Raw genomic sequence first — 144,179 nt, 5'->3', positions numbered from 1 at the left:
CTAGCCTTCCCCAAGTTGCTTTCCACTCAAATCTTCTTTCCACAAAATCCAAATCCTATGATAGAGAGTTGAGTGTTGGGGAGACTATCATTTGAAGCACAAGAGCAAGGAGTTCATTACCTACACACCATTTGTTACTTCTTGGAGAGTGGTGTCTCCTAGATTGGCTAGGTGTCACTTGGGAGCCTCCGACAAGATTGTGGAGTTGAACCAAGGAGTTTGTAAGGGCAAGGAGATCGCCTACTTCGTGAAGATCTACCACTAGTGAGGCAAGTCCTTCGTGGGCGATGGCTATGGTGGGATAGACAAGGTTGCTACTTCGTGGACCCTTTGTGGGTGGTTGCTTCTTCGTGGACCCTTCGTGGGTGGAGCCCTCCGTGGACTCGCGCAACCGTTACCCTTTGTGGGTGGAGCCCTCCGTGGACTCGCGCAACCGTTACCCTTCGTGGGTTGAAGTCTCCATCAACGTGGATGTAGGATAGCACCACCTATCCGAACCACGGGAAAAACATCCGTGTCTCCAATTGCGTTTGAATTCTCCAAACCCCCCCCCCCTCTAGACATACTTTCGATCCTACAACTATGTTCTAAGATTGATGTTGCTATGACTATGCTATGCTTAATGCTTGTCACTAGGGCCCGAGTGCCATGATTTCAGATCTGAACCTATTATGTTTTCATGAATATATGTGAGTTCTTGATCCTATCTTGCAAGTATATAGTCACCTATTATGTGTTACGATCCGTTAACCCCGAAGTGATAATAATCAGGATACTTACCGGTGATGACCGTAGTTTGAGGAGTTCATGTATTCAGTATGTGTTAATGCTTTGGTCTGGTACTCTTTTAAAAGGAGGCCTTAATATCCCTTAGTTTCCAACAGGACCCCGCTGCCACGGGAGGGTAGGACAAAAGATGTCATGCAAGTTCTTTTTCATAAGTATGTATCACTATATTCGGAATACATGCCTACATTACATTGATGAAGTGGAGCTAGTTCTATGTCACCCTAGGTTATAACTATTGCATGAGGAATCACATCCGACATAATTATCCATCACTGATCCATCGCCTACGAGCTTTTCACATATTGTTCTTCGCTCATTTACTTCTCCATTGCTACTGTTACAATCACTATAAAACCAAAAATATTACTTTTGCCACTGTTACCACTATTATCATATTACTTTGCTACTAAATACCTTGCTGTAGATATTAAGTTTCCAGGTGTGGTTGAATTGACAACTCAGCTGCTAATACTTGAGAATATTCTTTGGCTCCCCTTGTGTCGAATCAATAAATTTGGGTTGAATACTCTACCCTCGAAAATTGTTGCGATCCCCTATACTTGTGGGTTATCAGTACTCACCACGTCCTCCCCTGATCAGGTGGATCGGGCCGAGAACCCCCATGGCGGTTCACTCATGGGCCACTTCGGGCAGCACATGCCGCATGCAAGAAGGTTTCCACAAGACTTGGCGCACAAGCCGAGGACTCTCCTAAAACCCTAGGCCTCTAGTGTGTTATATAAACCGAGGCTAGGCTAGACAATACAACATCTAATATTCATTACTATGATCTCGTGGTAGATACTTGTACTATGTACTACCCTCATATCAGTACAATCAAAAGCGGGACGTAGGGTATTATCTCTTCGAGAGAGCCCGAACCTGGGTAAAATCCTGTGTCCATGTTACCATCACTCCAAGACGCCTAGCTTAGGAACCCTATACGAGATACACCGGATATAGAACCGACACTCCCCAAGCGCGTCGACGCCACCAGCTTCCGGGACTACAGGCCCGTAAGCCTCATCCACCTCATCGCCAAGGTGTTTGCGAAACTGCTCTCACTACGCCTCACCCCAAAGCTGGATCGCCTCATCAGCAACAACTAGAACACGTTTATCCCCGGGCGCTGCCTCAATGATAATTTCATTCTGGTCAAGCAGTCGACACGCCTGCTCCACCAACTTAAGGCACCGAGAACCCTCCTCAAGCTCGACCTGACCAAAGCTTTCGACTCGATATCTTGGACGTTCGTCTTTGAGGCCCTGCAACGCTACGGTTTTGGCACGCGCTTCCGGGAGTGGCTAGCCATATTGCTATCCTTGGCGAGCACTCTGGTGGTTATAAATGGCACCCCAGGGCCCCTAATCTGGCACCACATGGCTTCCGACAAGGCGACCCACTGTCTCCGCACCTCTTTGTCCTTGTCCTCGACCTCCTCTGCCTACTCATCAATCGGGCAAACTTGCTTGGGATACTACAACAACTCCACCCCTGGTGGCCAGTCCTGGCCATCTCACTATACGCAGATGATATTGTGCTGTTTTTCCATCCATCGCCGTCCGAGATTGTCGCGGTCAAGGAAATCCTCCACCGATTTGGCTGCGCCTCCAGACTTCAAGTCAACTACACCAAGAGCACGACTACCCTCATTCATTGCGACAGCGACGTGATAACCACGGCGGTCAAGCTGCTTGGCTATCCTATGGCCGAGCTCCCCATCACCTACCTAGGAATTCCCCTCATGGTTAGGCAACTCACTACCGCGCAGCTACAACCGCTCATGGACAAGGTGCAGGGCCAGCTGCCATCCTGGAAAGCGAGGCTCATGAACAAGGCCGGGCACCTTGCGATGGTGAAATATGTCCTTTGTGCGATCCCCAGCCACTAGCTATTGGTCTTTGCGCCACCTATAAAAACCATCAAGCGGCTTGAGAAGATTGAACGAGGGTTCTTGTGAGTTGGTCGTTAGGCCGCTAATGGAGGCAACTGCCATGTCAACTCATACGTCTCCAACGTATCTATAATTTTTTATTGCTCCATGCTGTTATATTATAATTCTTGGATGTTTTACAATCATTTTATAGCAACTTTATATCATTTCTTGGGACTAACCTATTGACATAGTATCTAGTGCCAGTTGTTGTTTTTTGCTTGTTTTTTACTTCACGGAAAATCAATACCAAATGGAGTCCAAATGTAGTGAAACTTTTTGGAGCTCAATTCTGGACCAGAAGACACCTGTTGGGCCAAAGAAGTACCAGAGGGGGCTCTGAGGGGAGCACAACCCACCTGGGCGCGCCTGGGGGCCCAGGCCTGCCCTAGTTGGTTGTGCCCACCTCGGCCGCCTCCCGCATCGCCTCTTTCCTCTATAAATACCCCGAAAATCCAAAACCCCTTGGGGAGTTGACGAAACACAATTCTAGCCGCCGCAAGTTCTAGAACAACCAGACCCAATCTAGACACCATCACGGAGGGGTTCATCATCCTCATTGGTGCCTCTCCCATGATGCGTGAGTAGTTCATTGTAGACCTACGGGTCCATAGTTGGTAGCTAGATGGCTTCCTCTCTCTCTCTCTTTTGATTCTCAATACAATGGTCTCTTGGAGATCTATTTGATGTAACTCTTTTGGCGGTGTGTTTGTTGGGATCCGACGAACTTTGAGTTTATGATCAGATCTATTTTGCCCATGAAAGTTATTTGGATTTTTTATCTCTTATATGCATGATTACTTGTAGCCTCATATTTCTTCTTCGAATCTTTGGTTTAGTTAGGCCGACTAGATCGATTTTTCCTGCCATGGGAAGAGGTGCTTTGTGATGGGTTCGGTCGTACGGTGTTCTTTCCCAGTGACAGAAGGGGAAGCAAGACACGTATTGATCGTTGCCATTAAGGATAACAATATGGGGTATATTCCTACATGAATAGATCTTCTCTACATCATGTCATCGTTCTTATTGCATTACTCCGTTTCTCCATGAACTTAAAACACTAGATGCATGCTGGATAGCGGTCGATGTTGTCAGATCACGGGTTCCGGCAGACCCTTAAGGTTCAAACACTGGGGTGTGCGCGAAGGTTTCCTCCCTATCGATCCACGCTCTGGCTCTCTTAGATCTCGCAGACGAACACGACGAACTCACAACACAGAAAGACACAAGATTTATACTGGTTCGGGCCACCGTTGTGGTGTAATACCCTACTCAAGTGTGGTGGTGGTGGATTGCCTCTTGGGCTGATGAAGAACAGTTACAAGGGGAAGAACCGCCTCCTGAGGTTGAGGTGTTCTTGTGCTTGGTGAACTTGTGTGTGACCTTGGTGGGGTGGATCCGGTCCAAGATGATCTCTCTCTCCCCTCTACGATGGTGGTTGGTTCTTCCTATATAGAGGCCCTGGTCCTCTCCCCAAATATTGAGCGGGAAGGGAGCCAACAACAGCCAATTTGAAAGGGTACAACTAGTACAAGCTATCCTGACAAAAGGTGGTCTTCGCCTACAAAAGGTTCTGGTGATGACGCCATCTTGGGCTCCATGGTGACCTCTGTATTGCCGTCCTTCGGGTCTTGGTCTTGTTGCACCAATATGGAACCTTTGCTTCATGCATCGGTACTCCGCGCCTGCGCTTGCCCCCTTGGCACCAAAGAGGAAACAAGGACACTGCACGCGCTAGCGCCCGCCTGGTCTCGATCGTCATGGCTCATGTCACGCAGACCTCGCGAGGTTTGCCTTGCCTTGATCTCTCCGCCCCTCGCGGGCCTGCTTGGCGTGGCCGCTCCTGAGGAGGTCTTGTGTCGTCCACCTTGCAAGGCGTGTCCCCTCGCGAGGGTCTTGAATGCCTTGTCGATGAAGATGGGTCATACAAACATGCCAGCCCAGCCATCCCGTGGGTCGCAGGCAGGCAAGTCTGGGGACCACCGTTCCCAGGACACCGACAGTAGCCCCCGGGCCCTGGGCACGCTCGGGCTCGGCTTAGTGGCGAAGCCAGAGGGTCAAGCGCGGAGCGCCGCTGGCCCCCAAAGCCTGCGGCCTCGGTTGACATGTGGCGGTTGATTGGACATGGGCGTCACCGCTTCCCCACGCTACCTCGGCAACTGTCCGACTTGACAAAAAGGCTGGCGCGGACAGTGCTTGCCTTCATTGCTTCTTCCTTGCCTTGCTCCAGATCCCCTTTCTCGCTCCTTGTTGCTGAAACTTCCAGATCCGCCTCGACTTCACTCCACATCTACGCCAAAATGGCGCCGCGCAAGGTCAAGTCCTCCTCGGCGCCAGCTTGGTTCAAGCCAGCCCTTGACGCACCCACTGTTACAGAGAAGAGCCTAGCCGCCACGCGCTTGCTGACGGCAGGGGAGAGCAACGAGAGGGGGAAGACAGAGCTCGGGCTCGCCTCCGACGAGCCAGAGCCAGAGGGGAGCACCTTCTTCCCTTTCTTCACGAGCAGCATCGCCGCCAGGTTGGTTCCCCCTTTCTCTGACTTCGTCTTTGAGGTCCTCGACTACTTTGGGTTGCAGGCGCTGCAGATCCATCCCAATTTAGTTCTTCTTTTGTCTATCTTCGCCTACTCCTGCGAGGCGTACCTGGGCGTGATGCCGTCTATGGGACTGTTGCACCACTTCTTCTACCTCCGGGTGCGCCGACTTCATCGCGGCCGGCCAGGCCAATTCGATCTCAAACACAGGGAAGACGGTTGACAACATCAGGTTCAAATGGGTCATGATGAGTGCCAAGTGCGCTCATCCACGCTTGGAACTGCCGACGGAGGCGCCCCAATCTGACAAGGGGTGGTCTCGAGCAGAGCTTGCTAATGAGCGGGCGTCGTTTGTGCTGGAGCAGATGACGACTGACTTGAGGCCAGGCAACGCGAAGGCGGCCAAGGTGACTGGGGTCATGCTCCTGAGGGAATTCTTGACGCTACGCATTGCTCCACTCCAGGCGCGTACGCGCCCCTTGTGGAAGCTTGGAGGTGAAGAAGACAAGGTTCGTCTGAGCCCGGTGACCCTGCCTAATGACGAGCTGCCAGCAATTCTACGTCTCTTGGTTGGGGACAATCAAGAGTACCCATCGAGCGCCTTTCTTCCTTTGTTCCATCGCAAGGACTGGGAGTAACTCATTGCTTCCAGGCCGAACTTTGACGCGCGCGGGCTGGTGCCGCTGGCGCTCGCTGGGGCCTCTGTGATGCCGAAGCCACTGGAGGTGTCTTCCAATGAGTCCCGCGAGGAGGAAGAGGAGGACGAGGGCTCGGAGGAGATCCCCGAGGGAACGGGGGAGAACTCCCCCTTGAGCAAGGCCGACATCCTCCGCGCCCTGCCAAACGACACCGAGGTCATCGCCCGCCAGGAGGTGAGGGAGCTACCCCTCATCCCGACAAGGGGTAGATCATCGCTGGTCTCCCGAGATGCTGCCTCCGACGTGGCACCTCTTGGGGCCGGCTCCGGCCCTTCTGCTGCGCCGTCTTCTACTCCCGGAGCCCGTGTGCCCACTCCTCAGGCTCCGACACTTTCGGGTTTTAGGCTCACCAAGCGGAGGGTGGACTATGTCATGGTGGATTAGTAAGTGCTTTGAGCTTTGTCTTGTTTCTGCTCATACTTGACGTTTTCTGACACCTGCCTGGTCGATCAGGCTGGAGTCTTCGGCGAAGAAGAGGAAGGGGGATGCCGCGGCGGTGTCTCCCTCTGCGGAGAAGAGAGGCGACGACACCCGCATCTCCCCAGCCCGGTCGCCCCCGCAAGACCAAGAGGAGCATCGGCAGGATGAACCATCCCCCGTGGCCCCAACGTCTCTGGAAGTACCGGCACCTATCTCTGCTGACGAGGTCCCAAGGGCTACGGAGCCCTCGATCTTCCAGGCTCTGGTAACAACGTCGCCTCCTACTCCTATTGCTCCTCTGGCCCCGAATTCTTCTGCCCCCTCTATAGCCCTTGAGTGTGTCTTCTCGGGGATGGCAAAGCTGCGGGAAGACCTCCTGGGCGCGGACTCATACCTAGTGGTCGGGCGCCTGGAGCTGGCCTCAGGCTGGCTTCACACTGACTCGGTCGTTCGAGCGTCGCTAAGCCAGGCCACGGCGGCCTTCGAGAAGGACAAGCAGGCCGCCACCAGAGCTGCGGCCGACCGCGAGGAGGCGCTGAAGGATGTCGAGGCCGCCCGCGACCACTGCCGAGAGCTAGAGGGCGAGCTGAAGAGGTTGTGCGACGAGCGCGCAGAAGAAGCATGCGACCGATCATCGAAGGAGGAGGAGATGAAGGCTCGCGAGGACGCCATCAAGGGCCGTGATGCTGAGTTGGGAGAGCTGACGAAGGCGCAGGCCGCGGAGCGTAGCTGACTGGAGGAACTGGAACATAAGGCGAAGACGAGGGAGGCTGAGCTTGATGCCAAGGCGAAGGTCCTGGCCGAAGACCGCGAGGCCTTCTCTCTTCTTGAGAAGAGGTCCAGCGTGGCGCTGAAGTCACTATACGAGAAGGGCCTGGAGAAGCCACTGACCACCGACGAGGATGGCCCTGCTCAGCTGCTTCCCCACTTGGTGAAGGCACTTGAAGAAGTCGTGGAGGGCATCGGCCCTATGGCTGAGGCAGAGGCTCGTGTCCTTTTTTCGGCTGCGCTAACGCGTGTCTTCAGCCATCTGTACCTTCGCGACCCCAGCGCTCGTCTTGACGAGCTGCTGGAGCCTGTAGCTGATGAACATTGTGCGGCCGCCGCCGCAGCCGTGAAAGGTCAGGTGGAGGCCCTACTGAAGAAGTTCCGCGTCTTCGTCCTCGCTCCCTCGATCGGCGATGCCACCGATCCTGCAGATGGTGGTGTCCAGGGGTGACCTACGGCTGCTTTCCTGTTTCATTCCTGCAATATGTATCAGGCCTCGTGGAGGCGTTAAAACTTTCATTTGATATTGTGAGCACAATATGTCTTGTAATATTTTCTTGAGATTTTGCGATTTTCTTTCTATTTGCTTGGTGTTCTGCATCGGCAGAGCCCGGCCCCGCGCATACCTCAACCGTCGTTGGGCGGACCGGAGACCAGGATGGACCAAGGAGTGAGGGGCTACGTGACCAGTTAGGCTCCTGAGTCATGATGCTCAGGAGTCCCCCTTGACGCGCAAACGGCTTATAGGGAGAGTACGCGAGGATAGGTTGATGTTCTACATCGGCAAAGCCCGGCCCCGCGCATACCTCAACCGCCGTTGGGCCGGTCGGAGACCAGGACGGACCAAGGAGTTAGGGGCTACGTGACCAGTTAGGCTCCTGAGTCGCGATGCTCAGGAGTCCCCCTTGACGTGCAAACAATCTCTATACCCTTGCCCTCGCTGAGGCTCGGGAGGGGCGTGCGATGACCAGGTCCGGGAGACCTGGCCGGGTGGCGTACGCTTGGGCGTGACCCGAGCGTAGCCCCCGTGCCCAGCTCCCTCTCGTGGCTCTCCAGAGGGGAGGCGTTGCGGTGAGGCCGGACACTGGTCTCTGGGGCTCGCTGAGGTTGGTACGACTGTGAAGCCGCCCTCAGTTGTTTATCACTAGCGCGGAGCGTAGTGCTTCCGCTTGTGCATGGGCATAGCTGCTCCTCGGCAGTGTCGATGGCCAGCACGGAGCATGGTGCTTCCACTTGTGCGTGGGCGGGGGGCTCCCTCTGCGAAGAGCCCCCGGGGCGTGTACAGCCCCGCCCTGACACATGGCTTGCGCGGGACTCACGAGGCCCTACCTCAAGGCGGGTTGCGCCTGGTCTTGGTTCTTGTTTGCGGTGCTAGACCTGCAAGATGGCCAGACAACCTGCGCCGAACGAATCTCCTGAGGTTATCGCGTGAGAACGCCAAGCACCAACGGCCCCAGGAGGTGACGTAAAGGGGGCCGGCCCGCCAGACAAAGCTCAGTCGTTGGATTTATCAGCGCTGCAGGGACGGACCCGAGCACAGACGCCATGTTCAATTTACTCACGCGAAGGGTCCTGAAGAAAGACGGCCGGCGCGCGGTCCCCTTGATGGGTGGTGATCGAGCGAGTAGTAATCATAGATAGATCGAACATGAGAGTAGCAGGCTTAAGCAAGTGCATGAGAGATACGTGTCACTGGGTTAGGCCCGAGCGACTTGGGGATGATGCAGCCCGAGGGGCGCCCCCAACAAGGTAAGCTAAAGGCATAAGAAAAGGGATACATGCCACAGGGACGGGCCCACGCGGCCTGGGAATGATGCAGCCCGAGGGGCGCTCCCAGCTAAATGACTTGGAAAGATGTCACCTGGTCATGTTGACGAAGGAGAGTTGAAGCAGTTGAAGGAGTACGGCGAAGGGGTTGCTCCTCACGAGCCTCCGAAGCTCTGAGCCTCAGGAGGCTCTGGGGGCTCAGGTAGTTCCTTAAGGACCGTCTCCATCTCCATCAGGACGGTGTGGTGCCTGGCTTCCTGATATGCCAGGAGGCACCGCAGGTTGCGCTGGTAGGCGGACGATACACTTTTTAGGCCAAAGGGAATGCGAACGTAGTTGTGCGGTGGGCCCTCGCAGTGTCTCACGTGCGAAGGCCAGAAGAGCTCCTAAGAAGCGGCCCTGTTGAGCCCTGGAACGTCGATGCAGACACGTAGCTCAGCATCCTCGCCTGGATGGGAAGCTGCGTCTCGTGAGCGGTGGTCGCCGCGTATGGCTCTTGTGTCTTGCAACTCCTGGGTGGTCGTGGTGATGAACTCCTGAACGGTGGGCGATCCTTGCCCTGTGCCCTCCTGAGGGAAACATGCCATGAAGCACGCCTCCAGGTGGTGCTCGAGCGCCTCCCTCATGATGTGGGCAAGATCTGAGGCCTTCCAGAAGAAAGCCCCCGAGCCCTTCCTGAGAAGGGCGCTAGGCACGCCTTCCTATGCAATGGGGGAGACGCCCCTGGAGCAGTGCTGATCCTGACGAGACTCCGGCCATGGCGTCACCCTCCTGAGGTCCTGCACGTCGTAGCTACTTCTTCTTCTTGGGGACGGCCTCAGGAGGACCCTCGCCCTTGCTGTTGGGGTCGTCGATTGCTGCATCTTGGAAGGCACGCTCGAGGGAGCACACCGCATCTTTCTCTTCACATGGGACTGTGATGATCTCGCTATCGACCACATCTTTCTCTTCACATAGGCGGATCTGCCCTATCGGTGTGGTGGAACAGTCAGTCACTCCTGAGAAAGGCTTGGTGGGCTGAAGCTGGTCATACGACACTTGGAGGCTGTCGAACGTGTCGATGGATAGGACGTTGAGCCTTGCGCCGCCGTCGATGAGGGTCTTGGTAACTTGCACTTTGCTGATGACTGGGGAGCAGAGCATCGGGAGGGTGCCAACGGTAGCTACGCACTTGAGCTGGTCCGTCGAGTTGAACGTAATGGGGCACTGGGACCATCTGAGTGGGCGCGTGGGTTCGAGCTTGGGGAGGACTGCATTCACTTCATGAGCAAAATGCTTGAAGATACGTTGCGAGGCTGGGGCCTGGGCTCCGCCTAGCACATGGCTCCTGGAAGCCCCCAGCCCCCTCGTCCTAATGGTGTTCGTCATTCCTTCTTGGCAGTGGTGGCAGCGGAGGGACCCGGCATTGCCTTGAGGATGATCCTCACGAGGCTGATCCCTCCAGGCACCCTCGCGAGGCTGATCCTGCCAGCGATCCTCGCGAGGCCGATCGCGCCACTCCTGGCGCGGGCCACGGTCATCCCAGTGTCGGCCACCACACCCTCCTCCTCGGCCGTAGCCCCGGCCGCCGCGCTCGGGGCGTCGACCGAAGCACCCTTCGCGAATGGCTCTGAGCTCTTGGCAGTCGCTGGTGTTGTGGGTGTTCAGGTTGTGTAAGGCGCAGAACGGACGGCTGCCCTTGGATGACTCTGGTTGGTCTCTGCCATGCTTGGTGTCTGGTTCAGCTGCGAGCACGGGTGCTCCCTTGCGATTCACGTCCTTGGCCTTGGCCTTCTTCTCCTATGGGTCTGCAGCAGGAAGCTCGAGGAGGGAGAGGCGTCCCTCCTCAGCTCTAGCACACTTGGTCGCGATGTTGAACATCTCCGGGGTCGTGCACAACTCTTCATGGATAGCGAGCTCTTCCTTCATCTTGACGTCGCCGACGCCATCAGAGAACGCAAAAATGATGGCTTCATCGGTCACCTTGGGGATCTTGATCTGTGCGCTGTTGAAGCACTGAATGTACTTCTGCAGGGTCTCTCCTTGTTGCTGCTTGATGCGGCGCAGGTCGCCCGCGATAGGGGGGCGGTCGCGAGTGCCCTGGAAGTTGGCGATGAAGCGGGTGCGCATTTCGTCCTAGGATGAGATTGAGCCCGGAGGCAGGTTCAGGAGCCAGGAGCGGGCACCCTCCTTGAGAGCCATGGGAAACCAGTTCACCATGACCTTCTCGTCGCTGTTGGCCACTTCGATGCTCAGCTCATAGAGTTGCAAGAACTCTTCAGGGTCGGGGGAGCCGTCGTAGCGAGGAGGTAGATCTGGCTTGAGCTTGCCGGGCCAGGCGATGCTACGCAGCTCGGGGGTGAAGGCGCGGCAGCCAGCTGTGGTCATCGGGACCCGCCTTGGGGTGGAGCTTGGTCTTGAGGGGGTCCGTGCCCTCCCGCAACAGGTGGCGCGCGGGGTTGCCGCAGCAGCCGGTCCTGGCGCGGTGGTGCGAGGAGCGGCGGAGTGTTTTGTTGCGGCCGAGGGACTTCTTGATAGCTTCTCTCTTCACGCGCGGGCGCAGGATGCGACGGGTCCCGTCGCGGAGCCGTGCGTCTTGCGCCAGGGTGCTGTCTTGGGGCTGAGGTGGTGTAGGCGCTCTGTGAGCTACGTCGCCCATAGCTGGCGCAGGGCGAGGCAGAGAGAAGGACGGCGCAAGGGAGCCCCCTGCGGCGCGGACAAGCTCAGTGATGCGGCCGAGCCAGTCCTCACAGAGGTCGTCGACCAGATGGTAGCACAGGAGCTCGTGCGCCATGAGGAGCGCAGCCCGCGCATCCATGGATGGGCGACGTGCATGGGAAGAAGAACTGGCCAGGGTCAGCGATGGAGTGGCGGTGCGGCCGTCCAGCCGCACCAAGTGATGCGGCGAGGATGTTGCTGCTCGTTCCCCGCCGGGCCGGTGGTGGCGTTGGCGGCAGGCGACGGGGAACGACCAGGAGGCCTGCCGACGGGAGCCGTCTGAGCGACATGGGCGGCGAGGCAGCCCGGCGCTCGGCACGAGCGCGGCGCGCGTCTGCCACGGAGATGGCAAAGCAACGAAGCGTGGAGCAACGGAAGGAAGCTTCGGCGCACCCCTACCTGGAGTGCCAAATGTCGGATCACGGGTTCCGGCAGACCCTTAAGGTTCGAACAATGGGGTGCGCGCGAAGGTTTCCTCCCTATCGATCCACGCCCTAGCTCTCTTAGATCTCGCAGACGAACACAATGAACTCACAACACAGAAAGACACAAGATTTATACTGGTTTGGGCCACCGTTGTGGTGTAATACCCTACTCAAGTGTGGTGGTGGTGGATTGCCTCTTGGGCTGATGAAGAACAGTTACAAGGGGAAGAACCGCCTCCTGAGGTTGAGGTGTTCTTGTGCTTGGTGAACTTGTGTGTGACCTTGGTGGGGTGGATCCGGTCCAAGATGATCTCTCTCTCCCCTCTACGGTGGTGGTTGGTTCTGCCTATATAGAGGCCCTGGTCCTCTCCCCAAATATTGAGCGGGAAGGGAGCCAACAACGGCCAATTTGAAAGGGTACAACTAGTACAAGCTATCCTGACAAAAGGTGATCTTCGCCTGCAAAAGGCTCTGGTGATGACGCCGTCTTGGGCTCCATGGTGACCTCCGTATTGCCGTCCTTCGGGTCTTGGTCTTATTGCACCAATATGGAAACCTTTGCTTGATACCCCTGTACTCTGTGCCTGCACTTGCCCCCTTGGCACCAAAGAGGAAACAAGGACACTGTGCGTGCTGGGGCCCGCCTGACTCCCGCCTGGCGCCCGCCTGGTCTCGATCATCATGGCTCACGTCACGCGGACCTCGTGAGGTTTGCCTTGCCTTGATCTCTACGCCCCTCGTGAGCCTGCTTGGCGTGGCCGCTCCTGAGGAGGTCTTGCATCGTCCGCCTTGCGAGGCTTGGCCCATCACGAGGGTCTTGAATGCCTTTTCGATGAAGATGGGCCTTACAAACCTGCCAGCCCAGCCACGCCGTGGGCCGCAGGCAGGCAAGTCTGGGGACCCCTGTTCCCAGGACGCCGACAGATGTGTGGAGTAATAGTTGTAGATGGAGGCAGAGTCGGTCTACTAATCTTGGACGTGATACCTATATAATGATTATTGCCTGGATATCATCATAATTATTTTAAGTTCTATTAATTGCCCAATAGTTGTTTGTTTACCCGTCTATGCTACTTTTCTCGAGAGAAGCCACTAGTGAATCTACAGCCCCCGGGTCTATTATTTATCATATTTGCTTCGAGATCTATTTTTATTTGCTTTTGATTTCAGATCTATTATTCCAAAACCCCAAACATACCTTGCTGCAATTTTTTGTTATCTATTTCACATTTCCACAAGGTCTATTTATCCAATCTACTACAAAACAATCTACCTTTTACCCGAGAGGGATTGACAACCCCTCTTACGCGTCGGGTTGCAAGTATTTGTTCTTTGTATGCAGGTATTGTTTACATAGTGTTGCTTGGTTCTCCTATTGGTTCGATAACTTTGGTTTCATCACTGAGGGAAATACCTACCATAGCTATGCTGCATCATCCCTTCCTCTTCAAGGAAATACTGACGCGGACATGAGCCATCATCAACTGGCGCCAGACATGCAGCCCCATTGAGCTCGGAGGGCTCGGAATCCTGGACCTGGAGCGCACCTATGATGGTTATGGTTGAGCCGCACCGACCTAACCAGGGCATGCAGCTACCTTGGCTTGTGGTTCTCTATGGACGAGTGGGCACTATTCTTCGCCTACACCGAGACAACCCTGGGCAACGGCCACACAGCCCTATTCTGGCATGACCGGTGGATCAATGGCTGCTCCATCAGCGAGATCGCACCATAGCTCCATGCCTGCATCCCCAAGCGCAAGAGAAAGGCATGGGCTGTCGTGGAGGGGCTACACGCAAATGCTTGGGCGTGCGACATCGAGGGCACACTAGGTATCCATGAAATTGGCCAATACATACGCCCTTGGATTACCTTGGAGCGCACCACCCTGACCGAGGAACCTGATGGTACGTCTCCAATGTATCTACTTTTCAAAACTCTTTTGCACTTATTTTTTACTCTAGTTTGCATGATTTGAATGGAACTAACCCGGACTGACGATGTTTTCAGCAGAATTGTCATGGTGTTATTTTTCTGCAGAAATCAAAGTTCTCAGGTTGACCTAAAAATTTACGGAGAATTTTTGTGGAATATATAAAAAATACTAGCGGAAAAATATACCAGATGGGGGCCATCCAGGGGGCACAAGCCCTGGGGGCACGCCTACCCCCAGGGAACGCCAGCCAGGCTTGTTGGGCTGTTGGAGCTCCGGCAACCCTAACTCCAACTCCATATATACCTATTCATGGAGAAAAAATTAGAGACAAGGATTCATCGCGTTTTACCATATGAAGCAACCGCCACCTCCTATTCTGCATCGGAAGGGCTGATCTGGAGTCCGTTTGGGGATCCAGAGAGGGGAATCTGACGCCGTCCTCACCATCAACCTTCCTCCATCACCAATTCCATGATGCTCACAGCCGGGAGTGAGTAATTCCATCTTAGGCTTGCTAAATGGTGATGGGTTGCATGAGATTTATCATGTAATCTAGTTAGTTTTGTTAGGGTTTCATCCCTAGTATCCACTATGTTTTGCGATTGATGTTGCGATGACTTTGCTATGCTTAATACTTGTCACTAGGGCCCGAGTGCCATGATTTCAGCTCTGAACCTATTATGTTTTCATGAATATATGTGTGTTCTTGATCCTATGTTACAAGTTGTAGACACCCACTATGAGTTATGATCCGCATACCCCAAGGTGACAATAATTGGGATTCCTCCGGTGATTACTGTAGTTTGAGGAGTTCATGTATTCACTAAGTGCTAATGCTTTGTTCCTATGTCTATTAAAAGGAGGCGTTAATATCCCATAGTTTCCATTAGGACCCCGCTGCCATGGGAGGGTAGGACAAAATATGTCATGCAAGTTCTTTTCCATAAGCACGTATGACTATATACGGAATACATACCTACATTATATTGATGAATTGGAGCTACTTCTATGTCACCCTAGGTTATGACTGCTACATGATGAATATCATCCAACACAATTATCATTGTCGATCCAGTGCCTACGAGCTTTTCACATATTGATCATTGTAAAGTTACTTTCGTTGCACTGCTGTTACAATCACTACAAAACTGCTACTGTTACTTTTCCTACTGTTACCGTTACTATCATACTAGTTTCCTACTGAATACTTTGCTGCAGATATTAAGTCTTATAGGTGTGGTTGAATTGACAACTCATTTGCTAATATTCGCGAATATTCTTTGGCTCCCCTTTGTCAAATCAATAAATTTGGGTTGAATACTCTACCCTCGAAAACTGTTGTGATCCCCTATACTTATGGGTTATCAAGACCTTTTTCTGGCGCCGTTGCCAGGGAGCATAGCTCTATTTGCTGAGTCAGTTGGGATTTATATCTATTGATCACTATGAGGAATCTAAAAGATAACAAAACCAAGATTTTTCCCTCTACTATGAGGGGAGGTAAGGAACTACCATCTAGCTATGCACTTGATTCACCTTCTATTTTAAGGAAGCTTGCAACACCTACACCTGCTATTAATCCTGATATGTCACAAGTAATTGATGATGCTACTTCTCTATGAATGATGTTTATGATGATGATAGTACTTTGTTTTATAAGACTGTGCCACTGGGTGAATTTCTTGATGAACAACTAGCTAGGGTTAATAATATTGAGAATGTTGAAACTGATGACGTCCTTGAAACTAAAAGCTTTGAAACACCTATTAGACATAGAACTCCTAGATATGAATTACCTGATATACCTGAGGGTTATATTATGGATGGAGAGGTAGCTAGGGATTTTCCTGCTTGTAAGGATAGAGATGATCTTAAGAAATTGCTAGTCAAGTTGAAAGAAAAATCTTTGAATGCTAGAATGAAATATGATCCTAAGTTTGCTGCTTCACCTATCTTTGTTACTGATAAGGATTATAAATTCTCTGTCGATCTACTTTGGTTGAATCTGACCCTTTACATAGCTATGAATTTGAAATTGTTGTGTCACATCTTACTAAACTAAATGAAATAGCCACCGTATTTGCTCATGAGAAAAAAAATCGCTACTACTATATTCTTAAGTTGTTTCCTTTCTCATTAAAGGGTGATGCTAAGATATGCTTTAATTCTCTTGCTCCTGGTTGTGTGCATAGTCCCGATATGATTTATTACTTCTCTAAAAAATATATTACTGCTCATAAGAAACAAGTGGCTTTAAAGGAAATGTTTAACTTTGTGCAAATTGAAGAAGAGAGTCTCCCACAAGCTCGTGGGAGGCTTCTCCAATTACTTAATGCTTTGCCTGATCATCCTCTTAAGAAAAATGATGTACTTGATATATTTTATAATGGACTAATCAATGCTTCTAGGGACCACCTAGATAGTTGTGTTGGTTGTGTTTTCAGGGAACGAACTGCTGAGCTGAAGAATTATTGAATAACATATTGAGTAATGATAATGATTGGACTCTTCCTGAACCACCTCCTAAGCCAAATCCAAAGAAGAGAGGTATTCTATTTCTCAGTCATGAATATATGCAAGAGGCAAAGAAATCTATGAAAATAGAAGGTATTAAAGCCGAAGATGTTATGAATTTACCACCTATTGAAGAAATACATGGTCTCAATACCCCGACACAGGTAGTAGAGGTAAATTCTCTCTATAGATTTGATGAAGGTGATATTCCTTATAATAAATCTGCTTGTCAATGCTTGGATGAATTTGATAATTTTATTGTTAAATAAGAAAACTTCAATGCATATGTTAGTAGACAATTGAAACGAAATGCTTATATGCTTGAACGCTTGAGTGACTATATGTTTAGAACTATTAATGATCTCAAGTTTGTTAGTAAACATGATTCTATGGTAAAAACTCAAGTAGAAAAAGTTCTAAAAGCACAAAATGATTTGCTGAACGAAATTAATAATAAGATGAATGATCATGATGTTAGAGTTATGACTAGGGGTGATAAAATGACTCGGGAACCACTTTATCCTAAAGGCCATCCTAAGAGAATTGAGTGATGACCCACAAGTATAGGGGATCAATCGTAGTCCTTTCGATAAGTAAGTGTGTCAAACCCAACGAGGAGAAGAAGGAAATGGCAAGTGGTTTTCAGGAAGGTAATCTCTGCAAGCACTGAAATTGTCAGTAACGAGTAGTTTGACAGCAAGGTAATTTGTAACGAGCAAGTAACGGTAACGGCAAATAAAGTGCAATAAGGTAGCCCAATCCTTTTGTGGCAAAGGACAGGCCAAAATGGTCTCTTATGATAAGCAAAGTGTTCTTGAGGGTACACGGGAATTTCATCTAGTCACTTTCATCATGTTGGTTTGATTCGTGTTCGCTACTTTGATAATTTGATATGTGGGTGGACCGGTGCTTAGGTGTTGTTCTTACTTGAACAAACCTCCTACTTATGATTAACCCCCTCGCAAGCATCCGCAACTATGAGAAAAGTATTATGATAAAATCTAACCATAGCATTAAACTTTTGGATCCATATAAGTCCCTTACGAAGTAGCGCATAAACTAGGGTTTAAGCTTCTGTCACTCTAGCAACCCATCATCTAATAACTACTCCACAATGCATTCCCTTAGGCCCTAATAAGTTGAAGTGCTATGTAGTCGATGTTCACATGACGCCACTAAGGAAATCACAACATACATATCATCAAAATATCGAACACATATCAAGTTCACATGATTACTTGCAACAAGATTTCTCCCGTCACCTCAAAAACGAAAGTAATTACTCACAAATGATAATCATGCTCAAGATCAGAGGGGTATTAAATAGCCTAATGGGTCTGAACATATAATCTTCCACTAAATAAACCATATCATAATCAACTACAGGATGTAATCAACACTACTAGTCACCCACAAGCACCAATCTAAGGCTCTAGTACAAAGATTGAACACGGGAGATGAACTAGGGTTTGAAAGGAGATGGTTCTGTTGAAGATGTTGATGGAGATTGCCCTCCCCAAGATGGGAGAGTTGTTGGCGATGATGATGATGATGATTTCCCCCTCCGGGAGGGAAGTTCCCCTGGCGGAATCCCTCCGCCAGAGGGAAAACGTGCTCCTGCCCAAGTTTTGCCTCGAGACAGCGGCGCTTCGTCCAGAAATTCCTCTCCTTATTTTTTTCTAGGTCAGAATGACTTATATACTAGAAGATGGGCACTGGAGGTGGGCCGAGGAGGGCACAATCCACCAGGGCACGCCTAGGTGGGTTGTGCTCACCTGGTGGGACCCCTCTGGTAGTTATTTGCTCCAACAATTCATAAACGTTCCATAAAAAATCTCCGTGAAGTTTCAGCTCATTTGGAGATGTAGAAAATAGGTAACTCTGACGTAGCCTTTTCGGGTCCAGAGTTCCAGTTGCTGACATTCTCCCTCTTTGTGTGAACCTTTCATATTATGAGAGAAAAGGCATTAGAATTACTCCATAAAGCATTATTGTGCATAAAAACATTATAAAGAACAGTAGGAAACATGATGCAAAATGGACGTATCAACTCCCCCAAGCTTATACCTTGCTTGTCCTCAAGCGAAAACCAAAATCGAAAATCATATCCACATGCTTAGAGAGAGAGGTGTCGATAAAAACAAAATACGGACATAGAAGCATCATGTATATTATTATAACAACAACAAACTTTATTATAGAACTTTTATAAAAATAATTATCATAAACTTCTCATGAAAAAGTAACAATTCATCCCAACATCGAAGTATAAAGCATAAACTCTATTGAAAACAAACAAACTATGTTCTCAGTCAACTTTGCAACTACAATTCATCATCTTTTCAGGAAGGGTCACCTATCGGAGACTTTTGGCAAGTCCACATACTCAACCATCATATAGTCTTGTATAATTGCTAACACTCACTGCATACACATGAGCGAAATGTTTCAACCGGGCACATAGAAAGATAGGGGCTTATAGTTTCGTCTCCCAATGTATTCACCTCAAGGGTGATGTTAACAATAATAAATTATGCCCACCCATATCCAACTGGATATATGTGCCTAGATATTTCCTCACCACATGGTGCTTGCCAAAAGAGAAATAAAAAGGAATAGAGAGAGATACTATGAGTCTTGCATAAAAGTAAATACATAAAAGTAAAAGATAGGACCTTCGCAGAGGGAAGCAGAGGTTGCCGTGCGCTTTTTGGTTGTATGCTCAATCTCTTAGTGCAAAAGAACGTCACGTTATATTGCCCCTTATGATAGCAACCTTTATTATGCAGTCTGTCGCCTTTATTATTTTGCCATCACAAGTTCGTACAACACTCAATTTTGTTTTACACTAAATGATCTAACACATTTAGAAGCAATTTTTATTGCCTTATTACACTGATGACAACTTACTTGAAGGATCTTACTCAATCCATAGGTAGGTATGGTGGGCTCTCAAAACAAGATTTGGGTTAAGGGTTTTGGATGCACAAGTAGTATCTCTACTTAGTGCGGAATTTTTGGCTAGAAAAGCTGGGGGCAAGAACCACATGTTAAAGGATCTATGACAATATAACTTCTATGTGAATATGAACAAACATAAATCATTACATTTTCTTCCTTGTTCAACGTCAACAATTTTGGCATATAATATTTTGATGGGGGCTCACAATCATAAAAGATGTCCAAGATAGTGTATTTGCATGTGAATCTTCTCTTCCCTTATTAATTATTTCATGAATTGCATCATTGACCAATGCTATGTTTATCAATCTCCAATAAATTTTACTACATATACTCTTCCCTATGTGATGTCATTACTTACCATAAGATTACTATATGATTTTTCCATTTATTTCCTTTCTTTTTATTGGATCATGAAAGAGCAAAATTGAAACTAAACTTTATTATACATCTCGCACACGATTACATTGAAAGATCACTAAGAAAGCGCTCAAAAAGGAAGGATCAAACTAAACTTTTATTCAACTAAATCAAAAGATAACTAAGGATCGAACTAAAATAGAAAAGGCAATGATAGTGGTGGTGATACGATACCGGGACACCTTCCCCAAGCTTGGCACAAGCCAAGGGGGTGTCCATACCATGAACTCAAGTCTCCTTTGGTGATGAAGAATGTGGTGGTGATGATGTAGCGATCTTATCTTCAGGTTTCCATGGCAAAGGATCACCATCGATCATAAGGGGAGGAATGAGTGTCGCGCGTCTTGCAACTGGCAGCCAAACTCATACCTTTAAACCTTGCCTCATATTCAAAGACTTTGTTTTGGAGATCATAGATTTGGCTTTATAGAAATTTGATTTGCTCGTTGAAGGTGGAGACGATGTCCTTCATGGATTTGCCATCCACCTTGAGATCATGGGTGTAGTCTACGATCATGAGGTGATTGGCATTGAGTCCATGTTCCACCATCCCCTTGCACTTGAAGATTTCCTGCTCTATAGCTTTGAGCCTGGCATCCACGGTCCATGTCCCTTTGGGGCCCTGGACACCGCGGATGTGGAGCACCCCCTCACACATCTCGATGGCTTGAGGGTGCTGCATCACCTCCCGCAGGGTTGATGACGTTCTCGAAGAACTTGTCCTTGGAGGAGCTTGAAGCGTCCATGGTGATCTAGATCTATCAGAAAACAGCAAGAAAGAGGAACAGAAGATTTCTCCGTGATACGGTGGTCAATAGGTTCGGGGGGTATATAAAGATTTTTTATCTTGGGAAACAAGCAAACGGGAGAAAAATGGAGTCCGGAAGGTACCCGAGGTGGGCACAACCCACCTGGGCGCACCTGGCTAGCCAGGCATGCCCTGCTGTCTTGTGCCCACCAGGGTTGCCTTCATGGTTGTTTCTTATTTTCCTAATTTTTAATATATTCCAAAACTGACAGAAAATATTTTTGCGGATTTTTCAAAGTCCGTTTACCTACCGTATCACGTACCTCCTCTTTTCCGGTTATTCTGGAGTGTTCCGGAAGGTTTAGTTTATGTGTTCTTCCGGTATCATAGTTTGGATAATATTGCTCTCAACATTAATGGGTGTACCTGAGCTATAATGTTTTATTCATTGCCCGTTGACAACCTTTGGGCTAGTACCTTCGGAATTATTTATTTTAAGGGGTTTTACATATGTGCCTCTGGTTCCTTAGCTCTACTCATTCATCCCCGTGCTCTTAACTTTTGCTCAATTTTCCCCACTCCCTTGCCAGAAACCCTCAGAACAGGTCACAACGGACGTTGCCATTGGGTCAAAGGCTTGACCATTAACTCTGATGAGTGGGGCCGTGTTGGACTGTGTCGTCCGTTGGACCTGACAAGTGGGGCCGCATTGGGTGGTGTCACTATTGGACCGTTGGGCCGTGGTTTCGTTGGGTCGTCCCTTGCATTAAACGCATGTGCATGCCGCCAGGACAGAAGCCTGCTATGCATGCACCTAACAAAGCCTGCCTGAATGCATCGATTGAGCTTGCATGTGCCGATGCCACGATGCCATGATGCGCCGACCGAGCCTGCATGCGCTGATGCATCTACCATGATGCACTGACTGAGCAGCTTTCTTGCATGCCAGCCGCCACGGATGCAGGGACAATCACTGCCGCTGGTTCCTCTCTTCTAGCTAGGTGGCTACATATTTGTGGCTTGTGTAAAAAAAGAGAAGTGTTCGTTGTGGCTGTATGCACAAGGTGGTTACTAACAAGGGAACCCTACTAACAAAGCGAGCTCTCTAAGAAAACAATCAACAAATATGTAGTCCCAATATGTAGATAGTGCCAACAAGCCCATAGCGCGATCACATAGTTCAAACTAGGACGAACTTAATAATAGAATAGATAGAAAACTTAACAATAGAACTTAAGAAAAGGGCCAACAATCCAATAGCAACTCCAACATAGTTCAATTACAACTTAACATAACATAGAGTAATAAAAAAGATAGAGGGTTTAGAACCCTAGCCGCTGCCTTCTCCACCTCGCTCCTCCTCTGGGCACCCTTTTCACTGCTCCTCTAGGGCATTGTTGATGGGGTACGGAAGAGTGTGCATGTGCGTCGCGGTGGGGAAGATGTTGGTGTACTCCGTGAACCTATTATGGGTGGTGAAAGCGATGAACTCGAAGCCACACCAAAACACCCGGCCGAGGAGGTAGAAGGCATTGAATGTGTTGGTGAAGTGGGCAAGGAGAGCAACAACCACCCGGTTTTGGATGACCTGCTCAACGTGGAACATCGTTGGAGATCCCCGTGGGAGGTGGTGGTAGCCGGACGTTAGGAAGAACTCGGTGAAGTTCCTTGCGGTCCTCAACCTTGATATCGCCCACACACATAGTGTGCGATCAACGTACACGCCGGTAGGGTAGAGCCTCTCCGGCACGGTGGATGGGAAGTGGTAGGTTGGTCCGGTGTACTGCATGGTTGGGGGATGTGCAGAAGAAGGAGAAGGGGTCGAAGAGCAAGAAGGGCAGATGGCAGAGGATGGGAGATGGATGAGGAATGGCATAGGCAGAGGGTGGCTTAAATAGCCGTAGTGCTACGTGTTATTTGGCCATGGTAATAACGGGGTAAAATGTGAAGTAGCCCGTTTTCAAACCCATGGCAGCATCGGGAGTGTTCACGTGTGGGAAACCATGGTTCGAAAAGAAGAAGAAGAAGAAACGGCTAATTGCACGCGTGGGAATCTGAAAGGATCGAGAAGAGGTGTCTAGAGGGGGGTGATTAGACCCTCAACAAAGAAAAGTAGCAGTTTTTAATTTCTTCAAGTTAAGGTGGAGTTTTAGCACAAGTTTAACTAAAGCGACAACTATATGGCTCCTGCCAGTTGCCGATAACTATGTTACAAACCATGATCATCTCACACAACAATTTATATTATCACGTCTTTACCATATCACATCACAATATGCCCTGTAAAAACAAGTTAGACGTCCTCTACTTTGTTGTTGCAAGTTTTACGTGGCTGCTACGGGCTTCTAGCAAGAACCGTTCTTACCTACGCATGAAAACCACAATGCGGTATAGTGATTGCTTTTTGATCTTCAGAAAGAACCCTGTACATTGAATCTGATTCAACTAAAGTTGGAGAAACTGACACCCGCCAGCCACCTGTGTGCAAAGCACGTCGGTAGAATCAATCTCATGAATGCGGTCATGTAATATTGGTCCGGGCCGCTTCATCCAACAATACCGCTGAATCAAGAAAAACTATTGACGGCAAGCAATATGTATATACCCACACCCACAACTCCTTTGTTTTCTACTCGTGCATATAACATCTATGCATAGACCTGGCTCAGATGCCACTGTTCGGGAATGTAGTATTTCAAAAAAAATCATATGAGCACGCAAGATCTATCTAGGAGATGCATAGCAATGAGAGGGGAGAGTGTGTCTACGTACCCACATAGACCGAAAGCGGAAGCGTTGAGTAACGCGGTTGATGTAGTCGAACGTCTTCGCGATCCAACCGATCAAGTACCGAACGCACAGCACCTCCGTGATCTGCACACATTCAGCTCAGTGACGTCCCTCGAAATCTAGATCCAGATGAGGCCAAGGGAGAATTTCTTCAGCACGACAGCGTGTTGACGGTGATGATGAAGTTACCGACGTAGGGCTTCGCCTAAGCACTACGACAATATGACCGAGGTGGAAATCCATGGAGGGGTGCACTGCACACGGCTAAGAAAAACTTGTGTGTCTATGGGGTTCCCCCCTCCCCCGTATATAAAGGAATGGAGGAGGGGCCGGCCGGCCTCATAGGGCGCGCCCCAAGAGGGGAATCCTACTCCTACTAGGAGTAGGTTCCCCCTTTCCCAGTCCAACTAGGAGGAGGAAGGAAAGGGGGTCGGCCCCCTTCCCCAATTCGGACTGGGCTTGGGGGGCAAGCCCCTCCTCTCTCTTCCACTAAAGCCCATGAAGGCCCATTAACCCCCCGGGGGGTTCCGGTAACCCCCCGGTACTCTAGAAAATGCCCGAACCTATCCAAAAACTTTTCGGTGTCCAAACATAACCTTCCAATACATCAATCTTCATGTCTCAACCATTTCGAGACTCCTTGTCATGTCCGTGATCACATCCAAGACTCCTAACAACCTTCGGTACATCAAATCACATAACTCACAATACATATCGTCATCGAACGTTAAGTGTGCGGACCCTACGGGTTCGCGAACTGTGTAGACATGACCGAGACTAATCTCCAGTCAATAACCAATAGCAGAACCTTGATTCTCATATTGGTTCCTACATATTCTACAAAGATCTTTATCGGTCAAACTGCATAACAACATACGTTGTTCCCTTTGTCATCGGTATGTTACTTGCCCGAGATTGGATCATCGATATCATCATACCTAGTTCAATCTTGTTACCGGCAAGTCTCTTTACTTGTTCCGTAATGCAACATCCCATAACTAACTCATTAGTCACATTGCTTGCAAGGCTTCTAGTGATGGGCATTACCGAGAGGGGCCAGAGATACCTCTCCGACAATTAGACTGACAAATCCTAATCTCGATCTATGCCAACTCAACAAACACCATCGGAGACACCTGTAGAGCATCTTTATAATCACCCAGTTACATTGTGACATTTCATAGCACACTAAGTGTTCCTCCGGTATTTGGGAGTTGCATAATCTCATAGTCATAGGAACATGTATAAGTTATGGAGAAAGCAATAGCAATAAACTAAACAATCATAGTGCTAAGCTAGCGGATGGGCCATGTCAATCACATCATTCTCTAATGATGTGATCCCGTTCATCAAATGACAACTCATTTCTATGGCTAGGAAACTTAACCATCTTTGATTAACGAGCTAGTCAAGTAGAGGCAAACTAGTGACACTCCGTTTGTCTATGTATTCACACATGTACTAAGTTTCCGGTTAATACAATTCTAGCATGAATAATAAACATTCATCATGATATAAGTAAATATAAATAACAACTTTAGTATTGCCTCTAGGGCATATTTCCTTCAGGGAAGGCTAGAGATCAAGATTCTTATGGTTGGATTGGAATATCTTGGTCTCAACACATGAGTAGGTGGTTCTCTCATAGAAAATGAATGGTAGAAGTGTAGGCATGTTCTGATGGCTCTCTCCACAAATGAAGAGTGGGTGGAGGGGTATAAATAGCCTCCACACAAAATCTAGCCGTTACACATAATTTACCAAACTCAGTGGGACCGAATCATGAAACTCGGTCAGACCGATTTAGTTCAAAATGTGAACGTTAGAGTTTTCGGTGGGACCGGTATGATCAACTCGGTGGGACTGATGTGCTAGGGTTAGGGTAAAATCTCAACTCGGGTTGACCGATTACACAAACTCGGTGAGACCGATTTTGGTAATAAGCAAAACATAGAGTTGGTCAAGCAAACTCACTGGGACCGATTGCATATCTCGGTGGGACCCAAAAAATTGCAACAGGGAACAGAGAGTTTGCAAGCCCATCTCGGTGGGACCGAGATCCCATCGGTGAGAGCGAACTGATTAGGGTTTCTGGCAGTGGCTATGTCAAGTGAACTCGGTGGCGCCGGATAGATCAAATTGGTGGGGCCGAGTTTGACTTTAGGTTTGGGACATATGTGGAAATGAGAAAGTAGTTGAGGGCTTTGGAGCATATCACTAAGCACCTTGAGCAAGCAAGCCATTAAGCAACACCTCATCCCCTTTTAATAGTATTGGCTTTTCCTACGGACTCAAAGTGATCTTGGATCACTAAAATGAAACTGTAGAGTCTTGAGCTTGAGCCAATCTTTGTCCTTAGAATCTTGAAGGGGTTCCACATCCTCTTGTCCAAGCCACTCCACTGTTGAACTCGTCTGAAATATACTAGGTAGAAGTATTAGTCCAACAAGAGATATGCTAACATGAATTAGCAAAATCAACCAGGGAGCACTCGTGCTTTCGATCTCCCCCTTTTTGGTAATTGATGACAACTTACATCAAAGCTTTAGATAAAGATATAAAGATTAGCAACTAAAGCTTTGGAAGAACATGTAACATGCATAGGCTCCCCCTACATGTATGCATCCATGTAAATATGGAATATGAGATCATGTGAATGCATGAGCATGCCAGAGCAAGCAATGAGTTACATGTATCTTGGCTATGCATAAGAGAAAATGGTGTAGATACTGGAAATATACCTTCATGTTCATGAGTCCTTCTTGCAAACAATATGTACATTAGCAAGAAATCTTCATGCACATGAGTGTGATGCATATACTTACCTTGTGGTCTTGAGTTGGCTTTGAAAGAGATGAACCTGAGTAAACAAGGTTAGATAACACAGAAACATCTACTAAATGGAGCAAACAGTAAACCACAAGAGTACCAAGATTGGGATGACATGTAGAGAGTGAGTATTGGGTACTCATATTAGATATAGACATGTCCCCAAAGATAAAGATATGCAATGAATTCAAGATTTCCTTCCCTTAGATGTCTTTCTCCCCCTGAATCTTATATTGGATAATGGGAGAATATAGGGAAAAGAAAATCAAAGCAAAACAAAACAGTGCACACAAAAAACATAACACAAACTAACATGTATGTCCCCTCTTCAAGACATGTGACTTCTCTCCTCTTGAATACCAAGCATCTGGGGCTCTTTGATGTGATTAAACACTCTCCCCTTTGAAGTATTCTCCCCCTTTTGAAGTGATTAAGCTTTGGTGTGATCTCTCCCCCCCCCCCTTTGACATCAATTTCCAAGAAGGGTCTTCTGGAGTTTGAGTCGAATAGGTTTGGTCCTTGAGTCACATAACAAAGCAGCATGTAGAGTATGATGTAGGTAGAGGACAAGAATCATTGAGTGGAGCTGGAAAAAATATGCAGGATGCAAATGGCAAAGTTTCTTCTTAGCATTGAAATCGGTAGCACCGAGTTATTTTCGTCGGTGGCACCAAAATGGTTCGGTTTGACCAAAAGAGACAAACCGGTGTGTCCGAGTTCAACACAGAAAGAGCATTTGTCATCTCAGCTCACTAGGCAAATAAGATCGCATAAAGATTTGCAAGGAATAAACTGAAGTATTTGCAATGAATTAGATGTAGGGAATGCAGAAGACATGACAAAGAACAGAAAAGAAATCTAGATGAAGTTTTTTTTGATAAACGAAGGGGAACAAATATGCAAGAGACAAATGCAAGAACACAGATCAACACTAGAGAACTTCATCTAGAATTGGTCGGCGACAAAGTCACCTATGTTAGAGTATATTGACTGAGGAGTCAAGTGAGATCACTTGATCATAGGTCATACTCATTGTTCAAGCTCAAAATGGGGTTACCATTTCTCGTTTAAGCATTTTGATGTATTCACATCTTGTTGAGCTACTTTGACCCATGACTTGGGGTAAAGCTTCTCTAAGATGGAATAACATACCTTGGGTGGTGGTGTTGAACTTGATCATATAGTTGAACTTGTGTGGGATGCTCAAGGTTGATGTAGCTCATCAATGATTGGGAGCACCACTTGTAGTTTGAGTTCATCTTCCTACATGGGTTAGTCTTGCAAGGAAAAGCACTTGTGTATCCAAGATTACAATCGTGAAATTTGATACCAAATGAAATTTGATATAAAGATTTTGTCAAAGGATATGTTGAAAGGTTTCATGCTTCCTTGTCTTCAACCACCATATTGTATAGACTTGGTGATGTAGAGATTGCTCAAGATGTGAGTGATTTGCAATCTCATAGATTTAGATTCATCGAAGTACCTACAAGGGTTAGATAACATGCAAGGGTGCAAGTGTGTATCCAAGACATATGATCATCATAACAGAAATATCAAGGATTAGTCAAAGGCGCATACCTTGCATGTATCCAAATGGAGTTCCTACTCCAAGTTTGAGGCATCAATGATGTTCAACTCACCTCTCAAACGGCAAAATACTTTCTCATAAAGCGGTTTGGTGAATATATCCGCCAATTCCTTATCAGTACGAACATGCTTAAGATCAATGTCCCCTTTAGCAACATGATCTCGAATGAAATGATGATGAACCTCAATATGCTTAGTTCGAGAATGTTGCACGGGATTGTGAGCAATCTTAATAGCACTTCCATTGTCACAAAGCAATGTAACATGTTTCACGTAGATCCCATAATCTTTAAGATTTTGGGTCATCCAAAGTAATTGAGCACAACATGAACCGATGGCAATGTATTCCACTTCGATGGTGGATAAGGATACCGAGTTTTGTTTCGTGGAGGACCAAGACACAAGAGATCTACCAAGAAATTGACAAGTACCCGAAGTGGACTTTCTATCAACCTTGTCATCGGCATAGTCCGAGTCGGAATAGCCAACAAGATCAAAAGAGGACCTCTTAGGATACCAAATACCAAAAATTGGTGTATGAATTAAGTATCTCACTATCTTTTTTACAGCCTTAAGATGACATTCTTTGGGGGCGCTTGGTATCGTGCACACATGCACACACTTAGCATAATATCAGGACGGGAGGCACATAGACATAACAATGAACCAAACATAGAGCGATAAACCTTTTGGTCAACCGATTTGCCATCCTTAGTCAAGTCAAGATGTCCACTAGTAGGCATGGGTGTTTTCATACCTTTGCATTCTTGCATGTTGAACTTCTTGAATAAGTCCTTGGTTTACTTTGTTTGGGAAACAAAGGTACCCTCCTTAGTTTGCTTGATTTGCAACCCAAGAAAGAACTTGAGTTCACTCATCATAGACATCTCAAACTTCTCCGACAGTAGCTTTCCAAACTTTTCACTAAAACGAGGGTTAGTTGAACCAAATATGATATCATCAACATAAATTTGGCACACAAATAATTCACCATTAACCCTTTTAGTAAAAAGAGTAGAATCTATCTTTCCAATATCAAAGCCTTTTTCAATAAGGAATTTGGTCAAGCATTTATACCATGCTCTAGGAGATTGTTTAAGACCATAAAGGGCTTTGTGAAGTTTGTAAACATGATCGGGTTTCTTAGGATTAACAAAGTCAGGAGGTTGCTTAACATAAACTTCCTCCTCAATGTCACCATTTAGAAAAGCACTTTTAATGTCCATTTGGTACAATGTGATATCATGGTGATTAGCTTAGGGAAGTAAGATGCGGATGGACTCAAGTCTAGCAACGGGGGCATATGTCTCACCATAGTCCATACCTTCGACTTGAGTGTAGCCTTGGGCGACGAGACGTGCTTTATTATGAACGACTTGTCCATCTTCGTCTTGCTTGTTGCGAAACACCCATTTGGTACCAATGATGTTGTGGTTTTTGTCGGGCTTCTGAACCAATGTCCACACTTGATTCCTTTCAAAGTTGTGTAGCTCTTCATGCATGGCATTTATCCAATCAGGATCTTCCAATGCTTCTTCAACCTTCATATGTTCAATGCTAGAGACAAATGAATAATGTTCATAGAAATTTGCCAAACGAGTTTTAGAGCGAGTGATTCTCCCGGTTTGGATATCATTGAAGATTTGCTTGACGAGATGGTCTCGTGAAACTCTTGATCTAACTTGTGAGAGATTTTGTTTGGGTCGGGGTGGAACATCTTCTTCATCATCTTGTTCTTCTTCTTGGCATTCTTGGTTGTTGACGTTGTCGTTCTCTTGTCGAGGTGGAGAAGGAGGTTGATGAGTGTCGGTGTCAAAACCGGCGGATCTCGGGTGGGGGGTCTCGAACTGTGCGTCTAAGGTTGATGGCAACAGGAGATGGGGGACACGATGTTTACCCAGGTTCGGTCCCTCTCTATGGAGGTAATACCCTACTTCTTGCTTGATTGATCTTGATGAATATGAGTATTACAAGAGTTGATCTACCACGAGATCGAGATGGCTAAACCCTAGAAGCCTAGCCTGTATGACTATGGTAATGATTCTCCCTCCTCCGGACTAAGTCCTCCGGTTTATATAGACACCGGGAGGATCTAGGGTTACACAAGGTCAGTTACAAAGAAAGGAATCTACTTATTCGATCGCCAAGCTCACCTTCCACGCCAAGGAGAGTCCCGTCCGGACACGGGTTCAGTCTTCGGTCTTTGTATCTTCACAGCCCATCAGTCTGCCCCATGGCTAACAGGCCAGATGCCCGAGGACCCCTTAGTCCAGGACTCCCTTAGTAGCCCCTGAACCTAGCTTCAATGACAAGGTATCCGGCGCATAGATCTGTCTTCGGCATTGCAAGGCGGGTTCCTCCTTCCAAACTCTAAGATGATCTTCAGACGTAATGGTCGTCTCCGGACCTGTAACACACACACCACACACAACCGTAGAGAATATAATAATCCACAAGTCCAATCCACTGACAACTTTTTTGCAACATGACATCACGTCCGTCCGGTCGTAGTTTTGAACCGTTTTTCGTCTGTTGCTCCATGTTTCGAGACGCGGTTGCCATCGACATGTCTTGTCAAAGCAGAGATTGTGTCCCGTTATTGCAGGATTCTCATGAATACGGGTGTGGGTAACCCAACCGTGCCATTCACACAACCCTTGGGAGTAGGCGAGTTTCGGGGCGAGTGGGGAGGCGTTCGATATTCACTGCCTTTATAAGGGGATAAGGATTCCCCCTTCTTCTCCCACGCCTTCTCTCTTCCTCTGCCCTTCCACTCTTGAGCTATAGCGCCCAAGTTCTCATCTTTTTCCCACTCGAGCAAGCACTCAACCATGTCCGGATCCGGAGGCCAAGGCAGGTGGATGGCCTCCTCCGTCAAGGAGAAGGACATTACTGAGCTTCGGGCGGCCGGGTACTTGGCGAAGGAAATCACCCACCGTCTTCCAGCCCAGGGTCAAGTCGTCCCCACACTGAAGCCCAATGAGAGGGCGGTATTCATCCCCCATTTCCTCCGCGGGCTAGAGTTTCCACTCCACCCTTTAGTCCGCGGGCTGATGTTCTATTATGGGCTAGACTTCCATGATCTATCCCCAAACTCCTTCCTCAACATCTCGGCATTCATCATCGTGTGTGAGGCCTTCCTCCGCATCCATCCCCACTTTGGGCTGTGGATCAAGGTCTTCAACGTGAAGCCGAAGGTGGTGGATGGCCAACACGCGGAGTGCGGAGGCACCATGGTGAGCAAGCTAACCAATGTCCCCTGGCCAAAAGGCACTTTCATAGAGATTGTCAAGGAATGGAAGAAGCAGTGGTTCTACATCACAGAACCCTGCGGCGCCACCTGGGCCGCGGCTACTGAATTCAACTCCGGCGCTCCCATGTGACTCACCTCCTGGGTTGAGAAGAGCCCGAACTGGTGTTCGCCAGATGAGCTGATAGCGCTGCAGACGCGCATTCAAAGCATGGTGGACAAAGATAGCAAGCTTGTCGATGTAATCTAGGTGATGCTAGTTCACCGAATTCTCCCGTGCCAAAGCCGAAGCCACCCTCTATGGGAGTTCAATCCGAAGAAGCACCATACCCTGGAGAGGCTCTTTGAAATCACTCACGAAGACACCTAGAAGTTGCTCTTCAAGGGCAACGAGACACCGCCGGCCACAGACTCGGACCGCGGGCACGACATTAACCACCTCGCCAATGAGGTATGTTATTTTTAACGCATCCCCTACTTGCTTGTTTCAAGAATGATATCTGAGTTTTTATTATCATTGATTATTCAGGAATGGATGGAGAGGGCGAAGCGGATCCAGTGTCCGGCTCCGCTGCCTGAAGAACCAGTCATCCCGTGTTTAGCGAAGATGCTAGTGTCGGCACCCTATAAGGCGCGGAAGAAGAAGAAGCTAGTGTCGTGACTCATACATGATTAGTTATGTTATTGCAGTCCGGCCCACGGCAGCTCCTAGTGATCCTCGTCACGAGGTTCGTTGGATTCAAGGGCAATGGCTAGCGAGTCACCTCTGACCGCTTACTCCCCCAAGGCCAAGGGCGATGCAGAGGTGTTGTCCCGAAGGACTTTCCTAGGCCGGGGGGAGGATCAGGAGGTGCCAGAAGGTGAGGGCTCCGTCGCTGGACACCAGGGGGAGCCAATCCCCCTGGAGACTGGTGGTGAGGGCCGTATTCAGTTCGGCCCTCAGCCGTATTCGATTCCGGAGACTGATACGGCTCCAGAATCTGGTGCGCAGCGTCCTTCGAAAGAAGGGGGTATGCCTATTCCAGCGGTGACCCCTGTCCAACCAAGGGCACCGGATAATCTGCTGGAAGTGCTGCGAGGTGCTTCCATTGTGGATGAGCACCGTTTTCTTATGGGCACAGTAATTGAAAGGGTTCAGTCTGCCAAGAGCGGACTAACTGAAGCCTGCAACAGCCTGCTGACAGGTTTTGAGGTAAGCGACGCCAAAGAAGAGAAAATCCCAATATAGACAATAGCCCCTAAGACACTGTCCGGTGTTCGAAAAAAAAAGTCGGACAGAGGATCAATCATTTATTGCAGGAAACTAACTAAATTTGTCTGAAATGAATATGCAGGCATCGCTGTTGGCCGCAGCCTCGCATACTATCGAGGTCTCTGAACTGAAGCGGAGACTGGAGCAGGCCGAGGAGGAGCTCGGCCAGGTGACGAGGCAGCTCCAAGAAAAACAAGGTATGTGATAACCCATTATGTATTCGAAAAAAGTAAAATGATATGCATTAACCGAAGTGTCATGATATGTATAGAAGTGAAGACCAAGGTCGAGGCCCTGAGAAAGGCCCTGGCTGAAGCTGAGGGGAAGGCTGTCAAGGAGCAGGCCGCACGTAAGAAGCTCAAGGCCCGGGTCAACGAGGTCCAACAAGAGCTCCAGGACGCGGTGAGGAAGTACGAGACCTTGGAGCGCGATGCATCGGCTCAAGAGACCGAACTCGCCAAGGCTCGTCAGAGTGCGGAGACGGCCCGGAGTGAGGCCCAGGGCACCCTTGGAGAGATCCAGGAGGCCAGGACGATCGCGGCGGGTAAGGCATTTAGTATGCAAAGCAAGTATGTGAAGAGGAAGTATCTTTTACTAACCCGGATTCGGAGTTCTCTAGGGGCTTTTGTTGATCTGCCATGTAGTGTGTCCTACACCGCGGAGTTCTTCCGAGCCGAAGAAGGGAGCTCCACGGAGAAACTGTTCTGGTCACATTATCTTGCGCCAGAACATCCAGTGCCCTTCAGCGATCAGCTAAAACAACTGGTCGAGCTACACAGGGTGGCCGAACTGGCCATGAAGGATTTAATAATCCATGTGTCGCCAGCCGAAGCTATACCCGGCAGTTACTTCAGCCTCGTGAAGTGGCTGGTGGATGCCTGTCCTAGGCTGGACGATGTCAAGCGGTCCGTCTGTATCGAGGGCGCGCATATGGCCTTTGCCCGCGTCAAGGTCTGGTGGGCGAAGATGGACGCCATCAAGCTTGTGACCGAGGGGCCGCCTGAGGGCAAGGAGCACCATATACCCGAGCGGTATTTTGGCGACGTCCTGGAGGGGTCTTGTATTGTAGCGACACAGCGTTCGTAGGACATTATCTTTGACAGAATGTATTCAAGTTCCTTCTACCTTGTATGATAAAACAAAGTGGGTTTGTAATATAATGCTTGTTATGTTTTAAATTTTACCTCCTGTGCGGCCGTGTTGTTTGAAATCTGAGGGTTGGCAAGTCTTCGGCTTCTTCCCCCACGTAGGTAGTACGAAGGTGTTCGGGATGGAATCTAAACAATCTTGATCCAATTGTATGGTCTTTGAAGGAGTTGTTTAGCGCAACGAACTAGGCAATCAGACTATGCGACTTTAACACCCTCACTTAGCCATAGGAGTTTGACAATAAAAACATGGGCGCAACCCCTAGAATATGAACCAAAGTCCTATAAGCATCTGATCGAGAAGTACCGATCCTTCGCGTAATGCGGAAGAAATCTCCAACGATTTGCAACCTCCGAAGAGCTAACCGGCTCTCGTCGCATCATGACAGTCAGTTTTTGGCTTTCTCTACTGAAGTGCTCCTTTGGATAAACCAAGGCACAATCGCAGTAGTTCTCCCTTTACTACCTTAGGCAATATAGCGGAACATAAGGTAGCAAGCACAGGAGCCGGGCAACCCAACTATTGACCAAAGACATGATTCGGAGCCAATGCATATAGTGCTAAATTCGGGGTGCCGAACTATACTATAAAAAGTGTTCGGACTTTTATTGCCGTAGTGTGGGGTGCTATGAAGCCCCTGGCAAACATCAAACGTACCAAAGTGTATGGGTGCTACCTAATAGGGTTACCCACAGGGGAGAAGAAGAGAAAAGGGAAAAAAGAAAGAAAACGGAAAGGGTGTAAAGGTGATAAGCTGGGGCCCTAAAGCTCCAGCCGCAAACTGTTTTCATTGTAATTTGGTTAATACGTCGAGGCGCATTGATACAAGTAGTGCGATAAGCAACAGGCTATTTAACATGCCAAAAACCAAGGGAGAGCTACATGTGGGTCCTAAAAAACAGGTAGAGTGATTGTTAATGAAACCACCTTGAAAATCTGCCATACGTCTGCGTTTCTCGCTGTCTTGGTGTGTTTATCCTCCAAGAGGACTGGTTATCAGGCCATCAGATGGGGCTTGCGGGATTGAAACCTGAAAAGGGAACGAATAAAAGTGAAAGTATGTGTGTATCCGGTGTCGGTTGAGCCGTACTGTGGATCAAAAACTAGCTATGCCTCCGTCGATGCCCATGGAATTTTGAGTGCGTAGTTATGTACGCGTGGTGCGAATGCCACTACTTGACCAGGACTGAGACGGAGGCCGAATTGCTAGTCTATATCCTGACGAGCCGAGTTGTCCTGCTGCAGGGTATTCCGGACCCTCTTGACGGTGTCCGTGGGCTCGGCAGCCAAATTAAGGTTCTACTTGAGAAGGCCGCTTTGTACTTCTGCTGCTAAGGCAGCTGTCGGCGTTTTGGGAACAGGGGTCCCCAGACTTGCCTGCATGCGGCCCACAGCGTGGCTCTGCGAGCAGGCCCGCATGGCCCATCTTCACCAGCAAGGACTCAAGACCCTCGCGAGGGGCCAAGCCTCGCGAGGTGGACGACACAAGACCTCCTCAGGAGCGGCCTCGCCAGGCTGGCTCGCGAGGGGCGGAGAGATTAAGGCCAGTCAAACCTCGTGAGGTTCCGATGACGTGAGCCATGACAACCAAGGCTAGGAGGGCGCCAGTGCACACAGTGTCCTTATTTCCTCTTTGGTGCTAAGGAAGCAGGCGCAGGCGCGGAGTATCGGGGCATCAAGCAAAGGTTTCCATATCGGTGCAATGAGACCAAGACCAGCAGGACGGTAAGACGGAGGTCACCATGGAGCCCAAGACGGCGTCACCACCAGAGCATTTGGCAGGCAAAGACCACTTTTGTTAGGATAAGCTGTACTAGCTGTCCCCTTTTGAATTGGCCGTTGTTGGCTCCCTTCCCGCTCAATATTTGTGGAGAGGAACAGGGGCTCTACAAATAGGACTAGCCACCTCCATAGCTAGGGGGGTGGATCAGACGGATTGAGAGTAACCAGAACCACCACAAGTTCATCGAGCACAAGAACACCTCTCCTCGGGAGGCTGTTCTTCCCCTTGTATTGTTCATCCTCGGCCCAAGAGGCAATCCACCACCACCATACTGGAGTAGGGTATTACACCACAACGGTGGCCCGAACCAGTATAAATCTTGTGCCCTTTGTGTTACGAGTTCGACGAGTTAGCCCGTAAGATCTTAGCAAAGCTAGGGCGTGGGTCGGTAGGGGGAGATCTTCGTGCGCACCCCAGTGTTCGAACCTTGAGGGTTTTGCCGGAACCCGTGATCTGACAGCAGCTGTGTGCTCTTCTGTACGGAGGCAGCGTTCCTTATTTCCATTGACTGTTATGATTCCACGTGGACCGGGCATCTTGAGCTAGATAAGCATAGTGTGGCACTGTGTTGAATCAGGCGAATGCGGTCCGTCCGAGCAGTGTGTGATAGCCGCTGCGAAAGGGGACTATGTCGAAGATTAACTCCTCGCTTTGGAAATTGTCCGGAGATCCGAAGACAACCTCAAGCGTGATTGAGCCCGTACAGTGGGCCTCTACACATGGTATGACTACTTTGAAGGTAGTCTTTGTGGGTTTGATCCGTGATGGATTAATGCCCATTTTGCGCACTGGGTCCTGATAGAGCAGATTGAGGCTGCTACCCCATCCATAAGGATGCGCATCAGGTGAAATCCGTCAATGATAGGGTCGAGGACTAGCGCGGCTGAGCCACCATGACGGATACTAGTCGGATGATCCCGACGATCAAAGGTGATTGAGAATGACGACCATGGGTTGAATTTTGGGGCGACTGGCTCTATCGCGTAGATGTCCCTTAGTGCGCGCTTGCGCTCCCTTTTGGGGATGTGTGTAGCAAATATCATGTCCACTGTTTTGTCTTGAGGGGGAAACTTCTTCTGTCCCCCTGTGTTTGGTTGCTGGGACTCCTCGTCGTCGTCCTCGCTTTGTGATCCCTTTTCCCTGTTCTCGATGTTTAATTTGTCGGCCTATTTGAAAACCCAACAATCTCTCTTGGTATGATTCGTTGGTTTGTCTAGGGTGCCATATATCTGGCACGGGCAATCGAGTATGCGGTCCAAGCTGGATGGTCCCTGATTGTTTCTTTTGTATGGTTTTTTCCACTGGCTGGACTTGGAGCCGCTGAATCCGGCGTTGACTGTAGTGTCTTCGGTATTATCACAATTGCTTCGGCGTTTGTGTCTGTGAGGTCGGAGCTTGCCATTGCTATTTTTGACCTCGGAGGGGCCTGCCTCGCTGGCTGTGTTTTTGCTACGAGCCAGCCAACTAACCTCACCCGCGCAGAAGCGGGCCATGAGTGCCATAAGGGCTGCCATAGATTTTGGCTTTTCTTGGCCGAGGTGGCGGGCGAGCCATTCGTCGCGGATGCTATGTTTAAAGGCCGCTAGGACTTCGGTATCCGAACAGTCGACGATCTGGTTCTTTTTGGTTAGGAACCTAGTCTAGAATTTCCTGGCTAACTCTCCAGGTTGTTGAACTATGTGGCTTAAATCATCGGCATCTGGTGGCCGAACATATGTACCTTGGCAGTTGTCGAGGAAGGCTTCTTCCAAGTCCTCCCATCTCCCGATAGAATTTTCAGGCAGGTTGTTTAACCAGTGCCGAGCTGGTCCTTTAAGCTTTAGTGGGAGGTATTTCATAGCATGGAGGTCATCTCCGCGGGCCATGTGGAGGTGTAGGATAAAGTCCTCGATCCATACCGCGGGATCAGTTGTCCCGTTGTATGATTCAATATTCACGGGTTTGAACCCTTCGGGGAATTCGTTATCCATTACTTCATCAGTGAAGCAAAGAGGGTGTGCGGCGCCTCTATACCTGGCCGCATCATGACATAGGTCCGCTGGAGTCCGTCTGCGGTTGTCGGCTCGGTCGTCACTAGGTTTGTCACGTCCGAATAGGTAGCCATCATCACGTGTCGAGGAATGTCCTCGCAATACGTAAATCGATCGGGTATATCCTGCTCTACTATCCAGGGTCTGCCGAAGGTCGTATGTATGACCCCGAACTGTTTTGTCTTTATTTTTTACGTGGCGGTGGGGCAGGCTATTGTTCGGCCTGAGTTGCCGCTCTATCCCAACCACATGGTGGTCGGTCCGCCGCACTGTCCCGACCGCATACTGGTCGATCGGCCGCATTACGCGAGGGAGGTATGGGCTCCGGCGCCTCTTCATCGAACTGAGGTAGCAACCTTCGCTTTGGGTAACTCTTGGCTGGGCGTCTGAGGCCATATTCTTCGGCTGCCAGAACATCAGTCCACCTGTCGACGAGCAGATCTTGGTCAGCTTGAAGCTGCTGCTGCTTCTTTTTCAGGCTCTTTGCGGTGGCTATTAGCTGGCGCTTGAAGCACTCCTGCTCGAGAGGTTCCTCAGGCATGATGAAATCTTCGTTGTCGAGGCTTTTCTCATCCTCAGAGAGCGGACGATAACTGCCGTCCTCCGAGTCGTTGGGCCTGGCCTGTTCGTCGGGGCTAGCTTGCCTGTTTTCTTGCTACTCCTGTTCGGATGTTACCTTAGCAAGGTCCTCATTGTTTTCGGCGGCGTCCGGAGTATTATTTTCTCTGGTGGAAGCATTTCTATCTTTTGAACGACGTGACTTAGAGCGGCGCCGAGGATGCCGGCGTTTTTGCTGTGTCTCAAGAGGTTTATTCTCGACTGGATTTTCTTTGTCATTGCCGTTGGTTGTTTTGGGTGTGTCCACCATGTACACATCGTACGAAGAAGTGGCCGTCCAGCATCCAGCAAATGGTGGATTTTGGTTTTGCTCCTCATCAGCATCATCGTCCATACCGTCGATGTCTTTGGAGCCATAATCAAGCATGTCGGTTAAATCCTCGACAGTGGCTATAAAGTGGGTGGCGGGTGGGGAGCGAAATTCCTTGTCATCAGCTTCTAGTTTGAACCGGATATAGTTTGGATGTGACTCCCCTGCTGAGGATAGGTTTTTTAATGAATTCAGAACATCGCCCAAGGGTGAGTGCCGAAAGATGTCTGTGGCGCTGAATTCGGCGATCGATAACCGGTCATGCTCGACACGCGCGGACGCATATAGTTCGGAACTTTTAACCGGAAACGAGCCCGAGGTTCCGGTGACACAGGCATTACCATAGGTTAGGTCTGTGTGCGGTTCCAACACCATGGAGTCTGCAGCTTCCTTGGCGGGGTTAAGCTTCCTGTCTTCGGATCGCGCGACCTGCTCCGGATCTAAGGCCAGAGCGGCTACAGGTGCAATTTCCTGCGTATGGCCCAATGAAAAATCTAAGTCATGTTCATCTAGGTGACGGGGAGCGACTTCGTGGTATTGAATCCATCGAAGATCAAGTCTCCGCGGATATCCGTGACGTAGTTCAAGCTCCTGAATCTGACCTGACGGCCAGGGGCGTAGCTGTCGATCTACTCCAGATGGCCAAGAGAGCTGGCCCGCAGTGCGAAGCCGCCGAACACGAATATCTGTCTAGGGAGGAAGACCTCCCCTTGGACACCATCATTGTGGATGATTGAAGGAGCCATCAAACCTTTTGAGGACGGCACAGTGGAACTCTCAATGAAAGCACCAATGTCGGTGTCAAAACCGGCGGATCTCGGGTAGGGGGTCCTCAACTATGCGTCTAAGGTCGATGGTAACAGGAGATAGGGGACACGATGTTTACCCAGGTTCTGGCCCTCTCTATGGAGGTAATACCCTACTTCCTACTTGATTGATCTGGATGAATATGAGTATTACAAGAGTTGATCTACCACGAGATCGAGATGGCTAAACCCTAGAAGCCTAGCATGTATGACTATGGTAATGATTCTCCCTCCTCCGGACTAAGTCCTCCGGTTTATATAGACACCGGGAGGATCTAGGGTTACACAAGGTCAGTTACAAAAGAAAGGAATCTACTTATTCGATCGCCAAGCTCGCCTTCCACGCCAAGGAGAGTCCTGTCCGGACACAGGTGCAGTCTTCGGTCTTCGTATCTTCATAGCCCATCAGTTCAGCCCATGGCTAACAGGCCGGACGCTCGAGGACCCCTTAGTCCAGGACTCCCTCAATGAGGTTCATCTTGGTGTACTTCCTCGTTCTCTTCATCTTGGTGTGTCCCACTTGTGGATGCTTCCATGACAACTCTTGGTTCACCTTGTCGCGAGGTAGAAGCTTCCACTTGGACGGACGAGGTACTCTCCTTCACCTCCATTGGATGAATCTTGCCAATAGACAAGTCTTGGGTTGCTTCCGAAAGGGTCTTTGTCTCCTACATCAATTGGCAATTTCTCTACTTGAAAGCCATTAGATTCATCAAACTTCACATCTATCGTCTCTTCAACCTTTCGGGTGAAATTGTTGTAGACATGCTAGGTGTGAGAGTTTGAGACATAACCGAGTAGGAAACCCTCATGAGATTTAGGAGCAAATTTAGAATGACGATGCTTATGTCAGGACCCCGATTCTAAGTCACACCGATCTAGCCTGTAACACCTCATATCACTTTGCGGCCTCACGCACGGTATTCCCACGGGTGTCGCCTTACCATGGCCCGGGACCGTTTGCGCCTTTTGGCTCACATATATGATAGTGTCGCTAGCATCCATATGACAGAAAACCCGGACCGACATGACTAGTCGTGAACCCAAAGTGGCACTAACTTACGGGGACAAGCATACATGAATCAACATCGAGCATGTCGGTCAACATCGTATGAATCCGGATGTAGCAACTGGGCTAACAGGACTCCGGGAACCCGGGCTCTAGCAGGCTAACAGGACTCCGGATGTCTCCGCGTGACATTTCCCCGAAGGGATAGACACGGGAACAAAGTGAATCACAGGCCGACCAGTCCAAGTGTTCCGGAGCAGTAGTGTTGGGCTAGCAGGACTCTGGTAAACCGGGTTGTAGCGGACTACCAAGGCTCAGTGGAAGCACCAGACTACATTTCCCCATAAGAGAGGCTACCAAGGATAAACAACTAGATTATCAGATCCCACACATACCAAGCATTTCAAACATACACACAATATGCTCGATATGTGTAAATACAACATGGCATCACAACAAAACTCTACAACTCAAAGTACTTCATTTAGAAGGCTTCAGAGAGCCATACATAATATGTTCATACAGGTAGGGGTCACAGAACCCGACACTCAAGTCATACAAACATACAAGCACATGCGGAAGCAAACTTGTCTGAGTACAGACAACTAGAAAGCAAGAAGGCTTGACGAAGCCTATCTATCTGAAAAGCCCTTCACGGCTCAGGATCACCACATGGGTGGCAAGTCACTCGTCAACGTCGAGATCTACAGAGAACCCATCGGAGGGGGCGGTGTTCTCTTCTGCAACAGTACAAAGGTACTCAGCAAGTCTTACAACAGATCCTACTATACATGCAACATTCTCAAGAAGGATAGTGGGCTTATTGCAGCAAGCTAGCTTTGACTCTTGGCTAAGTTATCCTACGAGACAGCAACTTGTAAATGTTTTACACACACGAGTCCACAATCACCACAACAATACACTACCGAGGATCCTCCTCCGTCATCCTACGGAAGGGCCATCCACGGCACTCACACTTGTCTTGAGGCTTTTAGGAGTATCCATTTACTTGTCTATGAACTGTATATGCAACCAAGTAGTCATTTACCGTGGACGCGGCTATTCGAATAGATGATGTTAACCCTGCAGGGGTCTACTTCTTCACACACTCTCTCACCACTTACTGCCATTTACACTACATGTACTTGGAAACCTTCAAGCGGAAGCCCAACGAGGGTGTCGGCCACGGCCTACCTAGACACTCAAGTCTCTAGTCCATGTTTATCGCATATCCAGGTTCCATCCGTAGGGAGTCCAGCCGAGGTTTCCACATACGGCCCCAAACAATGTGTACAGGGTTCTGAGACACCAAACGGGCGCCCGGCATACCCGGCCACGGTGTATCTACCGCATCATAGACCACCCCTAGGGTCAGCGCTACGCACGGCCTCCAACACATATCCTATAAACACCAGAAACTAGTTGCAACTCCTGGACAGAGGACTAGGGTGGTTAAGAAGCCGAGAGGGTCCATTGGTTTCGGGCCCAATGCATGGTAGTAGTTGGTTCTTAAATCACACATACAGATCTTGGTGCTTAAGGACGGTTCCAATGAAACAACCCACCATGTACTCCTACATGGCCTCTCATCGATACCTTTACCAAATCGTGTTCAGCACATCAATCACATTACTGACATATTCATTTCACTCTAGCCCATCACCCAGATGAACCAGACCTGACACGACTCTAAGCATAATAGGCATAGCAAGGTAGGAAACATAGACATGTCTTAATCAACTCCTACACACGCTAGTGGGTTTCATCTAGTTACCGTGGCAATGACAGGTCATGCAGAGGAAATGGGTTCAACTACCGTAGCACACAATAGTTTGAAATGTTGTTGTATTAAATGTAGTAAATAAGAGCAGGAGCAAGAACATGGGATTTTATCAATATGATCAATGGGCTGCTTGCCTGGCAGATCGGCAGACTGGTACTGTCCTTCGCTTGGGTACTCACGGTAATCCTCCGAGACAGAACCTACCACAGAGAACACCGGTAACACAATCAATATCAAACAATATGATGCATGCATGTGACATGGCAAAATGAGTGTGTTAGACTAATGCATCTACAACGAGATGGGTTTGAGCCATTTTGAACCAAAGATTCAAAGTTCAAACTCATTTGTGATCTTAAATAGTGATTTATCATGTTTTGCACTAAATAGCAAGTTAACTTGTTTAAACATGCATGAAACTAGTACAGATGGATAGATTGGATTTTTCTGATCATTGTTCATATAGAACACTTTGCATTTGGAGCTACAGATTATTTTCTATGATTTTTTGAAGTTAGCACTATTTTCTAGAATTTCCTGAATAAGAATAAATCCAGAAAAGAGTTACTACGTCAGCACTGCGTCAGCAGGTCAACTACACGGTCCAGGTCAAACCTGAACAGTGGGACCCACTGGTCAGTGTCACAGTTAGCTAACTAACTAATTAGTATTAGTTTAACTCCTAATCTATGTTTGACCAGGGGGCAGGGCCCACATGGTCAAATGGGTCAAACCCACTGGCGACATGACGCCGGCGAGGCCAGACGTGGTGGAGCAGCGCAGGATTCCTCCTCCGGCGACCAAATGGACGGCGGAGGGCATCTACGTGTAGCTAGGAGCAAGCCGCGTCGGGTGGTGCTAGTGGTTGGGATCGGGGTCGCCGGAAACGACACCAGCGACGACTTTGGCGGAGGCTAGAGCTTGGACACACGTGGACTCGTCGCTAGGAGGCACGGTGAGGTGCATGGAGCAGTGGTACAGGCTGCTTGGGCTGCGGCGAACGCGATGGCGTGCTCGGAATCGAGCCAGCGTGGTTGTGGCCACGATGGTGATGCGCGGAGGCGGCGGCGCGTGCGAGCAAGCTCGGTGTGGTCGCTGTGGTGCATGAGAAGGCAAGCGGAGAGGAGGAGGAGGTAGCAGGGCTCACGGTGCGTCGGATGAGCGGGTTAGAGGAGTCGGGGACGAGCCGGAGCAAGCGGGCGGCGAAGTGGATCTCTGGCGACGGGCGGTGAAGACAAGGTCGGTGCGGTGGCTTCAGGGCGAACGAGCACTCGGGGCTCGGTGTGCTCGACGAAGAGGACGATGGCGGAGCTGCTGGACACGGTGGGGCGACGAGGAGGCAATGGTGGGCGCGTCTACATCGGCGGTGCGGCTGCAGCTGCGTCGGCCTTGGTGGGAGAGGTCGGGGGAGAGGTGCAGGGGGCGAATGAGGTGTCGGTGAGGTCGGGGCGGCACCGAGGAGGCGTTTCGAGGCGTCGCCGCGCTGTCCAGGTGAAGCAGACGAGCAGGGAGCTGCATGGCGAGCTCGGCGGCGTCGCGGTGTCCCTCCTCTGCCTACTAGCAGAGGTAGGTGATGACTGGCATGGGCCAGGTGGGCCGGCCTAGTGCAGGTAAGTGGCCTCTGGTCTTTCTCTTTCTCTCTTTCTATTTAATCCAGTTTTCTATTTTTCTTCAGGTTTGTGGCTTTTCAAAAAATACCTAGGCTCTTTCAAAAATCACCAAACTGCTCATGCCCACTGTATAGAATAAATCTAACAAGGAACATTTTAGTTTAGGATTATTTGAGCATTTAAAATATTTACTAGCATTTAAATGCTCAAATTCAAATAACTAGTGATTTAATCCAGTGACCTTAGGATGACCTAGAAAATTGTGCACCATTTTTGTCAGAGGTTTAGGACCAAGGCAACGATGATGAACATTTTAGAAGGGCATTTCAGGTTCATTGAAAATATTTTTAGTAAACCCTAGTTGGTTTTAGGGGGTGCTGGGGGTTCTGTCATCCCCATTTCCAAGTTTTTGATAAAGTTAAACATGATGCAAGCACTCTAATGCATGAACTAGCTAGGGTGTGACAACTCACCCCCACTCAGAGAAATCTCGTCCCGAGATTCAGGGTCCGTCGAAAAGAAGGTGGGTTATTCAAGTCGTAGACGATCCTCCCTTTCCCAAGTGGCTTCTTTCTCGCAATGGTGTGACCATTGAACCTTGAAAAACTTGATGTTATGGCGTCGAGTGGTACGCTCGGCTTGATCAAGGATACGAACGGGATATTCCCGGTATGTGAGATTATCTTGGAGATAAAGCATTTCGTGGTCCACTCCACGGATAGGATACGAGAAGCAACGCCTGAGTTGAGAAACGTGGAAGACATCATGAACTCTAGAGAGATGCGGAGGTAGTTCCAATTGGTAGGCAACTTCTCCTCGTTTGGCGAGAATGCTAAAGGGACCAATCTAATGAGGAGCCAATTTGCCTTTGATACTAAATCGATGAGTTCCCTTCAGAGGAGTAACTGAAAGGTAAGCCTTCTCGTCGACTTCAAAAGTCATGGCCTTATGTTTACGATCATATTGGCTCTTTTGATGGGATTGGGCTGTTTTCAACTTTTCACGAACAATGCGAACTTGCTCTTCTGCTTCCTAGATCATATCCGGGCCAAAGAATTGTCTTTCCCCGGTTTCTGACCAGTTAAGAGGCGTTCCACACCTTCGTCCATAGAGAACTTCAAAAGGAGCTTTGCCCAAGCTAGATTGATAGCTATTGTTATAAGAAAATTCAGCAAATGGAAGGCATTTCTCCCAATCCATTCCGAATGAGATAACAGAAGCTCGGAGCATATCTTCCAGAATTTGATTTACGTGCTCTACTTGACCACTTGATTGAGGGTGGAAGGCGGTACTAAAGGAGAGACAAGTCCTCATAGCATTTTGGAAACTTTCCCAAAATCGTGAGGTGAAGAGACTTCCACGGTCTAAGTTAATCTCGAATGGAACACCATGAAGAGACACTATTCGAGAGATATACAGGTCTGCTAGATGGCTAGCGGTTATACTCTCCCGAACAGGTAGGAAGTGGGCTACTTTGGAAAGACGATCGATGACAACAAAGATAGCATTATTCCCTTTCTTGGTCCTGGGAAACCTGGTGATGAAGTCCATACCAATTTTATCCCATTTCCATTCAGGAATAGCTAAAGGTTGAAGGGTGCCATCAAGCCATTGATGCTTTGCTTTAACACGACGACAGACGTCGCAATTTGCAATATATTGAGCAATTTCTCTCTTCATCTTGGTCCACCAAAACCTCTGGCGTAGGTCTTCATACATTTTAGTACTACCGGGATGAATGGTGAGAGGGGATTCATGAGCTTCCTTAAGGATCAGTCGCCTTAGGTTTCATGCCTTGGGAACCACCAAGCGGTTTCCAAAGAACACCACACCTTGATCATCAATGGAGAAACAATTCATGACTCCTTTCTTGATATTTCTCTTGATACGGGAAATTCTCGGGTCAACCTTCTGTGCTTTGATGATCTGATCCGTAAGGGTAGGTTTCGCCACCAAGGTAGATAGGAATCCTTGAGGAACAATGTGAAGGTTAATCTTCCGAAATTCCTTGTGGAGAAGTGGTTGACTTTGTTGTAACATCAGGTTGTTACAATAGGATTTACCACTTAGTGCATCAGCCATAGCATTGGCTTTTCCCAGGGTGTAAGTTATCCCTAAGTCATAATATGAAATCAACTCGACCCAACGTCTTTGTCTGAGATTCAAATCTGGTTGGGTGAAGATATACTTCAGACTTTGGTGATCGGTGAAGATCTCGCAACGATTACCGAGAAGGTAATGTCGCCAGGTTTTGAGTGCATGGACTACAGCTGTAAGCTCTAGATCATGTGTGGGATGGTTTTCCTCATGTGGGTGTAACTGCCGTGAAGCATAGGCTATTACATGACAATCTTGCATGAGTATGCAACCTAGTCCTTGTCGCGAGGCGTTGCAATAGATAACAAAGTCCTTAGAAAAATCTGGTGGTACAAGTATGGGAGCAGATGTTAGGCGTCTTTTCAGTTCCTGAAAGCTGAACTCGCACTATGGGGTCCACTCGAACTTTTTATCTTTCTTGAGGAGTTTAGTTAGAGGTTTAGCAACCTTGGAGAAATTCTCGACGAAGCGGCGACAGTAGCTCGCTAAGCCAAGGAAACTCCGAACTTGCTTGACCGCTTCAGGTGGAGTCCAATCAAGGACAACTTGAACTCGCTCGGGATTGACAGCAATACCCTTACCAGAGATTACGTGGCCTAGATAGGTCACTTCTAGCAACCAGAATTCACACTTGGAGAATTTGGCATGAAGGCAATGCTCTCGAAGTTTCGTCAATACTAGCCTTAGATGCTCGGCATGATCTTCCTTGTTCTTGGAGTAGATGAGTATATCATCCAAATATACCACTACAAATTTATCCAAGTACTCCATGAAGATCGAATTCATCAAACGAGAGAAGGTGGCTGCAACATTGGTTAAACCGAAGGACATGACGGTGTACTTGTATTGGCCATAACGAGTAACAAAGGCCGTTTTGGGAATGTCCCTGTTTTTTATTTTGATTTGAGGGTAGCCCAACCTCAAATCCATTTTGGAAAAGACTGAGGATCAAGCGAGCTGATCATACAGGTCGTTGATCCTGGGGAGGGGATACTTGTTCTTTATGGTGACCAAGTTGACGGGTCGATAATCTACAACCATCTGATCCGTACCATCCTTCTTCTTGACGAAGAGGACGGGGCAAGCCCATGGAGAAGAACTAGGACGAATGAAACCCTTTTTCAAGGAATCATCGAGTTGTTTCTTAAGCTCAGCTAGTTCTAGGGGTGCCATCTTATAGGGTCTTCTAGAGATTGGAACAGTTCCTGGTACAAGGTCTATCACGAACTCGACATCTCTGTTAGGTGGGACACCTGGCAGTTCTTCTAGAAAGACATCTGGAAAGTCATGGACTACCAGTATGTCTTCGAGGCCTAGAAGAGGACTGGCATTAAGAGAGTAGAGTTGACGCTTGGCCATTCGGGTTAAGACATTACCATCTTGCCCGATGGGTGAGTAAGTTGAACCGTTCTAGTGGCACAATCAATCTTAGCATAATGGGCTGACATCCAGTCCATACCTAAGATGATATTTATGTCCGAGGACTTGAGAGCTATTAAGGATGCAAGGAAGACAAGTCCATCGACAAGAATTTCATTCCCATGGCTTACTCTAGAAGTTTGCCATCTAGAGCCAGGGGTTTGAATTTCCATGGTGGTGGGCATGTCACAGAATGTCGTGTTATGTAATCGAGCATAGCTCCCAGATATGAATGAATGAGATGCTCCAGTATCGAAAAGAACAAATGTCAGATGGCAGTTAACAAGGAGCGTACCAAGGACGATGTTAGGATCATCATGAGCCTCCTCTGCTGAGACATAGTTAACATGGCCACGTGCAGTGGTGGCTGGCTTGGCATAAAGCACCTTTCCCGCTGGCTTACCATGGCCAACGGACTTTCCAGACTGGTTGGGGTTGTTGTTCTGGGGACACTCTCGAATGTAGTGACCCGACTCTTCGCACTTGAAGCATGTCACCGTGTTGGTGCGCGGAGCAGCATTGGCGGCCGGTCCACCATAAGCCTTAGGCGGTGCATACTGCTGGGTTGGGCGAGGCGCCTCATAGGATGGCCTCGGAGGTAACCTGGATGGCAGAGCTGTGTTTGGAATACACACCCGGTACTTCTGAGAACCAGAGCCGGATGAAGAACCAAAATTACGGGAATGCTTACATGTAGCTTCATAGTCAGTCTGGCCGGTTTCAGCACTGATGGCTTTCTTCACAAGCTTCTAGAAGGAGGTTCACTCGTGCAAATGGAGGTCACGGCAAAGCTCGGGGCTAAGTCCCTTCCGGAACCTCGCCTGCTTATTGGCGTTAGTGGACACTTCCTCAGGTGCATAACATACCAAGTTTCCAAACTCACGGCTGTAGGCATCCACAGTCAGTCTACCTTGGGTGAAGTTGCAAAATTCCTCTCTATTACGATCCATAAGACCCTCCAGAATGTGGTGTTCACGGAAAGCCGCGCTGAATTCTGCCCAAGTGGTAACCTGGTCGGCTGGGCGCATAGCCTCATAGTTTTCCCACCAAAAGCTAGCAGGGCCCTCAAGGCAATAAGCAGCATAAGTGACTTTGTCAGCTTCGGCTATGCGTGCAGAACATAGCTTATGGGTAATGTTGCGCAGCCAATCATCCGCATCGAGAGGCTCGACAGAATGATGGAAGTTTGGTGGGGTCAGCTTGATGAAATCATTGAGAGACACCAAGTCGTTCCTCTGGGAACGTGTCGTATTCTGCTCGATGCATTCTAACAACCGATTGGTCTCGTGTTTATTCTTTTCTGCCTCCAACATGGCTTCAGCCAAGGAAGGTGGATGGGGCAGATTCGCATCCCTAGCTCCACTGGCTTCACCCTGCTCCTGAACAATAGGGATGCTTCGGGTGTTCACCATCCTAGGAAAACAAAAAAAACGGTTTAGACAAGGATGGCAAAACTCTGGCACAGGAATGCAGAATGTAATGGATGATACGGAATGCAGAGATGTTCATTTCTACGACATGGTAATACAGAAATTGCCATATATACACCATCATTCATGCACACCATACATAGTTTAGTACAAGCCCAAGCTGAAGTACAACTACGATGAAAGAACAGTACATCTCATCAGAGGCATTCCAAGCTCCTATACATTATTTATCTACGCCTCCGGAATTTAGTACACACTAAGTCATATTCCACCAGACGCGTAGGACTATGGAAATACAACTGTTACAATACTAGTGAAGCTACTACCAACTCAGACGTCTCCGTAGTCATCTTCATAGAGATTACCACCATGTCCTGGGAGCTAAACATGATCATCTGGAAACAGTCGGTCCTGTGGGGCTTGCGGTCCATAAGGACTCGGATGTGGCCTCGGTCCAATGAACGGTGGCAGACGGGGTCCACGGGGAGGGGTGATGCCTCCTACATCACGCCAGTCCATACGATCCGACAGACCAGACCGCACGGGGTACAAATCCCTCATGTCCATATACCCAGCCTGCACGGCAGGTGCAAACCGTGTCAGGGTGGCCCAGTGGTCAACTCGAGTGTTGAAGAGCTCCAATCGCAAGGCATGATTCTCATGGTCCTTGTCCTCAAGTATCTCTGCGGTGGTGCGGAGTAGTGAATCCTCATTGGAGGAGTCAGTGTAGAGAGCCTAGTAGTAACCTTCTGCCCCAGGGAGTGATGCTGGCATATAGTGGAACTCAGTGTTCCGAAGCAAGGCAAGTCTAGCTCGCATGATAGTCATCATCGAGTAAGCAGCGTCCTGCACGAACATCTCGATGGTAAGCCCAAGTCCATATGAGCAATGGAGGGGTTTAGTAGCTCCAAGATAGGAAGGGTATATCCTGACTGTGCAAAGGTATTGACTTTGATTGAAATCTCGATACTGCTCCTCAATGGTATACTCAGGATACCATCGATAGCCAGCCTCGATCATCATGCGGACCAGCATGGCAGTGTGACCAGGTACATCGAGGCACCGAGTCAAACGAACCACTTGATTCTGGGTGCGGGTGGTCATCTGAAAGCATGAAATAATGCAAAGGCATTAGAATTTTCTAGGAGAAATCGGACAACATAACGGCTATAAATGCTCAGACAAAAGATTTGAGACATTCACAACAGTTGGCAAAGCCACTCAACAACATCATATCAAGGTTCCGGTTCAACTAACAACATACTAAAAGTAGTAGAAACTGAACTAAGGCCTAGAACCAACAATCCTAAGATTCTACGGATTAGTAACACGTGAACCTGATAGAAAAATGAGATCCTAGTCCTTAACCCACGTAGAAAGAGAAGAGGATGACTCAGATCAGGGGGCATAAGGTAAAGGAGTAAAAAGAGCCTTACGTCCCTCGCACAATCAATTCCCCTACATATAACTAAAGAATTTCTAGACTCGACATTGACCAGTTTGGCTTAACGAACCTACAGGCAGTCCGGCTCTGATGCCAACACTCTCAGGACCCCGATTCTAAGTCACACTGATCTAGCCTGTAACACCTCATATCACTTTGCGGCCTCACGCACGGTATTCCCACGGGTGTCGCCTTACCATGGCCCGGGACTGTTTGCGCCTTTTGGCTCACGTATATGATAGTGTCGCTAGCATCCATATGACAGAGAACCCGGGTTGACATGACTAGTTGTGAACCCAAATTGGCACTAACTTACGAGGACAGGCATACATGAATCAACATCGAGCATGTGGGTCAACAGCGTATGAATCCGGGGTGTAGCAACTGGGCTAACAGGACTCCGAGAACCCGGGCTATAGCAGGCTAATAGGACTCTGGATGTCTCCGCATGACATTTCCCTAAAGGGACAGACATAGGAACGAAGTGAATCCCATGCCGGCCAGTCTAAGTGTTCCGGAGTAGTAGTGCTAGGCTAGCAGGACTACGGTAAACCGGGCTGTAGCGGACTACCAAGGCTCAGTAGAATCACCAGACTACATTTCCCCATAAGAGAGGCTACCAAGGATAAACAAGTAGATTGTCGGATCCCACACATACCAAGCATTTCAAACATACACACAGTATGCTCGATATGTGTAAATACAACATGGCATCACAACAAAACTCTACAACTCAAAGTACTTCATTTAGAAGGCTTCAGAGAGCCATACATAATATGTTCATACAGGTAGGGGTCACACGACCCGACACTCAAGTCATACAAACATACAAGCACATGCGGAAGCAAACTTGTCTGAGTACAGAAAACTAGAAAGCAAGAAGGCTTGATGAATCATGTCTATCTAGAAAGCCCTTCACGGCTTAGGATCACCACATGGGTGGCAAGTCACTCGTCAACGTCGATATCTACAGAGAACCCATCGGAGGGGGCGGTGTTCTCTTCTGCAACAGTACAAAGGTACTCAGCAAGTCTTACAACAGATCCTACTATACATGCAACATTCTCAAGAAGGATAGTGGGGTTATTGCAGCAAGCCAGCTTTGACTCTTGGCTAAGTTATCCTACGAGACAGCAACTTGTAAATGTTTTGTGCACACGAGTCCACTACTCACCACAACAATACACTACCAAGGATCCTCCTCCGTCATCCTACGGAAGGGCCATCAACGACACTCACACTTGTCTTGAGGCTTTTAGGAGTATCCATTTACTTGTCTATGAACTGTATAGGCAACCAAGTAGTCCTTTACCACGGACGCGGCTATTCTAATAGATGATGTTAACCCTGCAGGGGTGTACTTCTTCACACACGCTCTCACCACTTATCGCCATTTACACTACATGTACTTGGAAACCTTCAAGCGGAAGCCCAACGAGGGTGTCAGCCATGGCCTACCAAAACACTCAAGTCTCTAGTCCAGGTTTATCGCCTATCCAGGTTCCATCCGTAGGGAGTTCGGCTGCGGTTTCCACATACGTCCCCGAACGATGTGTACAGGGTTCCGAGACACCAAACGGGTGCCCGGCATACCCGGCCACGGTGTATCTATCGTATCATAGCCCACCCCTAGGGTCAGTGCTATGCATGGCCTCCAACACATATCCTATAAACACCAGAAACTAGTTGCAACTCCTGGACAGAGGACTAGGGTGGTTAAGAAGCTGAGAGGGTCCATTGGTTTTGGGCCCAATGCATGGTAGTAGCTGGTTCTTAAATCACACATACAAGTCTCGGTGCTTAAGGACGGTTCCAATGAAACAACCCACCATGTACTCCTACATGGCCTCTCATCGATACCTTTACTAAATCGTGTTCAACACATCACTCACATTACCGACATATTCATTTCACTCTAGCCCATCACCCAGATGAACCAGACCTGACATGACTCTAAGCATAGCGGGCATAGCAAGGTAGGAAACACAGACATGGCTCAATCAACATGTACACATGCTAGTGGGTTTCATCTAGTTACTGTGGCAATGACAGGTCATGCAGAGGAAATGGGTTCAACTACCGCAGCACAAAGTAGTTTGAAATGTTGTTGTCTTAAATGTAGTAAATGAGAGCAGGAGCGAGAACATGGGATTGTATCAATATGATCAATGGGGCTGCGTGCCTGGCAGATCGGCATACTGGTACTATCCTTCGCTTGGGTACTCACGGTAATCCTCTGTGACAGAACCTACCGCAGAGAGCACCGGTAACACAATCAATATCAAACAATATGCAACAATATGATGCATGCATGTGACATGGCAAAATGAATGTGTTGGACTAATGCATCTACAACCAGATGGGTTTGAGCCATTTTGAACCAAAGATTCAAAGTTCAAACCCATTTGTGATCTTAAATAGTGCTTTATCATGTTTTGCACTAAACAGCAAGTTAACTTGTTTAAACATGCATGAAACTGGTACAGATGGATAGATTGGATTTTTCTAATCATTTTTCATATATAACACTTTGCATTTGGAGCTACAGATTATTTTCTATGATTTTTAGAAGTTAGCACTATTTTCTGGAATTTCCTGAATACGAATAAATCCAGAAAAGAGTTATTGCGTCAACATTGCGTCAGCAGGTCAATTGCGCAGTCCAGGTCAAACCTGACCAGTGGGACCCACTGGTCAGTGTCACAGTTAGCTAACTAACTAAATTAGTATTAGTTTAACTCCTAATCTAGGTTTGACCAGGGGGCAGGGCCCACATGGTCAAATGGGTCAAACCCACCGGAGACATGACGCCGGCGAGGCCAGACGCGGCGGAGCAGCGCGGGATTCCTCCTCCGGCGACCAAATGGACGGCGGAGGGCATCTACGTGTAGCTGGGATCGAGCCGCGTCAGGTGGTGCTAGTGGTTGGGCTCAGGGTCGTCGGAAACGACGCCGACGAAGTATTTGGCAGCGGCCAGAGGTCGGACAAGCTCGGACTCATCGCTAGGAGGCACGGCGAGGTGCATGGAGCAGTGCTACGGGCTGCTTGGGCTGCGGCGAACGCGGTGGCATGCTTGGAATCGAGCTAGCGTGGTTGTGGCCACGAAGGCGACGTGCAGAGGCGGCGGAGTGTACGGGCGAGCTCGGTGTGGTCGCTGTGGTGCATGAGAAGGCAAACGGAGAGGAGGAGGAGGAGGTAGCAGGGCTCACGACGCGTCGGATGAGCGGGTCAGAGGAGTCGGGGACGAGCTGGAGCAAGCAGGGCGGCGAAGTGGATCTCTGGCGACAGGCGGTGAAGACAAGGTCGGTGCGGTGGCTTCAGGGCGAACGAGCACTCGGAGCTCAGTCTGCTCAACGGAGAGGATGGTGGCGGAGCTGCTAGACACGGTGGGGAGACGAGGAGGCGACGATGGGCGCGTCTACGTCGGCGGTGTGGCTGCAGCTGCGTCGGCCATGGTGGGAGAGGGCGAGGGAGAGGTGCAGGGGGCGAATGAGGTGTCGGTGAGGTCGGGGCGGCACCGAGGAGGCGTTTCGAGGCGTCGCCGCGCTGTCCAGGCGATGCAGACGAGCAGGGACCTGCGTGGCGAGCTCGGCGGCGTCGCGGTGTCCCTCCTCTGCCTACTAGCAGAGGTAGGTGATGACTGGCACGGGCCAGGTGGGCCGGCCCAGTGCAGGTAAGTGGCCTCTGGCCTTTCTATCTCTCTCTTTTCTATTTAATCTAGTTTTCTATTTTTCTTTAAGTTTGTGGCTTTTCTAAAAATACCTAGGCACTTTCAAAAATCACCAAACCGCTCATGCCCACTTTAAAGAATAAATCCAACAAGGAACATTTCAGTTTAGGATTATTTGAGCATTTAAAATATTTACTAGCATTTAAATGCTCAAATTCAAATAACTAATGATTTAATCCAGTGACCTTAGGATGACCTAGAAAATTGTGCACCATTTTTGTCAGAGGGGTGCTAGGGGTTCTGTCATCCCCATTTCCAAGTTTATGATAAAGTTAAACATGATGCAAGCACTCTAATGCATGAACTAGCTAGGGTGTGACAGCTTATCAAGAATGTAGCACTTTGAGCCGAATACCCGAAAGTATCCAACTTGGGGCTTGTTACTGGTGAGAAGCTCGTATGCCATCTTGCCGAGTAGCTTGTGAAGATACAAGCGATTTGTTGCATGACAAGATGTTTCAACCGCCTCCGCCCAAATATGTTTTGGTGTCTTGTACTCATCAAGCATTGTTCTTGCCATCTCAATAAGAGTCCGGTTCTTCCTCTCAACAACTCCATTTTGTTGAGGTGTGTACGTAGCCGAGAACTCATGTGAAATCCCTTCTTCGTCAAGAAAGGTATCCACATTTGCGTTCTTGAACTCCGTTCTGTTGTCGCTGTGAACCTTCTTGATCTTCACTTCAAATTGATTTTGGGCCTTCCTAGCGAAGTTCTTGAAGATCTTTTGGACCTGCAATTTATCATCAAGAAAGAACACCCACGTAAACCTTGAAAAATCATCAACTATAACTAAACCAAATGAGTTTCCACCAAGACTTTTGTAGGCATTGGGACCAAAGAGATCCATATGAAGTAGCTCGAGCGGTCTTCTCGTGGTCATGATGTTCTTCACGGGGTGGCTTCCTCCAACTTGTTTTCCTGCTTGACAAGCACTGCACAATCTGTCCTTGTCAAATATAACATCTTTCACTCCAAGAATATGATCACCTTTAATAAGCTTATCAAGATTTCGCATGCCCACATGACCTAACCTTCTATGCCACAACCAGCCTTTAGAGGATTTAGCAATTAAGTAAGTTCTAGGTTGAGCCTTTTTAGTGAAATCAACAATGTAAAGATCACCTCTACGTACACCGTTAAAGACCATATTATTATTATCTCTATGAAACACTTGGCAATCTACTACAGTAAATAGGGCATTGAAGCCAAAGTCAGCAAGTCTAGATACAGAAAGTAAATTATAGCCAAGGGATTCAACAAGCATAACATTTTGTATGGAGTTATCATGTGAGATGGCCACCTTACCAAGGCCAACCACCTTAGCCTTTGAGTTGTCACCAAAAGTGACATACTTTCGAGGTTCGTCGTTTTCAGCAAGATCACGAAACATATCCTTGTCTCCGGCCATGTGATCGGTACATCCACTATCAAGAACCCATTCCTTTCCTCCAGCCATGTAGCCGCGAAGATTAGCCATAAGACCAAAGTGTCTCATAGACTCATCAAGATCAAAGTCACTATCATCATCCTCATCATAGTATCCATGTTCAACATTGTCTTGTGATTGATCAATTCCTAGAGAGAGTGATTCATTAGATAAGTAATCATCACAATGTTCATCTTTATGGATTATAATGGCTACGGAGATGATGTTGCTAATGATTCCAACATATCCTTTGGCACGCATGAGGTTGGTAAGCTCAAATAAACAATCACCAAACTTAGGATAATTGGAATTCATATTACTCAAAGCAATAGACTTGTGAAGAATCTCATCTAAGTTTTGCAAGGAATAATTTGGAAATCGTTCCTCAAGAAATCTCCATATGGTGTAAGCACAATCAAGAGTAGGCAAGCTAGCAATCAAGTTTCTAGGTAATCCTCTAGTGATTAAATTGACAGTTCTAAGATTACGGATCATGTCAATAGACTCATTGAGTAGGATGCAAGGGGTCAACAAGGCGCGCACAAGGAGCAGTAATGTACTTGTTCAAGTGATATTCATTGAAAATCTCAAGCATCTCAATTTTTCACTCATGAAAGAACTCTCCATCAAGTATAGGCACTCTACGTCTAAGACTCCCCAACATAGACTCATCCATCTTCCTCCAATGGTGATTAAACCAAAGCAATCGAGACCAATTGAAAGGATCGAGAAGAGGTGTCTAGAGGGGGCTGGTTAGACCCTCAACAAAGAAAAGTAGCAGTTTTTAGTTTCTTCAAGTTAAGGTGGAGTTTTATCACAAGTTTAACCATTCACAATATATTTCAAGCAAGCATGGCAAGAGTATATGAGCAGCGAAAAGTAAAGCATGTAACTTGCAAGAATGTAAAGGGATGGGATTGGAGTATGCAAACGCAATTGGAGACACGATGATTTTTTGCGTGGTTCCGGTAGGTGGTGCTATCGTACATCCACGTTGATGGAGACTTCAACCCACGAAGGGTAACGGTTGCGCGAGTCCACGAAGAGCTCCACCCACGAAGGGTCCACGAAGAAGCTACCTTGTCTATCCCACCATGACCATCGCCCATGAAGGACTTGCCTCACTAGGGTAGATCTTCACAAAGTAGGCGATCTCCTTGCCCGTACAAACTCCTTGGTTCAACTCCACAATCTTGTCAGAGGCTCCCAAGTGACAGCTAACCAATCTAGTGACACCACTCTCCAAAAGGTTATAGATGGTGTGTTGATGATGAACTCCTTGCTCTTGTGCTTCAAATGATAGTCTCCCCAACACTCAACTCTCTCTCAAAGATTTGGATTTGGTGGAAAGATGATTTGAGTGGAAACAACTTGGGGGATGTTGGGGATCATAGTATTTCAAAAAAAATCCTATGATCACGCAAGATCTATCTAGGAGATGCATAGCAACGAGAGGGGAGAGTGTGTCTACATACCCTCGTAGACCGAAAGCGGAAGCGTTAAGTAACACGGTTGATGTAGTCGAACGTCTTCGCGACCCAACCGATCAAGTACCGAAAGCACGGCACCTCCGCGGTCTGCATACATTCAGCTCGGTGACGTCCCTCGAACTCTAGATCCAGCTAAGGCCGAGGGAGAGTTTCGTCAGCATGATGGCGTGTTGATGGTGATGATGAAGTTACCGACGCGGGGCTTCACCTAAGCACTACGATAATATGACCGAGGTGGAAATCTATGGAGGGGGGCACCGCACATGCCTAAGAAATCAACTTGTGTGTCTATGGGGTGCCCCCCTCCCCTGTATATAAAGGAGAGGAGGAGGGGGCGGCCGGCCTCATAGGGCACGCCCCAAGGGGGGAATCCTACTCTTACTAGGAGTAGGTTCCCCCCTTTCCTAGTCCAACTAGGAGGGGGAAGGAAAGGGAAGAGGGGAAGAAGGAAAGGGGGCCGGCCCCCCTCCCCAATTCGGATTGGGCTTGGGGGGCACCCCTCCTCTTGGCCGCCTCCTCTCTGTTCCACTAAAGCCCATGAAGGCCCATTAACCCCCTGGGGGGTTCCAGTAACCCCCGGTACTCCGGAAAATGCCCGAACCTATCTGAAACCTTTCAGGTGTCCAAACATAACCTTCCAATATATCAATCTTCATGTCTCGACCATTTCAAGACTCCTCGTCATGTCCGTGAGTGATCCGGGACTCCAAACAACCTTCGGTACATCAAATCACATAACTCACAATATATATTTTCGTCGAACATTAAGCGTGAGGACCCTACGGGTTCGAGAACTATGTAGACATGACCGAGACTCATCTCCGGTCAATAACCAATAGCGGAACCTCGATGCTCATATTGGTTCCTACATATTCTACAAAGATCTTTATCGGTCAAACCGCATAACAACATACGTTGTTCCCTTTGTCATCGGTATGTTACTTGCCCGAGATTCGATCGTCGATATCATCATACCTAGTTCAATCTCGTTACCGGCAAGACTCTTTACTTGTTCCGTAATGCAACATCTCGTAACTAACTCATTAGTGACATTTCTTGCAAGGCTTATAGTGATGTGCATTACCGAGAGGGCCCAAAGATACCTCTCCGACAATCGGAGTGACAAATCCTAATCTTGATCTATGCCAACTCAACAAACACCATCGGAGACACCTGTAGAGCATCTTTATAATCACCCAGTTACATTGTGACGTTTGATAGCACACTAAGTGTTCCTCCGGTAATCGGGAGATGCATAATCTCATAGTCATAGGAACATGTGTAAGTTACGGAGAAAGCAATAGCAATAAACTATACGATCATAGTACTAAGCTCTAATGATGTGATCCGGTTCATCAAATGACAACTCATGTCTATGGCTAGGAAACTTAACCATCTTTGACGAATGAGCTAGTCAAGTAGAGGCATACTAGTGACACTCTGTTTGTCTATGTATTCACACATGTACTAAGTTTCCGGTTAATACAATTATAGCATGAATAATAAACATTCATCATGATATAAGGAAATATAAATAACAACTTTATTATTGCCTCTAAGGCATATTTCCTTCAGTCTCCCACTTGCACTAGAGTCAATAATCTAGATTACATGTAATGATTCTAACACCCATGGAGTCCTGGTGTTGATCATGTTTTGCTCGTGAGAGAGGCTTAGTCAATGGGTCTGCAACATTCAGATCCGTATGTATTTTGCAAATCTCTATGTCTCCCTCCTTGACTTGATCGCGGATGGAATTGAAGTGTCTCTTGATGTGCTTGGTTCTCTTGTGAAATCTGGATTCCTTTGCCAAGGCAATTGCACCAGTATTGTCACAAAAGATTTTCATTGGATCTGATGCACTAGGTATGACACCTAGATTGGATATGAACTCCTTCATCTAGACTCCTTCATATGCTGCTTCTGAAGCAGCTATGTATTCCGCTTCACACGTAGATCCCTCCACGACGCTCTGCTTAGAACTGCACCAACTGATAGCTGCACCATTCAATACAAATGCGTATCCGGTTTTGACTTAGAGTCATCCGGATCAGTGTCAAAGATTGCATCGACATAACTGTTTACGATGAGCTCTTTGTCACCTCCATAAACGAGAAACATATCCTTAGTCCTTTTCTGATATTTTAGGATGTTCTTGACCGCTGTACATTGATCCACTCCTGGATTACTTTGGTACCTCCCTGCTAAACTAATAGCAAGGCACACATCAGGTCTGGTACACAGCATTGCATACATGATAGAACCTGTGGCCGAAGCATAGGGAATGAATTTCATTTCCTCTCTATCTTCTTCAGTGGTCGGGCATTGAGTCTAACTCAACTTCACACCTTGTAACACAGGCAAGAATCCTTTCTTTTCTTGATCCATTTTGAACTTCTTCAAAACTTTATCAAGGTATGTGCTTTGTGAAAGTCCAATTAAGCGCCCTCATCTATCTCTATATATCTTGATGCCCAATATATAAGCAGCTTCACCGAGGTCTTTTGTTGAAAAATTCTTATTCAAGTATCCTTTTATGCTATTCAGAAATTCAGTATCATTTCCAATCAACAATATGTCATCCACATATAATATCAGAAATGCTACAGAGCTCCCACTCACTTTCTTGTAAATATAGGATTCTCCAAAAGTCTGTATAAAACCATATGCTTTGATCACACTATCAAAGTGTATATTCCAACTCCGAGATGCTTGCACCAGTTCATAAATGGATTGCTATAGCATACACACTTTGTTAGCACCTTTTGGGTCGACAAAACCTTCTGGTTGCATCATATACAACTCTTCTTTAAGATATCCATTAAGTAATGTAGTTTTGACATCCATTTGCCAAATTTCATAATCATAAAATGCGGCAATTGCTAACATGATTCGGACAAACTTAAGCGTCGCTACGGGTGAGAAGGTCTCATCATAGTCAACTCCTTGAACTTGTCGAAAACCTTTTGCAACAAGTCGATCTTTGTAGACAGTAACATTACCGTCAGCGTCAGTCTTCTTCTTGAAGATCCATTTATTCTCTATGGCTTGCCGATCATCGGGCAAGTCAACCAAAGTCCATACTTTGTTCTCATACATGGATCCCATCTCAGATTTCATGGCCTCAAGCTAGTTCGCGAAATCTGGGCTCATCATCGCTTCCTCATAGTTTGTAGGTTCGTCATGGTCAAGTAACATGACCTCAAGAACAGGATTACCGTACCACTTTGGTGCGGATCTTACTCTGGCTGACCTACGAAGTTTGGTAGTAACTTAATCAGAAATTTAATGATCATCATCATTAGCTTCCTCACTAATTGGTGTAGGAATCACTGTAACTGATTTCTATGATGAACTACTTTCCAATAAGGGAGCACGTACAATTACCTCATCAAGTTCTACTTTCCTCCCACTCACTTCTTTCGAGAGATACTCCTTCTCTAGAAAGAATCCATTCTTAGCAACAAATATCTTGCCTTCGTATATGTGATAGAAGGTGTACCCAACAGTCTCCTTTGGGTATCCTATGAAGACACGTTTCTCCGATTTGCGTTCGAGCTTATCAGGTTGAAGCTTTTCACATAAGCATCACAACCCCAAACTTTAAGAACCGACAACTTGGGTTTCTTGCCAAACCATAGTTCATATGGTGTCAACGGATTTTGACGGTGCCCTATTTAACGTGAATGCAGCCATCTCTAAAGCATAACCCCAAAATGATAGCGGTAAATCAGTAAGAGACATCATAGATCGCACCATATCTAATAAAGTGCGGTTACGACATTCAGACACACCATTACGATGTGGTGTTCCAGGTGGCGTGAGTTGTGAAACTATTCCACATTGTTTCAAATGAAGAACAAACTCATAACTCAAATATTCACCTCCACGATCAGATCATAGAAACTTAATTTTCTTGTTACGATGAGTTTCGACTTCACTCTGAAATTCTTTGAACTTTTCAAATGTTTCAGACTTATGTTTCATCAAGTAGACATACCCATATCTGCTCAAATCATCTGTGAAGGTTAGAAAATAACGATACCCGCCACGAGCATCAACACTCATTGGGCCACATACATTAGTATGTATTATTTCCAATAAGTCTATTGCTCGTTCCATTGTTCTGGAGAATGGATTCTTAGTCATCTTGCCCATGAGGCATGGTTCGCAAGCATCAAGTGATTCCAAAAGCCCATCAGCATGGAGTTTCTTCATGCGCTTTACACCAATATGACCTAAACGGCAGTGCCACAAATAAGTTGCACTATCATTATTAAACTTATATATTTTGGCTTCAATACTATGAATGTGTGTATCACTACTATCAAGATTTAGTAAAAATAGACCACTCATCAAGGGTGCATGACCATAAAAGATATTACTCATATAAATAGAACAACCATTATTCTCAGATTTAAATGAATAACCGTCTCGCATCAAACAAGATCCAAATATAATGTTCATGCTTAACGCTGGCACCAAATAACAATTATTCAGGTCTAAAACTAATCCCGAAGGTAGATGTAGAGGTAGCGTGCCAACAGCGATCACATCGACTTTGGAACCATTTCCCACGCGCATCGTCACCTTGTATTTAGCCAATCTTCGCTTAATCTGTAGCCCCTATTTCGAGTTGCAAATATTAGCAACAGAACCAGTATCAAATACCCAGGTGCTACTGCGAGCATTAGTAATGTACACATCACTAACATGTATATCAAATATACCTTTCACTTTGCCATCCTTCTTATCCGCCAAATACTTGGGGTAGTTCCGCTTCCAGTGCTCGGTCCCTTTGCAGTAGAAGCACTCAGTCTTAGGCTTAGGTACAGACTTGGGCTTCTTCACTTGAGCAGCAACTTGTTTGTCGTTCTTCTTGAAATTCCCGTTCTTCCCTTTGCCCTTCTTCTTGAAACTGGTGGTCTTGTTGACCATCAACACTTGATGTCCTTCTTGATTTCTACCTCCGCAGCCTTTAGCATCGTGAAGAGCTCAGGAATTGTCTTGTCCATCCCTTGCATATTATAGTTCATCAAGAAGCTTTTGTAGCTTGGTGGCAGTGATTGAAGAACTTTGTCAATGACACCATCAATCGGAAGATTAAATCCCAATTGAGTCAAGTGATTGTGGTACCCAGACATTCGTATGTCTTTACTGACAGAATTATTCTGCTCCATTTTGCACCTATAGAACTTATTGGAGACTTCATATCTCTCAATTCGGGCATTTGCTTGAAATATTAACTTCAACTCTTGAAACATCTCATATGCTCCATGGCGTTCAAAACATTGTTGAAGTCCCGGTTCTAAGCCATAAAGCATGGCACACTAAACTATCGAGTAGTCATCAGCTTTGCTCTGCCAGGTGTTCATAACATCTGGAGTTGCTCCTGCAGCGGGTTTGGCACCTAGCGGTGCTTCCAGGACGTAATTCTTCTGTGCAACAATGAGTATAATCCTCAAGTTACGGACCCAGTCCGTGTAGTTGCTACCATCATCTTTCAACTTAGCTTTCTCTAGGAACGCATTAAAATTCAACGAAACAACAGCACGGACCATTTATCTACAATAACATAGACATGCAAAATACTATCTCGTACTAAGTTCATGATAAATTAAAGTTCAATTAATCATATTACTTAAGAACTCCCACTTAGATTGAAATCCCTCTAATCATCTAAGTGATCATGTGATCCATATCAACTAAACCATGTCCGATCATCACGTGAGATGGAGTAGTTTTCAATGGTGAACATCACTATGTTCGTCATATCTACTATATGATTCACACTCGACCTTTCGGTCTGAGTGTTCTGAGGCCATATATGCATATGCTAGGCTCGTCAAGTTTAACCCGAGTATTCTGCGTGTGCAAAACTGACTTGCACCCGTTGTATGTGAACGTAGAGCTTATCACACCTGATCATCACGTGGTGTCTCGGCACGACAAACTATAGAAACAGTGCATACTCAGGGAGAACACTTATACGTTGAAATTTAGTGAGAGATCATCTTATAATGCTATTGTTGTACTAAGAAAAATAATATGCATAAAGGATAAGCACCACATGCAATCAATATAAGTGATATGATGTGACCATCATCATCTTGTGCCTTTGATCTCCATCTCCAAAGCACCGTCATGATCACCATCGCCACCAGCTTGACACCTTGATCTCCATTGTAGCATCGTTGTCGTCTCACCAACTACTGCTTCCACGACTATCGCTACCGTTTAGTGATAAAGTAAAGCAATTACAAGGCGATTGCATTTCATACAATAAAGCGACAACCATATGGCTCCTGCCAGTTGCCGATGACTGTGTTACAAAACATGACCATTTCATACAACAATTTATATAATCACATCTTGACCATATCACATCACAACATGCCCTGCAAAAACAAGTTAGACGTCCTCTACTATGTTGTTGCAAGTTTTACGTGGCTGCTACGAGCTTCTAGCAAGAACCGTTCTTACCTACGCATCAAAACCACAACGTGGTATAGTGATTGCTCTTTAATCTTCAGAAAGAACTCTATTCATTGAATCTAATTCAACTAAAGTTGGAGAAACTGACACCCGCCAGCCACCTGTGTGCAAAGCACGTCGGTAGAACCAGTCTCATGGATGCGGTCATGTAATGTCGGTCCGGGCCGCTTCATCCAACAATACTGCCGAATCAAGAAACAACTAGTGACGGCAAGCAATATGTATATACCCACGCCCACAACTCTTTTGTGTTCTACTCGTGCATATAACATCTACGCATAGACCTGGCTCGGATGCCACTGTTGGGGAATGCAGTATTTCAAAAAAATGCCCACGATCACGCAAGATCTATCTAGGAGATGCATAGCAACGAGAGAGGAGAGGGTGTCTACGTACCCTCGTAGACCGAAAGCGGAAGTGTTGAGTAACGTGGTTGATGTAGTCAAACATCTTCACGATCCAACCGATCAAGTACCCAATGCACGGCACCTCTGTGATCTGCACATGTTCAGCTCGGTGACGTCCCTCGAACTCTAGATCCATCTGAGGCCGAGGGAGAGTTTCGTGAGCACGATGGAGTGTTGATGGTGATGATGAAGTAACCGACGCAAGGCTTCGCCTAAGCACTACGACAATATGACCGAGGTGGAAATCTGTGGAGGGGGCACCGCACATGGCTAAGAAATAAACTTGTGTGTCTATGGGGTGCCCCCCTCCCCCGTACATAAAGGAGTGGAGGAGGGGGCCGGCCGGCCTCATAGGGCGCGCCCCAAGGGGGGAATCCTACTCCTACTAGGAGTAGGTTCCCCTCTTTCCTAGTCCAACTAGGAAGGGGAAGGAAATGGGAGAGGGGAAGAAGGAAAGGGGCGCCGGCCCCCTCCCCAATTCAGATTGGGCTTGGGGGGCACGCCCCTCCTCTTGGCTGCCTCCTCTCTCTTCCACTAAAGCCCATGAAGGCCCATTAACCCCCTGGGGGGTTCCGGTAACCCCCCGGTACTCCAGAAAATGCCTAACCTATCCGAAACCTTTCCGGTGTCTAAACATAACCTTCCAATATATCAATCTTCATGTCTCGACCATTTCGATGCTCCTCGTCATGTCCATGATCACATCCGGGACTCCGAACAACCTTCAGTACATCAAATCACATAAGTCACAATACATATCATCATCGAATGTTAAGCGTGCGGACCCTACGGGTTCGAGAACTATGTATACATGACAGAGACTCATCTCCAGTCAATAACTAATAGCAGAACCTGGATGCTCATATTGTTTCCTACATATTCTACGAAGATCTTTATCGGTCAAACCGCATAACAACATACGTTGTTCCCTTTGTCATCGGTATGTTACTTGCTCGAGATTTGATCATCGGTATCATCATACCTAGTTCAATCTCATTGCCGAAAAGTATCTTTACTTGTTCCGTAATGCAACATCCCGTAACTAACTCATTAGTGACATTTCTTGCAAGGCTTATAGTGATGTGCATTACCGAGAGGGCCCAAAGATACTTCTCCGACAATCGGAGTGACAAATCCTAATCTTGATCTATGCCAACTCAACAAACACCATCAGAGACACCTGTAGAGCATCTTTATAATCACCCAGTTACATTGTGACGTTTGATAGCACACTAAGTGTTCCTTCGGTAATCGGGAGATGCATAATCTCATAGTCATAGGAACATGTATAAGTTACGGAGAAAGCAATAGCAATAAACTAGACGATCATAGTACTAAGCTAACGGATGGGTCATGTCAATCACATCATTCTCTAATGATGTGATCCCGTTCATCAAATGACAACTCATGTCTATGGCTAGGAAACTTAACCATCTTTGATTAACGAGCTAGTCAAGTAGAGGCATACTAGTGACACTCTGTTTGTATATGTATTCACACATGTACTAAGGTTCCAGTTAATACAATTCTAGCATTAATAATAAACATTCATCATGATATAAGGAAATATAAATAACAACTTTATTATTGCCTCTAGGGTATATTTCCTTCAGGGAAGGCTAGAGATCAAGATTCTTATGGTTGGATTGGAATATCTTGGTCTCAACACATGTTAGGTGGTTCCCTCTTAGAAAATGAATGGTAGAAGTGTAAGCACGTTCTGATGGCTCTCTCCACGAATGAAGAGTGCGTGGAGGGGTATAAATAGCCTCCACACAAAATATAGCCGTTACACACAATTTACCAAACTTGGTGGGACCGAATCATGAAACTCGGTCAGACCGATTTAGTTCAAAATGTGAACTTTAGAGTTTTCGGTGGGACCAATATGATCAACTCGGTAGGCCTGATGTGCTAGGGTTAGGGTAAAATCTCAACTCAGTTTGACCGATTACACAAACTCGGTGAGACCGATTTTGGTAATAAGCAAAACAGAGAGTTGGTCAAGCAAACTCATTGGGACCGATTTCATATCTCGGTGGGACCGAAATAATTGCAACAGGCAGCAGAGAATTTGCAAGCCCATCTCAATGGGACCGAGATCCCATCGGTGACTGATTAGGGTTTCTGGTAGTGGCTATGTCAAGTGAACTCGGTGGCGGCGGATAGATCAAATCGGTGGGGCCGAGTTTGACTTTAGGTTTGGGACATATGTGGAAATGAGAAAGTGGTTGAGGGCTTTGGAGCATATCACTAAGCACTTTGAGCAAGTAAGCCATTAAGCAACACCTCATCCCCTTTTAATAGTATTGGCTTTTCCTATAGACTCAATGTGATCTTGGATCACTAAAATGAAACTGTAGAGTCTTATTCTTGAGCCAATCTTTGTCCTTAGCGTCTTGAAGGGGTTCCACATCCTCTTGTCCAAGCCACTCCACTGTTGAACTCGTCTGAAATATACTAGGTAGAAGTATTAGTCCAACAAGAGATATGTTGACATTAATTACCAAAATTACCCAGGGAGCACTTGTGCTTTCAGAATCCGTGGTCATATATATTATATAACAAAAAGAGATAATTTTTGAATAGTTTGTGGCCATTTTGCATGATAAAAATAAATTTGGCCCTTATAAATTTGGTCATTTTGCATTTGTATAGAACAAAAAGAACTAAATTTTCTATGCAATGTCAATTGTTGTGTAATTTCAAATGATGCAAAAAAAACAGAGCCAGCACGTTCACAAAAAATAGAGCAAACGATGCAAAAAAAACGTCACAATTCGATGGCCCAACAAGAGCTTGGTTTCCTTTTGGGCCCAATAACAACGGTTTTTCGCGGAGTCGGTGGTGGGCGAGCAGCCGAGCACAACCAACAGGATCGCCTCTCGCGGATCGCCCCATGGTCCTTGTGATACAACGGCGTAGAGCCTGCACGCAGCCTGCCCACCGAATTCCTTCTAGAAGACCACATCTGAGGGCTGTCACTTGGATCCAGGGTATGATTAGACGGCTGGAGTTCCGAGCTAGGGTTAGGTGAAACCCCGCGGGGTTTAGAGGGGTTTTGAGCTGGTCAACGGGGTTTTAAGGCTTTGAGTGAGCATAACTAATTGAAAAAAATCGAAAAAATATGAAACCTTCGTCATTCGTCGTTTTATAAGCCACACAAACGAGGAAAAATACTAAACTTGGTCTTTGGTCATTTTCATTAAAAACCTTAGCTGGCACGATCGAGGTCAAATGAGCACCATTAATTTAAAAAAACAAAAAATATGAAACATGCGCACAATGTTGTATTATGTGACATGTTACCAACCAAAAATCATAAACTTGTTCTATGGTCATTTTCATGAGAAAACCTTCACACATATGAGCTATCACATACAAGATAGAGTTCAAGGAGAGGAGGTAGGGTTACCTTCTTTTCTTGAATTTTTTTAAAAAATCACCAAAGCTTTATTTCAAAGTGAATAAGAAGGATCTGAACTTAGTTTTCCATTTTCATATTTTAAACGTGTTTTTAATAGTTTTTGTATTAAAGCATATTTTTTCAAAAGAAAATGTGAAAATATGAAGATTAATTCAAAAAATAGTGAGACTTCGAATCTACACTATATAGATTGAATAGGTGTTAATAAAGAACATTTGGCTCATTTAGAGTAGGTCCAAAAAACTTGATTACAAATGGGCTATTTACCCTAGCCTGGGAGCTCATTTGGAGCACATTTCTCAAATTCAAATTTCTTTGACCTCCTCTAAATCACCTCAAATTTTACACACATGATCTCCTACACAAACATAGATAGTTTGCCAAGGTTTTTTTTTGCATTTTCTTGAATTTATATTGTTATGTCGAATGTCAGTTCAAAGCATCGGATAATTGCAACACCTAACATAGATAGTTTGCCAAGGTGTGATCATTGCAGCACCTAAACTGGTGAGAAAAAGCAGTATCTCTGATCATTGCAGCACCTAAACTCATAGTTCACGACATCTAAACAGAACTAACCACACACCACAGGCAAATTTAAGGACAGATAAATATAGATAGCATAATACAATACTAGCATCGCCATAGATTCAGTTCAACACACCATAAATAGCCAAATTCAGTTTACCAAAAGTAACCCAAAAGATAAAGATAAAGATTCAGTTCATCACAGCATCACAGCATCACATCACGGTGGAGTCAGGGCCTTCACGAGGGTAGCAAGCTGCCCCCTGATCTTGTAGTCCTTGTTGCGAATCACTACATCCTCGGCATGAGACAGAAGGTGATTGAAGCGGTCATCCTTTGGCTTTGGCTTGGTGGTGCAGTAGCGGTAGTGCCACTTCTTGATCTTGCGGTTGTAGAAGGAAGCAACTCCCTTGGCCTTGATCTTCTCCACCTCCTTCGCTATGAAGGACGTGACGTTGCCCTTGTACACATCATCTCCGGAATCATAATGCACACATGAATGAATTACATTAATACATTGTAGATTCATATACACTATGTCAAATGAACTAAATGAATAATCTAAATTTCAAGTAGGCTTACCTCATATTCTGAGTCATCACTAAACTCTGGATTGTACGGGTCATACTGGGCCAGCTTCCTCTTTTTTCCCAACCATCATCCTCCCGAATATGCAATTGCATACATCACTAGTAAATACAAAAGCCAATTGAAATTTAGATATGCACACATGACACATTGATCATAGGGCTAATATACCCCCAATATACTATGATCCTATTTGCATTTTCCATTGTCATGCACACACACATTGAACAACAGAGCTAATATAACTACATATTGTGAACAAATTTATATACTAATGAATCAAGGAACCCATGAATCAAGTAACTTCTTAATCAATGGATTTCATTTGGGCATATGACATTCAAAACCCCAACCTGAGTAGCATTCAAAAACAAATCTAATAGGGACCCAATCTGATAAGCATACATGTCTGTAGCAATAAAAACCCTAATCTATGAGCATTAAAAACAAATCAAATAAGCATACATCTGTGTAGCATTGAAGCACAGAGATCCCTATCTCTCATACAGATCTATCTAGCATTTTTCCAACGAAATTATCCAACAAACCCTAGTACAAAAACCCCCCATCCCCCCAATACAGAAAACCCCGACCCATCCATCAAACCAACTACTCTAACCATTTGTACTACCATATGAATCACAATCTAACCAATGCAACTAACTCTACAGGCTAATCCCATATCCTAAATATTGCAACTAACAAGCAAGTGACCCAGTGCAAATACGTCCTGCGCCTCACCGACTACGCCGCTCAACGCCGTCACCTTCTGCTCCGGCAACGCTGAGGCAGAGCCCGCCACTGCCTTCTCCACATCCGCAGTGGTTGCGAGTTTCCCTGCACTGCCATCGACGCCGCCAACATCCATGGTCACCGCGCCCTGCAGCTTCACTACATCTCTGGCTGCTGCGCCGGCGTTGCCACGAGCTTCAGCCATCGCTTAGATGGAGGCGATAAAGGTGAGGAAGAGGATGCAGTGGGGGAGAGCGAGACGGTGCGATGGAGGCAGTGGAGGAGAGCGAGATGGCGCTGGTGGGGGGAGAAAGATGATGCGGCAGGGAGTGGATTTGGGGGGAAAACCTAGGGGGAAATGGTAGGGGCGATGCGCCGCGAGGTGGTTCCCCCTCTTTATATGATGGGACATTTCGGGCATGTCCCATGGACACGTCCTACCCCACAACCGCGATCAGTTGCATGCACCCACGTATGTGAATACCATTGTATGGTATATGTGCAAACAGTCAAAGGTGGACTCAGCCCTATGCGGCCCCACTCGTCAGAGTTAACGATCAAAGGGATTGACCCGACGGCAACGTCCGTTGTAACCTGTTCTGAGGGTTTCAGGCAAGGGAGTGGGGAAGAGTGAGCAAAAGTTAACAAAGTGGGGATGAATGAGTACAACTGACGAACCAGGGGCACAGAAATAAAAATCCCTTATTTTAATGGCTCTAGATCGATAAACCTCCATGATGATGTATGGTCCTTCCCATTTAGAGAGAAGCTTTCCTGCAAAGAATGTGAAATGAGAGTTGTACAAAAGAACATATTCTCCAACTTTGAATTCCCAGTTTGTTTTGTCAGGCCACCTTTTAACTTTTTCTTTAAATAATTTGGCATTTTCATAAGCTTGGGTTCTGCATTCACCAAGTGAGCTAATATCAAATAACCTCTTTTCATGAGCAAGTTTGAAATCATAGTTGAGTTCTTTAATTGCCCAATATGCTTTATGTTCTAACTCAAGAGGCAAATGAAAAGCTTTTCCATAAACCACTTTATAAGGAGACATGCCCATAGGATTTTTATATGTTGTTGGGTAGGCCCAAAGTGCATCATCCAATTTCTTAGACCAATTATTTCGGAACCTATTAACAGTTTTTCGTAATATTAACTTTATTTCTCTATTGCTAAGTTCAACTTGACCACTAGATTGAGGATGATAGGTTGATGCAATTCTATGGTTAACATCATACTCAGCAAGCATTTTTTGAAAAGCACCATGAATAAAGTGTGAACCACCATCAGTCATTAAATATCTAGGGGCTCCAAACCTTGGAAAAATAACTTCTTTAAGCATTTTAATGGATGTGTTGTGATCGTCACTACTAGTTGGAATAGCTTCTACCCACTTAGTAACATTATCAACAACAACTAAAATATGTGTATAACCATTAGAGGAAGGAAAAGGTCCCATATAATCAAAAGCCCAAACATCAAATGGTTCAACAACAAGTGAATAATTCATAGGCATTTCTTGACGCTTACCGATATTACCAATTCTTTGACATCCACCATAAGATAAAATAAAATTACGGGCATCCTTGAAGAGAGTAGACTAATAAACACCAGATTGCAATACCTTGTGAGCAGTTCTATCTCCCGCATGATGTCTTCCATTAGCTTCGGAGTGACATTCCATAGGATTTGTCCCTGTTGATGCTCAGGTACACAATGTCTAATAATACCATCTACTCCTTTATAAAGATGTGGGTCATCCCAAAAGTAATGTCTTAAATCATAGAAGAATTTTTTTCTTTTGTTGGTACGTGAAGCTAGGTGGTATATATTTGGCAACAATGTAATTAGCATAGTCAGCATACCAAGGAGTGTTATGAGAAACATTTATTGCCGCTAATTGCTCATCAGGAATGCTATCATTAATAGGTTGTGGGTTATCAAGAATATTCTCTAACCTAGATAAGTTATCAGCTACAGGGTTCTCAGCTCCTTTCCTATTAGTAATATGTAAATCGAATTCTTGTAGGAGGAGAACCCACCTAATGAGTCTAGGTTTAGCATCTTTCTTTTCCATAAGATATTTTATAGTAGCATGATCGGTGTGAACAATAACTTTAGAATCAATAATGTAAGATCTGAATTTATCACAAGCAAACACAACTGCTAAAAATTCTTTTCAGTAGTAGCATAATTTCTTTGGCCACTTTCTAGAGTTTTACTAGCATAATGAATAACATTTACAATACTAGGAAAAGGCTAATTAGTGGCGCACCTGTTTTGGCCATTAATGGCGTACTATAGGTGCGCCACTATTAACACGCCACTAGTAACAAGTACTAATGGCGCACCCCTGGTGCGCCACTAGTATCCCAGATAATAGTCGCACACCTGGCAGTGCGCCATTAATATGTCCCCTGGTGCGCCATTACTATGCCTCGCAGGGGGGCATATTTACCTTGTGCTCTGGGTTACTAATGGCGCACTTCTAGGTAATGCGCCACTAGTAAGTTTATTGCAGTGCACCACTAAAGTGCAGTATGGTGCGCCACTAGTATGAATATTAGGAAAATTTTTTCTTTTCTGATATTTGCACAGGTTACAAAATATATTACTGCACAGAATATAGACAGCACAACATATAAACATCAAATTTATCGAATACAAATAGAAGATTAGTCTCCGAATACAATTCATCATATTAGTCTCCGAATTCAAAAGAGCGAACAAAGTCAGAACATTACAAGTCTCGAGACCGCGAGTAGCGAGTTTGTCTTCACATTACAAGTCGATATCGATCATCTAAACTACCATCACATAGAAGAGAGATGCGGTCATCACGATGAGCATCATCTCGATGAAACTAGTCTTCATCCGGTTCCTCCTCTGCTCCCTCCTCTCTCCCGCTAGATAGCGCGTGTATCTAGCTTACGCCTCCATCCTAGTGGTGGACCCTTTGTAACTGTTACCGCTGAAACGGTGAACCTGTGTCCGACACTCCTCCCAGTCGTCGTAGACTTCGGGAACCTTACCCTTGTACATGACATACGACGGCATCTCTATGACTAGACAAACAAAACATTAGTAGCAATTCACAGACAATACATAAGCAATATATAAGTACGCAACAAAAGGATCGGAAGAGAAAAGCAACACATTAATAGCACGATTCATGGTCCTACTAATAAATAGCATCGATTACATATAAGTTGAATGACTGTCCAAACCAAAGAGACATACAAGTTCATTGAAGTGTAATTACAACATGAGCTAATCGATATTTCAGAACTACATAGCATCACTACTTTCGACTCGACTCAGGGACCGGAGCGTGGATGAAGCCGCCGTCTTTCATGATGGTCATGAAATCGTGATCGTTGTCAACCTGCATTTGTAGCGTTGTTTCTATTTCACTGTAGGACGATTGATATCTGAGGTAGAACTGCCCCGAGGTATGAAGGACATCTTGATGGATGATTTCCGCAAACTCCGACTGGATGCGAAAGAATTCTTGTCTGACGTCCGCGTCCTAGATTGCCGACAAGTGTGCGGCCCAATCTTTGAGACTATTTGGTAGCAGACGTTTGATTATGGTCCCGTACGATCGCCCGCATGTGATGGAGGGCATAGTAGGCATCCTTCTGACCGCCAGGCGGCTGCTTGACGCAGGGGAACATCGTTACATGGGTGAACACGTGCTTGCCGTACCTAAGAATTGGCCTCCTGAAGGTGCCTCCAGATTTGGCGTAGCCGGGGAGAACATCATCAACTTTCTTGATATTTGTGTAGTATTTATTCGACTGACGGTCCGAGTCGAAATACGTGGTCATGGAATAGTTCGGGCTTAAGAGGATGAGTGTGCAACGTGTGTCACTGCACAAAACACGGAATGTTATAAAAAAGATGATTGAAATCTAAGAAATCATATGTTACGGGGCAGTGAGGAGATGACTTACTCGGGAAAGTAAGGCACGAGGAAGTTATCCTTATCTAGGTTTGCCAGAATGACGCCTTCGAGGTATGAACTCGCGACTTGCCGGTCCCCAGCGCTGCCCAATACCTTGGCACACATGTAGAATGGGTCGACTATCACGATGTCCGGGGCCTTGTCTCTAATGATCCGCATCTCCATACTCAGCAAAAATAGCCGAACGAAGGTGTAGTGCAGCGGATGAAGGTTAAACATAGCGAAGATGTCATCAAACCACAAGACGATCATACCCCCGATGGCGCTATCGATAAAGCCCTTGCCCTCTGGCACATTGGCCACGAAACCGGGTATGCCACATCATTCTCGGAGAGACGCCGCTTCTCCAAAGAAAGAACACTGGCATGCAGACTCCGCATAGCACCGGTTGCAGCATTGAGCAGATTAGTCGGTAGCATCGGCCTACCTGCCACATGCATCCTCCTCGAGATATTCTTAGATGTAGGTGGCCCGTCCTGAGCATAGATCATACTCGGTGCCGGCTAGCTCGCACCCTTTTATTCTTTCTTTTCCATCCCTTCTTCTTCTGCTGTAATGGGATCGAGTTCTGCTCAGAGACAGCCTTCTTGAGTGTGTTCGGGCTGATAATATTTCGCACCTCGGCTATCTGAGGCTCGGTGAAGGCGGCAGCTGGAGGCATCTCCTGAGAACTGAACGACAGACGACGCCTGTTGCAATTTGGTTTCTCCTCGGTACCAGCTAGATCGCGATCATCTTTTGCAGGGTTGGGTTCTTGAGGAGGCCCCAAGAATTCATCACCGTACCCATGTTCGTTAAAGTACTTATCAACCCTGGTAAATGTACCGTCGTCGTTCGGATCATGTGCCATATGCATGTCCGGATCGGCCATATGTTCGTCATCGTCGTCTGGTAGCGTTGCGGCGGTCTTGCCATGGCTTGGCGCTGGCACGACTAGCGGTGTTGCCTGTGGGGTGGTGTCCCCGCCCCCAAATGAATCTGGCTCTTTGGCCAAAGCATGGACCAGCCTATGCAGGCGCTGAGGGTCATCACATCATCTTTGTCGACCCCAGGGGGTTGATACGGAGGTAACAAGTCATTGCAGCCCCGCAGCACCCGAACCAGTTGAACCCTATACACGTTGGGTTGCATCGGATTATTGTGAAACAAGCGGTTGTCTGGTTGAACAATTCTGGCGTTGGCGACATCGATAAACTCACCGTCCATGAAGTGCAGGAGAGTGCATGGAACGTCGGCGGCGCCCTACGAAAACATGTAGGGCGTCAGGGATGCCCAGTCAAAGGCAAGGAGATGAAGTCATCGGCCAAGAGGCTTATTTACTATGATGGTGTCGAGCTCGGCTAATGTCGAGGCATCGCCAACGGCGGGCGTGCAAGTGACGGAGAGGCCGCTTGCTACCGAGGTGCCGATCGGCGTATTCTTCCGACACCCAGGTGCATTAAGCTCCAATGCCGGCACCGACGCCGGAGACACCAATGTCGCCTCCGTCGGACACACCAATGGCGCCACCAGCCCATTGTGCGAGTTGCTGCCCGTGAATCTGGGAATCGGGGGCGGCCCCTGTTGGCCGCCTGCAATCCACGCCTGCATCGCCTCAAGCAAGGTAGGCATAATGGTGGTGATCGTCGCTCCCAATTGGTCTCGCACTTGCTCTTCGACTATCTCCGGAATCCGCGCCACTTTTGCCTTGAGTTCTTGAACCTCGCGCTCCTAGCTTTCCGAGCTGGTCTTTCTCTCGTTTCGCCCAGCGGTATAGTATTCCGACCATTTCGTGGACAAGCCTTTGTCGGCCACATGACCAGCTGACGACGGCTTACTGAGCTTATCCTTGTTTTTCATTACGTTCAACGCCCTATTTAAAGGGGTGTCGGAAGGGGAGCTCTAAGCGACCCCGCGCTACTGCTTTCAGTGTCCTGCGGAAGGAACGTGAACCATTTAGAATTTGGCTTCATTAATTAGAATGCAACCATATGGAGCTAATTACGTGGGGGTGTATTCCTTACCAGAACAAGCTCAAGTGCCTTGGTCTTCAGATCCGTGGTAAGCTCCTTGGTTACCGGGTCAATCTTGTACCGGGCCCTGACATAGTTCCTAGTCTGCTTGTCACGGTATTTCTCAAAGAGGGACGGTAGGCCTTGCTCGGCACGCTCCACGTCCTCCTTGTCCCATATAGGTTCCGCCACTCTGTAACCGCCAGGACCAAGTTTGTGGACACCTAAGTTAAAGTCCCGCATCTCTTTCCCCCACTGACTTGATTCCACGGTTGTGTTGCTCTCGCACTTGATCTTGAACTCCAGGTAGTCATCTTTGTTGATCGAAGGATTTTTCTCCTTGATCTTCTCATAACTATCACCTTTTTCAATCATTCTCTTCACCGCGGCTCTCCAAGTAGCCAGGGCTGTGCTCATCTTCGTGAGGGTGGCACTGTTCACTTTATTCCCTGAGAAGCGTGTGTTTGCGAAGTCACCGGGGAACTTGTATCGTTCGTGCAGCTTCGTGAAGAGGAGGTTGCGCAAATTACCTTGGTCACGATGCCTTACGTTCTCGGTGTTGATCGAGACGGTGCTCCAGAGAATGCACCCGAGCTGTCCCGCATACCCCTTGACTAATTCTTTGGGCGCCGTTGGATGCCCCTCGGAGGACACTTCAGTAAATTCCTCCTTGACGGTGCCGAGCACGTTCCGGCGCCGGTCCTTCCGTTGCCTCTTCGGTTGGCCGCCATCTGTGCGTGCGCTGCCATCATCAGTGGTGGCATCCTCAGCGGCACCATTAGTGGTGTCATCCCCGATGCCACTAGGGGTTGTGTAGTCAGGATCGGTGTCTTCCTCGGCGTCCTCATAGCGGTGAGGTTCTTCCTCCATCTCCTGGGACAGCTCCCAGAATGCCTTGCCCGAACCGCCGGCCTCTTCATTGTGGGCCATGTTTCGCTCTAAATAGAATAAAGTTTGGTCAAAAAGTTGGTTATTTTCAAGGAACAAGATCTCTAAGTTAACCAAATAACCTAATTCTCGAGGAATGTCGCCAAAAAGTTGGTTATTGTCAAGGAACAATTGAGAGATGTTTGTGATATTGCCTAGGTGTTTTGGGATCAATTGAGAGATGTTTTGTGATATTGCCTAGGTACCCCTGATCTTCTTCCACAAATATTTTCGCTATATCAATCTCCAAAAAAGCATGTGATGCTGAATCAATACTCAATATATATATAGGTGGTGCTCTCTTTATCACATTTTTATTGGAATATGCAACATTAATCTTCTTTTACTTGAATCAGGTGCACATATTTACATTCCTATTTCATGCTTACTTGTTTGGAACTATAGAATCTACCTTGGAATCTGCAAATCTCTTAGAATGTACTAAGAGATGCCAGATTTGTTGGCGGACTCCTATACTTAAGGCATATAAGACCTGGCATTGCCTATGCCGCAAGTGTGGTAGACAGATACATGCTTGATCTTAGGAGTGGACATATGGATGCAGTATAGCCTATTTTGTCGTATCTAAGATGCAGTCCTGGGAAGGGGTTTAATCAGCAATTAGTTGTGTCCAAATCAAAAGCCAAAGTAGAGTATAGAGCTATGTCTCTAGGACTTAGTGAAATATTATGGGTAGAAATCCTCTATCAGAATGAAGGTGCTAGGAAAAGGTCCTTTGAAGGTGTGGTGTAATAATAAATCAGCTATAAGCATAACTACTAACCCGATCCAACACGACAGAACCAAGTATTTGGAGATAGATCCTTTATTCATTAAGGGGAAGTTCTATGATGGTATAATTCAATTAAATCATGTAATATCGGGGAATCAAGTAGCAGATGGTCTAACTAAGGGTTTTGGAGTCAAGGAACATAATTTAGCTTGTAACAAAAGATGGGAACGATATCTATCTATCACCAATCTTGACTGGGAGTGTTGGGCTGAGCATAACAGGGTGATAATGAAGCATTAGTAGATTGCATCTTACATGTCCAGCTCTACTTTCTCGTGGCTTTTTATCCCACTGATTGGATATATATTGCATGTACACAGAATATCTCAGATAGAGGAATATAGCTAGTTGCCAATAATTGTCAAGGAACAATTTTGGAAATCGACAGATTAAGCACTAAGATACCCCGGCCCATGCATTAGTCGCAAGTACCCCATATGTCCTATTTTTAGCAAAGTCATGCTAAAATTCATGGAAAGTTTAAGCATGACCTTTGCTGAAAATAGGACATATGGAGTACCCGAATTTGCCGGAACGAAAGTTAATCGACATTCCGGCAAACTCAAGGGCCTCTCGGGGTACCTGCAAAATCATTATCCCACCTCTCGGGAAACTTCTCTAACAATGTTGTTGCTAGAGCCGCCAACACTATTTACTTGTGGCATGTTTGCTCGGTTTGTGGTGATCTATATGGACTTCAACTTCGTGACCTATATATACATGAAAACTAAGAACTACACATTTGTATCATCTAGCAACACAAGCTGAACACATACACTGATACACATACACAGACTGAATATGTACCAGGATGATGATACAATGTGAAAAAGGAAAGCAATATGATGATTTTGAGAGTGAATCTCCACGGTTTAGGCTGCTGCATAACTACAAGTTACTAGTTAATTATAGTGTGAAAACTTAGTAGTTCACTATGACACTACAAGCAGAGGACAGTAACATGAGCTTTACATCTCTAACATGCTGCCGCAGTTGCAATACAACTCCAAAACTGAGGCCTTCTTTGGACAAAATGCAGTGAAATTGCACTACCATTAAAATGCACACAGCAGCACTGTAACCAAAAAGTTGAGACCTTGTGTGGATAGGATCAGGATGCAGTGAAGAATTTAACCAACACCGGCTAGGCAATAGCTAATGCCTTCTACAGCCTTCTGTTGCACTAGGATTTGACTAAGTAAAGCATGTACCAGCACACTACCCTGTTAAAAAACAGGCTGCTAGTTCATTGTGACACTACAATAAAACTCTAGAACTGAGACCTTGTTGCCTATATAAAATGCAGTGAATTGCACTACCAACGAAATGTACTAGAGCAGCAATATAACTCCAGAACGGGGCAGCAGAAGGACCGTATGCCATGACTTTGCCAACCTTTTCCAGTCAAGTTTGAAGTTTCTGGTGTTCTTTTCTGGTACATGAGCATTATTAACCCGATTTGTCTCATTTGAGATTAATCATACAGATACTAGGATACATGATTGGAAAATATACATGTTTCTGGGGTGCCTCTGACTTCTAGTTGACTCAGCACCACCCTGATGATACACACCTCCCCTGGTGTAATGTAATACTAACAGTAGAGTGAATTAAGCTGCAGCAATTTTGTGTGATACACCTATCGCAAGTATCTTGAAATTCAACTTGGAACAGCAACATCCATACGTAAAAATCATCATCGCATTGCATTAGTTCAGTAGCACATCTTCAGCTAGTATAACAGCAATAGCTGCATCTCGCGGCTCGATAACACAGTTAATTTGAAGAGCTGTAATTCCTAGATTATCAGGATTCAGGAGCATGCATACCTCGGTGATGGACCAGCTGATTACCAAGGAGCTCAACAGGATGTGTGTCCTGGTCTGCAGACCCAACCAAGAAAATAGATGAAACAGAGCATCAGGTATGCACGCAGCAAGAAGAGCAGAGAGAGACGCCATGGAGAAGAAGACCGCACCTCGTGGAAGTTCCAGAGGATGCCCCAGGTGACGAAGAGGCGCGACCCGATCTGCGGCAGTGTGGCCGACACCGGCGACCTCACCAGCCCGACCAGCCCGTGGAGGATCTAGCAGGCACATGAAGCAGGATGCAGAGCTCAGAAGTCAGAACTGAACAGATCGAGAGAAAGAAGCAAGATCAAGCGGGCGGTGTACCTCGAGGACAGCGGCGGTTTGCGCGAGCTGGAGCGGCCGCTCGATGGCGGCGTACACGCCCTCGTGCCCCGACCAGAGCAGCGCCTCCACCGCGTAGTAGAGCACCTGCGCCCTGCATCCACGCGCGCGCACGAATCAGTCAACAAATCCAGCGATGAACTCGATGCAGCGTGGGAAGGGACGAGGGAGGAGCTCACCACAGGGCTGTGGACACCTCGGTTGCCGTGGGGATGGACCAGAGCAGCGGTGGCGACGGCGAGATGGGGTCGGTCGGAGGAAGAAGAAGTAGGCGCCGTCGAGCTTGGGGGCCTCCTCTCCTGGTGGACGCGGGCCTCCTCCTCCTAGTGCTCCGGCGGCGGAGCGGGCGCGGGGGTCGTCGGCGGCGGGGGGAGGGGGATCTGGCGAGGGGGATAACGCGAGATGGAGGGGGATCTGGCGAGATAGAGGGGGAAGTTTAGCAATGGCGCACCTCCCAGGGTGCGCCATAAGTACATCGATAGCAATGGCGCACCTTCTCCCGGTGCGCCATTAGTAACTTTTTTTTTATTATTTTTAGTTGCATCTAATATTTTTCTAGAAAATGACAATCAAATTTGAAAACATTTATGAATGTGAAAAAATATCATCAAATTTGTTATTTGAAAATATTTATAAATATGAAAAAATATCATCAAATTTGTTATTTGAAAATATCATCAAATTTGTTATTTGAAAATATTTGAAAAAATATCAGAAAAATTGGTATACCAATGGCGCACCTCCTAGGGGTGTGCCATAAGTGCATTGATAGCAATGGCGCACCTTCTCCTGGTGTGCCATTAGTAACTTTTTTATTATTATTTTTAGTTGCATCTAATAATTTTTTAGAAAATGACAATCAAATTTGAAAACATTTATGAATGTGAAAAAATATCATCAAATTTGTTATTTAAAAATATCATCAATATTTTTTTGGATTTTTAGTTGCATTCATTTGTGAATTGGTAAAACATTTATGAATATGAAAAAATATCATCAAATTTGAAATAAATATTGTTACGCCCCGAGACCGTTGTGCCAGGTGTCTTCCAGTTATTCGCTGTTGTTGCCTTGCCATAGCTTGTGTGTCATGCATTGCATATAATGTCATCATGTGCATTGCATTTGCATACATATTTGTCTCATGCATCCGAGCATTTTCCCCGTTGTCCGTTTTGCAATCCGGCGATCCTATGTCACCCGGTGTCCCTTTCTACCTCTTTTCATGTGCGGGTGTTAAACGTTTTCGGATTGTACCGAGACTTGTCATGCGGCCTTGGTTCACTACCGGTAGACCGCCTGTCAAGTTTCGTGCCATTTAGACTTCGTTTGATACTCCAACGGTTAACTGAGGGACCGAAAAGGCCTCGTGTGTGTTGCAGCCCAACACCCTTCCAAAGTGGCCCAAAACCCTCCTAAACCCCCTCCATCGTCTCGGTCATTCAATCACGATTGCGTGGCTGAAAACCATGCTCAATTTGGAGTCTCCTAGCTCCATCTATCTATATATATGTGCTCTCCTCCGAAAATTCCGTGCAGATCAAACCCTAGTCTCCCTCCTCCTCGCGCCACCGGACATGTCCACTCCGCCGCCGGACGCGTCCACCCCGCTGCCACATCACTCCATCCAATCAGCGCCCGCCACCTCAGCAGCGCCGTCGCCTCGCGCCAATCAGGGTGCGACACCTCAGCCGGCCGCCTCCCTCTCTCTCCACCGCGCGCACCGTCGGCCCGCGGGGCCCAAGGCCGGCCCGCGCATCTCCGCCGCCCGCACCCGTTCGTGGATGCCGCCGCCCGAGCCTCTCCTCCTTCGCCGGCGCCCGCACACCGCCCGGACGGTGCGCCTCCTCCGCCGCACATCGCCGCCGCCAGCGCCTGCCCCGGCCGCGCCGCCCGGCGTGCTCCGCCGCCGCCGAAGCCCGGCGCGCCTCCAGCCGACGTTCCCCGCCGCGCCGCCCGCTGCCATGGCCTCCTCTCGCCGTGGTTGCACCAGCTCCGGCCACCGGAGCTCGTCCTCGCCCTAGATCCGGCCACCCCCGCCAGCTCCGGCCATTCTCCGGCGAGATCCGCCCGGGTGGATGAGATCCACCAATTCCCTGAACCGAACGCTGCAGTTCCGATCCGGATCCACCTCGTCCCGGGTTGACTTTTCCCGTGAGGTGAAATATCTGCTAAGTCCTCAGTATTTTTAAGCATTTTCATCGCATCATAACTTCATCCCCGTGGCTCCGTTTCGCGCGTGTAGCATATCAAAATGTTCGTCTCGACGAGTACATCATTTCATCTCATTGCATCATTTGCATTTGAGCTCATCTTGATGCCCGAAATGTTGTTGGAAGAGGGCTATGTTATGATTATGTCAGATCTGTTTCAGCAAATGGCCTTTTGTCATTTTTGCCATGATTAATGTGTGCATGCTATGATCTTGGGTTCTACATGTGTTTTGTAGAATGCCATGTTATCTTTACAGGGGTGTATGCCATGTATTTTTGTGATCTATGTGGTGACTAGCACAAGCATGCAAAGTAGCGTAATCATTGATGCTGATTTCAGGGACTTAGAATTTCACGAAGTCCTTATCCTGTTATTGTTTTTATGCCATATGTTCTTGTTGTTTCCTAGTGATCCGTGCCTCTTTTGAGGATGATCAGTAAGGCTGTTTTGTTAATATTGTGGTGCTCTATCCATCCATGTCTTTGTTTGCATTTATGGAGCACCCTAGCTTGAGTCAATCGAGCTCTACTTTTGCAATAAAATGTTCCTGGCAGATTGTTAACATGTTGTAGCGACCCGACCCGAATGGGTCAAGTCTCTGTGCTTAAGTGTCATCCCTGGATCGGTATGCTGACACACATAGTACTCGAAGGATTTATAACAGAGGTAAATCACATGTATAAAGTAACGTAAATACTATTACCTCAATCCATATAGCGGAAGCAACAAGGTTGTGGATTCCCATCAACACCAACGGCAAAGTTGAGTGTAGAATCCGTAACCCTAACGTATCACTTACTCGTCGTAAGATAATCCTGCAACATGAGACGTTGCAGCCCGAAACGGGTCAGTACATTGAATGTACTGGCAAATTCACACCATAGAGAAAATGCTGAACAATGGCTATCACTATATGCATATATGGCTGGTGGAAAAGCTCTATGGTTATAAGGTTTTTGCGAAAAGCCAATTTTTCCTTACTACAAAGGAATAAATTTATTTAGCTATCATGGTGGTTGTGAAACATTGAGAATGGTTGACAGCATTCTCAATCCCAATTAAAAATAATTAAACCCAACAACATTAATTAGAGGTAACGTGATGAGATTCACATGATATTCAAGTACTAGATACTCAAGTTGTCCATAACCGAGGACACGGCTAATCATGATTAGTTTGTACACTCTGCAGAGGTTTGCGCACTTTTCCCCACATGACTCGATCGCCTCCGTTTGTTTTCTCGCACTACATGGTGTTTGAGAAACGGATGACCGAGACATAGTCTTTCAGAAGCGCTAGCACCTTACATGTGGGGTAGACCGTACCACCTACAACCCCTACATCTGCTAGTCCACCCCGTAAGAGTTCGCACAACTTAGTCAACTATGCCAGAGCCCATAGTAGCATGTGGCTGCACACGGAAGTTTCTAGCATGAATTATCTTATGATCCCTTTGAGCCTGGGTGGCGGTCCAAAAAAAACAGGCAAGTCCTGATAGACATCAGGTGCCTCAATCCACCCAGATGTGTGTTTAAGTTGCCACCTTAGATAAACCATTAAAATTATCAACTCACATCTGTCATGGATATCACTCACCCAATCCACGTCTACTAGCATAGCATGGCATAATAAGCAAACGTAGAAGTAACTCCCAAAGGTTTCATAATAATACAGGTGATAGGTACTACCTCATCTACTTCTCATCCCACAATTTAATTAGATCCTAATCATGCAATGTGTGAGGATTGATCTAATGCAATAAAACTGGGTTGTAGAAAAGGTATGATCAAAGTGTGAACTTGCCTGCAATGTAGATGAAGATGATTCGTACTTAAAACTCTTGATAGATCTACTCGTCACACTCCGGTCAATCTATCGTAAGCAAACAATAGTAACCACACAATAAGTACTCATCTAATGCACAAGTAAAACTCGAATGAGAGGACGAACTAGAAAGTTCAACTTAAGAACTCCGGTTGCAAAGAAAGAACGAACCGAACAAACGACGGAAAACAAACGGCGGAAGAAAACAACTCGGTTCTAGCAAGTTGAAACTAGGTCAAATTTTTCCATAGCAAAAACTTGTTCAAGTTGATTAGACGGAACGGCGGTTCCGAGACGAAACTCCAGGCGCTTGAATCACCTGATTCCGATAAACGGGCGAGAAGATAAACTAGAACGAAGATCGGATCTGAGATCGCGATCGCGGAATAAATCCGACAAAAAGAAAGAGATGAACGGTTAAACGAACGGATGTTCGTTACCCTAGAAGAATCCGATGATCACGTTGTTGAGACGAATGGTCCGAAATAAGAACGAAAACCAATCTAGGGTTTTCGGAAAAGAACCGAAACGAAAAACCGATCTAGAAACCGGAACGGTTTAGAAAAGAACCGGAAAGAAAACGAATCGGAAGAGAAGAAAAGAATCGGAACGGTTTATAAGAAGAACCGAACTGAGGGGATAAAAGAGAGGCGCGGGGTGGTGTGGGGCTTGGGATTGATGTGAGGAGAGGGGCTTGGGGTTTGATTTGATGTGTTGGAGGGGGGTGTGGGGGTATTTATATAGGTGAAGGGAGGGGGTTACTTGGGGTAGGGGACAAGAAATAGACTAGGAAAAAGGAAAAATGAAACAAGGAAAAGGGGGGGGGGCTAAAGTCCTACTAGGACTCGGCCTAGAGGGGCGGCGGGGCTGGCGGCTGCCTGCGCCTGGCGCTGGCGCACGCGCGCAGCTGGGGCTGGGCGGCTGGCTGGCTGGGCCTTTGGCCCGGCTGGCCTGGCTCCTTTTTTTTAAACGGTTACGCGCGCAGAAAAACAAAAGAAAGAAAATCTAAACGAGCTCCAAAATCACTAAAGTAAATTTTCCCCGACTCCTAAAAATGAGTCGAACAAAATGAACTTTTCTCCGGGCCTAGAATGCAATTTTCGAAAACGCACATTTTTCCCTATCAAAAAAAAGCAAACAAAACTCCGGCAAAACCAAAATTGATCTATTTATTAAATCTTCATTTTTCCTAAATTTGGGAAAGTTATATTATTCCCTCTCTCATATTTTTTTTGATATCGGAAAAATTATTGAAGATGAAATAAATAAATCAAATGATCCTCTTTTCAAATTCGAGAAAACTCTCAAATATGAAAATAACGAAATCTCCAACTCTCTCCGAAGGTCCTTGAGTTGCGTGAAATTTCTAGGATCGACCAAAAGCAAGAAAATAAGATATGCATGATGATCTAATGTATAACATTCCAAATTGAAAATTTGGGATGTTACAAACCTACCACCCTTAAAAGGAATCTCGTCCTCGAGATTCGGAGAGGCTAGCAAGAAAAGGTTAGGGTTTGGGGGTCTTCTCAAAATCCATCGATCATCACACGGTGTCTGGGGTGCTACCACCCTTAGAATCATTGTTACGGTTTCATCAAAACTCATATACTCCATCCTTATTCTTGACAGTGCCGTCTTCTCAGATCGTAAGGATAATTCCTTCTCTAGGCTCTTCAGGTAGTGGCATAACCTTTTACTCAATTCTTCTGTCATTTCCTCTTAGTAAGGTTATTCCGAGATTGGGTCTTCTTAGCTGACGGGTCTAGCGCCAAAACTAAACAACTATCGATATCTCATGGTGGTCAACAATGTATGGTTTCTCCTGCAGGAAATGGGTCTTGGTTGATCCTCACCGTATAACCTACGGTTGGCACAACTGTCGTGTACAAGGGAAAAATACTTATACCATTCTAAGGTTTAAACAAGGTTTAATATCGCCGTCTCTCTACTATAGGTAAGTCACTCAGATTTACCATCCCATATAGCAAGGCGAATAATAAGAGTAAGTCGGTATGGTGATCAATCCATCCCGCACCCAAATCATTACCATGTATACAGTTTAGCGAATCTCGCATACTAACACTTGGTCATCCTCACAAGCATTGCAGAATTTCTCTTGTCGACGAACCAAGTTCGGATATATCCATAGATTCTGCAAGCCAAACAAACATCTATCGTTCCTTCACAACTCTCAGGTTTTGCGTAACTCCTATAAGATCGTCTATCGGCAAAGGTATATCCTCTTCCAGGGTCCTTCCTTCAGCAAGTATGTGCTTGCTTCTTGGCAGGGTCTGGAGCCTGTGGGTTATAGCCCATCTCCTCACTTGTAATCCTTGAACTCATCTTCGGGCAACTGATCATTAGTCCAACTTCCAACTTCCTAGTATTCTTAAATCCATCCAATTGTATTGTCTTCCTTCCTTCTATTGGCACCAAACTAGGACATGATTACTCAGACTCATCATGGAGTTTTCCATTGATCCATATTTCTGACATCATATCTCCTTCATATCCAATAGTAATTCATCTCTTCATCCTCGTGGAATATCCCTCATATTGAGATAAAATGAATTCCATATTCACTTCGTGGAACATCATTATCCTTTCCAGGGTCAAGCGTCCTTACATGGGAATATTGGCCATCTCTGCATGGCACTTCTTCAACTGGGAAACATGAAACACATCTTGAACTCCTGACAGTCCTTCGGGTAACTCCAACTTGTAGGCCACTTCTCCCATACGCTCCAAAACTCGGTATGGTCCTACAAATCTCGGGGCTAACTGTCCCTTAACTCCAATACGTTTAACTCCTCGCAGAGGGTCACACGAAGACATGCTCTATCTCCAATTTCATAGACTACCTCCTTGAGTTTTTGAGTCTGCATAACTCTTCTGCCTGGACTGAGCTACCTTCAGTCTATCTCGAATCAACTTAACATTCTCTTCTGACTCCCTGATCACATTTGGTCCAAACAACCGACGGTCTCCAACATCATCCCACATACTCTTGGGGCATCACACATATCGAGACAAAACTCGTATTCATTTTGTCCGAAATCCACTCAGTGGAGTATCCTTATCTTTTCCAGGGGTCAACGGTTCTTACAGGGTACTACCACCCTTAAAATGCTCCAATATTCCATAGACCATATTTCTCATATCCTTGAAAATGGTCAACATCTTTCCTCATAGAGTAACTCATAAAATCCAAATCAGTACCAACACTGCTATCTTTATTGATTCTCAATTTATTACAATCTCCTGTTTTTCCATTACATGCCTCAACTCAACACCTCAATATAAAGGAAAATGTTCTCACTACTACGACTATATTTCTTCTGTTACAAACTCAACTACTTATCACAAGTCTCCTTCTCCTTCGGACAATCTCTGGCAAAGTGCCCTGCTTTATTACAACTAAAACATATTACTTCTGACAAGTATCGAGGTTTCCTTTTTGGGCAACTGCTGAGGTAGTGCCCTGACTCCTTGCACCTGTAACAGGTGATATGACTCAGGTTCCTCCTGGGCTCCAATCGGTTTCTCTTCCTGGTCTTTTCCATTCCAATCAGAGCTTCTATTTCCTGTGGGTCATACGCTACTTCCTCCGTTGGGAATTCTACTAGATCCCCCTTTATACAATTTTGGGAGATGTGTCCTTCTTCTCCACATGAATAGCAAGATTTAGTGCAGGGTTTACTCGGGTCCTCTTTAGGTGTGTCTTCCACATCTTCCTTCATCACGGGTTCTTCTAAAATTTCCATGAGGGCTCCTTTCATTACTTCGTTCTTCTGCTGGATGGTTCGTTGTACCATGGGGTAAATGTGACACTGAGCAGGATAGTGGGTAGTCCCTTCACACAAGAAACAAGTAATCTTCCTGGTTGGGCATTCTTCAACTGGGTGACTTCCTTCACAGTTAATGCATTCATCCTTGTCTGCTTTATGGGTGTAGCCTATTTCTCCACAAATCTTGCATGCACAAGGTTTCCTTATATCCTTTCCATAAGACTTCAACTTCTGGGACACAAGGTGATATCTTTGTAGAGTCAACTTTAATTCTCTCCAAGTGGTTACTCCTTGCCATCCATTCATGGTTTGGTACATCCTCCACCAAGTAGCAGCACCTCTTTCAAAGCATTGAAGAGCATGCTGGGCCATATCCTTTCCGACGATAGGGTTGTTCTCCATATGATCCTCCATGTTCCGAATCCATCGGTCTGTCTCCAATTGACTCATCGGTCCAGAAAATACAAGCTCATCTCCATTCATCATCTATTGGGTCCATGGGTTTGGGGTGAGATAAGAGAAATAGAGAGGGATGCACACAATGCAAACAACAGTTTTGAAAAGACAGATTTTATTTGTGGCTGTCGGGAAAAACATCAAACAAATGACAGCTCACAAACGTCGCATCTAACGTAGGTATATAACAGGGGTTTGGTCCTCTAAAGGTCAATAAATCTTCAATGTCTCCAACTCTTCAAGTCTTGGTCATGTCTCTGATGGCTTCTTGCCATCGTGCTTGTCTTCTCAAGTTCTTTTGCCAGATCAACTCGGTTGACGCGAAGTCTCTCGTGACATCCTTGAATATTCTGGAATTGCATTCCAAACTTCTAGGTTTCAACATCCTTGGCATGAGCCATGGTCATACTGTCCTTCAGTTCCTGACAAATCTCCGGTATCTCGAGGTTGTAGCTCCTCCATCTTGGCTACTTTCAGCTTTTGGTTCCTGAGTTCTTCACGAAATGCTTCCTTGTCTAATATGCTTTCATGGAGCTCCACCTTAAACTTCTTTATGTACTACTCCAGATCCTGGTGATACACCGGCTAAGGTTAAAACTTCATCTTACTAATAGGTGCTCCATCAGCCTTCTTCCATCAAATCCATTCTGATGACATGCATCCTTAACTCAGCATGGTGACAATAGCATCAGCGCGAGATAACTTCTTGGATAGCTGTGTTTCTGCTCTTGTCATTTCCATGAGCTATCATTCCATAGTTGATATCTCCTGCCTTAGGGTTTTCTCGACAAAACTTTGAGTTCTCATGCTCCTTGTTTCAGTCTTTCTCCGATACACCTTGATCTCGGGTATTGACAACTTCCATAGTCTGCCAAGTTCCATAAGGGTAGCCTTCCTAGGTCATACTCAATCTGGAAATTCTACAGAGCCTTCAATTCTCCTAGTCTTCGGAGTCTTCAACCGTTGTAGTTTCCATTATTCAGATGCACAGAAAATACTCTTCATTCCGTAGTGGTCGTAGTTGTCCGATATCTTGTACTTCTTGGAGTGGTCTCATCAGTGGAATCTTCGAGTGGTCAAAAAGGGGAAAGGGGTATGGTCTAACTAAAAGGGAATATTTGAATAAGCTCAGAAGAGAAGAGAGGTAAAAGATCTTTTTGAAAGGGAAAGTTGTAGAGAAAAATCTTTGCTATGGGCTTGCCAGTTTCTAGGGTCACGTCCTACAGTCAACATGTGCTCTGATACCATCTTGTAGCGACCCGACCCGAATGGGTCAAGTCTCTGTGCTTAAGTGTCATCCCTGGATCGGTATGCTGACACACACAGTACTCGAAGGATTTATAACAGAGGTAAATCACATGTATAAAGTAACGTAAATACTATTACCTCAATCCATATAGCGGAAGCAACAAGGTTGTGGATTCCCATCAACACCAACGGCAAAGTTGAGTGTACAATCTGTAACCCTAACGTATCACTTACTCGTCGTAAGATAATCCTGCAACATGAGACGTTGCAGCCCGAAACGGGTCAGTACATTGAATGTACTGGCAAATTCACACCATAGAGAAAATGATGAACAATGGCTATCACTATATGCATATATGGCTGGTGGAAAAGCTCTATGGTTATAAGGTTTTTGCGAAAAGCCAATTTTTCCCTACTGCAAAGGAATAAATTTATTTAGCTATCATGGTGGTTGTGAAACATTGAGAATGGTTGACAGCATTCTCAATCCCAATTAAAAATAATTAAACCCAACAACATTAATTAGGGGTAACATGATGAGATTCACATGATATTCAAGTACTAGATACTCAAGTTGTCCATAACCGAGGACACGGCTAATCATGATTAGTTTGTACACTCTGCAGAGGTTTGCGCACTTTTCCCCACATGACTCGATCGCCTCCGTTTGTTTTCTCGCACTACATGGTGTTTGAGAAACGGATGACCGAGACATAGTCTTTCAGAAGCGCTAGCACCTTACATGTGGGGTAGACCGTACCACCTACAACCCCTACATCTGCTAGTCCACCCCGTAAGAGTTCGCACAACTTAGTCAAGTATGCCAGAGCCCATAGTAGCATGTGGCTGCACACGGAAGTTTCTAGCATGAATTATCTTATGATCCCTTTGAGCCTGGGTGGCGGTCCAAAAAAACAGGCAAGTCCTGATAGACATCAGGTGCCTCAATCCACCCAGATGTGTGTTTAAGTTGCCACCTTAGATAAACCATTAAAATTATCAACTCACATCTGTCATGGATATCACTCACCCAATCCACGTCTACTAGCATAGCATGGCATAATAAGCAAACGTAGAAGTAACTCCCAAAGGTTTCATAATAATACAGGTGATAGGTACTACCTCATCTACTTCCCATCCCACAATTTAATTAGATCCTAATCATGCAATGTGTGAGGATTGATCTAATGCAATAAAACTGGGTTGTAGAAAAGGTATGATCAAAGTGTGAACTTGCCTGCAATGTAGATGAAGATGATTCGTACTTAAAACTCTTGATAGATCTACTCGTCACACTCCGGTAAATCTATCGTAAGCAAACAATAGTAACCACACAATAAGTACTCATCTAGTGCACAAGTAAAACTCGAATAAGAGGACGAACCAGAAAGTTCAACTTAAGAACTCCGGTTGCAAAGAAAGAACGAACCGAACAAACGACGGAAAACAAACGGCGGAAGAAAACAACTCAGTTCTAGCAAGTTGAAACTAGGTCAAATTTTTCCATAGCAAAAACTTGTTCAAGTTGATTAGACGGAACGGCGGTTTCGAGACGAAACTCCAGGCGCTTGAATCACCTGATTCCGATAAACGGGCGAGAAGATAAACTAGAACAAAGATCGGATCTGAGATCGCGATCGCGGAATAAATCCGACGAAAAGAAAGAGATGAACGGTTAAACAAATGGAAGTTCATTAACCTAGAAGAATCCGGTGATCACGTTCATTGAGACGAACGGTCCGAAAGAAGAACGAAAACCAATCTAGGGTTTTCGGAAAAGAACCGAAACGAAAAACCGATCTAGAAACCGGAACGGTTTAGAAAAGAACCGGAAAGAAAACGAATCGGAAGAGAAGAAAAGAATCGGAGCGGTTTATAAGAAGAACCAAACCGAGGGGATAAAAGAGAGGCGCGGCTACCTCAGCGAGGCTCCGGCGAGGGGCTCCGGCGAACGGCGGCGTTGGGCGGCGGCGTTGGGTGAGGGGCGGCGGCGTAGGGCGCGGCTTGGGGAGGCACGGGGTGGTGTGGGGCTTGGGATTGATGTGAGGAGAGGGGCTTGGGGTTTGATTTGATGTGTTGGAGGGGGGGGGGGTGTGGGGGTATTTATATAGGTGAAGGGAGGGGGTTACTTGGGGTAGGGGACAAGAAATAGACTAGGAAAAAGGAAAAACGAAACAAGGAAAAGGGGGGGCTAAAGTCCTACTAGGACTCGGCCTAGAGGGGCGGCGGGGCTGGCGGCTGCCTGCGCCTGGCACTGGCGCACGCGCGCAGCTGGGGCTGGACGGCCGGCTGGCTGGGCCTTTGGCCCGGCTGGCCTGGCTCCTTTTTTTTAAACGGTTACGCGCGCAGAAAAACAAAAGAAAGAAAATCTAAACGAGCTCCAAAATTACTAAAGTAAATTTTCCCCGACTCCTAAAAATGAGTCGAACAAAATGAACTTTTCTCCGGGCCTAGAATGCAATTTTCGAAAACGCGCATTTTCCCTATCCAAAAAAAGCAAACAAAACTCCGACAAAACCAAAATTGATCTATTTATTAAATCTTCATTTTTCCTAAATTTGGGAAAGTCATATTATTCCCTCTCTCATATTTCTTTTGATATCAGAAAAATTATTGAAGATGAAATAAATAAATCAAATGATCCTCTTTTCAAATTCGAGAAAACTCTCAAATATGAAAATAACGAAATCTCCAACTCTCTCCGAAGGTCCTTGAGTTGCGTGAAATTTCTAGGATCGACCAAAAAGCAAGAAAATAAGATATGCATGATGATCTAATGTATAACATTCCAAATTGAAAATTTGGGATGTTACACATGTTTAGCGATTTTGCCAAGGTTGTTGCTATTGATCCATGCATGATATGTTGTTGTTCTGGCCGTGTCTAGCTTCTATGCCATGTCTTCTTGACGGATGTATGCTTAGTTTGTCATGCCATGCTTTGTAGTGAGTGCATCGAGCTCGTAAACATGCCTACTCATTAACTAATTTGCCATGCTTCAGTTTTTCACTAAGTCTGAATCTGTTTATGTTTTTGCTATTTTCACATGCTTGCAATTGTATTTTCTGATCCCTTTTGGCTCATGGTCACTAAGGGACTTTTGTTATATGCTTAGAGTAGCTTCATGCCATGCCTTGCTTTGCCATGATATGTTCCTGTAACATGTAGTTTTCGTGCTCTAAAGTTTGCTTCCTGATGATAAATTCCTGACATGCTGTTAATTTCACTAAGTCTGTAACATGTAATCTTTTGCACTTTTGCCATGCTTGTTTGAACCTGTTAATGAGTGAATTAGCCGTAGATCAGTGTTCATCTTTTGTCAAGCATCATGAGTGGATCCCTGCCATGTATTTTTTGCCATGTTTGAGTGCTGTAGAATATTTATCTTGATACATTTAGATGGCTACTTGCTGATTATCGCAGACTGGTGCCATATTTGTTTTGCTTGCCATTTCCAAACCGTGCATCCGATTCCGGTGATCTTTATAGAGATTTCAACCGAAATCAACTCACCTTTCCATTGGCACTCTTGGATTTCCAAGTTGAGGCCAGGTTCAATCATTCCTTTCCAAATCATGCATATGCATCACATACTGTATCCCGCATATCATGCCATGTTCATGTGTTGGTTGTTTACTATGTTGTGTACTTCTTTCTGGTGTTGCTTCTTCGGGTTGGTTCCGATAACGTCGTGTTTGTGAGGACCCGTTCGACTACGTCCATTTGTCTTCCTCATGGACTCGTTCTTCTTCCTTGCGGGATCTCAGGCAAGATGACCATACCCTCGAAATCACTTCTATCTTTGCTTGCTAGATGCTCGCTCTTTTGCTATGCCTATGCTGCGATACCTACCACTTGCTTATCATGCCTCCCATATTGTTGAGCCAAGCCTTTAACCCACCTTGTCCTAGCAAACCGTTGTTTGGCTATGTTACCGCTTTGTTCAGCCCCTCTTATAGCGTTGTTAGTTGCAGGTGAAGATTGGAGATTGTTCCATGTTGGAACATGGATATTTTGTTGGGATATCACAATATATCTTATTTGATTAATGCATCTATATACTTGGTAAAGGGTGGAAGGCTCGGCCTTATGCCTAGTGTTTTGTTCCACTCTTGCCACCCTAGTATCCGTCATATCGGTGTTATGTTCCTGGATTTTGCGTTCCTGACACAGTTGGGTTATAATGGGAACCCCTTGACAGTTCGCCTTGAATAAAACTCCTCCAGCAATGCCCAACATTGGTTTTACCATTCGCCGCCTAGCCTCTTTTTCCCTTGGATTCTGCAGACTCAAGGGTCATCTTTATTTTAACCCCCCTGGGCCAGTGCTCCTCTGAGTGTTGGTCCGACCGAGTAGACTGTGGGGCCACCTCGGGGCAACCTGAGGGTTAGTTTTACTCATAGGATGTCTCATCTAAGTGTGCCCTGAGAACGAGATATGCGCAGCTCCTATTGGGATTTGTCGGCACATTCAGGCGGTGTTGCTGGACTTGTTTTACCATTGTCGAGGATGTATTGTAACCGGGATGCCGAGTCTGATCGGATTGTCTTGGGAGAAGGAATATCCTTCATTGACCGTGAGAGCTTGTGATGGGCTAAGTTGGGACACCCCTGCAAGGTTTGAACTTTTGAAAGCCGTGCCCGCGGTTATGGGCAGATGGGAATTTGTTAATGTCCGGTTGTAGAAAACCTGAAGTTGATCTTAACTAAAATACATCAACCGCGTGTGTAACAGTGATGGTCTCTTCTCAGCGGAGTCCGGGAAGTGAACACGGTGTTGGAGTAATGCTTGACGTAGGTTGTTCTAGGATCACTTCTTGATCATAGTTGTTCGACCGTGCTTTTGCCTTCTCTTCTCGCTCTCATTTGCGTATGTTAGCCACCATATATGCTAGTCGCTTGCTGCAGCTCCACCTCATACCTTTTACCTTACCCATAAGCTAAAATAGTCTTGATCGCGAGGGTGTGAGATTGCTGAGTCCCCGTGACTCACAGATACTTCCAAAACCAGTTTGCAGGTGCCGGTGATACTGTGCAGGTGATGCAACCAAGCTCAAGGAGGAGCTCGATGAAGATTGTGTTTGTTATGTTGTTCCGTGTCCAGTTGATCAGTAGTGGAGCCCAGTTGGGATGATCAGGGATCTGTGTAGCATTTGGGGTAGTCTTCTTTTATTTTGGTTCCGTAGTCAGACCTTGATTGTATCTGGATGATGTAATGCTTTATTCATGTATTGTGTGAAGTGGCGATTGTAATCCAACTACGTATCTTTTTCCCTTATGTATTACATGGGTTGTGTGAAGATTACCTCACTTGCGACATTGCTTTCAATGCGGTTATGCCTCTAAGTCGTGCTTCGACACGTGGGAGATATAGCCGCATCATGGGCGTTACAAATATTCATGAATTCAAAAAGTGCCCATGAAATTTAAAAATATTCATGAGTTCAAAAAATATTAACAAATTCAATACATTTTGTGAGTTATAAATTCAATACCATAATAAACATAAATAAATATTCATGACTAGAACAGAAGAAATATCATTTCAATATGTTTAAATACAATCGAGAAATGAAGACTACGATTTAAATACAATCGATCTTAGCTAGCTATCTTTTCACAATCTTCTTGCCCTTCTTTTTCGCAAATGGAGTTCTTCTGTTGAACGGAAGTCCTTTAGGTAGGGTGGTCCTGCTTCTTCTTGTGGTGTATGGCACTTCATCGTTGTTGTCATGTTCCATCTTCGGGTCGCCGTACTTGTCGAAGTCTTGCTCATTGGCGACTCCATCTGTCGGTGTCAAAACCGGCGGATCTCGGGTAGGGGGTCCCGAGCTGTGCGTCTAAGGCGGATGGTAACAGGAGGCAGGGGACACAATGTTTTACCCAGGTTCGAGCCCTCTTGATGAAGGTAAAACCCTATGTCCTGCTTGATTAATATTGATGATATGGGTAGTACAAGAGTAGATCTACCACGAGATCGGAGAGGCTAAACCCTAGAAGCTAGCCTATGGTATGATTGTATGTTGTCCTACGGACTAAAACCCTCCGGTTTATATAGACACCGGAGGGGCTAGGGTTACACAAGGTCGGTTACAAAGGAGGAGATATACATATCCGTATTGCCTAGCTTGCCTTCCACGCCAAGTAGAGTCCCATCCGGACACGAGACGAAGTCTTCAATCTTGTATCTTCATAGTCTAACAATCCGGCCAAAGGATATAGTCCGGCTATCCGGAGACCCCCTAATCCAGGACTCCCTCAGTAGCCCCCGAACCAGGCTTCAATGACGACGAGTCCGGCGCGCAGTATCGTCTTCGGCATTGCAAGGCGGGTTCTTCTCCAATTTCCAAGTGTTTGTAAATAGTATCCGGCCCCATAAATGTTGATCCTCTTGGCTTCTGCGCCCTAATAAGGGCAATTTCTCGAACGAATACGAGGCGCCAGGGCATTTTTACATTCACCCCTAGCCAGATAAATAAATTGTCTATTAAAGGGATTGGGATTCTTAGATCCGATCCACACCATCCTCCCCTCAGCGAGAATCCATCAGAGCGCGTTTCAGAAAGATCCATTCCAGCATGGCCAACGTCTGCAGCTCCTCCTCCCGCCCCGTAGCCCTAAGCTTGGTGATTGGGGGAGGTGTTCAGTTCCACATAGTTGATTGGTCGAACTGCAGACCAAAGGACTTCTTCCTCCAGCATACATGGTGCCCGTTCGAGCCGGGCTTGCCACCTACAATGGAGGGGAGCAAGCGGAGAACTTTCCCTGTCCCTCCATGGGGGAACGGGTTTGCCTTGTTCCTTACTTACTAAGGGGACTCGGATTTCCAATTCATCCGTTCCTCCACGGCCGCCTGGAGTTCTACAGCCTCCAACTACACAATCTCACCCCTGCCTCCATCCTACACATCGCCGGCTATGTTGCTCTCTGCGAGTTGTTCCTGGGCAGCGAGGCTCACTTCGAGCTGTGGAAAAGGCTATTTTGCCTTGTCCCTCACACACAGAGGGAATCACTTTATCAAATGGGCGGAGCCGAAGTATGGCACATCGCCGATACCGGATATTTGTCCGATACCCCGAAGAAGCCGTCCGAAGACTGGCCTTCAGAATGGTTTTATATGGAGGACGTTCCCCTTCCGGACCCTGTTCGGCGGGGTCTTCCTAAGTTCAACAATGCTCCTCTGAAGAAGCGCCGAAGTTGGCGCCCGCGGAGCCCCCAGGTGGAAGACGAAAGAGAAGTCCTCTATCTGATGAACCGGATTAAGGCACTGGCTCAGTCAGGTTTGACAATAACCGAAGTTATGTCGACTTGCATAATGCGGGGAGTGCAACCACTTCAATATCGTGGGCATCCCTTATGGTGTTTCAACAGGGAGGATGACGCCACCCGCTACGGGCGTAAGGGTCCGGGTGATGCTGCCGCATTAGCCAAAATGTTGTCTGAACTGTTCAAGGGAGAGGACGAGGAGTTCACCCGCATCAAGCTACGGGACGGATTCTCCATGTACAATCCTCCAAGCTGGGTAAGCTATATCCTCTTACTTCCATCTTCCCGCGTTTTTCGTTGTAAGTATTCACCTTGCCAATTTACGGCAGGAACTGCGAAAGGCCATAAAGGAGGTATGCAGCCCTTCTCCACAAACGGAGGACCCTGACCGGGCCCTCGACTCCGAACTCGAAGAAGATCCGGTTATCTCCATGGAGCTGATAAACCGGCAATTCTATCAGTTAAGCTGCGACGATGCCATGGTGGCCATTACGTCCGACTATCCCGGACTGCTCCCTGCATCGCACGTAAGAAAAACCGAAAAGTCCCAACACAAGAAAGTAGGATCCCCTTTTAGACACTTCACCCACCATATTCACATGGCCTTTTTATAGGGAAGGCATTCGGGATGCCCTACAGCAACGCGCAAACAGGAGGCGCCGAGGCCAGGTAGGCCAAAAAGGAAGGCGGTTAGGACGGAGACGCCGGAGCAAAGGTACAACAAACCCCGCTCCATGGTTGTCATCTTTCTCAAAATATAATGACGCCCGTGTTTCTTTAACAGAAAAAACGCTCACCGGAATGTGTTCGGCGATGTTGCCGATCACACTTCCACCAGTCGGGCACCAGGACCGGGCACGGAGGCAGAAGTCGATATGGGGCAGGCACCGGATAATCCCCCTACATAGGATGCGGATAGGTTATCTGCTACAAACTCAGAAGTGGAAAACGCCATGAATCATAGGCGCCGCCGGGCCGTACTCTGTGACGCTTGTTTCTCACCAGAGGCATTTGATGCCTTTAATTTTGGAGAGGCGTACCTCTGTGCCGCTTAAGATGGTCTAGCCAGAGCCACGGATCAGTATGTAAAGGATGTACGGGTGAGTGAATCTGACGATTTGTATGTATCAGTAGCCCCTGAGACTTGAAACAGTTAGCAGAACTGATTTAAGGATCATCTTTATTGTGCAGGTTCTTATAGAGAAGAATACTAGGCTGTCCCAGGAGCTAGAGGAATGCAAGACCCAACTGCGGGCCGCCATTGCCGCATTGCAGGAATAGAAAAAGCCTCCCGCTGGTAACATTTTAAAGAATGATGGTTACCATATAGTGCGCGGCGTGGCTGCAGATCTAATAATAGATTTTGCATATGAATCCGGAGAAAATCCGGGGGACCAGCATGTTATGCGGCAGCTAGAAGCTGGCAAACGCGTGCTGACTGAGGTTAGGCGGGAGAAAAACAATCTCCAAGACGCCAATATAAGGCTAAACGTGGAACTAAAAGACGTTCGGGGCCAGCTTGCAGACTCCGAGAAGGAGAATAAGAGGCTTCGACGCGGCATTTTTAGTAAGTGCTTGAACGAATCCTTTAAAGGTATTCGGCGAAGAAGCCGACTAACAGTGTTATGTCTATAGGTATGCTGACGGGTCATCCCGCGGAGGAAATGATCGGGTCTGCGGGTGATCTTCTGTCTGAGCTGTCACATCTGCACGAACAAGTTCGGTAGGTGATGCAGGGTGTTGCCCAGGCCTTGTGGCCGTCCGTCTCCCTGGCAGAGGGTGTTGCGGAGCTCGCGGAGATGCTCAAAGCAGCACGGCGGTGCTTCCGATTATGGAAGATATCAGCCTGCCGATAGGGTGCCAGAGAAGCCTGGGCCATGGTGAAGACGCGGTATACCAAAGCAGACCCAAATCACATGGCCGAGGTCGGACCTGTGGGGCCCGGCGGAAAAGAGATTCCCGTTAGCTTAGTTTATGGGCAAGTAGAATTAGCCGCAAAGTATTCCCAACAGGATTGTAAGCTAGACCGCCTGTTGGATGGTATAGAAGAAGAATTTAGTCAGTCTACATGACTATGTAATTGAAGTGACATGTATAATGCCTCCTAGCCGGATTGTAGATCGTTTGTCGTTGCGGACCTTTTCGCTTCAGCCTCCGGGCCCAATAGTCCGGAGTGTATCCGAATACCCGCTCAGTTATATAAGAACCGGGGTATGCGTGGAGACTAGGCGTAGGGGTCATTAGTGCTTTATCAGACAAGTGCCCAACTAGTTATGGTATATTACATGGGTAGTAAGAAACATCTTCCAGGGAGAATAGTTCCGTTAAGGGTTCCTTTCCCTGGGCAAGCATGCCCTAAAGTGCATGTCCGGACTGTGATAGGAAATGCAGGAAAAACATCTGGGGGCAGATATGAAAAATAAAAGTCATCTTTTGTTCACCGACCGAATATTCCCTTAAGAACGCTAGCTTTCGGCTTCACCCAGTCTAAGGTACACATCCGGCTAACCCGGCGGTAATAATCGCAGAGGTGCTCCCCTTATGCCCTAGCCGAATTAACGGGAAAATAGGGCATAAATACAAGAGCCAGGCAACCCAGCTTGGCCAAAAATTAAGTCATATCGATGCATATAATGGTGAAAAAAAGGTACATGCGGAAGTATAACACATGTGTTGGGCGTGAAGCCCGGATAAATAATTTAAGCTTCTGTGAAAGAAGCCCCCAGGTATGAAGAGTGGGGCTAGCGCATCTGTAATGTGCAAACAAGGCACAAGGTGACCCTTGAAGGCCTAGAGAAATAAGAAAAGAAAGAAAGAAATGAAAACAAGATAGATAATGTATTTGTGAGAAATGAACAAAGGGAGGGGACTAACATAGAGTCCGGTGCTAGGCATAGAATCTTCGGAGCCTAGACACGTTCCATGGGTTCGGCTCGAGTCGACTAGTCGATGCATCCCGCAGTCGGTACGCTCCACCAGTCAGAACTTGGTCGATAATGAAGGGACCTTCCCATTTGGGCTCGAGCTTGTTCTTTTTCTTATCCGGCAGCCGTAGAACTAGTTCGCCAATGTTATAAGTTTTGGCCCGTACTTCTCTGCTTTGGTATCTACGAGCCTGTTGCTGATAAAATGCGGAACGGGCTTTGGCTACATCGCGCTCCTCCTCCAAGGTGTCCAGACTGTCATGCCGATCGAGCTCGGCTTCTCTTTCTTCGTACATGCACACTCTAGGTGAGTCATGAATTATGTCACAGGGCAAGACTGCCTCTGCGCCGTACACCATAAAGAAGGGTGTATATCCGGTACTACGATTCGGCGTGGTCCGCAACCCCCAGAGTAAGGAGTCGAGATCCTCTACCCAGTGCGTGTTAGACTCCGTTAAGGAACGCACTAATCTAGGTTTCATGCCGCTCATTATAAGACCGTTTGCTCGCTTGACTTGACCGTTGGTTTGTGGGTGATAGACTGAGGCATAATCGAGCTTGATGCCCATTTTGCTGCACCAGAGTTTTACCTCGTCGGCCGTGAAGTCCGTTCCATTATCAGTGATGATGTTGTGGGGGACGCCATAATGGTGTACAACCCCGGATATGAAATCTATCACCGGTCCGGATTCAGCTGTTTTAACTGGTTTGGCCTCTATCCATTTGGTGAATTTATCCACCATGACCAATAAGTATTTTTCTTGTGGGTTCACCCTTTAAGGGGACCAACCATGTCAAGCCCCCAGACTGCAAAGGGCCATGTAATGGGGATTGTTTGGAGGGCGGTGGGTGGCGTCTGGCTTTGATTTGCAAAGAGCTGGCAACCGGCGCAACGTTGGACCAAGTCCTATGCGTCTAACCGGGCCGTTGCCCAATAGAATCCTGTATGGAAGGCCTTGCTTACAAGAGCCCGGGCTGCGGCATGATGACCATCGAGTCCGGCGTGAATTTCTGCCAAAAGATTCCGCCCGTCCTCTTCGGAGATGCACCTTTGAAGGACTTCGGTAGTGCTTTTCTTGTACAATTCTCCCTCATGGACCCTGTAGGCCTTCGATCGCCGCACTATGCAGCGTGCCTCATTTTGGTCCTCCGGAAGTTCATGTCTAGTTAGGTAGGCCAAGAATGGTTCTGTCCACGGGGTAATAATGGCCATTATTTCGTGGGCTGAAGGTGTTATTTCGGTGGCGGAGCCTCCGATTGTGTCAGAGAGTTCGGTATCGGGTATTTTGGCTGGGTCCGTACTACTGTTACCGGTGTCCCCTTCCCATACTATGGATGGCTTGAAAAGCCTTTCCAAAAATATGTTTGGGGGGACCGCTTCGCATTTTGCACCGATGCGGGCGAGGATATCCGCCGCCTGATTGTTTTCCCAAGCCACATGGTGAAATTCGAGTCCCTCGAACCGAGCTGACATTTTTAGGACGGCGTTTCGATAGGCCGCCATTTTCGGATCCTTGGCGTCAAAATCTCCGTTTATTTGGGATATTGCGAGGTTTGAATCCCCACGCACCTCCAGGCGTTGAATGCCCATGGAGACTGCCATCCGAAGACCATGCAACAGAGCTTCGTATTCGGCTGCATTGTTGGAATCTGTATACAATATTTGTAGTATGTACCGAGCGGTATCTCCGGTTGGGGACGTCAGGACGACGCCAGCCCCTAGACTGGCCAGCATTTTAGAACCGTCGAAGTGCATGATCCAATTGGAGTATGCGCCATACTCTTTAGGGAGTTCGGCCTCCGTCCATTCGGTGACGAAGTCGGCCAGTACTTGCGATTTAATGGCTCAGTGAGGTTTGTATGTTATGTCGAATGGGAGGAGCTCAATGGACCATTTGGCAATCCGGCCCGTAGCGTCGCGGTTGTTGATAATATCATTAAGCGGCACTTCCGAGGCTACTGTAATCGAACACTCTTGAAAGTAGAGTTGTAGTTTCTGCGATGCCATGAATACCGCATATGCTATTTTTTTGGTAATGCGGGTACCATGATTTGCATGGAGTGAGGACAGTGGATACATAGTATACCGGCTTTTGAAGAGGGAATTTGTGTCCGTTCGCTTCCCGTTCGACAACGAGCACCGCGCTTACAACTTGATGAGTTGCCGCAATGTACAACAACATTGGTTCGCCGATGTTTGGCGCGGCCAGGATTAGGTTGGTTGCCAGAATGGCCTTTATTTCTTCCAATCCGACTGTGGCCGCGTCCGTCCACTTGAAGTGTTCGGTGCGCCGAAGGAGGCGATAAAGGGGTAAAGCCTTTTCTCCCAAGCGGGAGATAAAGCGGCTTAGAGGCGCCATGCATCCAGTTAGCTTCTGGATTTGTTTGAGGTCTATTGGGGTAGCCAACTGTGACAACACTCGGATTTTGGCCAGATTAGCTTCAATACCTCTACTGGACACAATGAATCCCAGGAGCTTTCCGGCTGGTACGCCGAAAATGCATTTTTCTAGATTGAGCTTGATGTCATATGTTCGGAGGTTGTCGAATGTGAGCTTCAAGTCATCTATCAAAGAGTCGACGTGTTTGGTTTTGACGACCACATCGTCTACGTATGCCTCTACTGTTTTGCCAATTTGTTTCTCCAGGCATGTCTGAATCATGCGCTGATATGTTGCGCCGGTGTTTTTGAGCCCAAAAGGCATTGTGTTGAAACAGAAGGGACTGTATGGTGTGATGAATGCCGTTGCAGCTTGGTCGGACTCCGCCATCTTGATTTGGTGGTAACCAGAGTATGCGTCGAGGAAACACAATGACTCGTGTCCTGCGGTAGCGTCAATGATTTGATCAATGCGTTGGAGGGGGAAAGGGCCCTTTGGGCAAGCTTTATTGAGGTCTTTGAAATCGACGCAAAGGCGCCAGGATTTGTCCTTCTTTGGTACCATCACCAGGTTTGCTAGCCAGTCCGGATGTTTTATTTCTCTGATGAATCCGGCCTCCAATAACTTGGCTAGTTCTTCTCCCATGGCATGTCTCTTAGGTTCAGAGAAACGCTAAAGAGCTTGCTTGACCGGCTTTTATCCCTTTAGGATATTGAGGCTATGCTCGGCCAGCCTTTGTGGGATTCCTGGCATGTCTGAAGGATGCCAGGCGAATATGTCCCAATTCTCGCGTAGGAACTCTCGTAGTGCGGCGTCCACAGCGGGGTTTAACTGTGCCTCGATGGAGGCTGTTTTGGTAGGGTCCGTTGGGTGGAGTTGGAATTTGACTATTTCATCTGTTGGTTTAAAAGACGTGGACTTGGATCTTTGGTCGAGTATCACATCGTCCCTGTCCACTATGGAGCGTAGCGTGGTTAACTCCTCGGCCGAGAGGGCTTCGGATAATGCCTCGAGGGCCAATGCCGCTGTTTTGTTTTTGGCGCGGAGTGCTGTGTCCGGATCACTGGCGAGAGTGATGATTCCGTTGGGCCCGGGCATTTTAAGCTTCATGTAGCCATAATGGGGTACGTCTTGGAAGATTGTGAATGCCTCCCATCCTAAAAGAGCGTGATAGCCACTACTGAACGGGGCCACTTGGAATGTAATTTCTTCGGACCTGTAATTGTCCGGCTTGTCGAATACCACATCTAGTGTGATTTTCCCAGCACAGCGTGCTTCCCGACTGGGGATAATTCCTCTAAAGGTTGTGCTACTTTTCTCGATGCGGTTCCAGTCTATTTCCATCTTTTGAAGGGTTTCCTCATAGATGACGTTTAGTCCGCTACCGCCATCCATGAGTACTTTGGTGAGTCGAAAGCCGTCCACGATTGGACTGAGGACCAGTGCGGATGGTGCTCGGGCTGTTCAGAATTTGGGTTCATCACTGGCATTGAAGGTAATAGCCGTGTCACTCCATGGATTTGTTGCTGCTACATGGCAGATTTCGGCCATGCTGCGGAGTGTTCGCTTGCGCCTATTATTTGACAAAAGGTCTCGAACACTATTAACACCGTATTGATATCCACTAGATGCTGCTCTGTGGTATGTGGGATAAGAAGATCCTCACCACTTTTGGCCACCTGCCGGAGTATCCAACATGCTCTAAGGCTGTGCGTTGGTATTATATCCGCCGTGCTATGAATTTTGCAGGGTCCATTGAGCCATCCCTCCAGTATGGTTCCTTGCCCTGTAGAGGGTTTTTGCTTTTTGGTAGTTAACCCGGGTGTATTGTGATAATGCACCATTTTATTTCGGACTGGGTTTGTGTTCAGGGCCGGATTATCCCAAAAGTTTCTTTCAGTTTTCTAGGCACTTCCCATCACACAGTACTTTCATACTATGGACGCCAAGTCAGCGAAGCATGTTATCTCACGGCGATTTATGGCGTTAAGGATTCCCTTGTCCGTGCAATTATGGCAGAAAAATAAGATTGCGTCTTCCTCGCGATAGTCCTTAACCTTGTTCATCGCAAGGAGGAATCTGGCCCAGTAATGATGTACTGTTTCCTGGGGCTCTTGCCTGATATGGGAAAGGTCGCTTGTGTTTGGGTGGGTGGGTGGAATTGAATCCAAACCCCTACCCGATCTGGGATCTAGGGGCCGAGGAGTTTCCAATTTTGGAAGTTCCGGTTCCGGGATGTTACCCGCTAATCCTGGTCCATTGACTGACTCTAAGTTCAGGGATTGGATGTTGTCCTCCCGCGAACGGGCGTCTGGCTCCGAGAGCTCGGAAATCCGAACATAGTTGGTCCTCAGGATAGAGGAAAGGTCGCCGCATTGTTCCTCCACCACTGCAATATGATGAGTGACTGGTGGAGAGTTAATCTCCCTTTGATCGGGTTTAAGCCCAATCCGATCATAGTCCGTAGCGACTCCCAAGGCGGCGATGCGATCCAAGAGCTCGTTTAAGGAGGAGAGCTACATTGGATCCATCTGTTCAGCGAGTGCCGATTTGACATGGAGGTTGTTTTCGATGACCCGAGAATTCATCATCGGCGCGGCGGCCGAACAGGCGGTCATGATGAACCCGCCTAGCCGGAGAGTTTGGCCGACAGCCAAAGCTCCCCCAACAGTAGTACCATATTTAAAGACGAGACGAGACATCCTTCCTTCTGGCGACGACACAGAGGAACTCTCAATGAAAGCACCAATGTCGGTGTCAAAACCGGCGGATCTCGGGTAGGGGGTCCCGAACTGTGCGTCTAAGGCGGATGGTAACAGGAGGAAGGGGACACAATGTTTTACCCAGGTTCGAGCCCTCTTGATGGAGGTAAAACCCTACGTCCTGCTTGATTAATATTGATGATATGGGTAGTACAAGAGTAGATCTACCACGAGATCGGAGAGGCTAAACCCTAGAAGCTAGCCTATGGTATGATTGTATGTTGTCCTACGGACTAAAACCCTCCGGTTTATATAGACACCAGAGGGGCTAGGGTTACACAAGGTCGGTTACAAAGGAGGAGATATACATATCCGTATTTCCTAGCTTGCCTTCCACGCCAAGTAGAGTCCCATCCGGACATGAGACGAAGTCTTCAATCTTGTATCTTCATAGTCTAACAATCCGGCCAAAGGATATAGTCCGGCTGTTCGGAGACCCCCTAATCCAGGACTCCCTCACCATCCATTCCGATGATCTTCCTTTTGCCTCTCCTCACGACAACACGACTGGGCTTTGACGGGTCGGTAATGAAGAAGCATTGGTCCACTTGGGAAGCCAGTACCCATGGCTCATTTTTCGCGGTGACGTTTGCGCCTGCGGTCTTGGATTTGGCTTCGGGTATAACCATGGTGGTGAAATATCGGTCTTCTTTTAGGACGCTCTTGGCCCATCTGACATGGAACATCGGGACCTTCTCTCCAGCATAGCTTAGCTCCCAGATCTCCTTGATCCTTCCATAGTATCTGTCCTTGTCGTTACCGGTGTAGGATTCCATCGTTACCCCGAAGTTTTGATAACCATCGCTCTTCATGTACATTCCCTCGGTGTAGAATGTGTAGCGTTGATATCGTACGCCTCACAGGTCATCAGGTTGTGCTCGGCGCCCTGTGACAAGGTGAATATGAGTTTTTCTTCCACGGAAGAATCCTCATGTAAAGGGTACGACAGAAGCTTCTCCTTGAACCAACGCGTGAAACATGAGTTGTGCTCTTTGATTATATCTCCATCCGTCCTCTATTGGCCTCAGTCATTGTACGTCTTCTCAATAAATGTTTTGTGCTCTACCACCCAAGGATCGACCACGTCTATGTGTTGTAGCGGGACTAGGTTTGCTCTTTCAAAGTCGGCGAGTCGACCCTCGAAGTCGACATGCATTTTGCGGCGACCATCATGGTGACCCCATCCAGCGAGCCTGCCGAGGTGCTTGTTGACGGGCAGACCAATGGGGTTCTCGATGCCTAGATAATTCGTGCAGTAGGAGATGCACTCTTCAGTCAGAAAGCCCCTGGTTATGCTTCCCTCTGGACATGACATGTTGCGGACGTATCCTTTGATGACACCATTCATCCTTTCGAACGGCATCATGCTGTGCAGGAACGTCGGCCCGAGTTGGATGATATCCTCCACGATATGGACCAGCAGATGCACCATAACATCGAAGAATGCGGGCGGGAAGTACATCTCAAGTTCGCATAGTATCACCACGATCTCTTCCTGTAGCCTTCTGAGTTGCCTCACTCCAATCGACTTCCGAGAGATGACATCGAAAAAGTTGCATAGGCCAAATAGCATTTCACGGATGTGCGCGTCCATGATCCCATGGATTGCAACTGGAAGTATCTGCGTCATCAGCACGTGACAGTCATGAGACTTCATCCCGCTGAACTTCTGCTTCGCTGAGTCTAGGTATCTGCTTATCTTCCCCGCGTAACTGTAAGGAAGTTTTACTCCTACGAGGCAGGTGAAAAACTGCTCGATCTCCTCCTGACTTAGAGTGAAGCACGCGGGAGGGTAGTCATTTCCAGTCTTCTTGGCCTTTTTGCCTTTGTGATGACTTTCCGTGTCCTTCTTCGCCTCATCATCATTAGCATGAAGCTCCTCCCTGATGCCCATTTATTTCAAGTCAACGCTTGCTTTCATCCCATCTTTGGTCCTCTCTGGCATGTTGAGCAGGGTACCAAGCAGACTCTCGCACACGCTTTTCGTGATATGAATGACATCAAGGCTGTGAGGCACACGGAGGATCTTCCAGTACGGCAAGTCCCAAAAAACAGACCTCATTTTCCATACCTTCAGCAGCGGCTCTGGCACCTTTCGCTTCTTTCCCGGCTCTGGCGCCTTTTGCTTCTTTCTCGGCAGTTGGCAATCTTTCCAATTTTTCAATAGCTCGTCTATTTCCTCGCCGCTCCTCGTACGCGGGCATCTTCGGGGTTCGGTTTCACCATCAAACAGATCCTTGCGTTTTCTCCATGAGTCATCGTCGTGAAGCCACCTTCGATATCCCATGAACATGGTTTTCGAAGACCCGATATCTCTATCTAGCTGGCGATATGTTGTGTCATCCATGCACCTGACGCATCCAGAAAATCCGTGGACCACCTGCCCCGTGACATATCCATAACCGAGATAGTCGTGCACCGTCGTGAGCAGTGCGGCTCTCATAGGGAAATATTCTTTCTCTGCGGCGTCCCACGTATTGGCTGGCGTTTTACATAGCATGTCTAGCTCCTCTTTCAGCAGCCCCAGCTACAGATTGATGTCGTTCCCTGGTTGTTTCGGCCCTTCAATTAGCATACTCATGTGAATGTACTTCCTCTTCATGCACAACCACGGGGGAAGGTTGTACATCCACACAAACACAGGTCAGGTGTTATGTGTGCTTCTTTGGCTGCCAAGCATATTGACTCCATCGGTGCTCGCGCCCAGCACGATGTTCCTTGGATCGTCCCCAAATTATGGGTGTTTAAAGTTCAACACTTGCCACTGGCTCGCATACTTAGGGTGACTCAGCATCTTGTCTTTTTTATTTATCTCCGGATCATTTCCATCATCTTCTCGCTTCTTCTTCTCCCTATCCGCGTGCCAATGCATAAGCTTTGCTAGCTTAGGGTCCGCGAAATACCGCTGCAGACGAGGAGTGATAGGAAAGTACCACACCACTTTTCGAGGATCTTTCTTCCTCTTCTTGTATCGAGTGACGCCGCACACCGGACATATGGTAGACTCCGCGTGCTCGTCCTGATAAATGATGCAATTGTTCATGCACACATGGTATTTCGTGTGCGGTAAATCCAGAGGACACACGATTTTCTTCGCCTCCTTGAAACTGGTCGGGCACTTGTTCCCCTTGGGAAGACGTTCATGCCAGAATGACATGTTCTCATCGAAGCATGCGTCGGTCATTTTGTGTTTTACCTTCATCTCCAGAGCCATGAGTGTTACTTTCAAGCGGGTATCCTTGGGCATGCATCCTTCATACAATGGAGTAACCGCATCTATCTCCAGTTGATCCAGCTTGGCTTTCTCTCGGGCGGCAGCTCTTGCGTTATCCGTCTACTTGAGAAGCAGCTCTTGAATATGAGGGTCATGCACCCAGCCCATCGATGGTCCATCGTCGTCTGCTCTAGCATCTTCATCTTCATGATCATGCCATTCGTCTGCTCCAGCATCTTCCTCGTCATCATGTCCGGCATCTTCTACATGATGACTATGTATCGCATCTACTTCGTGATCATGTCCTAGAGATTCTTCGTCTTCTTGCCCACCCTCGCCGCGGTTGTCTTGCTGCCCTTCCTCATTTCTTGCCCGGCCCCCATGGACGACTTCATAGTCATCTTCATCACCTTGCCACCGATAGCCATCCATGAAACCACGCAAGAGCAGGTGGTCCCGCACCTGTACGGAATCTGGGTCCATAAGGCTCTTTAGCTTGCATCTTCGACACGGACATCTTATCTCCGTCTCGTTCTTTTGTAGCATCTCGGCCTTCGCAGAGCTCAAAAACCTATTCACGATGCTTTCGGTCATCGTGTGGACCATGGTCGCCTGCGGGGTAGAGCAAAACGATATTTTAGAACCAAAAAAATTTGGCATGACTTTGCCTAAAAATAGGACCAAAAAGAATGCATAGTGCCAAATTCTCGCCGAAATGGAAATGAATCAACATTCTGGCAAAATATTGGCAACTATCGCATTTCAAATACCGGTACCTGCAAACACAAACATATGCAACACCACAAACATATGTAGATCTAGGCCATAAAACGTGCATGTGCACATTGTTGGAGGGAGAAAAAAGTAGATATACAACATAAAGAAAGCTTTCCCCTTACTTACCTATCAAAAAAAGGTAATTTAACCACTTAATTTGGGTGAATCTATGGTGCATATGAGGTGAGGAGGAGGAGGCAGCCGAGACAAGCTTGGAGGAGGAGGTGGAGAGAATGAAGTGGGGAAAGTGAGTGTGGTAGGTGGCTGTCCAAAATATCTAGCTGCTCTCAGGTTACCAATGGCGCACCACCTAACAATGCGCCATTAGTAACCCTGGTTACTCATGGCGCACCTGTTACGTGGTGCACCATTACTAGTTTTGCAAAAAAAATGTTAGTAGTGGCACACCATGGTTGTGGTGCGCCATTACTAGTTTGAACTAGTAATGGCGCACTATACCCTGGTGCGTCATTACTAGTTTTGAAAAAAAAGTAAAAAAATTGTTAGTAGTGGCGCACAGAGTGTTTGGTGCGCCATTACTAGTTTTAACTAGTAATGGCACACTATGCCCTGGTGCGCCATTACTAGTTTTGGAAAAAAATATTTGTAGTGGCGCACCGTGGGTGTGGTGCGCCATTAGTGATATGGACACTAATGGCGCACCCACGCATGGTGCACCACTGCTATATAGCAGTGGCGCACCACATATGTGGTGCGCCATTAATGTCCATATTTTCTATAGCCCTTTTCCTAGTAGTGTTAATTTCTCATGAACTATCAATATCTCATGGTGGTCAACCATTTATGGTTTCTCCTGCAGGAAATAGGTCTGGGTTGAACCTCGCCATATGACCTACGGTTGGCAAAAGCTGCCTTGTACTAGGGAAATTGTCATACCATTCTAAGGTTCAAACAAGGTTTTGATCATTGTCTCTCTACTATGGGAAAGTCACTCAGATTTACCATCCCATACAGCAAGCCGAATAAAAAGAGTAAGTCAGTATGGTGATCAATCCATCCCGCACCCAAATCATTACCTTGTATACGGTTTAGCGAATATCGCATTCTAACACTCGGTCATCCTCACAAGCATTGCAGAATTTCTCTTGTCGACGAACTTGGTTCGGATAAATCCATGGATTCTGTAAGCCAAACAAACATCTATCGTTTCTTCACAACTCTCAGGTTTTGCGTGAACTCCTATAAGATCGTCTGTCGATAAAGGATAACTTCTTCTAGGATTTTTCCTTCAGCAAGAGTGTGCTTGCTTCTTGGAAGGTCCTGGGGCATGTGGGTTATGGCCCATCTCATCACTTGTAAACCTTGAACTCATCATCGGGGCAACTGATCATTATTCCAACATCCAGCTTCCTAGCATTTCTTAAATCCATCCAATTGTAGTGTCTCCCTTCCTTCTATTGGTACCAAACTAAGACGTGATTACTCAGACTCATCACGGCGTGACAATTGCTCCATATTACCAACATTATACCTCCTTTATATCCAATAGTACTTCATCCCTTCATATACTTGGGGTGTCCCACATATCGAGATAAAACTCGTACTTATTTTATCCATAGCCCACTTCATGGAATATCATAATCCTTTCCAGAGGTCCAGTGTCCTCACAGGGTACTACTACCCTTGAAATGCACAAATTCATCCATACACCATATTTCTCATATCCTCAAAAATGTTCAAGATCTTTCTTCATGGAGTAACAACTCATAAAATCCAAATCAGTACCAATGGTGCTAACTTTATTGCTTCATGAATTACTTCAATCTCCTTCATTTCCATTACATGCCTCAACTCAACACCTCAAAACAAAAGAGTTGTTCCAACTACCTCTAGCACTACTACATTACTTCTTACAGACACAACTACTTATCACAAGTCTCCTTCTCCTTGGGACAATCCCTGGCAAAGTGCCCTGCTTCATTACAACGAAAACATATTACTTCTGAAAAGTCTCGAGGTTTCCTTTTTTGGGCAACTGCTGAAGTAGTGCCCTGACTCCTTGCACCTGAAACAAGTAATATGACCCAGGTCCTTCTAGGTATCCAATCTATTTCTCTTCCTGGATTTTTCTGTTCCAATGAGGGCTTCTATTTCCTATGGGTCATACTCTACTTCCTCTGTCGGGAATTCTACTAGATCCCCATTCATATAATTATAGGAGATGTGTCCTTCTTCTCCACATGAATAGCATGACTTGGTGCAAGGTTTAATTGGTTCTTCTTTGGGTGTGTCCTCCACCTCTTCCTTCATCACATGTTCTTCTAAAATTTCCATAAGGGCTCCTTTCATTGCTTCTTTCTTCTGCTGGATGGTTCTTTGAACCACGGGGTAAATGTGACACTGAGCAGGGTAGTGGGTAGTCCCTTCACATAAGAAACAAGTAATCTGCCTAGTTGGGCATTCTTCGGCTGGGTGACTTCCTTCACAATTAGGGCATTCATCCTTGTGTTCTTTATGGGTGTTTCATATTTCTCCATAGAGCTTGCATGCACAAGGTTTCTTCATATTACTTCCATAAGGCTTCAATTTCTGGGACACAACCCGAGACTTTAGCAGAGTCAAATTAAATTCTTCCCAAGTGATTACTCCTTGCTATCCATTGATGGTTTGGTACATCCTCCACCAAGTAGCAGCACCTCTTTCAAAGCACTAAAGAGCATGCTGGGTCATATCCTTTCCGGCTATAGGGTTATTCTTCATGTGATCCTCCATGTTCTAAATCCATCGGTCCGTCTCCAATTGACTTATCGGTCTCGGAAATGTGAGTTCATCTCCATTCATCCTCTATTAGGTCCATGGGTTTTGGGGTGAGAGAGAGAAAGAGAGGGATACACACAATACAAACAATAGTTTTGAAAAGACAGATTTTATTTGTGGTTGTCAGAAAAAAACAACAAACAATTGACAACTCACAATCGTCGCATCTAACGTAAGTGTATAACAGGGGTTTGGTCTTCTAAAGGTCAAAAAAATCTTCAAAGTCACCAAACTCTTCAAGTCTTGTTCATGTCTCCGATGGCTACTTCCGATCGTGCTTGTCCTCTCAAGTTGTTTTGCTAGATCAACTTTGTTGACGCGAAGTTTCTCATGACGTCCTTTAATATTTCTGGAGTTGCGTTCATGGAGATCACAAATGAAAAATGAAAGTTTGGGAAAGTCCTTTTATTCCCTCTAATTTAACTTTCAAAAGTTTCAAATTCACTCACTTTCAGTCAATCAATCACACAACAATCAAACAAACAATCAAAACTATCTATTTAATATAACATTCCAAAATTTAGAATTTTGGCATGTTACAGAGACCAGCTGAAATCTCTCTGCAAATGGCCGATAAATCAACTACTATACCAATCGATATTTGTGAAGGAAATATGCCCTAGAGGCAATAATAAAGTTGTTATTTATATTTCCTTATATCATGATAAATGTTTATTATTCATGCTAGAATTGTATTAACCGGAAACTTAGTACATGTGTGAATACATAGACAAACAGAGTGTCACTAGTATGCCTCTACTTGACTAGCTCGTTAAAAAAAGATGGTGAAGTTTCCTAGCCATGGACAAGAGTTTTCATTTGATGATCGGGATCACATCATTAGAGAATGATGTGATTGACTTGACCCATCCGTTAGCTTAGCACTTTGATCGTTTAGTTTACTGCTATTGCTCTCTCCATAACTTATACATGTTCCTATGACTATGAGATTATGCAACTCCTGAATACCGGAGGAACACTTAGTGTGCTATCAAACGTCACAATGTAACTAGGTGACTATAAAGATGCTCTATAGGTGTCTCCGATGGTGTTTGTTGAGTTGGCATAGATCGAGATTAGGATTTGTCACTCCGTGTATCGGAGAGGTATCTCTAGGCCCTCTCGGTAATGCACATCACTATAAGCCTTGCAAGCAATGTGACTAATGAGTTAGTTGCGGGATGTTGCATTACTAAATGAGTAAAGAGACTTGCCGGTAACGAGATTGAACTAGGTATTACGATACCACGATAGAATCTCGGGCAAGTAACATACCGATGACAAAGGGAACAACGTATGTTGTTATGCGGTTTGACCGACAAAGATCTTCGTAGAATATGTAGGATCCAATATGAGCATCCAGGTTCCGCTATTGGTTATTGACCGGAGATGAGTCTCGGTCATGTCTACATAGTTCTCGAACCCGTAGGGTCCGCACGCTTAACGTTCGGTGACGATCGGTATTATGGGTTTATGTGTTATGATGTACCGAAGGTTGTTCAGAGTCTCGGACGAGATCACGGACATGACGAGGAGTCTCGGAATGGTCGAGACATAAAGATCGATATATTGGAAGCCTATGTTTGGACATCGGAATGGTTCCGGGTGAGTTCGGGAATATAGCGGAGTACCGAGAGGTTACCGGAACCCCCGGGAAGTATATGGGCCTTATTGGGCCATAGTGGGAGAGAGGAGAAGGGAGCCTAGAAGGGGGCTCCCCCCCAAGCCCAATCCAAATTGGGTGGGCCCCCCCTTTCCTTCTCCCTCTCTCCCCCTTCCTTCCTCTCCTAATCCAACTAGGGAAGGGGGAATCCTACTCCCGGTGGGAGAAGGACTCCCCATGGGCGCGCCATAGAGCCCCCCCCCCCCTCCTCCACTCCTTTATATACGGGGGAGGGGGCGCCCCATAGACACACAAGTTGATCTCTTGACCATATGCGGTCCCCCCTCCACAGATTTCCACCTCGGTCATATCGTTGTAGAGCTTAGACGAAGCCCTGCGTCGGTAACTTCATCATCACCGTCATCACGCCATCGTGCTGACGAAGCTCTCCCTTGACACTCAGCTAGATCTAGAGTTCATGGGACGTCGCCGAGCTGAACATGTGCAGATCATGGAGGTGTTGTACCTTCGGTGCTAGGATCGGTCGGATCGTGAAGACGTACGACTACATCAACCGCATTGTCATAACGCTTCCGCTTACGGTCTACGAGGGTACGTGGACAACACTCTCACCTCTCATTGCTATGCATCACCTAGATAGATCTTGCGTGTGCGTAGGATTTTTTTTTTGAAATTACTACGTTCCCCAACTGTGGCATCCGAGCCAGGTCTATGTGTAGATGTTATTTGCCGAGTAGAACACAAAGGAGTTGTGGGCGTGGGTATATACATATTGCTTGTCGTCACTAGTTGATTCTTGATTTAGCGGCATTGTTGGATGAAGCGGCTCAGACCGACATTACGCTTACGCTTACGTGAGACTGGTTCTACCAATGTGCTTTGCGCACAGGTGGCTAGTGGGTGTCAGTTTCTCCAACTTTAGTTGAATCGGATTCAATGAACAGGGTTCTTTCTGAAGACTAACTTGTTTTTGCATGGCATGTTGTGATGTGATATGGTCAAGACATGATGCTAAATTTTATTGTATGAGATGATCATGTTTTGTAACAGAGTTATCGGCAACTGGCAGGAGCCATATGGTTGTCACTTTATTGTATGAAATGCAATCGCCATGCAATTGCTTTACTTTATCACTAAGCGGTAGCGATAGTCGTAGTAGCAATAGTTGGCGAGATGACAACGTTGCTTCGATGGAGATCAAGGTGTCAAGCCGGTGACGATGGTGATCATGACGGTGCTTTGGAGATGGAGATCAAAGGCACAAGATGATGATGGCCATATCATATCACTTATATTGATTACATGTGATGTTTATCCTTTATGCATCTTATTTTTCTTAGTACGGCAGTAGCATTATAATATGATCTCTCACTAAATTTCAAGGTATAAGTGTTCTCCCTGAGTATGCACCGTTTCTACAGTTCTTCGTGCTGAGACACCACATGATGATCGGGTGTGATAAGCTCTACGTTCACATACAACGGGTGCAAGCCAATTTTGCACATGCAGAATACTCGGGCTAAACTTGACGAGCCTAGCATATGCAGATATGGCCTCGGAACACTGAGACCGAAAGGTCAAGCGTGAATCATATAGTAGATATGATCAACATAGTGATGTTCACCATTGAAAACTACTCCATCTCACGTGATGATCGTACATGGTTTAGTTGATGTGGATGACGTGATCACTTAGATGATTAGAGGGATGTCTATCTAAGTGGGAGTTCTTAAGTAATATGATTAATTGAACTTTAATTTATCATGAACTTAGTACCTGATAGTATTTTGCATATGTATGTTGTAGATCAATAGCTCGCGTATAGCTCCCTATTTTATTTTCTGATATGTTCCTAGAGAAAAATAAGTTGAAAGATGATAGTAGCAATGATGCGGACTAGCTCCGTGATATGAGGATTATCCTCATTGCTGCACAGAGGAATTATGTCCTTGATGCACCGCTAGGTGACGGACCTATTGCAGGAGGAGAGATAGACGTTATGAATGTTTGGCAAGCTCGATATGATGACTGCTTGATAGTTTAGTGTGCCATGATTTACGGCCTAGAACCGGGACTTCAAAAACGTTTTGAATGCTATGGAGAATATAAGATGTTTCAAGAGTTGAAATTAGTATTTCAAACTCATTCCCGTGTCGAGAGGTATGAGACCTCTGACAGTACTTTGCCTACAAGATGGAGGAGAATAGCTCAACCAGTGAGCATGTGCTCAGACTGTCTGAGTACTACAATCGCTTGAATCATGTGGGAGTTAATATTCCAGATAAGATAGCGATTGACAGAGTTCTCTAGTCACTATCACCAAGTTGATGAACTATAATATGTAAGGGATGACGAAAACTATTCCCGAGCTCTTCACGATGCTGAAATCAGCGAAGGTAGAAATCAAGAAAAGCATCAAGTGTTGATGGTTGACAAGACCACTAGTTTCAAGTAAAAGGGCAAGAAAAAGAAAGGGAACTTCAAGAAGAATGGCAAGCAAGTTGCCACTCCCATGAAGAAGCCCAAAGATAGACCCAAGCCTAAAACTGAGTGCTTCTACTACAAAGGAAATGGTCACTGGAAGTGGAACTACCCTAGATACTTGGCGGATAAGAAGGATGGCAAAGTGAACAAAAGTATACATGATATACATGTTATTGATGTGTACTTTAGTAGTGTTCATAGTAGCCCCTGGGTATTTGATACTGGTTCAATTGCTATGATTAGTAACTTGAAAAAGGAGTTATAAAATGAACAAAGACTAGTTGAGGGCAAGGTGACGATGTGTGTCGGAAGTGATTCCAAGATTGATAAGATCACCATCGCACACTCCCTTTACCTTCGGGATTAGTGTTGAACCTAAAATAAATGTCATTTGGTGTTTGCGTTGAGCATAATATGATTGGATCATGTTTGTTGCAATACAGTTATTCATTTTAAGTCGAAGAATAATTGTTATTCTGTTTACATGAATAATACCTTCTGAGGTCATACACCCAAAGGTGAATGGTTTACTGAATCTCGATCATAGTGATACACATATTCATAATATTGATGCCAAAAGATGCAAAGTTGATAATGATAATGCAACATATCTGTGGCACTGTCGTTTAGGTCATATTGGTCTAAAGCGCATGAAGAAACTCCATGCTGATGGGCTTTTGGAATCACTTGATGCTTGCATACCATGCCTCATGGGCAACATGACTCAGACTGCGTTCTCCGAAACAATGGAGCGAGCAATTGACTTATTGTAAATAATACATATTGATGTATGCGGTCCGATGAGTGTTGAGGCTCATGGTAGGTATCATTATTTTCTGACCTTCATAGATGATTTGAGAAGATATGAGTATATCTACTTAAAGAAACACAAGTTTGAAACATTCAAAAAGTTCAAAGAATTTCAGAGTGAAGTGGAGAATCATCGTAACAAGAAAATAAATTTTCTACGATCTAATTGCGGAGACGAAATATTTGAGTTACGAGTTTGGCCTTCAGTTGAAACAATGTCGAATAGTTTCGCAACTCATGCCACCTGGAACACCATAGCGTAATGGTGTGTTCGAACGTCATAACCGTACTTTATTAGATATGGTGTGATCTATGATGTCTCTTACCGATTTACCATTATCGTTTTGGGGTTATGCATTAGAGACAGCCGCATTCATGTTAAATAGGGCACCGTCTAAAAATCCGTTGAGATGACACCGTGTGAACTGTGGTTTAGCAAGAAACCTAAGTTGTCGTTTTTTAAAGTTTGGGGTTGCGATGCTTATGTGAAAAAGCTTCAACCTGATAAGCTCGAACCCAAATCGGAGAAATGTGTCTTCATAGGATACCCAAAGGAAACTGTTGGGTACACCTTCAATCACAGATCCAAAGGCAAAATATTCGTTGCTAAGAATGGATCCTTTCTAGAGAAGGAGTTTCTCTCGAAATAAGTGAGTGGGAGGAAAGTAGAACTTGATGAGGTAATTGTACCTTCTCCCGAATTGGAAAGTAGTTCATCACAGAAATCAGTTCCGGTGATTCCTACACCAATTAGTGAGGAAGCTAATGATGATGATCATGAAACTTCAGATCAAGTTAGTACCAAACCTCACAGGTCAACCAGAGTACGGTCCGCACCAGAGTGGTATGGTAATCATGTTCTGGAAGTCACGTTACTAGACCATGACGAACCTACGAACTATGAGGAAGCAATGATGAGCCCAGATTCCGCGAAATGGCTTAAGGCCATGAAATCTAAGATGGGATCCATGTATGAGAACAAATTATGGACTTTGATTGACTTGCCCGATGATCGGTGAGCCATTCAGAATAAATGGATCTTCAAGAGGAAGACGGACGCTAATAGTAGTGTTACTATCTACAAAGCTCGAATTATCGCAAAAAGGTTTTCGACCAAGTTCAAGGTGTTGACTATGATGAGATTTTCCCACTCGTATCAATGCTTAAAAGTCTGTCTAAATCATGTTAGCAGTTGCCGCATTTTATGAAATCTGGCAAATGGATATCAAAACTACATTCCTTCATGGATTTCTTAAAGAAGAGTTGTATATGATGCAACAAGAAGGTTTTGTCAATCATAAAGGTGCTAACAAAGTGTGCAAGCTCCAGCGATCCATCTATGGACTGGTGCAAGCATCTCGGAGTTGGAATATATGCTTTGATAAAGTGATCAAAGCATATGGTTTTATACAGACTTGCGGTGAAGCCTGTGCTTACAAGAAAGTGAGTGAGAGCACTACAGCCTTTCTGATAAGTATATGTGAATGACATATTGTTGATCAGAAATGATGTAGAATTTACTGGAAAGCATAAAGGAGTGTTTGAAAGGAGTTTTTCAAAGAAAGACCTTGGTGAAGCTACTTACATATTGAGCATCAAGATTTATAGAGATAGATCAAGACGCTTGATATATTTTTCAATGAGTACATACCTTGACAAGATTTTGAAGTAGTTCAAAATGGAACAATCGAAGAAGGAGTTCTTGCCTGTGTTGCAAGGTGTGAAGTTGAGTAAAGACTCAAAACTCGACCACGGCAGAAAATAGAAAGAGAATGAAAAGTCATTCCCTATGCCTCAGCCATAGGTTCAATAAAGTATGCTATGTTGTGTACCAGACCTATTGTGTACCTCACCATGAGTTTGGCAAGAGGGTACAATAGTGATCCAAGAGTGGATCACTGAACAGCAATCAACATTATCCTTAGAGGACTAAGGAAATATTTCTCGGTTATGGAGGTGATAAAAGAGTTCATTGTAAAGAGTTACATTGATGCAAGCTTTTGACACCGATCTAGATGACTCTAAATCTCGATCTAGATACATATTGAAAGTGGGAGCAATTAGCTAGAGTAGCTCCATGCAGAGTATTGTATACATAGAAATTTGCAAAATACATACGGATCTGAATGTTGCAGACCCGTAGACTAAACTTCTTTCACGAGCAAAACATGATCACTCTTTGGGTGTTAATCACATAGTGATGTGAACTATATTATTGACTATAGTAAACCTTTTGGGTATTAGTCACATGAAGATGTGAACTAATCACATAAAGATGTGAACTATTGGTGTGAAATCACATGACAATGTGAACTAGATTATTGACTCTAGTGCAAGTGGGAGACTGAAGGAAATATGCCCTAGAGGCAATAATAAAGTTTTTATTTATATTTCCTTATATCATGATAAATGTTTATTATTCATGCTAGAATTGTATTAACCGGAAACTTAGTACATGTGTGAATACATAGACAAACAGAGTGTCACTAGTATGCCTCTACTTGACTAGCTCGTTAATCAAAGATGGTTAAGTTTCCTAGCCAAGGACAAGAGTTGTCATTTGATGAGAGGGATCACATCATTAGAGAATGATGTGATTGACTTCACCCATCCGTTAGCTTAGCACTTTGATTGTTTAGTTTACTGCTATTGCTTTCTCCATAACTTATACATGTTCCTATGACTATGAGATTATGCAACTCCCGAATATCGGAGGAACACTTAGTGTGCTATCAAACATCACGACATAACTGGGTGACCATAAAGATTCTCTATAGGTGTCTCCGATGGTGTTTGTTGAGTTGGCATAGATCGAGATTAGGATTTGTCACTCCGTGTATCGGAGAGGTATCTCTAGGCCCTCTCGGTAATGCACATCACTATAAGCCTTGCAAGCAATGTGACTAATGAGTTAGTTGCGGGATGTTGCATTACGGAACGAGTAAAGAGACTTGCCGGTAACGAGATTGAACTAGGTATTAAGATACCGACGATCGAATCTCGGGCAAGTAACATACCGATGACAAGGGAACAACGTATGTTGTTATGCGGTTTGACCGATAAAGATCTTCATAGAATATGTAGGAACCAATATGAGCATCCAGGCTCTGCTATTGGTTATTGACCAAAGATGAGTCTCGGTCATGTCTACATAGTTCTCGAACCCGTAGGGTCCGCACGCTTAACATTCGGTGACGATCAGTATTATTAGTTTATGTGTTATGATGTACCGAAGGTTGTTCGGAGTCTCGGATGAGATAAAGGACATGATGAGGAGTCTCGAAACGGTTGAGACATAAAGGTCGATATATTGGAAGCCTATGTTTGGACATCGAAATGGTTCTGGGTGAGTTCGGGAATATATCGGAGTACCGGGAGGTTACCGGAACCCCCGGGGAAGTATATGGGCCTTATTGGGCCATAGTGGGAGAGAGAGGAGAAGGGAGCCTAGGAGGGGGGCGCCCCCCTAAGCCCAATCCGAATTGGGTGCCCCCCTTTCCTTCCCCCTCTCTCCCCCTTCCTTCCTCTCCTAATCCAACTAGGGAAGGGGGGAATCCTACTCCCAATGGGAGTAGGACTCCCCTTGGGCGCGCCACAGAGGGGCCGACCATCCCCCTCCTCCACTCCTTTATATACGGGGGAGGGGCACCCCATAGACACACAAGTTGATCTCTTAAATGTGTGCGGTATCCCCCTCCATAGATTTCCACCTTGGTCATACCGTTGTAGAGCTTAGGTGAAGCCCTGCGTCGGTAACTTCATCATCATCGTCATCACGCCGTCGTGCTAACGAAGCTCTCCCTCGACACTCAGCTAGATCTAGAGTTTGTGGGACGTCACCGAGCTGAACGTGTACAGATCGTGGAGGTGTCATACCTTCGATGCTAGGATGTGACGCCCCGAGGCCGATGCGCCAGGTGTCTTCCAGTTATTCGCTGTCGCCGCCATGTCATTTGCTTGCGTGTTGCATCTTGGCATGTCATCATGTGCATTGCATCATCATGTTTTCAAACTTGCATCCGTCCGGGTTTCCCCAGTTCCGTCCGTTGTCCATTCTGAGCCCAACCACACTTGCACGCGTCCGCGGCATGTCCAAAATAGTATTTTATAAGTGGTCGGAAAATGTTCTCAGAATGGGATGAAAGTTGGCATGCGGTGTTGTTATAGTGTAGATAGGCCGCCTGCCAAGTTTCATCGCATTCAGAGTCCGTTTGACACCCCAACGGATAACTATAGCGACAATATGGTCGGTCAAATCGTCGGACGTTTTCGATCTCCGGAAACTGCTGTCGGGTCTCTCTCTCTATCTTCTCTCCCACATACCTCCGCCTTCTACTCACTCACAACCAGTCCACCTAGGCCCAATCTAACCTCTCTCGTTAGCCCGCAGCCCTCCTCGCGCGCGCGTCCGAGAGCTGTCCCGGACCCGACCCGGGCAGTCATCGCCGTTGGGTCTGGATCATCCCCTAACATCTATAAAACAACTCCGTTTTTCTTTTTGGTCTCCCTAACCTTTTATTCTCGACCATCCGATCCCAATCCGATGATCCAAATCCCCCTTCTTTTACCTACATGCTAATATAACTAGACCAAACCCTAATTTTTAGGAGGTGTCCTGTCCATCCCCACGCCACCGCCACTCTCCCCATCGGGATCCAAAACCAGCCAACTAGCGCATCCTCCTGGTCTCCTTCTTCATCGGGATCCTGCCCGATCCATCCCACCTACCACCAACTAGTTCCTCCTCGATCCCTTCGCCCTGCCGCACTGGAGCGCTCTGCCTCGCGTGCACGATCCAAGGAGAGGAGATCCTCCTCGCTCTCCCAAAGCCCCTGTCTCCTCTTGATCCAGGGAAGAGGAGTTTCTTCTGGAGCCCCTCCCGTACGCTTCCTCTGCTCGGCCCCGGCGTCGTCCCGTGCATCACCGCCAGCTCGCCGGAGACAAGCACCACCGCCAGGCCGTCGCCCTCTCCCTGCTCCCCGTGCTCCCTCCTTTCTCTTCTCTCCCGTCCTCACTCCTCACCATCAACTCCCTCTCGCCACCAGCAGGAGCTCCATGCCCCGCCTTCCTCCGCCTCGCCTGTGGCCTCCTCTGTACAGGGTTCGGCCCCAACGCCCCACCCCACGACCACCTCGAGGACCCACGCCCGCCGTCGATGAAGGTCACGGCCAGGTCGTCCTCGCTGCACCTGCTCCCTTCCCCTGTCTCTGTTCAGCTGAAGCTTCCACTGTCTCTAACCTCTCTCTCTCTCTCTCTCTCTGCACCTTGGACATCGCCATGGATTTGGAGTCCCGCACCCGAGCTCCGTCCGCCATCGTTGCCCGGAACCGACGCCGGACGACTCGACCCGCCTGTTCCGACCGGTTCCCGTCGACCCCGTCGCCTGGACCCTTGTCGTTGTCTTCTCCATTGCCGTAGTTATGCTGTTGTTTCCGTTTTCTTCAGGAACGAGAATAGCAGCAGCTCGCCCGCTCGTCTCACTCGCATGTTGACCAAGCGCAGGGCTAGCAGGCCAGCTGCGCGCCTAGCAGCCCAACCGGTCCACCTCACCACCGAATGGGCCTTGGCCCATGGTGAGCGCCCCAGCACCCCTCCTTTGTTTTCCCTCCTGTTGGGCCAGTTAGATTTGGCCTGCTTCTGTTTTTTTCCTTTCAGTGATTTTCCTTTTTATCCAGAGGCTGCAGTTTATAGAAAGGTCCCTAAACTCCATGCATATTAAAACTCGCAAACGGTGCATCATACGTAAAAACTTTATATATGAAAAATGCTTAGAATTGTGTCTAGATTCATAATATCCAACTTTCAGGCATGTTTGAAATGTTTAAAATGTTGTTTGTGTTTATTTTCCATATTGCCATGCTAAAATGATTTATTTTCATAACTAAATAACCGTAGCTCCAAATTTAATAAACTTTATATGTAAATGGGGTAGAAAAATGCCTAGTTTAACATGGTGCATTCATCTTGCATGTTTAACAACTCTAAAATATGGTTTAGGATAGAACAGTACCAACTCTAAAATATGCACATGAGGATTTACCGGAATTGTTGTTCATTGTTTCTGGCCTCATTCAAACTTGCCTAGGTGGATAGTTTTCTTGTGCTTCACCTCTTGCCAAGTTAATCAACACTTAATATTATTGGGTACATAAACGAGATAGAACTAAATAACTTGAATGTAGTGTTTCGTCAATATGCAACTCGTTGCATATTGAGCTCCACTTAACTTGTAGTTTTGCTTGTGCACTTTGCCATGCCATGCCTCTTTAAACCGGACATGCATCATAATTGCTTGTGCATCATGCCATGTTTATGTGGTGGTTGTTTACTATGTTGCTTGCTTCTTTCCGGTGTTTCTTCTTCGGGTTAGTTCTGATAACGTCGTGTTTGTGAGGATTCGTTCGACTACGTCTGTTTGTCTTCTTCATGGACTCGTTCTTCTTCCTTGCGGGATCTCAGGCAAGATGACCATACCCTCGAAATCACTTCTATCTTTGCTTGCTCGTTGCTCGCTCTATTGCTATGCCACGATACCTACCACTTGCTATATCATGCCTCCTATATTGTCATGTCAAGCCTCTAACCCTCATTTCCTAGCAAACCGTTGTTTGGCTATGTTACCACTTTTGCTCAGCCCCTCTTATAGCATTGCTAGTTGCAGGTGAAGTTGAAGTTTGTTCCATGTTGGAACATGGATATTGTTGGGATATCATTATTATCTCTTATTTACATTAATGCATCTATATACTTGGTAAAGGGTGGAAGGCTCGGCCTTATGCCTGGTGTTTTGTTCCACTCTTGCCGCCCTAGTTTCCGTCATACCGGTGTTATGTTCCTTGATTTTGCGTTCCTTACACGGTTGGGTGTTATGGGAACCCCTTGACAGTTCACTTTGAATAAAACTCCTCCAGCAAGGCCCAACCTTGGTTTTACTATTTGCCTCACCACCACCTACTTTTCCCTTGGGATTCGTGCTCCCGAGGGTCATCTTATTTTAACCCCCCGGGGCCAGTGTTGGTCCGAACCAGAGCACCGTGCGGGACTGTCCCTTGGCAACTTGGGTTATGTTGGTACCTGTACGCTTAGCTTATCCGGTGTTTCCCTGAGAACGAGATATGTGCAGCTCCTATCGGGATGTCGGCGCATCGGGCGGTCTTACTGGTCTTGTTTTACCATTGTCGAAATGTCTTGTAACCGGGATTCCGAGTCTGATCGGGTCTTCCTGGGAGAAGGAATATCCTTTGTTGATCGTGAGAGCTTGTGATGGGCTAAGTTGGGACACCCCTGCAGGGTTTGAACTTTCGAAAGTCGTGCCCACGGTTATGGGAAGATGGGAATTTGTTAATGTCCGGTTGTAGAGAACTTGACACTTAACTTAATTAAAATGCATCAACCGTGTGTCTAGCCGTGATGGTCTCTTTTCGGTGGAGTCCGGGAAGTGAACACGGTTCTTGTGTTATGCTTGAACATAAGTAGTTTCAGGATCACTTCTTTATCACTTCTAGTTCATGACCGTTGTGTTGCTTCTCTTCTCGCTCTTATTTGCGTATGTTAGCCACCATATATGCTAGTGCTTGCTGCAGATCCACCTCACTACCCTTTCCTACCCATAAGCTTAAATAGTCTTGATCTCGCAGGTGTGAGATTGCTGAGTCCTCGTGGCTTACAGATACTTCCAAACAGTTGCAGGTGCCGATGATACCAGTGCAGATGACGCAACTGAGCTCAAGTGGGAGCTTGATGAAGGTCGTGTTCATTGTGTTGTTTCGTTTCCTGTTGATCAGTAGTGGAGCCCAGTTGGGACGATCGGGGATCTAGCATTTGGGGTTGTCTTCTTTTGTTTTGGTTCCATTGTCGGACCTTGATTGTATTCTGGATGATGTATGTTTAACTTGTATTTGTGTGAAGTGGCGATTGTAAGCCAACTCTTTAACCCTTTCTTATTCAGTACATGGGATTGTGTGAAGATTACCCCTCTTGCGACAAACCTACCATGCAGCTATGCCTCTAAGTCATGCCCCGACACGTGGGAGATATATAGCCGCATTGTGGGTGTTACATAGGATCGGTCGGATCGTGAAGACGTACGACTACATCAACCGTTTTGTCATAACGCTTCCGCTTACGGTCTATGAGGGTATGTGGACAACACTCTCCCCTCTCGTTGCTATGCATCACTGATGACCCACAAGTGTAGGGGATCTATCGTAGCCTTATCGATAAGTAAGAGTGTCGAACCCAACAAGGAGCGGAAGGAAATGATAAGAGGTTTTCGGCAAGGTATTTTCTGCAAGCACAGAAATTATCGGTAACAGATAGTTTTGTGATAAGGTAATTTGTAACGGGTAACAAGTAATGCAAGTAAATAAGGTGCAGCAAGATGGCCCAATCCTTTTTGTAGCAAAGGACAAGCCTGGACAAATTCTTATATAAAGGAAAGAGCTCCCGGGGACACATGGGAATTATCGTCAAGCTAGTTTTCATCACGTTCATATGATTCGCGTTCGGTACTTTGATAATTTGATATGTGGGTGGACCGGTGATTGGGTACTATCATTACTTGGACAAGCATCCCACTTATGATTAACCCCTATTGCAAGCATCCGCAACTATAATAGAAGTATTAAGGTAAACCTAACCATAGCATGAAACATATGGATCCAAATTAGCCCCTTACGAAGCAACGCATAAACTAGGGTTTAAGCTTCTGTCACTCTAGCAACCCATCATCTACGCATTACTTCCCAATGCCTCCCTCTAGGCCCAAACAATGGTGAAGTGTCATGTAGTCGACGTTCACATGACACCACTAGAGGGATGATGTGACAGCCTGGTTTTTGCCCTCTTTTATTTGCCTGATTTTCATTTGAATTGATTCTGAAATTTGGAGTTTTTGAATCTTTTCATGTGGACTTAAACACTTCGGTACCCTTGGCTTTCACCCAAGTGCCTCATCTCTCTCCCTAATCATCATTTCCTCTCTGGTTCACCTCATAATAATATTTGGAATAATTTTTTTTAGTGAAAAATATTCATTTCCTTCTCTTAAACCCTAGCTAGATCAATGTGCTCCAAAGCAACCCCAATTTTTCTTGCCCACAAAAATCTGAGAAAATTCACAAATATACTTTGAACCCTAGGGCACCTTCCTGAGAAAAAATATTGCACCACTTTTTGGAATATTTTTGCTACAGAAGATATTTCCTGTTCTGGACAGAAATGGTGGTTTCTACAGCAACTACCATTTTACTTGCTCCAATGAGGATGATTTTTCTTGTGCATCATCACCTTAGTAGATGATTGCTAGCCTCCAAAAACCATCCCCAAACTCTCGGCCGTTTGACCTCAGTAAACTCTCAAATTTACTGATCAGAAACTTACTTGGCTTGTAAAATCATTTCTACTGCGTCTGGATCCAAACCAAATAGTCGTAATCTTCAAAACTACCACGAACAACAAGCCAGACATGAACTTTGGACGTAGGTCGGCCTGAGGGCAAAGTTCACGCGGTGACCACGCGTGTACACGATGCCAGCCTGCGTGTCGACGCGCTCTGAGTGCCGCCAAGCGCTCTGTTTCGCGCGTGCTCGCTTCCCCAACTGCCAAAGCGTGTCCAACCTTGCCACCATCTTCGTCCATACCCCCTTAACTCCCCACTGGAACTTGCCAATGCCGGAGCTCGCCGCAACGAGCACGGGCACGGTCCGGCCAACGTAACAGTGTGGTGTGCACTGTGCTCGTCGCCTTCTCCTCGATTCTGTGCTCGTCCCTGTTCGACCACAGTCACCACGTGAGCTATGTTGCCTTCTCCCCCTCTCACTGACGCCGCTCATCGCCGGGTGCCGTGTCCAGGTGTCAACGGCGAAGCCCGGTCCCCCCTCACTGCTCGCCTATAAATGGAGCCACCCCCAGCCTTCTCGAGCACTATCCTCCACTCCCACACACCCCACAACATCGTAGAGAACCATAGCCCATCCAGGCAGGCCGCGGGCCGCCGTCCCGGAGCTCGAGCTTGCCGGCGATCCTCTCACGTCGTCACGGAAGCTCCAGCCCCTCCCAGGCCTGGGCAACCCTTCCAGGGCCTCCGCCACTCTCCGGTGGTGTTGTTCTGCCTGGTTGGAGACCCTAGAGTCACCGCCGTTCGCCATCGTCTTCGTCTCCAGCGACCTCCGCTCTCTGCCTCCACTTGCGAGGTCGATTCCGACGCCGTCCGACCACCCCTAGATACGCTACGGGTACGGGCAGGTGCGCCTCCATCCCCTCTCTCGATCCCTCCCTCTCATTTTGGCCAAGGAGCCCTCGTCGCCGGCGTGAGCTCCGGTGAAGCCGCGACCTCCTCTATTTCCTTCTCCCTCTCCCCCTCACCTGACTAGCGGGGCCCGCTAGTCAGCCACTCAGTACTCACGCAAAGCGGTACAAGTGGTGGCGCCCCGAGGCTTTACGTCTTCGACGTCACCCCCCTAGTCTGTTTTTATTTAAATTCAAATTTCATTTATATCCAGAGAGATTCAAATAGCTACAACTTTTCAACCATAAGTGCAAATGAATTGATTCTTTTCGCATTGTGTTCTTTGCAAAGAAATCTAGCAGCCCACCAAAAATGGGATTTTTCGCCGCTGTCTAGATTTTCTGGTGATTTTCAGAAGGGTTCTTGATGTTTTCTTTTTGTGTTTAAAATTATTTTCAGAGAGTGAAGCTTGTCTTGAGGAACACCAGAGGGCTTGTGAGCCTCATCTGCACTAAGGCAAGCCACAGGAACATTTTCATGATGCCACTTCAATATTTGTGATTTTCCTACTTGAATGAATGAATTAATCCATGCACTTAAATCATCATTATTATGTTAATTATATTTTGTTAAGTGTTTGTTTAAGTTTATATGCTTATATTATCAGAAAGTTTGTAGCTAACTAAGTTGATATAGAAACTATAATTAATCTTTGCTATGATAGAAATAATATGGTTATGGAAAAGAAGTAATTAATTGGAATTATTTTCTTGCATGAGAAAAATGATAAAATTGGTTAGAAAAGATTCTGTTTAATGTGAAGTTAATCCTAACCAGAGAAGTATGAGGAGTTCTTGATGTTATGCTTAGTGTGGATTTAGTTGACTTAGTCATTTCCGTTAATATGTGGTGCCTATCTTAGTGTTGCATTTCATGGCATAATATGACACCGGTTATTCTTTTTAAGTTGAACCTGATAATAATACAACTTGAATATATTGTTGACCGGGTCATGGTGCCACTGAATCGAGTTTTTTCTAGTGCAACCACATTTACCTGTATGGGAAGGCCTTTATTTGGTCTGTTGTCATGCCTCTGGTCGGTGCCTCCAACTAGAGAAGGTTATGGGTGTGCGGTACCCTGGCCCGGTAAGCAGACATAACCTTGTGAGCCTGTTGTTGAGATTTTGGTACCGGTCCCCGTGAGGGACGGAGCCCATGAGGGACGTTTGGCCACGACGGTGGTCGTTGTGTCTTTGGTAGACATGGGGCCACCCAGGACTAGCCCAGTTGGGAATGGGTCGGAGTGGCCGAGAGAGTGTCATGGCAATGGAGGGGTTTCGTCGGAATGTCGTTGGTCCACCCAAATGGGAGTACGCGGCCATGGGTTTCGTGGTGTGGGTAGAGTGCGCTACCTCTGCAGAGTGTATTAATCTATTGATAGCCGAGTCCACGGTTACGGACACCTCGAAAGTAGGTCACACCATGGGTCAACATTTAATTAATCTTGCACACTAAGTCATAAACTTTGCACTATTTAGGATGGCGGGAAGGTCATCCTGTCAGTTGAGACCAAGTGTTGGTCGTGGTTGTGATCGCCGGAAGGATCACTATTTGAGACCAAATATTGGTCATGGCTATGGTCGCCAGAATGATCACAAGGTGTCCATAGCTAAGATCATGTGGTTGGTACATTTGTGATCCAGAAGCGATCACCATTGGTAAGCTAGCCTGAGGGAGTGCTCTCATAAGAGCGTGATCACAGCATGTTGGTTATATTGTTGCATTACTAATAATTGGTTAATTATCATGATATTGTTTGTCATTATGTTTATGCTTGTTGTGAGTTTGAAAGTACATTCAATGTACTGACCTAGCGTGTCCCGATTTCAGGAAAGTCCCGTGGAAAGGAGTGTCATTCGAGTCTAGATCGTGTCCACGTCGGTGCCCCTGTGCTATGGAGCTTCCGCTGCCGCGTAGTTGTTATGATCAAGGCCTTTATGTTCACTAAATAATGTACATATTTTCTAGCTGCACCGTGTGTGCCACTCGGCATCGTTACCTATTGTAATGTAAACTTTGATCCGCTAGCATCAATAAAGCGGTTGTTTTCTGTACCAAGATGTCGTGTGTTGCCAGAAGACATGGTCTCTAGGCTGGCAATGCAAGGTAAACCGGTCGCTCTGAGCCGGGGTGCCACAACGCTTGGTATTAGAGCCGCGCTGACCGTAGGCCACACTAGACTTCGACGTGTTAACTGGACGTTAGATACGAGTCTAAGTTGAGTGCCGGTAGCATTTCTAGCTGGTTGTTGCATTGCATGCACTGGTTTTATTTTGCTAACCTGCTAATGGTTGTGAGGGTAGATGACTCCGGTGCCGTATCCGTGCCAGTTGCAGCTGATGTCGTTCACGTAGCCGCATCTCCTTCGTAGCGTGTGGCATCGGATGTACCCCTCAATGACGATCCAGTCTATCGCGTGTACCGGGAGCATCTAGTTGACTCAGTGTATGAGTATCACGCAGTGGTTACTCTGCGCACCAGTTCCGATTCCAGCACTTACACTCGTACCTCTCGGAGCGGTTACGCTTCTACCGCTTCTCAGGCTGTCTAGTTTGCTGCATTTGAGGTCCTTGTTGAGCTTCGTTACAACAAGGTCCGGATGCAGAATCACCCAGGTTTCTACTACTATACTTCTCTGCACGACAATGGTCGTGTCCGTTTCCCTACCATTGATCCGGAGTCTCATAGTGTTGCTAGTCATCTTGCTCATTACATCACTGCTTGCTATCTTATGATCCACAAGCTGGCTCGAGAGCTGACTCGTGCTCGTACAGCTTTAGCCACTGCTTTAGTCCCTACTAGATCTGCCACTACTCCACCATCTCTCGGATTTACTCCTTATATTCCAGCCAGTTCTAGTTCCCCTATTTCACCGGTTACTCCCCCGAGTAGCTCGGGCACCTCGAGGGTGAACCCTCTTAGTGCCCCTGCTGAGTGGGGTGCACTCCTCACTACTCCTATAGCCCCGATGATTCATCCTTCACCTGTCCCTGAGGGAGAACCCTCTAGGCAGCATCGTCGTGTTACCTTTAACCCAGAGGTCTCAGTTAACCTCGTCAGTTCCGGATCCGAGTCCGCTTCAGGAGAGGACCCCGCAGCACCAGCAGAGCAGTAGAGCCCCTGAGTATCCGCAGTCGTCGGGATGATGTCCGGATGTAGTAGTGCGACTCATGATGTTTCATTTTCTGTATGGGAGTAGTTGAACCTGGCATGTTGGTTATCTTTCATGTATGAGTGTATGTATAATTATGTTGGAACTCTATTTTATTCGCCGTGTTTTCTTCGTCATTTCGGTTTTTCTCGGGCTTTTGTTGCTGGCTTTTCCCCAATTTATTTTGAATGTTTCTCATCTCAATTGCGTTGCCTTGGGAAAAATCATAATAGGATGCTGCGGGGAGGCAGCAGTAGCAACGTTCGCTAGGGCACCCCTGTTCATCGTTTCGCACGACAGGCAGGACACTCCCCCGAGTCGTATGTTCCACCACTGCCTCCACCGCCAAATCCGCCCTCTACCGAGAAAATTCTGTGAATGTTTGAGGAAAGAGGGAATAATGATCTGATTGAAATATTAAGAAGTGTGCAAGCTATGGTTGGTCAGAATGGAAATTAATATGGTCACCACTCCAAGCTGTCAGATTTTCAAAGGACCAAGCCTCCCAGTTTCAGTCTGGTCCTTGATCCCTTGGATGCTAACGATTGGTTACGAACCATTGAGAGAAAGCTTGAGATTGCTCGTAAGGAATAAGATGATAAAGTTCCATTCGCAACTCATTATCTTGAAGGCGCTGCTGCCATATGGTGGGAAAATGCAAAAGCCATGTGGCCCGCTGATGAAGAAATTACCTGGACAAAATTCAAGGATCAGTTCCGGAAATATCATATCCCTACTGGAATTATGAAGACTAAGCAACGCGAATTTCTCTCGCTCCTCCAAGGAAATCAGTCTGTGGGTGAAAATCTGCAAAAATTCAATCACCTGGCCTGTTACTCCCTTCATGACGTGGCCACCGAAGAGAGAAAGATTGACAGATTTCTTGGTGGATTAAACCCACAACTCCGGTATACTCTCGACATGTTTGATTTCCCAGATTTCCAAACTTTGGTGAACAAAGATTTCATTGTTGAAAGGGAGCACAAGCTCGTATCAGACAACGGGCCTGTCAATAACGATCACAAGCGCAAGTTCGAGTCAAAGAAGGATGGGCAACCTGTGCAAAAGGCCCGTACCTGGCAGCAGACTCAGGTGGAATACAAGCCCAGTTGGCAACAGAATGTTAACAAGACCACCACCCAAGTCAAGAATTTGTGTCCAACCCCGTGCATGAGGAGCGCCAGTGCATCAATGCTTGCTTCAGTTGTGGGAAAACCGTGCATTATGCCAGACAGTGTCCCAAGAACAGCAAGGCAAATGCTCTATTCAGGCCACAAGTCAACTATATGGAGTCATGCCCGACCCAGCAAAACATCATTGGGCACGTTCATCACCTCTCTGCCGATGAAGCCCAAGAGAACCCTGAAGTCGTCATTGGTATGTTCTCTGTTAATAACATACCTACGGTAATTTTATTTGACTCTGGGGCTTCCCACTCTTTTATTTCTCGGAGTTTTGTTGCCCAAAACAAATTTCCCTGATCGCTTTTGGGCAAGAATATGCTGGTACAAAACCCAGGATCATTAATCAGGAGCAATCTGGTCTGCCGTACTCTGGAAATCAATATCAACGGAGTCTGTTTTCCAACTTCTTTGATAATCATTGAGTCTGATAAGTTGGATGTTATCTTGGTTATGAATTGGCTAACTTAATATCAAGTATGCATAAATTGCGTGACTCGAGAAGTTACTTTGACCAGTCTGAAGGGGCAGACTACCAAATTCTATGCTCACAGAAGCATACCCAAGAAAGAAATGGCATTCACCGTTGTGGCTGAATTGGAATTAATTCCTGTGGTCAGTGAGTTTCCAGATGTATTTCCCAAAGAGTTGCCAGCCATGCCACCAGATCGCGAGCTTGAGTTTGCAATAGATCTTGTGCCCGGAACCGCATCCAGTTATACAAGAAGTATTACCGGATGCCCTCATCAGAATTAGTGGAGCTAAAGAAACAGCTTGATGAAATGCTCCAGAAAGGATATATCCATCCCAGCTCGTCACCATGGGGATCACCTGCTATCTTCGTGGACAAAAAGGATGGCAGCCTCTGCATGTGTGTGGATTACCGTCAGCTGAACGATGTCACCATCAAAAATAAATATCCACTGCCAAGGATTGATGATCTGTTTGATCAGCTCAGTGGGGCCAAAGTATTCTCCAAGATTGATCTAAGGACGGGATATCATCAACTCAAGATGAAAAAGGAAGATATTCCTAAGACCGCATTCACTACTCGATACGGTCTTTACGAATATACAGTTATGTCCTTTGGTCTCACCAATGCCCCGGCTTTCTTCATGCATATGATGAACAAAGTATTCATGTACTTCCTCGATAAGTTCATGGTGGCCTTCATCGATGACATACTTATTTACTCAAGCAGTGAAGAAGATCACAAAGAACATCTCCGAGCAGTACTACAACGACTCCACGACCATCAGCTATACGCCAAATTCAGTAAATGTGAGTTTTGGCTCAAGCAAGTTGGATTTCTTGGCCACGTTCTATCTGCCGAAGGCATAGCCGTGGATCCGAGCAAAGTAAGGGATGTGCTCGATTGGTTGCCACCCACAACCGTATCACATATCCGGAGTTTTCTTGGATTAGTCGGGTATTACCATCGTTTCATTGAAGGGTTTTCCAAGATTGCTAAGCCCATGACAGAGCTGATCAAAAAGGATAAGAAGTTTGAATGGACCGAGGACTATGAGAAATTTTTTAGTGAGCTAAAGATACGGCTGACGACCGCACCTGTGTTAACCCTTCCAGACATCTACCGCAGTTTTGAGGTGTATTATGACGCCTCCAGACAAGGACTTGGATGCGTACTTATGCAAGACGGCAAGGTAGTAGCTTATGCATCACAAGAGTTACGACCCCACGAGGGAAATTATCCCACTCATGATCTGGAATTGGCCGCGGTGGTTCATGCTCTAAAAATTTGGAGGCACTATCTCATCGGGAAGAGGTGCCAAATTTTTACCGATCACAAAAGCCTCAAGTATATATTTACTCAGCCAGATTTAAATCTCCGTCGGCGAAGGTGGGTTGAGTTAGTCAAGGATTATGATCTTGGAATAAATTACCACCCGGGTAAGGCCAACGTGGTCGCTGATGCGCTCAGTCGAAAGCCTGTCAGCCTGGATGTCATATTGGAATCCTTGCCTCCTGAACTTCAAGAGGAGATTGCTCAGCTCAATCTGGTCATAGTTGATGTTGGCCTTGCCAATATTTTGGAAGTTGCCCCCACACTTGAGGAAGAGATCCGTAAGGCCCAGCCAACTGACACCGTTCTGCAAAAATGTGCCAAGAGTATGGTAGCAGGACAGACTTCAGACTTCTCGAAGGATCAATTGGGTACTCTCCGTTTTCGGGGAAGGATTTGTGTACCCAATCAAGCAGACTTAAAGCAGAAAATCCTGTCTAAAGCACACAAATCTTTGTATTCCATTCACCCAGGAGGTATAAAAATGTATGAAGATCTCCGATAAATATTTTGGTGGGATGGAATGAAGAAAGACATTGCCTATTTTGTGGCATGTTGCGACATATGCAACAAGGTAAAGGCAGAGCATCGGAAGCCAGACGGACTTCTCCAACCACTGCCAGTCTCACAATGGAAATGGGATGATGTCTGCATGGATTTCATAACAGGACTGCCCAAGACTCAGTGAGGCAATGATGCAATCTGGGTCATAGTGGACACCTTAACTAAGGTTGCTCACTTTATCCCGATCAGAACCACATATCGAGCAGACCAACTCGCGCAGCTGTATGTATACAGGATAGTCAGTCTGCATGGAGTACCTCGAACCATCACTTTTGACTGAGGTTCACTTTTTACCTCCGCTTTTTGGTCACGTCTCCATCAAGCCTTGGGGACAGCGCTGAAATACAGTACCGCTTATCATCCTCAGACTGATGGACAGACAGAGCGGGTAAACCCAATACTTGAAGATATGTTGCGAGCCTATGCTTTGGCCCAAGGGTCTAAATGGGAAGACTGTCTGCCATACGCCGAGTTCTCTTATAACAACAGCTTCCAGACCAGTCTAAAGATGTCACCATACGAGGCTTTGTATGGCCGTAAGTGCCGCACTCCTTTAAATTGGTCTCAAACTGGAGATAGCCGCATTTCTGGAACAGATCTCATGATGGAACCTGAGAAACAAGTTAGGGAAATCAGAGATAGATTGCAATTGGCCAAATCTCGACAGAAGAGTTATTATGATGCAAAGCACCGACAGATCAGTTTTGAACCCGCAGAACATGTATACCTCCGAGTCATTCCTATGAAAGGAGTCAAGAGATTTCAGACTCGTGGAAAATTGGCACCTAGATTTATTGGTCCATTTCCAGTCATGTCCCGAGTGGGTACTGTTGCTTATCAGTTGGAACTACCCCCAGAATTGTCAGACGTGCACAACGTGTTTCATGTCTCACGGTTGAGGCGATGCATATCGCCGCTTGAGAAAAGGACTGCTATGGCCGAAATAGAGTTGGCAAAGGATTTAACATATGAAGAAAGGCCGGTCAAAATCTTGGATCAGATGGAAAGGGTCACTCGCAGTAAAGTGAGGAAGTTCTACAAAGTCCAGTGGGAGCATCACAGCGAGTCAAAATTAACCTGGGAACGAGAAGAATTTCTAAGGGCACATTATCCCGGATGGTTTTCCCAAGCAACTGAATCTCGAGGACGAGATTCATTCTAAGTGGGGGAGGTTTGTGACAGCCTGGTTTTTGCCCTCTTTTATTTGCCTAATTTTCATTTGAATTGGTTCTGAAATTTGGAGTTTTTGAATCTTTTCATGTGGACTTAAACACTTGGGTACCATTGGCTTTCACCCAAGTGCCTCCTCTCCCTCCCTAATCATCATTTCCTCTCTGTTTCACCTCATAATAATATTTGGAATATTTTTCTTTAATGAAAAATATCCATTTCCTTCTCTTAAACCCTAGCTAGATCAATGTGCTCCAAAGCAACCCCAATTTTTCCTGCCCACAAAAATCTGAGAAAATTCACAAATATTCTTTGAACCCTAGGGCACCTTCCTGAGAAAAAATATTGCACCACTTTTTGGAATATTTTTGCTATAGAAAATATTTCCTGTTCTGGACAGAAATGGTGGTTTCTACAGCAACTACCATTTTACTTGCTCCAATGAGGCTGATTTTTCTTGTGCATCATCACCTTAGTAGATGATTGCTAGCCTCCAAAAACCAGCCCCAAACTCCTGGCCATTTGACCTCAGTAAACTCTCAAAGTTACTGATCAGAAACTTACTTGGCTTGTAAAATCATTTCTACTGCGTCTGGGTCCAAACCAAATCGTGGTAATCTTCAAAACTACCACAAACAACAAGCCAGACATGAACTTTGGATGTAGGACGGCCTGAGGGCAAAGTTCACATGGTGACCACGCGTGTACACGATGCCAGCCTGCGTGTCGACATGCTCTGAGTGCCGCCGAGCACTCTGTTTCACGCGTGCTCGCTTCCCCGACTGCCAAAGCGTGCCAAACCTCACCATCATATTCGTCCAAACCCCCTTAACTCCCCCCTGGCACTCGCCAACGCCGGAGCTTGCCACGGCAAGCACGGGCACGGTCCGGCCAACATAACAGTGTGGTGTGCACTCTGCTCGTCGCCTTCTCCTTGATCATGTGCTCGTCCCCATTCTCCCACAGTCCCCGCGGGAGATGCGTCACCTTCTCCCCCTCTCACTGACGCCGCTCGTCGCCGAGCGCCGTGTCCAGGTGTCAACGACGGAGCCCGATCCCCCCCCCTCACTGCTCACCTATAAATGGAGGCACCCCCAGCCTCCTCGAGCACCATCCTCCACACCCACACACCCCACAACATCGTAGAGAACTATAGCCCAGCCAGGCATGCCGCGGGCGGCCACCCCTGAGCTCGAGCTCGCCGGCGATCCTCTCGGGTCATCACGGTAGCTCCAGCCCCTCCCAGGCCTGGGCAACCCTTCCAGGGCCTCCGCCACTCTCCGATGGTGCTGTTCCGCCTGGTTGGAGCCCCTGGAGTCGCCGTTGTTCGCCGTCGTCTTCGTCTCCGGGGACCTCCGCTCTCTGCCTCCGCTTAAGAGGTTGATTCCGACACCGTCCCACCACCCCTAGCTACGCTACGGGTATGGGTAGGTGCGCCTCCATCCCCTCTCTCGACCCCTCCCTCTCGTTTTGGCCAAGGAGTCCTCATCACCGGTGTGAGCTCCGGCGAAGCTGCGACCTCCTCTGTTTCCTTCTCCCTCCCCCCCTCACCTGACTAGCGGGGCCCGCTAGTCAGCCACTCAGTACGCGCGTGAAGTGGTACGAGTGGTGGCGCCCCGAGCCCCCCCCCCCAGTCTGTTTTTATTTCAATTCAAATTTCATTTATATCCAGAGAGATTCAAACAGCTATAACTTTTCAACCATAAGTCCAAATGAATTGATTCTTTTGCATTGTGTTCTTTGCAAAGAAATCTAGCAGCCCACCAAAAATGGGATTTTTCCCTGCTGTCTAGATTTTCTGGTGATTTTCAGAAGGGTTCTTGATGTTTTCTTTTTGTGTTTAAAGTTATTTTCAGAGAGTGAAGCTTGTCTTGAGGAACACCAGAGGGCTTGTGAGCCTCATCTGCACTAAAGCAAGCCACAACAACATTTTCATGATGCCACTTCAATATTTGTGATTTTCCTACTTGAATGAATGAATTAATCCATGCATTTAAATCATCATTATTATGTTAATTATATTCTGTTAAGTGTTTGTTTAAGTTTATATGCTTATATTATCAGAAAGTTTGTAGCTAACTAAGTTCATATAGAAACTAGAATTAATCTTTGCTATGATAGAAATAATATGGTTATGGATATAAGTAATTAATTGGAATTATTTTCTTGCATGAGAAAAATGATAAAATTGGTTAGAAAATATTATGTTTAATGTGAAGTTAATCCTAACCAGAGAAGTATGAGGAGTTGTTGATGTTATGCTTAGTGTGGATTTAGTTGACTCAGTCATTTCCGTTAATATGTGGTGCCTATCTTAGTGTTGCATTTCATGGCATAATATGACACCGGTTATTCTTTTTAAGTTGAACCTGGTAATAATAAAACTTGAATATATCATTGACCAGGTCATGGTGCCACTAAATCGACTTTTTCCTAGTGTAACCACATTTGCCTGTATGGGAAGGCCTTTATTCGGTCCGTTGTCATGCCTCTGGTCGGTGCCTCCAACAAGGGAAGGTTATGGGCGTGTGGTACCCTGGCCCGGTAAGCAGACATAACCTTGTGAGCTCGTTGTTGAGATTTTGGTACCGGTCCCCATGAGGGACGTTTGGCGACGACGGTGGTCATTGTATCTTTAGTAGACATGGGGCCACCCAGGACTAGCCCAGTTGGGAATGGGTCGGAGTGGCCAAGAGAGTGTCATGGCAATGGAGGGGTTTCGTCGGAATGCCGTTGGTCCACCCGAATGGGAGTACGAGGCCATGGGTTCCGTGGTGTGGGTAGAGTGCGCTACCTCTGCAGAATGTATTAATCTATCGATAGCCGAGTCCACGGTTATGAACACCTCGAAAGTAGGTCACACCATGGGTCAACATTTAATTAATCTTGCACACTAAGTCATGAACTTTGCACTGTTGAGGATGGCGGGAAGGTCATCCTGTCGGTTGAGACCAAGTGTTGGTCGTGGTTGTGATCGCTGGAAGGATCACTGTTTGAGACCAAATATTGGTTGTGGTTGTGGTCGCCGGAATGATCACGAGGTATCCATAGCTAAGATCATGTGGTTGGTACATTTGTGATCTAGAAGCGATCACCGTTGGTAAGCTAGTCTGAGGGACTGCTCTCATAAGAGCGTGATCACGGCATGTTGGTTATATTGTTGCATTGCTAATAATTGGTTTGGATACAAAGATTGGATACAAGAGATGAACTAGGGTTTGAGATGAGATGGTGCTAGTGAAGATGTTGATGGAGATTGACCCCTCCCGATGAGAGGATCGTTGGTGATAACGGTGGTGATGATTTCCCCTCCCGGGGGAAGTTTCCTCGGCAGAACAGCTCCGTCGGAGCCCTAGATTGGTTCCGCCAAGGTTTCGCCTCGTGGCAGTGGAGTTTCCTCCCATGAGGTTGCTTCTGATTTTTTCCTAGACGATAGACTCCATATAGCCAAAGATGGGCATCAGAGGGCCACCAGGGGGGCACAAGGCAGGGGGCGCGCTCCCACCCTCGTGGACGGTGGGTGGTCCCCTCTGGTACTTATTTCACCCAATATTTTTTATATATTCCGAAAATAATTCCTGTGGAGTTTCTGGACTTTTGGAGATGTGCAGAATAGGTCTCTAATATTTGCTCCTTTTCCAGCCCAGAATTCCAGCTGCCGGCATTCCCCCTCTTCATGTAAACCTTGTAAAATAAGAGAGAATAGGCATAAGCACTGTGACATAATGTGTAATAACAGCCCATAATGCAATAAATATCGATATAAAAGCATGATGCAAAATGGACGTATCAATCACCTAGATAGACCTTATGTGTGCGTAGGAAATTTTGTGTTGCTGTGGTGAGCATGTTCTAGGCACGTGTGGAAGTAGTTGCTATCAATTTTGTTGAGTTTTGTTTACTTTTATTTTGAGTCGCTAAAAATTTCAGAAAATTTCAAAGAAAATAAAAACCAAGAGGAGGTGGTTAAGGGGCTCATCAAGTCGTAACTCGGAGGAAACCTTAGAGGAAACTCCGGTGGAGAAGCCCAAGTACAACCTTCCACGCGCGGCGGAGGTTCGGCGGTGTGAATGGCCAAGTGATGCATTCTTGAAGGACGCGGGAATTTATGATGATTTCTATTATTTGGTGGACAATGCAGGCCTCATTCCTTTCCTCCAAGATAAGTGTGATCAATACCTCCTACTCACTAATACCTTCATGCAAAATTTTCACTTCTATCCTAGGAAGGAACCACCCATGGTAGAATTTCACTTGTATGATGTGCCTAGGCAAATGACATTATATGATTTTTACAATGTTTGCAAAATACCTTATGAGGGCAATATTAGGGAGCCATGTCCTAGGGATATGGAGGACTTTATTTTTGAAACTACTATGGGGAAGAGAGTGGAATGTCGGAAGCAAGAGTGGCTAGTTTACATTTTCCCGTTTTATGTTATTACTCATTATTTGCTGGGAGATGTTTGATTGGTCATGGGGAGAGTGGAGGCCCTAGTGCCCCTGACCTAGCTATTTTGCGCCATGCTTTATATTGTGATAGAACTTTTAGTCTGGGTGACACTGTTGCTCAACGGTTACACACAAACCATTCAAAGGGTAGTATTTTCGGTGGTGTTTATGCCTCCCGCCTCACTAAACACTTCGAGATTCCTATTAGGCATGAGGAGAAGGAGGAGATGCGGCTACCTACCAAATATTTAGACTATGTCAGTTTGGTAGCACACCATTTTATTGATAATGATAGGCACAAACGAGTGTGCTATAACTTAATATTCATTCAGGGCACTTGTGAGATTATTACCTTTCCTGCACCTTCTTTGTTCGATATTCATTCAGGTAGGTACATTATTATGCCCAAGGACATCTATGCGTACTAGGAATTGCCACAACCCCCAGCACCTGAGCCAGCACTGGCACCTGAGCAATATCAGGAGCCTGTTTATCAGTGGGAGCCACTGGAGCTCGCCAACCAGTGGAACCCTCATGACCCTCCGCAGTATCCAGGAGAGGGTTATTTCGAGTCGTGGCCATATACCAACTTAGGCCAAAATCCTATGATTGGGGGAGTACGTATCTCTCACCCACATTACATTTATGTTCACACATTCATTCCAGTTGTCAGTGGTCATACTTTTTCATTGTATAATCCATGTTAGTTATTCTTCTTGCTTTCTTCTTGTGTTTTTGAATAACTTTGATAAAATCCAAAAATATTTCTCGCTTCTTTTTAGTTTTTCTTTCTAGTTTATTTTGTTTAGTATTTGGTAGTATTAAAATAAAACCCAAAAGATTTCTCGTTCTTCTTTTACTTGTTGGGAGCTTTCCCGTCTAAATAGTTTTTCTTGTTTTTGTTCTACTTTCTTCAGAAAAACAAAAACTCCAAAAATATTTTAGTGTGTTTCTTTAAAATTCTTTTCTTTTTCTTTGGGTCATAAGGAGAAGACCATGATGAAAATGTTGAGTGGCTCTCATATGCATTATTGTTGATCTAACAAAGAGCCCATATTACCTTGTCTTCTCCTTTGAATAAATGTTTGCAGATTCCAGCTTAGTCCACAGCACGTGAACTCTTATTATTATATACATCATTCAGTCATGCAAGTGAAAGGAATTAATGACAAAATTTGACGAAATGATTGAAATGAAGAAAACTAGTATGAACTCGACCAATTTTGTTTTTGTAAATATGATTAGCTCATCATTCTTGATTCGGCCCATTATGAATGAAACATGTTTGCAATGACAATTAGAGATTATAGTTACTCATGCCATGCTTAATTAGCTAGGAGTTGATAATGGTTTATCTTGCGTGCCAACATGCATTTAAAATGGTTATGGTGTAGTATGCTAGGATGGTATCCTCTGTTGGGGAACACAGTAATTTCAAAATTTTGCCTACGCACACGCAAGATCCATCCAGGTGATGCATAGCAAAGAGAGGGGAGAGTGTTGTCCACTACTACCTCTTGAGCATGCGTTGGTTTTCCCTTGAAGAGGAAAGGGTGATGCAGAGAAGTAGCGTAGGTTGTATAGATTGCATGCAAGTCATTATTTCCCTCAGTTTTTGAGAACCAAGGTATCAATCCAGTAGGAGATAACATGCAAGTCACCTAGTACCTACACAAACAATCAAGAACCTCGCAACCAACACCGATAAAGGGGTTGTCAATCCCTTCACAGTCACTTGCGAAAGTGAGATCTGATAAAGATAGTATGGTAAATATTTTTGGTATTTTTGTTGTATAGATTGCAAAATAGTAAAGGAGATGTGATGTAAATAAAATAGATGCAATATAATAAGAAAGAGACCCGGATAGGTGAACAAATTACTGCCGAGCAATTGATAGAAGAGCGCATAGTTATGAGAATATCTAGGCAATTATTATGAACATAGGCATCACATCCGTGTTAAGTAGACCGAAACGATTATGCATCTACTACTATTACTCCACACATCGACCGCTATCCAGCATGCATCTAGAGTATTAAGTTCATAAGAATAGAGTAATAATGCTTTAGGCAAGATGACATGATGTAGAGGGATAAACTCAAGCAATATGATATAAACCCCATCTTTTTATCCTCGACGGCAACAATACAATACGTGCCTTGCTGCCCCTGCTGTCACTGGGAAAGGACACCGCAAGATTGAACCCAAAGCTAAGCACTTCTCCCATTGCAAGAAAGATCAATCTAGTAGGCCAAACTAAGCCAATAATTCGAAGAGACTTGCAAAGATATCAAATCATGCATATAAGAATTCAGAGAAGAACCAAATATTGTTCATAGATAAACTTGATCATAAATCCACAATTCATCGGATCTCGGCAAACACATTGCAAAAAGTATTACATCAAATAGATCTCCAAGAACATCGAGGAGAACTTTGTATTGAGAACCAAAGAGAGAGAGAAGAAGCCATCTAGCTAATAACTATGGACCCAAAGGTCTGTGGTAAACTACTCACACATCATCGGAGAGGCTATGGTGTTGATGTAGAAGCCCTCCGTGATCAAACCCCCCTCCGGCAGATCGCCTGAAAAGGCCCCAGATGGGATCCCATGGGTACAGAAGGTTGCGGCGGTGGAAAAGTGGTTTTGTGGCTCCCCCTGATGTTTTTAGGGTATAAGAGTATATATAGGCGAAAGAAGTACGTTGGTGGAGCTCCATGCGGCCCACGAGGGTGGGGGCGCGCCTACCCCCTGGGCGCGCTCTCCTGCCTCGTGGAAGCTTTGCGGAGTTCCAGACTTCAACTCCAAGTCTCCTGGTTTGTGTTTGTTCCAAGAAAGATTATTGCAAAGGTTTCGTTCCGTTTGGATTCCGTTTGATATTCCTTTTCTGTGAAACACTAAAATACGCAAAAAAAAACAGAAACTGGCACTGGGCCTCCGGTTAATAGGTTAGTCCCAAAAATAATATAAAAGTGCATATTAAAGCCCATTAAACATCCAAAACAGATAATATAATAGCAAGGAACAATCAAAAATTATAGATATGTTGGAGACGTATCATCCACGTGCCCTCGTAGACCGTAAGCGGAAGCGTTATGACAACACAGTCAATGTAGTCGTACGTCTTCACGATCCGACAGATCCTAGCACCTAAGGTGCGGCACCTCCGTGATCTGCACATGTTCAAATCGGTGACGTCCCACGAACTCTAGATCGAGCTGAGGTCGAGGGAGAGTTTCGTCAGCACGACGGCGTGATGACGGTGATGATGAAGATACCGACGCAGGGCTTCGCCTAAGCTCTACAACGATATGACCGAGGTGGAAAACTGTGGAGGGGGGCAACACACATGGGTAAACAATCAACTTGTGTGTCTATGGGGTGCCCCCTCCCCCGTATATAAAGGAGTGGAGGAGGGCGGGGTCGGCTCTCTCATAGCGCGCCTGAGGGAGTCCTGGATTAGGGGGTCTCCGGACAGCCGGACTATATCCTTTGGCCGAACTGTTGGACTATGAAGATACAAGATTGAAGACTTCATCCCGTGTCCGGATAGGACTCTACTTGGCATAGAAGGCAAGCTAGGAAGTATGGATATGGATATCTCCTCCTTTGTAACTGACATTGTGTAACCCTAGCCCCCTCCGGTGTCTATATAAACCGGGGGGTTTTAGTCCGTAGGACAACATACAATCATACCATAGGCTAGATTCTAGGGTTTAGCCTCTCCAATCTCGTGGTAGATCAACTCTTGTAATACCCATACCATCAAGAATAAATCAAGCAGGACGTAGGGTTTTACCTCCATCAAGAGGGCCCGAACCTGGGTAAAACATCGTGTTCCCTGCCTCCTGTTACCATCCGCCTTAGACGCATAGTTTGGGACCCCCTACCCGAGATCCGCCGGTTTTGACACCGACATTGGTGCTTTCATTGAGAGTTCCTCTATGTCATCACCGTTAGGCTTGATGGCTCCTACGATCATCGATAGCGATGCAGTCCGGGGTGAGACTTTTCTCCTCGGACAGATCTTTGTGTTCGGCGGCTTCGCACTGCGGGCCAACTCGCTTGGCCATCTGGAGCAGATCGAAAGTTACGCCCCTGGCCACCAGTTCAGGTTTGGAAGCTTTAACTACATAGCCGATATCCGCGGAGACTTGATCTTCGACGAATTCGAGCCCCTGCCTTGTGCGCCACGCGGTCACGATGAGTATGATTTAGCTCTACCATCAGACAGTGTTCAAGAAATCGCACCGGCAGCCGCTCCGGCCCTCAATTCGGAGCCAGTTGCACCATCCATGGACGGGTGGATAGACCCCGCCACGGAGGCCGTATCCTCTGCGACGATCGAGCCAAATATCGACCTTACCCTTCATGAGAGTCGTGTTGCCAAACTGTCGGATCCTTCTCCGACCATGGACTCTGAACCACCGGCGCCCGTTCCTGTCGAATCTGATTGGGCGCCGATCATGGAGTTTACCTCCGAGGATGTTTTTCAGCACTCTCCCTTTGGCGACATACTGAACTCATTAAGCTCTCTCTCCCTGTCAGGAGAGTCCTGGCCGAACTACGTCTGGCAGGATTGGGATGCGAATGACGAAGAAATTCTCCGCCCACCCACCACCCACTTAGTAGCCACTGTCGATGACTTAACCGACATGCTCGACTTTGACTCCAAAGACATCGACGGTATGGACGACGATGCGGGAGGCGAAGAGGAACCACTGCCCACAGGGCACTGGACAGCCACCTCATCATATGACATATACATGGTGGACACACCCAAAGAAGGCAATGGCGACGGGACAGCGGAGGATGACCCCTCCAAGAAGCGACCCAAGCGCCGCCGTCAGCGGCGCTGCTCTAAGTCCCGCCAAGGCAAAAGCGGTGATACCGGCACCGGAGATAATAGCACTCCGGACAGTGCCAAAGGCAACAACAATCCCCTCTAGCAAGATTTAGAGCAGGAGGATGGAGAAGCCAGCCCTCCTGAGGGAGCGGCATATGGAGAGGCGGAGGATGATAATTACATGCCTCCCTCCGAAGACGAGGCAAGCCTCGAAATGACGAATTCGTCGTGCCAGAGGATCCTGTCGAACAAGAGCGCTTCAAGCGCCGGCTTATAGCCATGGCAAATAGCCTTAAGAAAAAGTAGCAGCAGCTTCAAGCCGATCAAGATTTGCTAGCTGACAGATGGACTGAAGTCCTGGCGGCCGAGGAATATAAACTCGAACGCCCCTCCAAGAGTTACCCAAAGTGCAGGTTGCTACCCCGACTAGAGGAGGAAGCACCGAAACCTACATCTCTGGCGTATGACGCGGCTGATCGGCCACCTCGTGGCCGCGACAGGGAGACATTCCAGCCAAAAGCTCAGCCCGCACCCCGGCGCCATTCAAATAAAAAGGCATGGGGAAATATGCCAGACCTGCGAGATGTATTGGAGGACAAAGGGAAACACGCAAGATCGATCTACGGATCACGAGGGGGCACCACTATGCGAGACGATAATTGTCATGCCGGATACAGTAAAAGTAAGTCCGGCCAGGCCGAACACAGCGGGCAAGACTCATTTGAGCTGCGTTGCGATATAGCCCAGTACAGAGGCGTTGCACACCCCTTATGCTTCACAGACAAAGTAATGGATCATCAAATCCCAAAGGGTTTCAAACCAGTAAATATAGAATCATACGACGGCACAACAGATCCTACGGTATGGATCGAGGATTTCCTCTTGCACATCCACATGGCCCGCGGTGATGACCTACACGCCATCAAATACCTCCCACTCAAACTCAAAGGACCAGCTCGGCATTGGCTCAACAGCTTGCCAGCAGAGTCCATTGGCTGTTGGGAAGATCTGGAAGCCGCATTCCTCGACAACTTTCAGGGCACTTATGTGCGACCACCAGATGCCGGTGACTTGAGCCACATAATTCAGCAGCCAGAGGAATCGGCCAGGCAATTCTGGACATGGTTCCTAACAAAGAAAAATCAAATCGTCGACTGTCTGGATGCAGAGGCCCTAGCAGCCTTCAAGCACAACATCCACGACGAATGACTCGCCCGGCACCTTGGCCAGGAAAAGCCGAAATCTATGGCAGCCCTCACGACACTCATGACCCGCTTCTGTGCGGGAGAGGACAGCTGGTTAGCTCACAGCAATAACATATCAAAGAACCATGGTACTTCGGATACCAAGGACGGCAACGGCAGGTCACGTGGCAACAAACATAAGCGCTGCATTAACAGCGACAATACTGAGGATACAGCAGTCAATGCCAGATTCAAAGGCTCTAAACCCGGTCAGCGGAAAAAGCCATTCAAAAGAAGCACTCCGGGCCCGTCCAGTTTGGACCGTATACTCGATTGCTCGTGTCAAATACACGGCACCCCCGACAAGCTAGCCAACCACACCAACAGGGATTGTTGGGTGTTCAAGCAGGCTGGCAAGTTAAATGCCGAAAACAAAGATAAGGGATCACACAGCGATGACGAGGAGGAGCCCCGACAACCG

The sequence above is a fragment of the Triticum aestivum genome, chromosome 4A, assembly GCF_018294505.1.
Source record: "Triticum aestivum cultivar Chinese Spring chromosome 4A, IWGSC CS RefSeq v2.1, whole genome shotgun sequence".
NCBI lineage: Eukaryota > Viridiplantae > Streptophyta > Magnoliopsida > Poales > Poaceae > Triticum > Triticum aestivum.
Note: the sequence above shows the minus strand (reverse complement) of the source record.